General features: G+C 52.7%; 5 protein-coding genes and 1 long non-coding RNA gene across 9 annotated transcripts; 5 read left to right on the forward strand and 1 right to left on the reverse strand.

Annotated features, from left to right (window-relative positions):
* Positions 1-3,504: 3,504 nt before the first annotated feature.
* DPF2 (double PHD fingers 2) lies at positions 3,505-17,293 on the forward strand. The gene is made up of 11 exons (XM_042905318.1): positions 3,505-3,605; positions 8,027-8,187; positions 8,616-8,723; positions 9,045-9,208; positions 10,254-10,346; positions 10,511-10,589; positions 12,151-12,288; positions 12,405-12,533; positions 12,651-12,763; positions 13,882-13,963; positions 15,960-17,293. The coding sequence occupies exons 1-11, from the start codon at positions 3,574-3,576 to the stop codon at positions 16,034-16,036; spliced, it is 1,176 nt and encodes a 391-aa protein (XP_042761252.1). The 5' UTR covers positions 3,505-3,573; the 3' UTR covers positions 16,037-17,293.
* A 3,233-nt stretch (positions 17,294-20,526) lies between these two features.
* TIGD3 (tigger transposable element derived 3) lies at positions 20,527-22,262 on the forward strand. Its single transcript, XM_042905317.1, has one exon. It carries the CDS (start codon positions 20,527-20,529, stop codon positions 21,940-21,942), a length of 1,416 nt encoding a protein of 471 aa, XP_042761251.1. The 3' UTR covers positions 21,943-22,262.
* A 6,705-nt stretch (positions 22,263-28,967) lies between these two features.
* SLC25A45 (solute carrier family 25 member 45) lies at positions 28,968-38,883 on the reverse strand. 2 transcript variants are annotated; one of them, XM_042905291.1, is made up of 7 exons: positions 38,778-38,883; positions 37,705-37,748; positions 37,447-37,518; positions 36,964-37,149; positions 33,908-34,169; positions 33,616-33,755; positions 28,968-29,126 (listed from the first exon to the last, which is right to left on the reverse strand). In XM_042905291.1, exons 1-7 carry the CDS (start codon positions 38,812-38,814, stop codon positions 29,082-29,084), a joined length of 786 nt encoding a protein of 261 aa, XP_042761225.1. In that variant the 5' UTR covers positions 38,815-38,883; the 3' UTR covers positions 28,968-29,081. The 2 variants fall into 2 exon arrangements, with proteins under 2 accessions (XP_042761225.1, XP_042761224.1); XM_042905290.1 differs by lacking the exon at positions 28,968-29,126 and having other exon boundaries at positions 33,487-33,755.
* A 5,073-nt stretch (positions 38,884-43,956) lies between these two features.
* Positions 43,957-65,394, forward strand: FRMD8 (FERM domain containing 8). Its single transcript, XM_042905136.1, has 11 exons — positions 43,957-44,106; positions 44,394-44,478; positions 45,748-45,915; positions 49,845-49,946; positions 50,304-50,362; positions 50,494-50,660; positions 52,677-52,901; positions 55,021-55,144; positions 56,088-56,231; positions 60,152-60,356; positions 63,561-65,394. The coding sequence occupies exons 2-11, from the start codon at positions 44,394-44,396 to the stop codon at positions 63,677-63,679; spliced, it is 1,398 nt and encodes a 465-aa protein (XP_042761070.1). The 5' UTR covers positions 43,957-44,106; the 3' UTR covers positions 63,680-65,394.
* Positions 65,395-78,083: 12,689 nt separating this feature from the next.
* Positions 78,084-97,108, forward strand: LOC122199215. Of its 2 annotated transcripts, XR_006193421.1 has the most exons (4): positions 78,084-85,849; positions 88,951-89,068; positions 89,637-89,758; positions 94,184-97,108. It is a non-coding gene; the product is annotated as an uncharacterized LOC122199215 (long non-coding RNA). The 2 variants fall into 2 exon arrangements; XR_006193420.1 differs by lacking the exon at positions 94,184-97,108 and having other exon boundaries at positions 78,085-85,849; positions 89,637-92,191.
* A 7,224-nt stretch (positions 97,109-104,332) lies between these two features.
* Positions 104,333-108,803, forward strand: LOC122200853 (putative ubiquitin-like protein FUBI-like protein ENSP00000310146). Of its 2 annotated transcripts, XM_042906628.1 has the most exons (4): positions 104,333-104,655; positions 104,761-104,905; positions 105,309-106,895; positions 107,151-108,803. In XM_042906628.1, exons 1-4 carry the CDS (start codon positions 104,464-104,466, stop codon positions 107,363-107,365), a joined length of 2,139 nt encoding a protein of 712 aa, XP_042762562.1. In that variant the 5' UTR covers positions 104,333-104,463; the 3' UTR covers positions 107,366-108,803. The 2 variants fall into 2 exon arrangements, with proteins under 2 accessions (XP_042762562.1, XP_042762563.1); XM_042906629.1 differs by lacking the exon at positions 107,151-108,803 and having other exon boundaries at positions 105,263-105,467.
* Positions 108,804-138,265: the final 29,462 nt, after the last annotated feature.

Raw genomic sequence — 138,265 nt, forward strand, 5'->3', positions numbered from 1 at the left:
AGTCTATGATTCGGTACCAAATATGCTTGCTTCAGCTAGGTGTCCTGAGGCATTATGAGGATGGGTCCACTTTTTTTTTTCTTTCTATAATGTATTTGCTTTTTATAATTTACATCCAGATTAGTTGGCACATGGTGCAACAATGATTTCAGGAGTAGATTCCTGACCCATTTAGCCCATCCCCCCTCCCACAACCCCTCCAGCAACCCTCTGTTCTCCATATTTTAGAGCCTCTTATGTTTTGTCCCCCTCCCTGTTTTTATATTATTTTTGCTTCCCGTGTTTGTATCTTTGTAAAAACTTGTATTATTAAACTCTACTCAACTTCCCCATGTAAAATAGTAATAATAATAAAATTATTAACAAATAACTAAATTATTAACAAACCTACGTACCCACTACCCAGATGAAGAAAAATAATATTACTCTAGGGGCGCCTGGCTCAGTTGGTTAAGCCTCTGACTTCAGCTCAGGTCATGATCTCGTGGTTCATGAGTTCGAGTCCCACATAGGGCTTACTGCTGCCAGCACAGAGCCCACTTTGGATCCTCTGGCTCCAATCTCTCTGCCCTTCCCCTGCTTGCGCTCTCTCTCTCAAAAATAAATAAACATGGGGTGCCTGGGTGGCTCAGTGAGTTAAGCATCTGACTCCGGCTCAGGTCATGATCTCACAGTTAGTGAGTTCGAGCCCCACATCAGGCTCTCTGCTGTCAGTGCAGAGTCCACTTCAGATAATTTGTCCCCCTCTCCCTGTCTGCCCCCCCCCACTCTAATGTGCTCTCTCTCAAAAAAATAAACATTAAAAAAAAGAACATTACTAGGACCTCAGTAGCTACCTCTTGCCCCCTCTTGTCATTATCCTCCAAAGATAACTAGTCTCCTGGGTTTTGACTCCATGGATTAGTGTGCCTATTTGTGTGCCTTTATATAAATGGAATCATACAATATGTCCTTTTTTGAAACTGGCTTCTTTTATTCAGTGTTAAGTTTTTGAGATTCATTCACATTGTTGTATAACGATAACTTATTCTCTCCATTTTGCCCAGTCTATTGTACTGTTGCGGGCATTGGTTTTTTCCAGTTTGAAACTATTACAATGAACGCCGTGGTAAACATTCTTGTGCATGCTTTTTTGGTGTATGTATCCACGAGTGGAGTTGCCAGACCATAGGATTTGTGTATGTTCAGCTTCAGTGCTAGTATGCTATCCTAGTCGGCTTGGGCTGCTATAACAAAATATCACAGACTGGGGGGCTTAAGCAACAGACGTTTATTTCTCCCATCCTGGAGGCTGGGAACTCCACGATCAAGGTGCCAGCAGATTTGGGTTCTGATGAGAGCGCACTTCCTGACTTGTAGATATCTGCCTCTTGTCATGACTTCACGTGGCCTTTCCTCAAGGAGAGAGGTAGCTGTCTTCTTCCTCTTATAAGGGTACTAATCCCATCAAGAGGGTCCCACCCTTATGACCTCATCTAAACCTAATCACTTCCCAAAGGCCTCACCTCCAAATACCCTCCATCATACTGGGGGTTAGGGCTTCAACATATGACTGGGAGGAGCACAAACATTCAGGCCACAACACATACTGTACTTTTTTTTTAATGTTTATTTTGAGAGAGGGGGAGAGATATAGTGTATGTGCGCAAGCTTGAAAGCAGGGGAGGATCAGAGAGAGAGGGAGAAAGAGAGGATCCCAAGCAGGCTCCGTGCTGTCAGTGAAGAGCCCCACACGGGGCTGGATCCCATGAATTGGGAGATTATGACCTGAGCCGAAATCGACAAACGGATGCTTAACTGGCTGAGCCACCCGGCGCCCCGTGTGCCTTTGACTCCTGCTTTGGAGTCACCTCGGATACTCTTTGTCCCCACAATCATTTGGTTCCTAGGGAAAAGAGTGCATCAGTGTTGTCTCTGGGGTTTGCTTCCAAGCTGCTGGCACCTATTCTACAAATGTGGTGCAGGGTGGGCAGGGACAGATATCCCACAACTCTTTTCTGCCAAAAATGGTCTTAAGGCACAGTGATGGTAAGATGTCTTCTGATTCTAAAATCCTGAGATGGAAGAGAGGCCTGGGAATACGCACATCCTGGGATTAATGGGATGAGGTATGTGTCAAAGACCAAAGACCATGCCCTGAGGACTGGGACAGTTAAAAGTGGAACAGAGGACAGACAGTCAGCAAAAGAGCCTGAAGGACCAGTGTGATCAAAGCACAGCCGGAGGGTGTGCATCTCAGAGACCCTGAGAAGAGCTTGAAAAAGGAGGCAAAGGTGAGTAGTGTCACGAGGTTGACAGGCCAATGAGGATGGAGACGAGATCTCTAAAGGTGTTGAAATGAAGGTCCTGGTGTCTTTGTTAGGACCTGTTTCAATGAACTAGGGGGAACAGAATCACCATTAAACCGGGCAGAAAGGGACTTGGAAGTAAGTCAACAGAGATAGGGTGTATAAACAGAAACTTAGCTTTGAAAGGGTAGAAAGAAATGGGGTGATAATCCAAGGCAGACATGGGCTGAAGGAAGGGCTCTGCTTTTTTTTTAATGTTCATTTATTTATTTTGAGAGAGAGAGGGAGAGAGCATGAGCAGGGAAGGGGAAGAGAGAGAGAGGGAGAGAGAATCCCAAGCAGGCTCAACACTGTCAATGCAGAGCCTGACGCAGGGCTCGAACTCACCAACCATGAGATCATGACCTGAGCGGAAATCAAGAGTAGGACACTTAACTCACTACTCTGCCACCCAGGCGCCAGAAGAGCTCTGATTTTTTAAGGGGATATTAAGCCATGTTTGTACATGAATTTGCATGAGTCAACAGTGAAGGAGAAATGAATGGTACAAAATATTCACAGACAGCTGCAGGAAAGAAGTTCTTCAGAGCCTGGGTGGAGGGACAGAAGTAGGAAGGATGGGAGAAGTGGCTATCACTTCAGTTGGTGGCTGGGTTTGGTGACAGGAAAGGGAGCTAACTTTTGCCAAGAGTCCAATATTCAGGACAAAGAACTGCCCAGTTCTGGACGTTAATTTTCCTCTCCCTAAATGGGCACTTGATGGGGGGGGGGGGGGGGGGGGAGACAAGTGACCGTGCACCACTCTTGCCTTTGGCTAGCCACCAACATCCCCCTCCCCGAGCCCGTGAGTGAGGGCAAAGGGTTAACCACAAGGTTAAAGGTCGGCGAGGTAGCAGAACGTATATGCTCCATCTAGCCCATCTCTGGGCCTGCCAGTTTTCACCAACCTGCATTTCATCATTTCATCCATCCTCTCATTTCTGCACCAGGCCAGATCCTCTCTCGCTGGTCCCGCCCTCCCAGTGGAAGACACCGGGCTCGAGCGGGAGCCCCTGGAGCGCGCGCGCGCGCGCGCGCGCCTCCATCGCGCCTGCGCACAGGGCTCCCTCGGCTCCCTGGGCCGGGTGGACCGTCACCCAGCGTGTTCCCCGCGCCTCGCTCTCGGGCGCGCGCGCCTGCACGGCGCCTGCGCAGAGGAACGAGGAAACCGGTTCCCTGGTGCGGTCCCGGCGCCTGCGCACTGAGGGCTCCGGGCCTCCCGGCCTGAGGGAGAGGAGCAGGGAAGATGGCGGCTGTGGTGGAAAATGTAGTGAAGCTGTGAGTTGTCGTTTCTTTCTCTCCTAGGCCGGGGGGCGGGGGGGGGGGGTCTTGTAAGGGACCTGGGAGTAGGGGGCGGTGCGGGAGGGGACGAGGCGGAGGGAAGGACGTGCCCGAGAAGGCGTCGTTGCGACTCCTGGTAGGGAGGGCAACAGGAGACTCCCGAGAAGACGTTGCGCTTCTTTGGAAACTTGTGGAGGCCCTGAGGGGGGCCCACGGGAGCCCCTTACAGGCAGCCTCCCTGCGGGGCTGTGCGGTCTGAGCTTTCCTTAAGGCTCACGGTGTCCTGAGCATGGCGCCCTTGTGGCGTACGAGAGACAGTCTGGGTGCGCTCTAGAGACCAGACGCCTCGGTCCGGAGGGGCCGGGTCGAGGGTGGACCCGGGACCGACCCGTGTCCCCGCGAAGCCCGGCCGCCGACCCCTCCCCATCGGCTGCCCGCAGCCGGTCCTGGAGCAACAGGCTCAGCAGCCTTGGCGCAGTTAAGCCCCGCGGAGCTGTTTTAACAGCCCCGTGACGTTCGGGGTGGGGGGGGGGGGTGGTCTTGAGGATGTGCTACCCCAGACCAGAAACATTCTTGGGAAGAATTTGTGGAGGAGCCGATGCAGAAGAACGACAACTTCAGGGGAGAGGGCCTTTGCGCCGGCCAGTCCAGCCACCAAAAAACGGGAACTGGACGGAAGCAGTCCAGGACGCCTCTGCAGCCCAGAGGGGCACCTAGGTGGGCAGGCTGCGCGCTGTGCAGTCCCCTTGTGCCAGGCAGGTGTCGAGCAAAGTTAGTTAATGGTTGTTGGGCAATGGAGAGGGGTCTGTTGGCTGTGAGTTCAAGATGCTTTGGGACTTGATTTCACCCAGCCTCCTCCCTGAAGATGGGAAATGGGTTCATGCCGGGTGGGCAAATAGAGTCAGCTCTTTTTAACGGGTAAATTGGGCTTGGTGCAGCAGTAGGAAAATTGGAAGGTGTCTAGTTGTCTGGATGTCCGGGCAGGGCTTTTGGATTTTGCCTGGATGACAAGGTAAAGGTTTGGCAACTATTCTGAGGGACTCACAGCTTCTCATCTACCTTTGTGGTGGGCTGAGCCCCCGCTCTTCCCAAGAGCCTTTTTAAAGAGTATGTTGCTTCCCCCTTTTCTGCCTGTAGCCTTTTTCTTTGAGAATGCATTCCCACTTCCATTAAGCTAAGTGCCTTCTCCTGTGGGTTTTTTTTTTTTTTTTTTTTTTTTTTTACTTGCTTTCAGCTCCATCCTGCCTCCTCTTTCAGCTACCCCTCCTCCTAACACTATTATCTTTCTCTCTGATCTGCCCACTCCAGTTTCCCCCAGCTCTTTCTTCAGGCTGACATTTCCCTCAATTTAGAAATGTCGCTGTTGATCTACCATTTGTATAGTTATCCTTCCTGACTCAGATGTTCTTTCTTTGTTTCCCTGCCTTTCTCTTTGTTGATTCCCACCCCCCACCCCCCCCCCACCACAAATCCCATTGTAAGGGGAGGTTTCACAAAGGTTTCATACTTCCCAGAAAAGAATCAGAGCCCCTACCTTAGAAATCTTACTGTACTGGGGGAATGTCAGACTTCCCTGGGTTTGGAGAGCTAATCGGTAATAAGACTTCGTGTTGGGGGACTTTCTTCAGGGAAATAGAGTTGCCAACCCTTTCATGTGGTGCTAAAAGGGAGGACTTGCCTGTTGACACAGAGCATGACTTACTCGTCTTCAAGGAACTACACAGATTGTGAGGGTCACCAGCCCCTGGTTCCTGAGTACTAGTAACTTTCTCCTCTGTTGTAGCTGCAGAGGGCTGTGAGCCACAATTAATACATTTTCCTACAGAACTTGCCCTTTAAGAGGGGGCTTGTATTCTTCCTATAGCATCGTCACGGTGGAGAGAGATATCTTTCCGGAGCTTCTCTTGATCATGGTGTGCCTCCTCTTTGAACAGCTGAGATGATACATCCAGGTCAGGACTACTAGCTCATCTTTTCTGACTTGCATCTTGTTCTGGAAGAAGAATCTTCCTATTTATAAATTCTCTCTTATTCTCTCTTAATCTCTCCTCATCTCTCCTCATCAGATCCTCTCTTCTCCCAGCTTAGGTGTTTCATGGCCAGTTCTCTACTCAGGAGACTGTTTGCACCGCCTTCTGAAATCCCACTTAACTCACAAGGGCTTTGATAGAACATCTCTCACTCTTTCACCCCAAACCAATTGTAGCCTCCTTGCTCTGACTTTGCAGCCCAAAGGCCATCTCATCCTTCCTTCCGTTTGACTTCCAGTGTCAGTATCAATTCCCATCAGCAGAAACAAAGGAGCTGCAGCATTCAGCCGTGTTTATCCAATTTTCCTCTGTGTGGTAAGGACATGGCTGCCTCCTAAAGGCCAGCCACTGTGAGCCTGTTCCTTTCTCTTTACTCTCCAACACAAGATTCGTGCTTCCCTCAAATTACAGTCATTACAGCTCATTGAAATAAGCCAGGCTGTCTTGTGTTGTCACCGTCTTGTGTATGGTGTGTGTCTTTTTCAGTTGCTTGGGAACATACTAAGTAGGCTGTGCCTAAGTAGTCTCTTACGGCTGCTGTGAGAGCACCCCCCTCTGATTCCAGAGCATGGTTTGTTGGTGTAGCTTGAGTTGTGGACATAAGCAACAAAGACATACTCTGTCCAGCTTCTCATGCTAGGGGTCTCCTTCACAGACTGTGTTTGAGCTTATCTAGTCCAACCTCCCCAGTCTGTAGCAGAGGGACTGGAGCTCCACGTGGGTTGATTAAATGTCGACATTTGTCTGGTGACTTGTAGCCATGCAAGGTCTTACTCCCAGGTCAAGTCAGGATGTCCCAGACGCCTTTGAGGGTATTGGGGATACTATGGCAAAGAAACCACCCCTGCCTTCAGTTTATTTTTAAGATTGATTGAATATGTAGATACGAATCATTGTAGTTAAAGTTCCGTTAATAAAGTGCTTGTTAAACTGTGAAGGGTGAGAACAACATTGTTTCTCTATACATGCTTCTTAGAACCAAGTAGCTCCTGGCACTGTGTAATTTTCCTGCTTTTTAAAGCACTTAAAGGTTTACCTCTTTTTTTTTTTTTTTAAACGTTTATTTTGAGAGAGAGAGCACACACGTGCACACACGAGCAGGGGAGGAGCAGAGAGAGAGAAAATCCCAAGCAGGGTCCACACTGTCAGCACAGAGCCCAGTATGGTGCTCAAACCCACGAACCTTAAGATCGTGATCTGAGGTGAAACCAGTAGTCCAAGGCTTAACCGACTGAGCCACCCAGGCACCCCAAGGTTTACCTTTGATTTTGATTTCAAACTGAGTCTTTGGAGTGAAAGAAGATACAGATTTCAAGCTGAGTCTTTGAGTAAATAATTTGATGGTGGGAATGGGAAAGGACCTAGGATGAGCCTCTGAGCAAACAGGTTTTATATCACTCTAATAGTACACTAAAAAAGTAGGCTTCAAGGTAGTTCAGGTATTTTCAGATGTTTTCCATTGACTGTAAAATTAGTATATAGAATTAATTAGTTGTCTAAATACAGGTCCCCCGCCTCACCCGGCTATCCAAAAGTAGAGTGTTCCTATGAAACTCTTCATAAGCTGAAATGGCATAAAGCAACGAAGCAATTACCACTTCTTGAAAGCAAAAATCCTCTCTGAATCTCTTTTGGTTAGTGAAAACAGGTACTAATGTAGGTCTTTTGTAAAAGTGAAGTGCCATAAAGGAAACTGTCAGTGGGAGAAACCTGTGCATGGTTCAAAATTCAAAAGGTATAAAATGGCATAGAAGAGAAATTGCCCCCAGTCTTTCTCTCTGGAGGCCTACGGTTTCTTTTCCACCTCTTGTTACGTAAATGGTAGCATCTCCTAACACTTCTCACCACTGTACCTCGCTTATTTTTTTCTACTCATCTTGGAGATTGTTTGATATCAGCACATGAAGAGTTTCCTTCTTTTTTTCAAATGGCTGAATACAATTTCATTGTATAGATATGCCGTAGTTTGTTAAATATATTTTAGTAAGTCCCCCGGACCTTGTTGAACTCCTTTGCTCATTCATAAAAAGAAGCTAACCTCTGCTTCTCAGTCATGAGGGTTAAGAGAAACAGCATCTTGGCTAGCACAAGGCTGGACTCAAGAGAGGCACAGAATGAACGTTCGTTTCTTTCTCTCTTTGTGGGTTAGACTTAGGTCTGATTAGACACATGAGAGATCATGTGTTCCTGATGGTAATTTATTTATAAAGTGCCTTTCCTCATAATGGCTTCGTGAAGGGACTTGGTGTCCCATGAGGCAGAAATGGAGGCAAATAGGACCAAGCCACGATCTCCCAGTCCCTTGAACCTTCTGAAGAAGCAGATGGCAAGGGAGGGATAGCTCAGCACCCTGTGCTCCACTCTACCCTGATCTCGGTCTTTCCGCAGCCTCGGGGAGCAGTACTACAAAGATGCCATGGAGCAGTGCCACAATTACAATGCCCGCCTCTGTGCCGAGCGCAGTGTACGCCTTCCCTTCCTGGACTCGCAGACTGGAGTAGCCCAGAGCAACTGTTACATCTGGATGGAAAAGCGACACCGGGGTCCAGGTGAGGGTTCACACTCAGAAGCACAGGAAGGAAGGAGCTTCCTCAGCTTCAGTGATGAGCCAGCTGAAAGGGTTTTCCTTACTGCTTTCCGCCCAAGGATGAATATGGTCTTGTCTTGATTAGAAGCCCGGGGGGATGAAGCAGACAGGTTCATATCAGCATCTTTGGTTTCTGCAGGGCTGCCCTGTTGAGGCTGTCTTTGGGCTCTTGGGAAGCCATGTGTTAGCCAAAGCCCCTGAGCCTACACCCATTTGTCTTTTGCATAAACTGTCCCTCCTCCTGCCCCTGGACCCTCACTGTCCATATTCCTCCCTTGCTCTAGAACTCAAGGCTGGGATGGGGTGGGGAGGGCTACTCATCTAGAAAGTGTTTGATATTATTGCCCAGGACTGGGTTAGAGCTTGACTTTTCTCTCTTTGTTTGCACAGGATTGGCCTCTGGGCAGCTGTACTCCTACCCTGCCCGGCGCTGGAGGAAAAAGCGGCGAGCCCATCCTCCTGAGGATCCAAGACTTTCTTTCCCATCTATTAAACCAGGTAAAGCACACTCCTCCCTGAGTAGGGGTGTGGCCTGCTGCATGGTGAAGAGGCCTGTTAATTACCTATTATATACCAGGGCCAATGCTAGATCCTGAAGATACTAAAATGAATGAGAAGCCATTCTTTCCTTTAAAGAATTCAGTCTAATAGAAGCAACAGGTAAACAGATAAGTTATGGTGCCATGTAAACTGGAGTGTCTTGGGCAACCAGAGACCAAATGACAGTGACTGGTCTATGGCTGGCCTCGCACTCTGTAGACCCAGAGCGGTCTGCTTTCAGCCCTTGTGAGCCTCGCCTCATCCTGACCTTGCCTGCAGACACAGACCAAACCCTGAAGAAAGAGGGGCTGATCTCTCAAGACGGCAGTAGTTTAGAGGCTCTGTTGCGCACTGACCCCCTGGAGAAGCGAGGCGCCCCAGATCCCCGAGTGGATGATGACAGCCTGGGCGAGTTTCCTGTAACCAACAGTCGAGCACGGAAGGTACGAGATTAACACTGTGGCTAAGGGAGCTTTGATGGAAACCAGCCTCCTCTTCATCAGAGGCCACCCAGTAAGCAGAATGGAAGCAGAGGTTGTGGGCCAGGAGGCAGGCCCGTGGGTTCTCCTGCTTCATTCCCTAATTAGCACTGGGTACTGACTGGCTTCGCTTTTAGCATCCAGTTTTTCCTGTTTCTTTCCTTCTAAGGACAGACTCTCCTTCGTTCATCTTTTGTCACAGATGTTTTTTGGTGCCCGGGGTTACATGGGTGAAGCAGACCTGGTCCCTGCCAACAGGGAAGATAAAACTATACATAGAAATAATAAGAGCTAAAAATATGGCAGGTACTGTGCTAAGTGCTTTCCCATTACTTTCTCTAGTCTTTACAACTTTATGAAGTAGGTACTGTGGCCTCCATTTCACATGCAGGGAAGTTGAAACAGAGTAGTTGAAAAGGAAACTTCCTATAAGGCCACACAAGTAAGCAACAAAGTTCTAATTTAAATCTAAAAATTGGGGGCGCCTAGCTAGCCTGGTCCAAACAGTGTACAACTCTTGATCTCGGGTTGTGAATTTGAGCCCCACATTGGGTGTAGGGATTACTAAAAACAAATAATACAATACAATACAATACAATACAATACAATAATTAATTAATTAAACTAAAAAAAAAAATCTAGCAAGCGGGATGTCAGAGGGAAGGGAACCATTGTTGGTGTGCCCCTAGGGCAGCAGATCAGAGGCAGGAGAGGACATGGCTACTTGGGGTACCAGGGAAGACTTTCTGAAAACACGGCATTTGATTCGGTCCCTTGTTGATGGTGGGGAAGGCACTCCAGGAGAACAACACGAAAGGGAAGGAAAGCCCACAGTATCGAACAGAGAAGGACTGGGGCGGTAGGGTGTTGAAGGGCCGCAGTAAGGAACGAGGCCGGAGCAGAGGGGCCAGCTGACCAAGGAGGTTGTGGGTGGCCTGGCCAGTCCTTTCGTGGGGGAGCTTTTGAGTGTACTTTGTATCTGCCCATCCTAATCCTCCTGTCCACTCAGCGGATCCTAGAACCAGATGACTTCCTGGATGACCTTGATGACGAGGACTATGAAGAAGACACTCCCAAGCGTCGGGGCAAGGGGAAATCCAAGGTGAGGAGCCAAGGTGCTGCCTGCAGGGGAGCCCGCGGAGTCCCTCTGCGTTATTGTTTGTCACTGCCATTTCTCCTCTCGTGAAGTCAGCAGCCACTTCCTGGAGAGCTTAACGCCTCAGGCCTAGACAGCTTGGTAAGACATCTTTTTGTTCTTTTTGGCAGGGTAAAGGTGTGGGCAGTGCCCGGAAGAAGCTGGACGCTTCCATCCTGGAGGATCGGGACAAGCCCTATGCCTGTGACAGTGAGTGCCTCATGAGTGGGTGGGTAGTCCCTGCCTTGGACCCAGCCCCTGCTCAGGATGCGAGAGAAGGGAGGGTATTGTTCTTGTTCAGAGTGGTAAAACAAGCCTCGACACTGTCCTGCCTGCCGACTGGAGGCCCCGGTCTCTGCTCCACAATGGGTGGGACCTGCATGCTCTGGGAGAGATCTCTGCTGTCCCTGGGGGTGGGGGACTGGGGGTGGGGGCCCGCTCAGCAGGCAGAATTGGCCTCTCAATAGACCGCGGCCAGGTCTGCTGGCCCTAGTCAAGCCAGGGCCCCCAGAGTCCAGCACTGAGTTTTTCAATGTCTGCTCTCCCCCTTTTCTCTGACTCGCCCCACTTCTGTTCCTCCACCCTGGGAGCGCCATCGCCGCTGGTCTCTCTCTCGTTCGCTCCGCTCTCCTGCTGCTGCCGCTCCTGTCTCAAGTGTATCAAGGCCTTCTTCTCATGACTTTTCTTTCTGTCTTTCAGATAGTTTCAAACAAAAGCATACCTCGAAAGCGCCCCAGAGAGGTAGCTCTCTCAACTTTTCAGACTTTTGGTTTTCCTATCCCTTTTCCCTCCTCCCTTGTTTCTCCCACCTTTCTCATCTCCTGTGATGCTAGTGTAAAAATTTCTGGAATGGCATGGGGTAGGAGCAGGGGGCTTTCTGTTGTGCTCCGCTGCTCACAGTCCTGGAAGCTGCCTCTACCGCTGCTTGTCTCCCACAGACTGGCTCCAGGGCTGCTCGGCCCCGCTGCATGGGGTGGCTTCAAAGCATTCTAAGGAACCCGCTATGAACAGATCCCTCTGCTTCCCCTTCCCCAGAACAGACACTCGGTGGTCAGCTAACGTTTCTCACCGTCTCACCACCTTCTCCCGTCCTCTCCCCATTCCTTCCTGCCGGCCCCCTTGCTCTTTTTGGTGTCACTGCTTAAGAGTACAAGATGCCTTGTGGGGATCTGCTTTCTTTGCTGGTTGGCAGGGGGTGGGCAGGGCACTGATGTGAGAGTGTCTTCGAATTGCCTTGGGGGCCAGATACCCCAGTGGGCTCAGTTGGTAGGCGATCCCCGAGTGATCCACTCCCCACTCCTTTATCCTCATTGGGCAGAGACGAGCTCTGTGGGATTCACGGGTAGCTTGAGCTTCCCACGTGGACTGAGAGGTAAAAAAAAAGTTTGGCGTCTCTTCCTTACCTTTATTCCTTCTTGCCATATTGCAAGAGTATTGAAATTCCCTTCCCTTCCTGACCCGGAGCTCCCCAGACTGTTGCCAGGGCAAGCGGTAATGGGGCCAGGGTTCAGCCTCCCGGACAGCCAGTGTGGAAGAGCAGAGGTGGCCACGGGCTGGGGGTTAACGGGGAAGGGCTCCGGAAGCTGGAGAGCCCCGGGGCCTGACGCTCCTAGCCGAGGGGAGGCGGCCGTCACTGAAGGCCTGTCTCAGACGGAGCCGACGGGGGCAGGGTGGTTGCCTCCGCCTCAGGTGGAGCCCCACAACTTGGAGGGGCGGGGATGTGGCACTCTCGGATCCTAACACCTTTCTCTGCAATCTTCTCCCCACTCAGTCTGTGGAAAACGTTACAAGAACCGACCAGGCCTCAGTTACCACTACGCCCACTCCCACTTGGCTGAGGAGGAGGGTGAGGACAAGGAAGACTCACAGCCACCCACCCCGGTTTCCCAGAGGTCGGAGGAGCAGAAATGTAAGCTGAGCGTTGGAGGTGGGGCGAGCGGGAGTCGGCCTACGAAGAGCCCTCCTTGCGGGGATACGGGGTGCTCAGCGGCCCCAGTGGGTGTCGTCAAAGTTCTTTCTCTGTAGCCAAGAAGGGTCCCGACGGGTTGGCCCTGCCCAACAACTACTGCGACTTCTGCCTGGGGGATTCCAAGATCAACAAGAAGACAGGGCAGCCCGAGGAGCTGGTGTCCTGCTCCGACTGTGGCCGCTCAGGTACCGCCAGCCCAGGGCCGCGGGCAGCCCCCCCCGGGGAGCCCCGGGCAACCCGCCCACTGCGCCACCGCACCCCCCCACAGCTGCCTGTGTCACCTGCTCCCCCACCCTCCACAGGGCACCCGTCTTGCCTGCAGTTCACCCCGGTGATGATGGCGGCCGTGAAGACCTACCGCTGGCAGTGCATCGAGTGCAAGTGCTGCAACATCTGCGGCACCTCCGAGAACGATGTGCGTGTCCCCACCCCGCACGCCTGGCTCCGGCCGCCCGCGGCCCTTGTGCGGGAGCTTCCTGTGAGAGGGAGGCAAGACCCTCCCCGGCGCCCCAGTGAGAACTTCGGGTCCCTTGCTTGGCAGGTGCTCCTTGAGCGCCAGCTTTGTGTCCGCTGCCGTTCTAGGCACCGAGGACACAAGGCCCACGAGGCCACTCCCTTCATGGGATCTGTCCCCTCCTGGGAACAAGCGGCGCGCAAGGAGATGAGTGACCCTTCGGCGACGGGCCGTGAAGGGAGTGGAAGCGGTGGTGTGGCAGAGTCCCTGGGTAATGCGTGTAGGTGGTCAGAGCCGGCCTCGCCGAGGAGGTGACGTCGGTGTTGAGATTTGGCTGATGCCGAGGAGCCGGTCCAAGAAGGTCTGCGGGTACAGCGTGGCCAGGGGAGGGGCACCAAGTGCAGAGGACTTAAGGCAGACGAGCCGAGTGAACTGAGGCGGCGTGGCCAGCTGGGGCCTTCCTGCAGTGGGAGCGCGGTGGGTGGGGAGCGCGGAAGGCGTTCCACCGGGTCTGAGGGTTTACTCGGAGCGACGTGCCCTGTCTTTAACATTTTTAGAAGATGACTTTAGTCTATGAAGAATAGAACGTAGGGGACGAGAGCGGAGGCCAGGAGCTGAGTTAGGAAGCTGGGAGGATTCAGGTGGAATGACAGTGACTCACTGAGTCTGAGTGGAGGATAGCCGTTTTCTTTCCTTTCCTTCCCTTTCCTCCTCCTTGTTTATTTATTTTGAGAGAGACTGAGACAGCGCGAGTGTGGGAGGGACAGAGAGAGAAAATCCCGAGCAGGCTCCGCACTGTCAGCACGGAACCTGACTCGGGGCTCAGACTCACGAAACCGTGAGGTCACGACCTGAGCCAAAACCGAGTCTGATGCCTAACTGACTGAGCCATGCAGGTGCCCGGGACAGCCATTTTCTATCCGGAAATTCCTGAGTCCGTTCTTACCTGCCACCTCCCCCGCCCCTCTTGGAAGTAGCAGCGGTGTCCACAGAAGCTCCCATCCCTACCCGCCCCCAGTGGCCTGACAGGCCCACTGGTCGCTCACCTGCCCCTTCCTCTTCCATCTTGCCTTCTCTAGGACCAGCTGCTCTTCTGCGACGACTGTGATCGTGGCTACCATATGTACTGTCTCACCCCATCCATGTCTGAGCCTCCTGAAGGTAGGTCGCTTGGAACAGTCCTCGTTAGTAACTTGGAAGACCACTCGCACGATAAGTGAGTTCTCTTCTCGGTTCTCTTCCCGGTGATCTGTTCTCAGGCAGGGAAGAGATACTTTGCCTCCACTCAGAATACTTTCCTAGCATCTCAACTTCAAGGCTTTAATGTGTGCACATTATCACTGGATACATTTAGAAACGCAGAAAATCCCCAGCCCGAGAGAAAACAAATGCTGAGCGGAAAACAGTTACCAGAAGGAGTGGTTTGTTTTCCTCCAGCTGGTCCAGGAAACTCCGTTTGTAGTTTGTCCGATGTGAGGCTTTGGTGTCAGCTCTTTGAACTTGACAGGTTTGAGTGTCCACGGCAGCTCTCTTCCCTTGCCCGGTCTAGAAAACTGTTAAACCTGGAGCCTGAATGGGTCACTCTGCCCCTCCAGTAGTTTGCGTAATGATGCCCTGAGTCTGTGGAAGCTCTTCAGCCGAACCCGTGGTGGCACCAAAAAGTGGCAGCGTCTCTGAAGTCCCCCTCCAGCCAGATCTGTGTGCCCAGACTCCTCCTTTATAGAAATTCGGGAGCTGGCTCAGGAGGATGTGAGTGTCTGGTTTTCACTGTGCACAGAGGATGTGGGCCAGCATTACAGACGAGAGCGAGTGACCCACTGCGTGGTTAAGCTGACTTGTAATAGAGGTCAGACTGCTGTCACCCCCCTAGGGAAGGAGACACTAGCGAAGTGTGAGAGTCCTTCGGCAGCTGCAGGGGAGCACGCAGCTGGTGTCCTCGGTCGTGCCCACTTTATGTATCTACTTTGGGGAAAAGTCATGTGTTTTGTGGTTTATTTTTTTTAACCGTAAAATATTAATTTACGGACGAAATTTGACGTGAACTGTACGAGGGCCTTCCTAGTGGAGTACTGTCAGATGCTGAGGTAGTGAAGAGCTGCAGGCAGCTGAGGGAGAACTCTCTAGAAGCCGTGAGGTGGTCTAGGCTCTAAGTCGGGTGTCCGCAAACTGCAGCCCATAAGCCAGATCCAGCCGCAGCTAGTGTATACAGCTCACAAGCTAAGAATGGTTTTTACATTTTTAAAGGAGATTTTAAAAAAAGAGGAACATGGGACCGAGACTATATGTGGCTCACAAAGCCTAAAATATTTAACGCTCTGGCTGGCTGTTTACAGAGAAGCCTGCCAGCCCCTGTGGTATTGACCTTTCAGTTAGAAAGGACCTTCTTCCATTTTGAGAGTCCTAGATTGCCGAAGAGTTTATAAAAGGTGTGGATTCTCCCGTGTGCACATCCACGTATGTACAATTACGTTTATGATTTTGAGGCATTAAGGGCTCATTTTCTTTCTAAAAACCAAAACAAGAATGCAACCGTAATAAATATTAATAAGCAAAGTATGAAGCAGTTATTTTTCTGATAGGACATTGTTTCCAGTTTTTCTGTGAAATAGATAATAGCAAGTTGGGTCATCACAGTTTGCCCCTTTTCCTCTCTTCGGTCCTCAGACTCTCCTCAAACGCCAGTGACGGTGGCAAGCCCGTCTCCTCTTTCTGTGGATTTCACAGAAAGCTGGCTTACTGTGGAATCAAACTTGGTTTCTCTAGAGCCTCTGTTCGTGATCTCCGCTCTGACCTTTGGGGCCATGAGAACCAAGTCTGGTTCTTCTGTAATCACAAGTCTAAAGCTGAGATGCTTGAAAAAATTCTGTCCTCCCAGGCCCTCCTGGAGATTCTGATTTAACAGGGCCAAGAGGGCCTAGGAGTCTACATTTGGAAATAGCCCTCCAGGTGATTCTTTCTTTCAGCCCCGAGAATTATTTCTCAGGATACTTGAAGCCCTAGAGGTTTCTTTTCGCTCAGGGTAACTGAGTTCGCTGCGGCAGAACATCTCTCATCCTACCTGTAGCTGGTCCTGCCGCTGGAAGGAGAGGTGGGGAGTGGAGGGGCAACACGCCAGGGCCGTGTGGGCCCCGTCCTGACCCTTTCTGTTTCTCTGCAGGAAGTTGGAGCTGCCACTTGTGTCTGGACCTGTTGAAGGAGAAAGCTTCCATCTACCAGAACCAGAACTCCTCTTGATGTGCCCCCATCCCCGTTCCCCTCCCCCACCCCCGTGCATCTAGGGCTGTTTCTCTCCTCCTCTCTCGTTTTCCGTGCCCACCTCTCCCCTCCTCCTCTTTCACAAGTCCAGAGAACCTCGGGTGGTCGTGCCAATCTGCCTTTGGCAGCAGCAAGCTGGGGTGGCAGCTCTGGCCGCCCCTGGCCCTCGGCCCTCAGGGAGAACAGAGCAGCACACTGCCCCGAGGCATATGCCTGCGGCCCGGCTCCTCACTGCTCTCCGTGACGTGCATTCACTCTGCCTGCCTTGGGCCCCGGCCCTGGTGATCACAGGGTTCAGACAGTGTCCTCTGAGAAAGAGTAGGAGAGCAGCTCGCTTTTCTCTCTGCTCTGCCTCCACTCTGGTCCCCAGGGTGTTCCCGTCCCCTGGAGGTGAGCAGACCAGGGTCTCTTTGCCAAGAGCGGCTGGGAGTGAGCAGCTGAGCGAGCTGGGGCAGCGCTTGCACGGAGCTCTCCGGGCCTGTTGTGCCGCTTAGCCTCGCTGCCTCCTTCCCCTAGAATGGCTCTCTGCAGCCCTCTCTTCCTGCTACCCAGGATCCTTTGCCTGAGCCAGGATGCTCTCGGTCACCCTCCTTGTTCTGTCCTGTCCCACTCACTCCACCCCACCCCAGGGGGAGTAGCGGCTTCGCCTGATTCTTCCTTGTGCTCACCTGGCTCGCTCGCAGGCGGTCTCTAACGACCGAAGCATTCCCCGCCCTTGGAATTTCCTGTCTTCTGCCTCCTCTCCTTATTCCCTTTGGTTTTGTGGGGAGAGGGGAAGAATCAGGGGGCCAGGCCAGCAGCTTGGGGGCCACAGGGAGACGTTGGATAATGTGCCTGTTTTTTAACTCGATGAAAAAGCCTACCTCCGAAATCCCCTTTTTGTTCTTCCTGGACCTGGACATTCAGCTCCTGCCCTTAACTGAATTGGGAGCCTCTGCCTCCTGCTCTGTGTATCCTGGCTCCTGGGTCACAGGGAAGCCGCACAGACGTCCCTTTCTTCCCTTGCACGCTCGCTAGCGGCTGGTAAGGTCTTCACACCCTGATTCCTCAGTTTTTTGCCTGGTGACACTGACATGAAGTAGTGGGGGGGACAGTCCATGCCAGGACACCCTGGAGTGGCCTTCCCCTTGGCTGTGGGCAGGCCCTAATTCACTGTCGCTTTGGAGTTGAGGTGTCTTTTCTTTCTTTAGTTCCTGTATTCTAAACATTAGTACAAATAAACGTTTTTACACAGAACTCCCTGCTGGATGGTTTATCTCCTGACTCCCTTTCCCGGTTAAGAAGGTCATTTCATCCTAAAACTTCTTCCCTAGGACAGTGGTTTTTATTTAATCCCAAATTAAATTTTTTGCTGAGCCCCCGTATGTAAAGCATATATAAAAAATTGAGTACTCTGTTAGTTCTAACTCCTTAACGTATATTTGTATTACAACTATTCCTTGTTGTAAAGGACAGAGTTGTTCCAGTTAATACAAAACTTGGGTTAGAGTTGGGTTCAGCATCCTGTTTCTGTATTTTGGTTGGTTTGAAGGAAATTCGGCGAGACTTGTATATGCAGATGGTGACAGGTTTATAAGAGTTGATCTTGGGATTTCAGATACTTTACACAGGTTCAGGAGCTTGAGTCTAAATATAAAAGAATCACAGAAGAAAATATTACGATGGGACATGTGAAAGCTTTGTGCATGGATAATGCACATGAGCAGAGAGACCCCTCGCTCAGCCTTGCTTGCCTGGCATTCGTTCCTGTAGGTACAGTGTGCATGAGCTCGGCCCCCACTGCCACCTTCCTCGGGACTTGTCTACATGCACGAAAATGAGTTTCCTTCTTTGCAGCCAGCTTTTTTTTTTTTTTTTTTTGATAGCTTCCATAATGGATCTTCTATATCACTTGAGCGTGTGTTTTGAAGTTAAGCTTTTTTTTTTTTTTTTTTTTTTTTTTTTTAGTTTGAGAGAGAAAGAGCGTGTCCAAGTGGGGGAAGGACAGAGAATCCAAAGCAGGCTCTGTACTGTCAGCATGGAGCCTGATGTGGGCCTTGAACTCATGAACTGTGACATGACCCGAGCAGAAGTCTGACACCTAACTGAGCCACCCAGGTGCCCTGAAGTTCTTAAACTTAAGATTTGAATCAATCAGTTATGAACCCACTGAGGTTTCCTTAGCATTTTTTGGAACAGTCTGAAAGCCACTGTTACCTACTAGAAGCCAGTGGCCTAGACCATTGCATTCAATAAGTAGGCAGGGTGCTCTAGGCTGGGAATTTTGGTAGCGACAAAGCACATCCCCTGTCCTCAGGCTTTTACACGGAAGTAGGCCAGAAGCAGAGGGGGTAAAGCAATGATCGTTGGTAGCTGAGTAGTCTCTAAGAGAAAAGGAAGTGAAAAGAAGAAGAAATGTAAAAAAAAAAAAAAAAAAAAAAAAATGCTGTAGCAGGCATAAGAAATTTGGGAAGGGTTTGCAAGGGATGAGATTTAGGATGGGACATAGAGGGATGGAAGAAGAATCAGCCGGTAGAATTGGGCTGGGGAGGGAAGCCTGTGAGAAAGGCAGAGAGATGGGGACTGTCTGTGGCCCCAGGCTCCCATCAGAGCTGGCAGTGGGGGAGGGAAACGAGGCTGGAAGGCCGGCTGAGGTTGAGGGTGGGAAGCACTCTACTGCAGGTCGAAGTGTCTACATCCAGTTGCTAACAATAGGCAGGACTGAAGGTTACCGAGGAAGGGACTGGTATTAGATCTTGAGTCAAGAAACTTGAATCTTGCCAACAGGTACCAAAACCAAGAAAAATTAGTCCTTTTTCGCCCTAAATCAGAACTGGCCCCAGGCAAGTAGTTACCGCTACCTGGACAGATCGACGTGAGACCAGCGCTGTCCATGGTAACAGCTTTTGTGTGGCTTAAAGCTTTCATCCATTTTTCTCACAACCAATCCGTGAGGGGTGTCAGCCCTATTTGGTAGATGAGAAAAGCTGAGACTGCCTAGGTCAAGGTCAGGAGGGCCTTGAGACGCCAAGCCTTCTCTCCCGTGCCCACGCTGCCCAGACGCTCGCCAGGCCCCAGAGGCTGGCGGCGCCTCCGGGACTCCCGCGGGGTCTTGACTCCGCCTCATAGCCCCTCGCGCTGGAAGCCCCGCCCCCAGGAGGGCCCCGCCACTTCCCCAACGTCCAATGAGACTTAGCTGGGGGAGGGACTGAACGTCATTGAGGGCCAATCTGATTGGGCCTGGGCGGAGCTGCGGCGGGTGGGAGCTGAGCGGCTGCACCGCGGTATTCCCAGCCGGGGGAGAGCCCGGCGCGGGCGGCGCGCACGGGGCCCTGCTGTGCGCGCGCCCGCCGCCCGCCACCCGCGCAGCCCCTCGGCCCACTCCGCCCTTCGGGTCGTGGCGCCCGTCCCTCCCTTGCTCTCCCGTCGGCGCCCGGACAGGGGGCTCGGGAGCCGAGCCTAGCCGGGGCAGGGGCGGGAGCCGCGGGACGAGCGCCTGAGGTGGGTGCGGAGCGGGAGACAGGGAGGCAGGGAGGCCGGGCGGGCGGGCGCCTGGGTACGCCCCGCCGAAGGACCCCGCGTCGAGGTGGAGAGAGGTCGGCCAGGTGGCGGAGCCCGGCTCCTGGCCTGCCTCGGTCCCAGGCGCTCGGGTCCGCGCCCTAGTCCCCCTCCCAGGCCACCACCCTCCCCTCTGGGGACACCTCGTCCCTCTGGCTGCCTGCGGCCTCCTCACCCCTCTTGCTGTTTGTCGCCTGTGCACCTGCCTTCTGGGCCTTGCGCTCGCACTGCCTCTCCAGGCCCGCCCCGCCCCCCGTCCCCCCCCCTCGCCCCCGCCCCCCCCCCGCAGTCTTACCTCCTCAGGACCCAGCACCAAATTAGCCTGGTTCCTTCTGCTCCCATCCGTCCCTCTTTGTCGTCTGTACACTTGTCACCTCAACTCTGTTCATCCACTCTGCCCCCTCCTTCTCCCCGAACCCCCCCCCCCCTTCCCAACATCCAGCCCAGTCCATCATCCCGCTCCCCCTCCCAGGGACTCCTGCCCCCAGCCCTGATTGTCCCCTACACCTGCCCCACTCAGCCCCAGCCCCATGTCCTCCCCCATCCATGCTCCTTTGTTGTCTCTGCAGCTGTCCCCTTGGCTCTATCCATCCTTCTCCCCGAAACTCTAGCCCAGACTCCTCCGTCTAACCAGTGAGCCACCCCCTCCCCGCTTCTGTTCTGCCATCCCTCCTGATCTGTGCCCAGCCCACGGTTCCCTCGGCCTAGCCACCCCCTTCCTTCCAGCCCAGCCCTCTGAACACCTACCCAGTGTACCCCCTCACCCTCTCCCAGCTGGCCCAGTCTTTCCCCGGGGTCTCCCCTACACCAGCCGATTTCCCTGTCCTCATCCATCCTCTTTTCCTGCCTGTGCTCCTCTCCCATCCTCCTGGCCTCAGCCGGCTGTACCCCCGCTCACTGTTTCCTCCCCCGACAGGTGCCGTGGAGAAGCCATGGAGCTGACCAGCAAGAAGAAGCTGCACGCCCTGTCCCTGGCCGAGAAGATCCAGGTGCTGGAACTGCTGGATGAGTCCAAGATGTCCCAGTCGGAGGTGGCCCGGCGCTTCCAGGTCTCCCAGCCCCAGATCTCACGCATCTGCAAGAATAAGGAGAAGCTGCTGGCGGACTGGTGCAGCGGCACGGCCAACCGGGAGCGCAAGCGCAAGCGGGAGTCCAAGTACAGCGGGATTGACGAGGCCCTGCTCTGCTGGTACCACATCGCCCGGGCCAAGGCCTGGGACGTGACGGGGCCCATGCTGCTCCACAAAGCCAAGGAGCTGGCCGACATCATGGGCCAGGATTTCGTCCCCAGCATTGGCTGGCTGGTCCGCTGGAAACGCCGCAACAATGTGGGCTTCGGGGCCCGGCACGTACTGGCGCCTCCGTTCCCCCCCGAGCCACCTCCCCCGGGCCCCACGTCCCAGGCCCAGCCTCCTCTTTCGCTCAAGGACTTCTCCCCCGAGGACGTTTTCGGCTGCGCCGAAGTGCCTCTGCTGTACCGGGCAGTGCCCGGCAGAGGGGGCGCGCGCGACCGGGTGCAGGTGCTGCTGTGCGCCAACAGCAGAGGCACCGAGAAGCGGCGCGTGTGGGTCAGCGGGCTCCGGGCCGCGCCAACGTGCCTCTTCGGGGTCAGCGGTGCGGCTCTGCCGGCCTCCTACCACCCCGACCTGGGCGTCCCCTGGTCAGAGTGGCTGGCCCAGTTTGACAGGGACATGGCGCGGCAAGGCCGACAGGTGACCCTGCTGCTGGCCGCGCGGGTGGCGGAGGGGTTGGCCGGCCGGCCCGGGCTCCGCCACGTGCGGCTCCTGCCTCTGGCCGCCGACGGCAGCACGCCTTCGCTGCCCGGCTCCGTGGTCCGGGCCTTCAGGACCCACTACCGGCACCGCCTGCTGGGCAAGCTGGCTGCCGTCCGGAGCAAGAGGGCCGGCGCCTCGCTGGCCGAGGCCGCGGCGGGCATCACCGTGCTGGACGCGCTGCACATGGCGGCGGCCGCCTGGGCCAAGGTGCCCCCCCAGCTCATCGGGAGCAGCTTCGTCCGGGAAGGGCTGGCTCCCTGCAAGATGTCCCCGTCCCCCGACCAAGCCTCCGAGATGCCGCCGGTCCCCGGCGGGCTGAGCCTCGAGGAGTTTTCCCGCTTTGTGGACCTGGAGGGTGAGGAGCCCGCGTCTGGGGGGTGCAAGGAGGAGACGGGCACTGAGGACGAGGCGGGGGCCGGAGAGGACGGCCTCGGGCCCCTGCCCACCAAAGCCGACGCCCTCCGGGCACTGGGCACGCTGAGGAGGTGGCTGGAGTGCAACGGCACCTCCCCTGAGCTCTTTGAAAAATTCTACGCCTGCGAGGAGGAGGTGGAGCGTCTCTGCGGCTCGTGAGGGGCCCCCCCCTTGCTGCTGGCCGGGCCCCCCCCCCTCCTGTTTCCCATGGAAACGCCCTCGCTAGGAAGGCGGGCTGGAGGCTGGGCTCTTTCCCGTGGAAATGGAGCTTCGGGAGAGGTGTGGAAGGGAGACAAGCGGTGGAGACCGAGTCGAAGGCCGGAGAGAAGGTCGCCCCAGCCTCCAGAAGAGGGTTCTGAAGATGGGGCGCGCGGGGCGGGGTGTGAGGCTAGCGTGTCGCTTCTCAACCTCCAGGGAGGCCGGGACCTGGGAAGGAAGAATTGAGGCTTTACGGACAGGCCGATCCCTGGAACTCTGTGTCGGAAACAGTTCTGCTTCTGGAAATAAAGTTTTTTAATCAGAAGAGAGGTCGGGGTGTCGTTTTCATGGAAAAGGGGCGAAAACTTTCAACTCAGGTTTTTAAAATTGATTGCGGAGGCTGGCCGCGACGCCGCCGTCCGGGCTTGGCCGCTGTGGCTGCACGTGACCAGCAGCAGCCCCGTCTTCCAGAACTCCAGCGGGAAGGACTCCCCGGGAATGGGGACCCCTTACCTGCCGACAGACAGATCCCGAGTATCGTCCCAGGACATTCTGCTGCTCTGATGACTTCGCTCTCAGATCGTGGCATTAGGAACGGGGGGGAGGGGTGGCTAGGGACAGTCTAGGGACACCCCACGGAGCCAGAACTTGGAATCGCCATCCGTTCCTTTGATCATTTCACAACATCTCTTCAGCAAGCCTCCTGTGTGGTGAGCTTGCAAAAATGGCCTCCCTGCCGGGCAGGGCCTCACAGACAGTGACAGTGCGGTGTGACTAAGGGCCGTCCCACGGGCTTGTGCAAAGTGCTGTGGCCCCCAGGAGCCTGGGGAGACTCCTGGAGGGGGGGAGCGGGAAGGACAATCCAGGCCAAGGGGAGGCAAGCATGGAGGCCTGCCGGGAAGGAGGGGGTCCCAGGTGGTGAGCAGAGGCAGGCGGTCCCTCTAGAGCGCAGGGGGAGGTGTGGGGAGCAGGAGGGGTCTTCAGCCCACCACACAAGCTGGTGGGGCACCCCAAGGGGTCTCAGGGTGAGGACAGGTCATTCGTGGGATCCATGGGGCGCCCGGGTGGCTCAGTCGGTTAAGCGTCCGACTTCGGCTCAGGTCATGATCTCGCAGTTCGGGAGTTCGAGCCCCACGTCGGGCTCTGTGCTGACGGCTCGGAGCCCGGGGCCTGCTTCGGCTTCTGTGTCTCCCTCTCTCTCTGCCCCTCCCCCACTTGTGCTCTCTCTGTCTCTCTGAAAAATGAATAAATATTTGTTAACAATTTAGAATAACTGAGACGTGGAGACGTGGGTCCAGGTGAGAGGTGGGCAGCCTGAGCCAGATCGGGGAGTAGGATCTGAAGAGGATGGATTGACCTGGAAAGGACATGGGCTATGGACACAGACGGACCCTGGCTGGGGAGGCGTCCAGCTCAGGCCCAAATCCTACTGCGGCCGAAAAGGCACTCGACCATCACAAGCCAGCGCGGCACAGTTTTCTGGGGGGTGCTGCGGTCCAGGACACGGCGCCCAGGGCAGCCACGCTCACGCCCCCCTGCACGCCTGGCCCAGGCTCCCCCTCACCGGGGGCGTGGCTGCGGCACTTTGTCGACTTTGATGAAGTACCTTTTTTTTTTTTTAATTTTTTTTAATGCTTATTTACTTTTGAAGGAGAGAGAGAGACAGAGTGTGAGCAGGAGAGGGCTGGAAGAGAGGGAGACACAGAATGGGAAGCAGGCTCCAGGCTCCGAGCTGCCAGCACAGAGCCCGACGTGGGGCTCGAACCCTCGAGCTGAGCGATGATGACCTGAGCCGAAGTCAGACGCCCGACCCACTGAGCCACCCAGGTGCCGCTGATGAAGTACCTTTCGCTCCTTGCCTTTCTGCCTCTCCCTTCTGTGGTCCGTAAAGAGACAGGCGCCTTTTACTCGGGGTTCCTGACAGTCCCCCCCCATCTGCTCTGTCATCTGATCCTCACCCGGCACTGTTTCGTTGGGGAACTGGGAAGGTGCCCCTTTTTCCTCTTCTGCTGTTCAAGCACCACCTTCAGTTTGGCTCATTATCCTGTCTGATCACCTGGCAGTTCAGCGATGACCATCCGTTGTTTTTTTTGTTTTGTTTTTTTTAACGTTTATTTATTTTTGAGACAGAGAGAGACAAAGCATGAACGGGGGAGGGTCAGAGAGAGAGGGAGACACAGAATCTGAAACAGGCTCCAGGCTCTGAGCAGTCAGCCCAGAGCCCGACGCGGGGCTCGAACTCACGGACAGTGAGATCGTGACCTGAGCCAAAGTCGGACGCTTAACCGACTGAGCCACCCAGGTGCCCCGATGACCATCCGTTTTTAAACAGTGCTGAGGCCCCCCGCTGGTCTTCTAGATCCCCGGTCCTGGAGGCTTTCCTCGCCGGTTCTAGTTTTCCCACCTGTGTTAATTTCACTTGTCCGTTTTCTGAGGTCTTCCCAGTTCTGACGTATCTCTTGTTAAACGTTAACACCAAGAGGAGACGGTCTCTAAAGACCTACCCAAAGCAACGAGGAGGGGGACACATTAGCTGTCTGTTCTCGGTGCCATATTCCTGTTGGAGCAGGCACACTAGTAACAGCCATATTGCTGACTTCTTCCCAGAGCTTGATTGATTGCTTGATTTTTTAATTTGAGAGAGAGAGAGAGAGAGGCAGAGGGAAAGGGAGAGAGAATTTCAGACAAGCTCCATGCTTCGGGTAGAGCCCGATATGGGGCTTGATCCCACAGCCCTGGGATCATGACCTGAGCCGAAATCAAGAGCCAAGACACCCAGCTGGCTGAGCCACCCAGGCGCCCCAAGAGCTTTTCATTTAAAGCCACAAAGAACCCCTTCCTTTCCTGCGTTGTGATCCTATGTCAGGCTTCGCCTGTTTGCAGTTGACTTTGTTGGCTCATTCAAGCAGTATTTACTGACCTCTTTGCCTGTGGGTCAGGCCTTGTTCCAGGACCTGGCGCTTGTGCAGAAAAAGACAGACAGGATCCCTCCTCTCAAAGCCCTTACATTCTGGTAGAGGGAGATAAAGAAGAGACAAGTAAACACATAAACACAGTCATTTTAGGTAGCAATGAGTGCGAGGATGAAAATGAAATAATGTCATTGAGAGGGACAGGGAGAGGGGAGTCAGGGAAATGGTTTTTGGGCTGAGTTGTGAATGAGAAGGGAGCACTTTTACTTCCCAAGGAAGTGTGCCCTGCGAAGGGAACAGCAGGTACAAATATCTAAGGTCAGAAGCAGCTCGACAGGTTCAGGAAACAGAAAACTGTCCTGTGGCTGAAGGTGGGGAGTGGGGGGGGGGGGGGGGGAGGGAGGCCTGCAAGCAGGCGAGGAGGGTCGGGAGGAGGGCAGGGGCCTTTGGGCCGCGGCATTTACATTGATCTCAAGTGAGACGGGTAGTTCGGGGCTGTTTTTGGTGGGCGCCCGACTTGGACAACAGAGGAACACAGTGTTTTATGTTTTAGTAAATCGAATTCTGGTCACTGTGCGAAAAACATACGGGGAGCTGGGGAGCAAAAGTGGAAACCGGGGAAGTCAAGAAACTATCTCATTGGTGGGGCGCAGGTACGAAGGGAGAGGAAGCAGAGGACAGCTGCTGTTCCCGACAGCGCTGGGTCTTTTACCAAGGCCGGGCGGTACCACCCAGCCGGGCAGGAATCACCATGGGCACAGCGAGGGCAGGACGGAGAAAGTACGTGCCTTGTTCCAGTTTATTTACAAGCTTGTAATGCACACCCTCTATGTTCCGAAGACATTCGAAACTCCAGGGCAGCAAAGACGAACAAGACACAGTCCCTGGGGCACCTGGGGGGCTCAGTCGGTTAAGCGTCTGACTCTTGATTTCAGCTCGGGTCATGATCTCACGGTTGGTGAGTTTGAGCCCCGTGTTGGAGCTCGATCGCAGAGCCTGCTTGGGATTCTCTCTCCCTTGCACTCTGCCCCTCCCCTGCTTGCTTGAGTGCAGTTTCTCTCTCTCTCTCTCAAAATAAATAAACTTTAAAAAAAAAAAAAAAAAGACACAGACCCTGTTTCTAAGGTGCTCAAGCCAGGGGGAGAAATAGGAAGTGACCTATAGTACAGGTCAGTCATGGGGGTTACATGAATCAGCATTTATCAAGTGCTGCTTACCGGGCGCTACTCCCAGCACCAGGTCTGTGTTGGTTGTTGCTGCTGTCATTACTATTCTTTTTAAAAATATCTATTTATTTGAGGCAGAGAGAGAGGAAGAGGCAGAGAGAATCCCAAGCAGACTCCATGCTGTGAGCAGCGAGCCCCATGTAGGGCTCGATCTCGCGAACCGTGATGTCATGACCTGAGCCGAGAGCAAGGGACAGAGGCTTAACCAGCTGAGCCACCCAGGCGCCCCTCTCTCATCACTATTCTATTCATCCTCACCATCGGTGTGAGAAGATGATGAACGGGATGTAGGAAGCCCACAAGCAGAAAGACCGACCCCCCGTCTTCTGTCTCTACCTTGCACTCTGAGTAACTTCCCCCCACCTACCCTCCCAGCTCGCTTCAGCCACGACTGTTCTTTTGGTTTTTGGGTTTTTTTTATTTTCCAAATATAAATAATCACTCTTATAGTCTCTTGTTTCTTATAATTCTTTTATACATTAAAAAAATTCATGAATGGCTCTTTTGTATTCTGTATCTGAGACATTTAATATCTGAAATCTTTGGGGAGGGGGTTAATTTTTGCTTTTTATTTCTATTGATGCTTTAACTCATGGGGGATTTTTTCTTTGTGTGTCTATTAATTTCTGGTCGTGGGAGTAATATTATTATATAATATTATAATTATAATTATATATAATATGTATGTAATTGTATATATATATACTTTATATATATATATATACATATATACAATCCTCAGTGTTCTTTTTAACATTTATTCATTTTTGAGAGTGAGAGAGACAGAGCCTGAGTGGGGGAGGGGCAGAGAGAGAGGGAGACAGAATCCGAAGCAGGATCCAGGCTCTGAGCTGTCAGCACAGAGTCCGGCTCAGGGCTTGAACCCATGGACTGCGAGATCACGACCTGAGCCAAAGTCAGACGCTCAACCAACTGAGCCACCCAGGCGCCCCCCAATCCTCAGTGTATTAAGGAAAGCTCCCGGGACGCTAACTTCTGTTGTATACTTCTAACTTCTTGAAGCTCTTTCTTCTCCAAGCATCCCCGTCACCTTACTGGCCTCATTTTCTTTCTCGTATATATTATATATATATATATATATATATATATATATATATATATATATAATATATATATATAATTGTTTTGTTTTTATTTTTCATCTCTGGAAAACCCGAAGATCTCGTTTAGGAGAGCGCCTCTTCAGAAAAATTTGTAGTTACTCCCGCCAGACACAAGAGGGCGCTCCTACCATGATAAGTTAATTTCTCCACGGACGATGTCCCTGGGGCGCCTGGGTGGCTCAGTTGGTTAAGCTTCTGACTTCAGCTCAGGTTATGATCTTGCCGCCAGTGAGTCCCAGCCCTGCGTCAGGCTCTGTGCTGACAGCCCGGAGCCTGGAGCCTGCTTCGGATTCTGTGTCTCCCTCTCTCTCTGCCCCTCCTCTGCTGATACTGTTTCTCAAAAATAAATAAACATTAAGAAAAATTAAAAAAAAAAAGAATTAAAAAAAGGAAGGAAAGAAAGGTGTCCCAGACCTGAAGCAATATGAATAGGCATGTGGTTTCTGGTTCACAGAGGAGACGATCTTGTTCTTAATTTTCGTCCACCACGAGGGAGAGGTAGGTTTCTTTGTAAATTCCCTTTACTGGTGGATGGAGATTTTCTGGTCTCCCTTTGCACTAAGGGTGCATCCCTGTCCAGAATCTTGGCTTAATTTATGAGTCTGGGGTTCAGTTCCCCCTGACAGTTCCATGCAGTTATTTAACCTAAATGCTGAGAAGCATTAGCGTGAGCCCCTTAGCAGCTCCAATTCCAACACGCTGGTTTACGCTTACTTCCTTGTTTTGAAGGGGCGCTTGGGAAGTTCCCTTACTTCTTGAAAGGTTAGGGTTTTAAGATCCTGTTTGTTCTAATGGATCTGGAGTCTAGTTGCTTTATAGTAGGAGGGATCTAGGTAAAGTCTAGAGCACCAGTCTGCCAGAGGGGGGAGTTGGGAAGATCAGTTTTCTTTTTCTTTCTTCATTCATTCATTCATTCATTCGTTCAAAACCATCGATGGAGCACCTCTGTGTGCCAGCGAGGGTTGTGATGATGTACAAAAACAGACAAGGTCTTTGCTTCATGGAGCTCATAGCTTAGAGCAGAGACATTACAATAAAAGAATCACACAAACAAGTGCGATTACAGACGAAGTGGGGATTGCATGAAAGCTAGTGCTTCTCAAACTGTGGGCCACACCAGCAGCATCAGTAGGAACGTAGTAAAGCACAAGTACTTGGACTCTTCCCAAACTTACAGAATCAGAAACGCCAGCATGGGACCCAGTAATATGTATTTCAAGCACCCCCCCCCCCACCCAGGTGATTCTAAACGACTGCCATAAGCCAAAGGAACTTGACCTAGACAGAGGGGCTGACCAAATTTCCCTAAGGAAGTGGCGATGACAACAGAAAGATGAGTGAGAGGCACATAGGCAGTGAGAACAGCATGTGCAAATGTCCTGCGGTCAGAGGGAATCTGGTTGTTTAAGGAACCAAGAGAAGGTGAATGTCTGAGGGCCTTGAAGTTTGTAGAAGAAGCTTGCCCTGATTCCTCAGAGTGATGGAAAGCCATCCAGGAGGATGAGAGGAGTAGGGTGTCTTGATCAGAACTGCATTTGAAAAAGCGGAGTTATCTGTTCGGATTCAGGACAGGACCAAGGCTGTGGCATGAGGATGGCAAAAGAGGGAGTGAGTCCTAGAAAACTTCAGAAGCAGGGTTGGCAGGAGCTGGGGACTCCTTTGATATGGGAGGAGGGGAAAAGGAGAGCCTCCTGGAGACATCTGGCCTGAGGACATACCTGTACGGCAGAGCACTGCAGCAGGAGCGGACCGGGGGGAGCCATGACGTGCCTTTGAGATCCTCAAGGACAGGTGACCAGAGACAGAGGCCAGTGTGGGCGTGGAGCTCAGGACAGCGGTTAAGCCAGAAACAAGTCACATTCACGAAGTGAATCCCCATGAGTCTGGAAGAAGTGATTTAAGCCAGAATCGTCCTTAGGTTTGTCATTTCCCCCTATACCCACACAGGTAGTCTTCGTGTCACTATCCACATAAGTTAGCCTCCTGTGGTCACTGCTATGAAAATAAACGTGACACTTGACAGTATGAAACCCGTAAGATGCTGTATACGTTCGCCCAAGTTACAAGCTCCTGATGTGCAAGCCTCAGACACCATCCCCGTTGTCAACTCAAAGCAAGTGCATTTGCTATTTTCTCTCCTAGTTCTTAAGGATTCCTTTCCCCTCAGCGAGTCCTCAAACGTAACGATGACCCCCAACGATATGTTAATTCCTTGCGGAATTTAACGTGACTATTATGAGCCCCTGCTGATGTAAAAACACTTGGCTTTTAGAAATATCCTTGGGGGATCCCTAGGCGGCTCAGTCGGTTGAGCATCTGACTCTTGATTTCGGCTCAGGTCATGATCTCACGGTTTGTGAGTTCGAGCCCTGCCTTGGGCTGTGCACAGACAGCGCAGAGCCTGCTTGGGATTCTCTCTCCTTCCGTGTCTGCCCCTCTCCTGATTGTGTGCGTGCATGCGTTCTCTCTCTCACCAAATAAACTTAAAAAAATTGTCTTGGGGCGCCTGGGGGCTCAGTCGGTTAAGTGTCCGACTTCAGGTCAGGTCATGATCTCACGGTTCGTGGGTTCGAGCCTCGTGGAGCCTGCTTCGGATTCTGTGTCTCCCTCTATTTCTGCCCCTCCCCCACTTGTGCTCCGTGTGTGTGTGTGTGTGTGTCTATCTCAAAAATAAATAAACATTAAAAAAAATCTTTTTTTAAATTATCCTTGGCCACTTCCTGCCTGTTCTTTGTCTTTCCACCCTCCTTTCCAACACTGTTGTGTCCTTTCCCTGGGCCTCGGAAAGAGGAATGTGTTGTTTTCTCACTAATCGTGTTCACACTTAACCCTAACCTCCCTCCAGCTCTGTTCTGTCAGTCCAGCTAGCAGCCCTTGCCATGTGAGCAACAGGAGCTCGGGCCGGGACTACATGGCCCCGTGGGAGGCCTGCACTCTCTCTGGTTGTTAAGGGAGGAGAGGAGAAGAGCTCCAGCCTCCGGAGACACCTCGGGAAAGAACCAGATAGGGAAAACGCAAGCCTATGCCTAGACGGTGCAAAGGCAGGCTTAAGGGTGTAATTGCTACCCCAAAAGAAGATTTAATTAAAACCCAGTCAAGAACGGATTTTTAAAGTTTATTCTCTTGCCGACAGGTAATGTGCGAAATGGCAAACTACAGAGGGCCACCCTGACCTCCCGCTCCCTTCTGGCCCATTTATAAGCGCCGCCTTCTCTCTCACATGTACCGACTGCCCCCCCCCCCCCACCCCTGCCCCCAACCACTGCTGTACCATCACCGTCCTATCTGGCCCCAAATCTGGCACCAACGTGGTGCTGGACAGCCGCTGGGGCCTCGCTAACCGACCAGATGTCAGAGGCAATTGAGGCACAGAAAGGGCGGTGACTGGCTGAGCCAGACCCTGTCTTTCCATATCAGGAACACAGGCTTCCTGACCCCGGCCAGGAGGGGAGGCCACTGGAGCTAGGAGTTCAAGTCCCTTCTACTGGACCCATAAGTCCCTTAGCTCGAGAGGACAGCACACACGTTTCTGCCTGTAGGAGCACCTGAACACCATTAAACCTTAATGTGTATAAAAGGGACCAGAATGCTTTGCACCACACGGATTCCTAGGTCCCAATCTCAGAGATTCCGATTCCATCCACCCCCGGTGGGGCCCGGGATCCTGCATTTCGAACCTGATGCCACTGCTCCAGAGACCACACTGGAATCAGCCCTGGAAACCCGCAGACCCCTACCTACTGTGTCAGCAAGGGTGAGGCCAGACTATTGCAACGAAGACGTGTCAGAGCACAGCAGCCCAGGTGGTCGTGGGCACCCGGGTTCTGGGCCGACAGGGTGCCTCCTGCGTCCTCAGCAGGGCCTTCTGGGGGCCCCGCTTCCGGCCAACAGTGAGGAATCTTCTTGAAGGTAAGAGATGGGCAATTTGCAAGGCGCCTGGGTGGCTCAGTCGGTTAAGCGTGTGACTTTGGCCCAGGTCACGATCTCACGGGCCGTGAGGTCAAGCCCCGCGTCGGGCTCTGTGCTGACAGCTCGGAGCCTGGAGCCTGCTCCGGATTCTGTGTCTCCCTCTCTCTCTCTCTGCCCCTTCCCCGCTCGTGCTCTGTCTCTATCAAAAATAAACATTAAAAAAAAAAAAAATTAAACAAAAAGAGAGATGGGCAATTTGCAGGCATGACACATTTCTCTGGCAAAAGCCCAGGGACAGGGCCCCCCTGAGTTGCGAGGGAGGTTAGGAAATGGAGCCCAGCTCGGTGGGCACATGCCTTGCGGCCACACCGTGACACTGAAAGAAGACGGGTGCTATTTGGGTGCCGCTGCCGTTTGCAGGCCACCGTCCAGTGAAGGAGAGCTCTGAGGAGCACACGTGGGGCTGATGCCATGAGGCCAGCCCCGGGTGGGTTTGAACTTGGTGGGAGGCTGTCGTGGGCCCCAGGTAGAACAGGGGGGCAGAGTAACTGGGGTCTGGAGTTGGAGGCTTGGATGTGTCCGGGCAGGCGGTGCGACATACTGGCCATGCGACCTTGGACACGTTACACACACTCTCTGAGCTAAGGCTGTGATAAGAGCTAGAACACTGTAAACTGTGATAATATTGTGATGGTTTGGGGTGGGGGTTAAAGTTTATTTATTTTGCGAGAGAGAAAGCGGGCACACAAGCAGGGCAGGAGCAGAGGGAGAGGGAGAGCGAGAGCATCCCAAGCAGGCTCCGCACTGTCAACGTGGACCCCGACGAGGGGCTTGATCCCACGAACAGTGAGATCATTAGGGGAGCTGAAATCAAAAGTCAGACGCTTAACCGACAGAGCCACCCCAGGCGTCCAATGATGTTTTGTCTTAAGATTTTATTTTGTTTTTTAAAAGCAATCTCTGCACAACGGGGGGCTCAACCTCACAACTCCAAGATGGAGAGCCACGTGCTCCACTGACAGAGCCAGCCAGGTGCCCCTATTGTAATGGTTTTCATTGGGAGCCCCCAGTAAATGGTAAGAATCCCAGGCACTCAGGTCACCAGAAGGTGGGCCCAGGCTGACCTCAGACCAGATAGGGACATTAGTGGGTACAAACTCTCCTCGGCTTCATTGCCAATCAAGGAACCCCTCTTTGGCCAGTGTGTAACCCCCACTTAGCAACTGAGACGGGTAAGAAAAACAAACACCGTCCGTGAGAGTGGCCAGGCCAGCACTCCTGGGGGAGGTGGTCCCCGACTTCTGGCACCGGTCCCCTGGAGACGACCCCAAGAGGGGCCAGGCAGGCAAAAACTCCCGGTAGAAAGGTGGCGGTGCAGCACCAAGGAAGTGGGTGTGGTGGTTGGAGTTGGGGGACCGATCAGAAGTCTGGCCCCTGACCTCAAGGAGCTCCCTGTGTAACGGGGTTAGGCTGAGAAGCAAATCAACAACCACGACAAAGCACAGGGGAGGGAGGGCGGTGATCCAGGCCTGTGGGGGATGTGGAAGAGATCAGGGGACGAGGTGGGGGTGGGGACTAGGAGGTGGGGGGTTGGGAGTGGTATGAAAACCCCCCAGCCAGTCAAGAGGCAAGGGGGAGGCAAGGAAAGACTCCAAGAGACAGTGCTCGGCCTGGGCCCGGAGCGGGCTTAGCCACCCCTCGGGAACTGTTTGCTCCTGGCCACAAGGGAATAAGCCTTCCAGGCCAAGGCCAATAACAGCACAGCTTGTTCTCCAAGTGCGGGGCTGGGCTGTGGAAGCCCCCAGGGAGAAGAAAGCTAGTGGACAGGGAGGGCCCAGGAGGTGGGGGGGGGGGGGGAGGGAGGGAGGGGGGCTCTCCCCCAGACTGGAAAGGAAGCCACTGAAGGACCCTGGACCAGCAGGGGACAGAAGGCTGCTCTCCAGGGGGGTCACGCGGGGAGCAGTTTGAAAGGAGGTGAGGAGGGCCCGTGAGGACAAGTTGCTGGAATCCAGGGGGTGGCTGGTTAGCGCCCAGGGGCGCAGCCTCTAAGAGCTCTTTAAGGGGTGAAGCCCCAGGCCGGGGCCAGAAGGTCACCAGCACCACGGGCCGGGGAGTGGACTTCACAGACTCAAGGCGAGCGCTGCTGGGGGGGCTGAAGTCGGCCTGTGTTCCGGAGCCCAGGGCCCGGGGCCTCCTGCCCCCCACTGCCGCTCACCCTTGGGAAGGGCTGGGCCTCTCGAATCGGATCACGAGCCGGTGCTTTCACCTCGGCCTCCCAGCTGGGCAGGTGGGCGGTGGCCTCGCTGGGGAGCGGCCGGCCTGACCTGCCTGGACTCACCCCCACGAGCGGAGGAGGTATTCGTAGCTGAGGAAGGTGACGGCGTTGACAGGAAAGGCGCGGGCGCTGTTGATCGTCAGCCCCCGGAAGAAGACCCCCAGACCTTCCTGCCGGGCGCTGCTTACCATGCAGTCCAGCACCCCCCGGTACGCCCTGCGCTTCAGCCCCGCCATCTGCAGCCGGGACTTGATCACATCCAAGGGCGTGGCTACGGCCCAGGAGGCGATGCCTGCGAAGCCCCCTGCCACCAGCACCGTGGCTGGGCCTGGGGTAGAGGAAGCCCAGATGGGTGTCAGACCCCGAGGAGCAAGGCACGCCCCCCCCATCCCCAGCGTCCCTCCCCATCCTCCGGGCAAGGGCCAGCTCCCCTCCCCCGATCCCCCCTCCGTCCCCCCCCCCCCACGCCAGTTCACTTACTGGGGTCCTGGCCGTCCCGCGTCGACTGGCGGCAGAGCCACTCGTAGGTGACAAAATAGATCCCCAGTGTGGGGGTGTCCCTCAGCGTCAGGGCCCAGGCTCCCCGGAACAGCCCCCGGGGCCCCTCCTCCTGGAAGATGGAGACCGCACAGTGCACAGGCCCCCGGTACCGGGGCGGGGGGCTGCCCGGAGGCCGCGCCCTTGGCTCCGTCTGGTTTTGTAGCCGGACTTTGATGAGGTCAAAAGGGGCCAAGCAGTAGACCTGTACGTAAGGAAGCAGGAAGACCCTGGGTGGGGCTCTGGGCGAGAACGACGGGCAGAGAACAATGGGCTGATCCTAACAAGAGGAAGGTAGGGAGCAGAGAGGGCTGCATCTTCCCCCGCCCCGTCCCCGCTCTCGCAGCCTCTGCACACAGGGCTCGGCATGGGCCAGACGGCTTCCGTGGCATCAGACCCCTGACAGCGAGCAGCACTGCCCCTCTCCCTGGACAACAGCATTGAACTTGCCTGGTGCTTGGTGCTCAGAGACAAACCTGGGTTGTTTCCCCAAGACTGAGGATAGGTTTCTAGCCTCCCCAAAGCCAGGGTGAGACCCACCTGCAGTGATTGGGTCTGAAGAAAGGATTTAGTCTGTGCCCGTGAGACAGCAAAGGGCTGATCGCCGACCCCCCCCCCCCACCCAGGGTTAAGGAGGTCACCTCAGTCCTGTTGGAGACTCCACTTCATAGGTTCTCCCTCCCCTACCTCCTGCAGGACGCCTCTCAGAGGCCCCTGACGGGGTCAAGTGCTGGGCCAGCCTTTCCTGCCTCCTGAAAACCACCCACCACTTGTGTCCCAAGGAAGGTGGGTGATGGTGCGATCTGCGGGTCCTGGGATCTTATCACCCGGCTGAGGCAGAAGGGACGAACATTTGGGGTAGTATTAGGACTGAGGGTGGTTCCGGGTGGATGTGGGGGGAAGGTGGGGGCAGGGGCCAATGTGCGAATCAGCGCGGATGCACTAGGTCAAGGTCAGCTGTTAGAGTTCAGATGAGAATTGAGGTGAGGCTAACGTTAGCACATCATGAGGGGCTTCTGTGGTTATTGTTTCTTTCGTGGAAGGTACATGAGCTCAGGTCCTCAGCCCTGGAGATGGCTGATGGCAGAGGCAGCTGGAAATCGGCTCTGGTGGCGATGGTCAGAGGGCGACAGGCCAACTTTGCCTACTTCTTCCCCTGTAGGAAGGGCGGCGGGCTGGGGTCCCTCCCCCTGAGGCGTGACCCTGATATCATCCTTCAGAGTCTGTGGGCGGAGCCAAACTCAGGACTCCTCCAGGCGATGTGCCCCTGAGTCCAGGGCTCCTGAGGGTGAGGAAATGGCCGAGCCCAAGGTAGGGTGGCCAGCAGGGGCAGGTTAGGGCCCTCACTCCCCAACCTGTGCCCACGGGGTCAGTGGGGACGGCAGACACTGCCACAGTGTTTGACAGGGTCAGCCTTTGCTGAGCCAAAGGCAACTTTTGTGCACATCAGAGGTTGTCATTCCCTGCCCTGTGCTAACCAGAGTCACTTCCTGCCTCTTCTTCCCCATCTCCACACTGAAACACAATGTCTGCTCCAAGATCCTGTTAAACCGAATCCATGGGCTTGATGGGAAACTGAGTTCCAGTCGGTCCTTGGACCAGGTCCCCATCAGTGACCCTATAACACCCTGTTCTGCTATCTGTCCTGCTTTTTTTTTTTTTTAATTTTTAACATTTATTTATTATTGAGAGACAGAGCATGAGCAGGGGAGGAGCAGAGAGAGAGGGAGACAGAATCCAAAGCAGGCTCCAGGCTCTGAGCTGTCAGCACAGAGCCGGACCCGGGGCTCGAACTCACAAACTGCAAGATCGTGACCTGAGCTGAAGTCGGACGCTTAACCGACTGAGCCACCCAGGCGCCCCTGTTTTGCTTTCTAAAGAGCAGGAGGGGAGGGTGACTTGGGAGCTGGGCCTTTCTGGGCCGGCTACTAGCCTGGGGTCTCAGTTCTCTTCCTTGTTTTTGTGGAGTGCAAATCTCAGGGCTTGGGAAATATGCAGGCATGTGTCCTGCACAAGAAGGGGCAGGAGAAAAGCCAGGACCTTTGGGGGTCTCATGAATCATTAATTCACCAGCGAGCCGCCTGGTTCTGTCCTTTGTCCTTGCTCTCTGCCCCGTGAAGTATGTTAGGAGCGTCAGGGCAATGTCAAATAGGGGGTGACGGAAGGCGCCTGGCTGGGGTGTGGAGGAGAGCCAGGCAAGAGTCCCTCCGCCTCTGTGCTCACGCCCCCCAATCAGCTGGGATTCCCCCTGGTGCCTGGAAGCCGCGTCTTCCTCCACCCCATCAGTCAAAAGCTGGATACTTAAGTGCTGAGAACAAAGACCAAAACCGAATGATGAGAGCTATTTAATGATTAATGCCCTGGGCCTTTCGCAGCGAGCTCTGTGGACTGGGGCCCCGCGAGGCTCACAGATCCCGGCCCGCCACATGCTGCAGGCAAAGGGGCTGAGCAGGGCATGAGCTGGGGCAGTGCCAGGACCCTGCCAGGACTGCAAGGGCTGGGCTCGGAGCTCTGGGAGCGCTGTCAGTTCTCCGGGGCAAGAGGTCACCTGGGGGAGAAGTCTTCCCAGAGCCCTGAGGCTGGCAGAGCCCTCCGGAGTGGGCAAGCCCCATCAGCCTCAGAATGGGGCATCGACTGTTCTCCATGCGGCCCCCTCAGCACCGTCTCCCCAGACCCCACCCCCAGCTCTCTCTGCCTTCTGCCCCCCCCCCCCACAGTGTTCTCCATGACCCTCCCCTCCAAGCCTGCAGCCCAGACGGCCACAGCCAGCTCGGCCAGGCCAGGTCATCGGGCAGAGGCCAGGAGCTGGCCATTCCCCCACAGCTCCTCATGTACCCGTTGGGGAGACCCAGGGTCTGCAGAGAGGGCTGGGAGGGGAAGCAGCAAACGGACCTTCGCTGTGCCCACATGCGCGCGTGTGTGGATGTGTGTGCGTGCATACACCTGTGCGCGTGTGCATGACCGTACCCGTGTGGACACACCCCACACCTCCCTCTCACCTGCACGAACCCTCCGGTGCAGCCAGCTATGAAGACGTGTATGTAGCTGGGTGGCTGGGCCCGCCGTTCCTGGTGAGCGGTTGCTGTGAGCGCCAGCAGGGTGTTGCTGTAGACCCCGAACAGGACGGAGTTGACCATGGCTATGCTCGCAATGGGGAAGCTCATTCCCTTGAAAAAGCCCAGGAGCTGTAGAAAGATGTGGCAAATGCTAAAGTGGCTGGGGGACCAGGGAGGCCTCCTCTTCTCCCCTCCCACCTCTGGCAGGGTCTCCTCTGGCTAGAAACCACTCCTGAAACCTGCCGAAGGGAGGTCGAGGCAGCCCCAGGTCCATCCTCGGGGCACCAAGCTACCACCCAGTCCCGGGTAGCCCCAGACTTAGGTCGTCTCTCTTCCAGGGACAGAGCCCTGCCAGGGGGCAAGAAAGCTGGTGCTGGCCACACGGAGGCCTCCTATGCCAAAGCCCCAAAGAAGCAGGACACCCACCGACTCATGGCGGTAAGTCTTCACCATACAATCGATGATGCCCCGGTATGTGGTCTGGGTCTGTAGCCGCACCTGGATGAGGAGGACAGAGCGGGCAGCCCAGCAGGGATGGGCAGAGATGGCTCTAGCCCAGCTCCTCCCTCTGCCCAGCAGGATGCCAGCAGGGCAGGACTGATAGGAAAGATCCCCCTCTCAAGGCATCCTGACTGTTGGTTCAGGTCATAGCCTTTATTCCTTGAGTGCGTCCCCTCGACTCACCTTTACAGTGTCAAAAGGGTGTCCCAGGACCAAACCCAGAGCTCCTGTGGGATAAGAAGATGGTATGAGTGAGGCCCCTTGCGCCATGCTGAGGAAGCAGGTGCCTAGAGGGAAGGGGAATTCAGGGGGGAGAAAATGGGGCAGAGCCCTACTCTGCCAGACTCCAAAGAAACTCCAGCTGTCCCCTTTGCAACCTCCTCCACACCAAGTGCTGGGTGAGGCAGGCATGGGGACGTGGGGACATGGGGACAATCAGAGAGAGCCCTGGCCCCACCTGGAGGACACAGGCCGAAGGGAGGAGCCAACCACAGACACCAGGTCCTCATAGCGTCTAACACTGCCTGTCTTGCCTAGTTAACCGGGGAGCAGTGGGATGGATTCTCCAGTGCTCCTGCCTCGCTGCCGGCCTGACTCCTTCCCTCTTGCCTTCCACTCACTACTGCCGTGGAGTATGTGGCCTCGATCCAGACGGGGCCCTGCTCTCCCCCCCTCCACCCCCTCAGCCAGCAGGACGGAGCTGGGAGCCCTTAGAACAGTCGTGCTGACACCAGGGGAGGAGGGTCCCGGCCCCCAGGCCATCTCCCCTGTGTAGCAGGTGCAGTTTCGGGAGGCAGAACCTTCTCAGGAGGCAGGTTCGAAACGTCCCTCTCTTTTCTTCTGAGAGAAGTGTCACCCAGAAGCTGGGCTGGGTCCCCAGCACAGCAGGCCTCAGCGACAGGGCCTGCAGCCCACGGCTGGGTAGGGCAGAGGCCCACGGGGGAATGCAGGACAGCTGCTGGGGTCAAAGGTGAACTTCCTTTCTGAGCCCCCCAGGGTGGGCCTAGGGAAGCGGGGTTCCTGGTGCGGGTCTGCAGGCGCAGGTGAGTCTGGGGGAGCGCTCGCCTTGGCTCTGGAGGCGAGGGCAGCTCGGCTGCCTCTCCGCTCCCCTCAGGCAACTGCCAGGAGGCTCCGGGATAGCTGGCTCTGGGTGCTTCTGGGCCACCAGGACTTTGGTCTCAGCTCCTCCCAAATCACCAGAAGTGACCCACCCCTGGGGTGGAGGGGATGTGACAGAAGGGAGAAAAGTGTCTCACCAGAGATCCAGCCGGCCACAAACTCCTCCACGGGCATTGTCCGGCTGGGGCGGAAACTGGTGGCTCCAACAGAGACACTGGTGAGTGCAGGTTCCTGGTCTCCCTCCCCCTGATCTTCCTGATAACCTGCCACTAATGTTTAACTCTGCCCGTAGGGTGAGCAGTGGCCCGGTGCCCAGACCTCGGCACCGGGAGAAGGGAGGGAGCCAACTCGGGTGGCCTCGACGGCGGAGGAGGGCGCACCGTGTGAAATCTCAGGGCAGGGGTGATGGCCCAGGTGGCCTCACCCCCTGCCGGCCAACGATGGCCTCGCAGCCTCCCACGGTGACCAGGCAGGGCAGCCGGGCCCCAGCCTCCAGGGCTGCCTCCGGCTTTAACGAGCCTGTTGAGGGCAAGGCCCTGCTCACCCGGCCCAGCAGGCCCCTACCCCCTCTATCCCCACAGCACCTCACGCCAGGCTGTCGCCCACTCGGGACAGGCAGCCAGGCCTGCAGAGATGGGGCATGGCCACCAGGGGGCAGACAGACGGCGTGGGAGGAGAGGAGTGACTCTTGGGCCTGAAGCCCTGCCTTCTCCCAGGGTTGTCTATGGCTCCCCAGCTCCCTCGTGTGAGTCAGAAACAGCTTCCCTGGCTTGGCCTCCTCTTCTCCATCCCTCCTTTCCAGGGGGAAAGCTGGGGATTTCAAGCGTGTAAAGGCTGGTGTGTGTCTCAGCTCAAGGGTTATGACTGCCCATTTCTCTTTGGACAATAACCCAAACTGACAAGGCAGGGACCTGAATCCCTCTCTCTCGCTCTCGGCTTCCTTCGACCAAGCTTCTCTGTCGCCAATACATTCAACATGCTACAGCGGGCACCATCATTCCACTCGCCCATCGGCTCTTCACGAGCTGAGTGCGGTTAAATACACTCCTCGGTGTTGTTTTGAAAACGGTATTTCACATCATTTAAACATTGTGTTGCATCTTCTGAGAAACTAGATGACCGTTCATGCCTTGTGTTTCTCACACCTGCCTGGTACTTTTTTCTTTTTTTCCAATATATGAAGTTTATTGTGCTGTCTGGTACTTTTATCTTTTCTGCTTCTGCCCTCTCTCTCTGCCTCAGGGGGGCCGATGTACATGAGCAGAGGCAGCATGGGCTGTGGTGTCGTCCGGTCTCAGCTCTGCCCCCACCAGCCCAGTGATCTGTGGCAAGGCGCGTGCTTCCCGAGGCGCTTTTCTCCCGCGTCCTTTGGGAGTCTCCAGAGGTCACTAGAGGGGGTTTCTGGGGCGGTGGTGTTCACGTTCAGGATCATGACCTCATCCAGGGCTATGTTTCTGACTTTCTCCGTTACACTTGAATGATTCCCTTGCAGTGGGGCACGGGAGCACAGCGGCAGTCCCGCAGCCTTGGGGGCAGAGGCAGGGCATCAGGGCAGACCCATGGGTGCACGCAGAAAGCGCTGAGCTTGCTGAACACGATGAGCCTCCGACATTAACAGAGCGCACAGGGGTTCTGATGTAACGTGTTGTTTCCATCGACAGCCACAGAATATTCTGTCAGATTCTATTCTTAGGTATGCCGGGTAGTGGGGCGGGGGCGGGGTCTTCTTTCGAGGGCACAGAGATCCAGTGCTCTGGTGCCATGGCCCACAGAAATCTGTGAAGGCACCAAATGTGGGTCCCAACCTTTGGAGTCCTCCTTGACCCCTCCCTTTCCCTCATACCTCAATAACACTCCATAAGGAAACTGTGTTGGGTTGGTATTGCCTTCAAAACACATCCCACACCCCACCCCTCCACACCTCCTCCATTGCTACTACCCAGGCCCGAAGCCACCATCACCTCCGCTTGGATCCCTGCCTGGCCTCCCTGCCTCCACCCCTGCCCCCTTCCAGTCTGTTCTCCACCTCGCAGCCAGAGCTATGCAGGTGAAATTGAAGTCAGGCCGTGTCTGTCCTCTGCTCCACACCCTGCACGGGTCCCATCCTGCTCAGAGTCAAAACCAAAGTCCTTCCTAGGCTCTAGAAGCCTTCACAGTACAGCCCCATGTTCTTTTGACCTCCGTCCCAGCCACTCTGGCCTCCTTCTCTTCTTCAGAAGGGTTCCTGGCTCCAGGCCTTGGGCATCGGCTGTCCCTTCTCCCTGTTGGCCTGGTCTAGCCTGGACTCAAACGTCATTTGCCTGGCATTCCTGGTGCCCCTTTCCTGGATCTACCTTTCCTTTCTTTCATCGCACTCATCACTGTCTGATGCGCTGTGTAATTAACTTGTTGTCTGGGCTGGGATCTCGGGCTGTTTTGTTTACTGATGTTATCCCGAAGGCTTAGGACAGCGCGTAGCACAGAGTAGGCACTCAATCAATATCTGTTGCAAGTGTGAATGAGCAGACAAGCGAGGGAGCAGCATTAGTGGCCAGCCTTGCAGCCACCCCTGGGTCTCCAGTTCTCTAGCCCCATCTCCAAATGGCCCCAAAGGATGTAAAGTCCTAACAATACTCCTACCTGCCCCTCCAGATCTCGTGGCAACTCTTACTTCCCCAGCAGATGCCCAAGAATCAGTCCCGTTCACCCTTCCGCTTTCCCATCGTGGCCAAAGCAGCATCCACCCCCCCACTACTTTCTTGCGGGCAGACAGGTTCTACGAAGCGGGGTTCACGTCTGACCTCCTGGGGGTCCCTGGGCTGCCCCAGTGACCTTCCTGAGCGCTGGCTTCTCACCAAGGGCTGGACTACAGTCCTCATTCTGCTGCGTACCCTCTCCCAAGGGATGGTGGGCAATCCCTTCTGTGGGCCTTAGGGTCCTTCACTGCTTGCAGAGGTAGGAAACCAGCCCAGTTGATTGCTGAGTCTAAGGCCTCTTGGCTCTAAAGGCCTGAGGGCTGCTGTCCTCACATCAGAATGGGTCCTGCTCTCTTCTCTCATCCCAGCCCAGTTCAAGGGAGACCCACTACCACTCCCTGGAGCCTTTCCAGGCTAGCCTTTTGCCTGGCAGAGCAGAGCTCTGACCTCGTCCTTCTCTAGCTCACAACCTCCAAAACATCCTCACTGCCTGCCAAACCCACCACGCACCCCTCGCCCTGGTGTTCACACCCCCTCCCAGGTGCCACCCCATCTTCCCAGCCTCACCTGCTGTGCTCTGATTGCCCAGGGCTTCCCCGGTGTCCTAACCTTGCTCCCACAGTTCCCACTACTGGGAATGCCTTCGGGAATCTCTTCTGGTGCCCCTCCTCACGGGACGTGGGTTCCGGCCTCCTTACCACCACATACTGCCAGACATCAGCTTTGTTATTTAAACGTTCTGATCCTATTTTTTCATCAACAAATGGAGATATACTATCCACCTCCTAGTGTGGTATAAGGATTAAAGGACTTTGGAAAGAGAGGTGCCTGAGTGGCTCAGTCGGTTAAGCGTCCGACTTCTGCTTAGGTCATGATCTCACGGTTCATGAGTTGGAGCCCCTGTGCTGTCAGCTCAGAGCCTGGAGCCCGCTTTGGGTTCTGTATCTCCCTCTCTCTCTGCCCCTCCCTTACTCACGCTCTGTCTCTGTCTGTCTCAAATAAATAAACATTGAAAAAAATTATAAGAAAAGAATCTGGCACAGTGTATACGCTCCACAAACAGCAGCTGCTTCCTCTTACTTCTACCCACATGGGCCATGAGGGTGACATGAGGAGACAGGGGAGGGCCTGGCACCCAGCAGGGCTCAGGAATTGAAGACCCTTCTCTTCCTGCTTGTAGCACCTTATAGCTCTTAAGGCAATTCCGTCATCTTATGTAGTTTTAAACCTGCATTTCTTCTGGGCTTCTCTCTTCCCCCTCTCTACCTCCACTCCCTAATTCAACCAGAACGGAAGCTTCCTGAGGGCGGGGCAGTGTCTCACCCTGGCCCCCACCCCCTGCCCTAGCCCAGGCCCCACACCCAGTACGCACTCAAGCACACTGAACTGTGTCCCACTTTGCTCCCACTGGTTTAGGGAGGCCACCAAACCATCGTGTCCTGGTCTGAGGGTCCCAGAGCTTAGAACCTGGAGGCAGATGCCCATTCTGACTGCCCTCTTCTCTCCAGCTCACACCTGAGCTCCCGTGAGCCCTCAGTTCACGCGAGGAAGACATGTTGTAACGGGCTCAGTTGCGCAGCAGTGCGGCTCCTGGAGGGCAGGTAAAGAGAGGTTTCAAATACTGAGGAAATTGTGCTGGGTTGGGAGATGGGGCAGCCTCCCAATGCGGGGGGCGGGGAGGAATCAGAGCATGGTGAGCCCACGCCTCCCCTTGCACCGCACCCCCCCCCCCATCCCTGATCACCCAGCCCATTGTGGTTAGAACAATTTCTGGTTCCTCTGGCTTAGGAAGGTGCCCCATGGACCTGTTTTTCTCCCTGAGAGCTACACCTCAGGCATACGCATGCTGGCGTTGCCAGGACATGTTGGTGACGTGACCCTGGGATAATGGTTTCACACCTGTCTCTTCAGGGGCCCAGTGCCTCTTTCTGGCGTGGGAACGGCTCAAGGTCTCCGGGCTGTGTGTCTAAGATAGAGAGGGCTCATGTGACTGCACCTTGGAAAATCAAGTGTGTCTGGCCTGGGTTTCTAGCATATAACCTGAGAGTCCTAGGAGGCCACTGAGTTCAATCTCTTCATTTTACAGATCGGAAACTGGGGCCCGGGGGAGAAGGGGCTTGTCCAGGCCGAGTCCGTACAAGGGCCCAGTCTTCTGACCACAGCAAAGAGCCCCTAACCCCTCATGGCCCAGGGGGAGCTGCTGCAGTACAGGCTGCTGCCTGAGTCACCTTTACGCAACACCCAGAACAGTGCGGGTCCCTGACACGTCCCAGGACGCATCTCCATTTTTACAAGTGAGGGCACCGGCCCCAAACCACGCGCAAGTGATTGCCCATAGCTCGGTCACCATTCCTGATTTCCTTGAACCTTCGCCACACCTTGTCACAGGCCAGCGGGCCGGCCCGTGGAGCGGGGGGGGGGGGGGGGGGGGCGCTGCCCTCGGTCACCGTGTTGGTGGCGGGGATGTTTCGCGGCGCGGCCGCCTGGGGACCAGGGGCGTAACCAAACACGCGAGGCCCAGGTTTCCGCGGGCCCGTGAGAAGCGAGAGCGCGCCGGCGCCAGGCAGGGCGCGTGCGCCGCAGCCCCGGGCTCCCATTGGTTCCTGCGGCTTGGGAGGCGGGGCCGTGCGCGTCGCGCTTCCTCCGCCCCAGCTTCCGCGTCCTCGCCCCGGTAGCCGGACCCCGAGCGGGTGCCAGAGTCTTACCCGGTTTCGGAGCTGGAGTCGGACCGGAGGGGTCGGAGTTAGACCAGGACCCTGGGCTGAAGCGGCGGGCACTGACTCCCTGCGAGGTGAGAGCGCGGCGACGCCCTGCGCGGGTCCTCACCGCGGATGGGAAGGCGCCGTGCCCTGCCCGGGGCATCCCGGCGAGTCGACCCCGCACCTGACCACCAGCCTCGAGCTTGAGTTGGCTGAAGACCCGCTGGTGTGCACACCGGTGCCCCCAGCCAACGCTGTTCACTTTCGCAGATCAGCCCGGGACTCCAGCCTTCCTCAGTGAGAGTTTGAGTTTCCCCAGTCCCCTCATCCCTGGACACTCCCTCCCCCCAGTGGCCGTTCTTTCTCTTTCCTTGTGTAGATGGACGGGACAGAAGGCAATGCTGGGCAACCGGGCCCCGCTGAGCGGTCCCATCGAAGCAGCGTGTCCTCCGTGGGAGCCCGAGGTGGGTCCCTGTCCCCATCATCCACACCCATGTCCCCTAATCTCCATACCCAGTTTGTGTCTCAGCCCTGGGGAAGTGGCCCTGGCTTGTCATCTCTTTCATTAAAGAGAATCTTATATAGTAATTAACAAATAAGGTCTGTGGCGGTGTGAAAAGTGACAGAAGACAGAGGACGTGGGCTCTGTCACTAGGCTGTTGGCCAAGTTGGGTACTGTTCTTGAACTTCCCTTTCTTCATTTGTAAAATGAGCATATCTTACATAGCTGTGAAATTGAAATGAAACCTCATGAATGAAAGTGCCACCTTGACTTTCTTTGATTTCTTTCTCACAAACAGCAGGGTGAAAGCAGGCATCATTATCTTCATTTTATAAGGAAGGAAATTGGGCCCTAGAGAGGTTAAGTCAGTGGGTACTGGAGCCTGCATTAACTCTGTTTTCCCTACCTGAAAAGTGAGTCTGAATCACAGCCTCCTGGAAATTATTTTATGGTCTGGCAAGAAAGTAGCTGTTACAGGCAGAACAGACTGGAGATCCAAAACGCACGTTCATGTGTGTTGATGATAAACTATACCTCTGCCTTTCATAGGCTTTACCCCATTGGATTCACAGCTTGTCTTTGAGTGAGGGTCTCCCTTCGGCACCAGGCTCCAAATAAGAATCCTACAAAACCGACACAAGTGAACACTCAACTTTTTAGGTTATATTTCTCCTGGCCTAGTTAAACTGTCCTGGAAGGCCATGGTATTGAGTCCTGAGGCTTGGAGAATCCTATGGAGCTTGAACCCTGGAACTTGCTTTACCCTGGGGTGGCCTTAGGAATCCCCTGTTCTATCTTAGCTGGGGCCAGAGAGAGACAGCTACTTGCCTGAGGATAATAGCCAGTTGCCAACTCTCCTGCCTCGAAGCCTGATACACTAACTCCTATAATCTCAGGACGGGTTTGGCCTGTCTCTGCCTCAGTTCTCACCTGTGGAATGTTCTCCATCAAGGAAGAAGCCTAGGGAGATAGGGTGGGGAGTTAGGGCCGGGCCAGAGTTGCTGTGTTTCTGGGTGGTTTGAGGGTCTCAGATAAGCCTTAACAGCACTCGTCACAGGGTCTCTTGAAGATGCTGGGGCTCTGCCTCTAGAGTATAGAGGCATTCTAAGGGATTGGGGCAGCAGGGGAGAGGGGCTCTTGCCCCGGTGGAGGGGGGTAGAGGGTTCCTGGTCAGCATGCCTCTGCCTACGTAGCAGGCCCAGCTGACCCTGCCCAGTTTCTGTTGTTGCAGCAGCTGACGTGCTGGTGTACCTGGCGGATGACACAGTGGTGCCCCTGGCCGTGGAGAACCTGCCCTCACTTAATGCCCACGAGCTGCACCGGGCTGTCCGTGAGGTCCTACAGCTCCCAGACATCGCCCTGGATGTCTTTGCACTCTGGCTTGTCTCCCCTCTGCTGGGTAAGGCTTGGCAGTCAGAAGCCCAGGCCGGAGGGTTGGCAGGGCAATGACCAGTAGGGAGGGGACAGCTTCCGGAACCTCTGGCCACAGACATCAGGAGAAAGTGGGACTTCTGTATGTTCTGGAGCTGTCCACCGCTTTTAGGACACCTGGATCCTCTGCCCCCACTCTCTCTCTGCTGGTGGCAGAGGAGGGGTCAAGCCTGCCCCTCAGCCTCGCTGGTGCTGGATCTGGGGCATGAAGAGGATCAGGACTGGGGGACAGGGATGGAAGGGATCTGCATTCACTGAGCATGTGGTCCATGCCACAACCTGAGCTGGCATTTCTTGAGCAGAATCTCTCCTCACCCTAATGGCCCAGCCCTGTCTTACAGATGAAGAAGGTGAGGTTTGGAGTGGTGGGTTCAGTGACTGGTAGGACCCAGATCAGAATGGAAGCCTGGACAGGGCCCCCTCAGCCAGCCTCTGAACTGCAACCTCCTCGTTGGGGCAGGGAGGAAGGTGGGCCAAGGAAGCAGCCACCCCCGAGGGTGGGGTGGACAGGACGAGTGGGAACTTGACTTTTCTGCACGGGGTGTCCAGCCCTGCTTGGTTTCTGGTCCATGACCACCTGTGTCCTGTCCTTTCAGGCTGAGATCCCAAGGTGGGGAGGCGGTAGCTCTCCACATCCTCAGGCCTGGGGGCAGGGTGGGGGGTGGGGGTGTCCCTGAGGCCTCTGAATAGGGTCCCTGGCCTGCTGGCTCGCACAGGAAGAAGGCCAAAGGAGAGGGTGCCCCAACAGGTGCCAGGGCCAGGCATGTCTGCTGAGCTTAAATATTCTCCTTTCTTGTAGAGGAACAGGGGCAAGAAGGTGATGTGTCCCCCAGGGCCCCTAGTGGTTACCTCTTTGTCAGGCCAGTGGGATTTGTGCCTCTGCCCCAGAGGGAGAATCTCTAGTGACCAGTGGGAGACGGAGTGCCCATCCTGTGTATCTCCATCCTGTCCATGTCCTGTGTCCAACCCCCCACCCTGCCCCGTTGGAGCTTCCTGTCCAGCTGCTACTCTCGCCCACCCTCTTCCTGCTGGCAGGTCTCCTCCACCCATTCCCCATCCAGCTCAGCTGCCCCCTTTTCCACCCTCCGGGTGTGGGTGGAAACTGCGAGCCCCTTGGTTTGTATCTTTGGGAAGCTGGCGGTGTCTGTTTCAAGGGTTTCGGCTGGCCCCTGCCCCGCCTCAGGCTCTGTCTGTCCCTGCAGCTGGGCAGCTCCTCCTACTTCCTCCGCCCCCACTCCCTCCTCTTCACATTCCTGTCCCCCCCCTCGCAAGAACATGAATGGGCTGCCTGTGTGGCCGGCCCGGGTCACCCTGGGGCACCACCCTGTCCAGGAGGAGGGTGGCTAGAGGCCCCAGCATGAAGTCAGTGCCCACTTGGTTCCCTGGCTGGGTTCGGGAAGGCTGAAAGGCCATTTCTTCTTTGACTCAGGCCCCTCGGAACCCTTGGCTGCCCCCCAACCCCAGAGTGGGTTAAGCTATGACAAATGCCCCAGGGCTGTAAGGGGGGAGGGGTGCTGTGGGCTGGAGCCACCCCTCAAGCTGGATGTTTGGGGAATGTTTGTCCTTCTCAGTGCCCTTGTCACTCTGCATGGAACAGGCTCCAGGGACCATCAGTCTCATTCGAGTGAAAGCCTCCAGACAGGAAGGTCCTGTCTGAAAGTGTGTGGGACCGCAGGGTCAGCGTAGTCCTGCTCTGATCACGGGAGTCCCCTGAGCTGCTGGAGCTCGAGATCAGGGCTGGGCTGTAGACAGAAGGAAGGGCACCATTGCCCCCGGTCCACTCTCCCTCTCAGTGTGTCCAGAGGTCCCAGCTAGCCAGTTACCTTGGTCACCTCACAGGTAGGTCCAGAGCCGCCTCCCAGCACCCCTGTGGCGGCCAGTGATCTAAATGCCGGGGACACAGTGGGAAGCAGGCCCAAAGGTGTCCCTGCCCTGGGGGAACTCGCAGTCTGAAGTGTGGTGCAGGAGCTGTGGTCCTGGTTGCCACTAACTCTTGGTGGCCTTGGGCAGGCACTGTCTTTCTTTGGACTTCAGTTTCCCACCTGTTCAGTGGATGGTCTCTGTACCCTCTGGCTCTGGCATCCTCTGAGCATCCCGGTGGAAAGCATGTGGAGGCTGAGTGGCCGGGTGGGTAGGGTTGAAGACGGAGCCTTTCTTGGAGGGGAGAGGGCGCTGCCACTGGGTGTGGCAGAGGCGGCGGCAGATGGGTGTGGGCAAGGATCTAGGTTGGAAATGAGGGACAAGGAACCACTGGGAAATCTGAGTATCTGAGAAACATTGGAGGAGAAAGGGGTGTGAGGAAGCTGAATGCAGGGGTGGATGGGAGACGCTGCAAGCAGGAGGGAGACCAGTTTGGGGGGATTTGGCTACTGTTTTGTGTTAAGATCAGGGACCAGATGGGGGCGCCTGGGTGGCTCAGTTGGTTAAGCAACTGACTTTGGCTCAGGTCGTGATCTCACAGTTCGTGAGTTTAAGTCCCACTCCGGGTGAGCTCGAGCCCCACTTCGGGAGAATACGAGCCCCGCTTTGGGTGAACCCAGCTTTTCTCTCTCTCCCCTCTCTGCCCCTTGCTTACTTGCGCCCTCTCTCTCCCAAAAAAAAAAAAAAAAAAAAAAAAAAGATCGAGGATCAGATGGAAGCCCAAAGAACAGAGATAAAGACCCTTGGCTTCATGCTGGCAGGATAAGGCGCCCAGCCCCCTGGTGGGGGATGAGGGAGGAGATAGGGGTCAGAAGCAGGGTCAGAAGGCAGGAGTAGCTAGTTGATGGCACGGATATTGCCACTTCCCCACTCCCCTACCTCCAGCAGCCATCCTCATTCATCTGATGGCTTGGAAGTGGCCTCTGACTTCTCAAAGGCTGTGGTCACTGACGCGTAAGGTGAAAGTGCTTTCTCATTCCTGGCCTGGGGTGTCAAGCCCTGAGGCCAGCTGGCTGCCCAGAGTCAAGGGGCCACGAGAGATGCACTTGGCCATTCTGTCCACCCATGTGAGGGCCTGCGGTGGGCCAGCGGTAAAGCAGTGAATGGGATAGAGCCGCTCTTGCCCAGGTGACCCGAGGACTCAGCAGCTAGTGGAGCATAGGCAGGGAGGTGACATCAGATAGCGGTAAACACCGTAAAGGCAACCACATGAGGGTGTAGTTGGCATGGAGGAAGTTGATGAGGGGAGCTGCCTCAGTGAAGGGTCTGGGGAAGGACACGCTTGAACTGAGACCCAAGCCAGCCAGTCATGTGGGGGGCGGTGCGGGGGGATGCCTGAGGCTGGAGGAACAGCGCGTACAAAGGCCCTGAGGCACCGACATGCTGGGGAGATTCAAGCTATTGAAGAAGGCCGGTATGGCAGGAGCCATGCGGGAGAAGGAGTGAGGAGGAAATGAGGTGGGCAAGCTGGATGGCATGGAATAAAGGTCAGCCAGAGTTCCTGGGGAGGATGCTGGAGGTGAGGCCTGGAGAGGAGGAAGCCCAGGCTCCGCCAGGGGCAAGAGAGGGCAGCCGCTTGGGTCTGTGGGTCCCAGTTATCAGCTTTGGGCTCTGCTTCCTAATGGCAGTGCTGGGTTCTTCTGGACCACCATCTCTGGCGCTTTCTGTCGGCCACCGCCTCTCGTGCTGGAGGGAACAGTCAGAGGCTGGTGCTGCCTAGAGCCTGACCCTCTCTCACCTGTTGTGTGACTTCGGACAAGTGACTTAACCTCTCTGTGCCTCATTTCTCTGCCTGAGTGAAACGAGCATAGCGTTCTTACAGAGCAGATGCACGTAAACCACTCGAAATGGTTCGGGGTGCTTGTACCTGCTCAGTTAATACCGGCCACGAAGGCCATCGTCGTCGCCTTCGTTCGCGGGTGACAGTCGTACTGGTCAGAGGCCACACTCACAGCCGCTTCCCCTCTCATCCCGCAGAGGTGCAGCTGAAGCCCAAGCACCAGCCCTACAAGCTGGGCCGCCAGTGGCCAGAACTGCTGCTGCGTTTTACCGACGCCCCCGATGACGATGTGGCCATGGGTCAGTGCCGCTGCCCGCTGGCCCGCATCTCTCCCAGGCACCTTCGGCCACTCCTTCCAGGGGAAGATCCTTGGTGTGGAGGGGTGGGGGGCAGACTGTGCCGGGGGCCAGGGAGGGCAGCCCCTTGGGCCTTTGGGCCTCACTAACCAGCTTTTGCAGGATCCTTGAGGGGAACCCAGGAGGGGGGTGGCCCCGGGGGTCAGCAAGCGCATTGAGACAAGCCAGCCTCCCAGTCTCTGGACAGCCCTCTGGCTTTGTCTGTCGTGGTGGGTGAGGGGGGCACTAGGCCTGTCAGGGGAGAGGGCCGGGCCGGGCCGAGCCGGGGAGCCGGGCGGTGACCCCAGCCTCTCTCCCCAGATGAGCCTTCCCTGCAGTTCCGAAGGAACGTGTTTTTCCCAAAGCGGCGGGAGCTCCAGGTGAGGCGGTGAGCGCCAGGCGGTGCCCCCGTCCCTGGGGCCCTGTGTCCGGCCTCCCCTTGTCCGCAGACCCCTGGACACTGGTGTGCCGCCCCAGCTGAGCAGCCCCTCCGTCCCGCACCGGCCCACAGATCCACGACGAGGAGGTCCTGCGGCTGCTCTATGAGGAGGCCAAAGGCAACGTGCTGGCCGCACGGTACCCATGTGACGTGGAGGACTGCGAGGCCCTGGGCGCCCTGGTGTGCCGCGTGCAGCTCGGCCCCTACCAGCCTGGCCAGCCCACTGCCTGTGCCGTGAGGTGAGGGCCCGTGGGACCTGGGGCGGGGGCACGGGGTGGGGAGGGTCGTCCTGGAGCCCTGCTTGCGGGTGACCTGACAAGATCTGGAGTCGGGAGGCGTAGGCCCCCTGGGGCTGGCCCCGACGCTGTGTGACCTTGGGCAACTCACCCTACCCCTCTGAGCCTCCTTTTCCTCGTCTGCTCTGGGCTGAAGGGCCTGAGAAGTGGGAGCTTTGGGTGAAGTGACACCTGTGAGAGGAGCTCCCAGGCGTGCATGAGGGTGGAGCCTCCATTTGAGGTCAGGAAGGAGGTGAGCTGGTTCTTCCGGGGACCGACCCCCGTCACCGGTGACCGTCCAGCTTAGTTCCGCACTCCAGGGATGAGATCCCGTTCCCCGGGCACTCCAGCCTGCGGGCTCTGGGCTTCCCACCCCCTCCCGAGAAGCAGCGCTCTCTGCTGTGAGAGTGAGTGTGCCCCAGAAGCACACCAGGCCGGACTCTGACCTCCACGGACAATGGTCCTGAGGTTTAGAGGTAATTCCAGTGGAGATGAACTTTCGGCACAGCCTGCTCCTAGACCCCAGACTCCTCCCACCCCAGCACTGTAGTGGGCGGCGTGTTGGGGGAGAGGATGTGCAGAGACAGGGCCCTGTGCCAGGTGACTAAGAGCTGGGGCCCCACAGCGACCACCTGGCTCAGTCGAGCCGGAGGGCTCCCCACGGAGCTGGCTGGAGCTGGTGGCCGTAGGGATCCTGCCCCTCGGGAGTGTCTGCTGCTTTACGCAACCCAAAGTGTTTGTACTTGAGGGACTTTGTCAGCTCTGGATGGATCCAGAGGTGCAGAGGCTCCGGTTAGATCCCCAGACGCCTGTCCTCGTTCTCCTGGCCCGGCCCCGTGTCCTCTGGGCCAGCTCACACTCAGGCAGGCCAGTTGTGTATTGGGAGAGGCCTCTTCCCTGACCCACAAGAGCCCTCAGACTCACTCTGACGTCCCCTTCCCTTGGCTGAGCCTCAGGTCCGACCAAAGGAGACACGGTGGCCAGAGCGCTGATGGGCCCGCCCTGAGCCTGCCCAGGCCCCACGGACGGGTGTGGGGGAGGCGGGATTTCCAGATGACAGGCGAGAGTTGTCGCTGGAAGATGGGATACGGGAGCACGAGCAACGAAAGTGCCCACAGCAGCCCCGAGAAGGGCGACGGCCCCCTGGACACCCCTTCTCACACTGCCCCGCTGTTGGCCACCAGGCCGGCGCGAGCTCCTTCCTCACCTCAGCCTTCCCGCTGGCGGGGGGTGGCGGGGGGTGTTTGGTCGTCCAGAAGCCCCAGGAGAGACCCCTCCCTTCTGTGGTGAAAATGGCAACCTCAGCGGTACTTTTTAGGTGCCAGGCACCTGCTGGCGCCCTTCCATGCAACCAGCGGTTGGTGTCCTCGTTTTATCCCTGGGGAAGCTGGGCCTCTGAGAAGGTCCTCGCTGCCCGAGGACACACCTCCGGCTGCCCCCAGCTGGGAGCAGCTGGCACGCAGCCCACACGGTCAGAGCGCTGCCTGACGCGGGAACAGTGCGGCTATGCCGAGGTTCTTTATGGTTGCGAGCTTTTCTTGTCGAACCTGTGTTGATGGATTGTGGGTTGATTTTTTTTTTTTTTTTTTTATGTCCCTCTTTGGCAGAAAATCCGTGGAGAGGTATATGTAGGTCACTGGCTGTCCTGTTTTTTGGTTGTAAAAGTTCCACTAGCTCGGAAATCCAAACCTTCCTGACTCAGTGACACAGACGCTGCGCCGAAACCCTCTAGCCACAGGCTGGCTGTGCGGCGGGCCTGGTCTCGGCTCCCCCTTTGGTGTCCCAGCCTGTCTTCCAGGCCTGTCACCAGCCAGGCTTGCCGCGGGGCTCACGGCAGTGGGCTCTCTGGCGGTCCTCGTCCGGGGCCTTGCCTGCCCCTGCCCGTGAGCGCGCTGCACCCCGAGGACCTCGGCACCTCTGGCCAGGCCCCCGCCCCGGAGCCCCGCCTCCCACTGAGCCCCCCACTTCCTTCCTCTGCAGGGAGAAGCTGGACTCCTTCCTCCCCGCCCACCTCTGCAAGCGGGGCCACGGGCTCTTTGCTGCCCTCCGGGGCCGCGGGGCCAAGGCGGGGCCGGGGGAGCAGGGCCTGCTGAACGCCTACTGCAAGGTGAAGGAAGCGGCCGGCGGTGACAGCGGGCGCGGGGCCTCCCTCAGCACCCACTACCGTGCCTACCTCCTCAAGAGCCACGAGCTGCCCTTTTACGGGTGAGCGACCCCCTGGCTGTCATCGTCACGGGCAGCCACGGCCACGGGGCCTCTGCTGTCCCCTCCCCTGACAGCCCAACAGTCTGCACGGCCTGCCAGGGTGCCCACCTCTGCGCCCGCCGAACTCTGTCCTCACGTGGGGCGTGTCTCGGGCCCCACGGGGACCGAGCCGGACCCCTGTCCTCCCCTTGCACCTGTCCCAGGCCGGGCAGCGACCCTCCTTCCACCCGCCACGGTCACCTGGCCGCTGGGCCCGCGGACCTTGCGCGTGGCCGGTTCTCTCACGCCACCAACAGTGGTCGGTGGCTCTCGGGTACCTGCTGCGTGCCAGCGATCGAGGCGCTGGCGATACCTCGGTGAGCAGAGAGACGCGGGCCCTGCCTGGTGAGGCCGCCTTTCCAGTGGGAAGTCAGACAGCAGCAGAAGTAGAGACCTCAGGTGGCACGAGCGGCAGCCGGGTGACCGGCGAGGACAGTGTGGCCGTGCCCCGAAGGGGAGATACGGGTCAGGCTGGCTGGTAATAACGCAGGAAGTGAGACGCGGTCAGATGCCGGGGTGTTTGAGGGTACGGTCGACAGGATTTGCTAGACAGACGGACAGTGGGACGGATGAAGGCGAGGAGGCAGAATTCCAGGTGTCTGGCGTGAGCACATGAACGATGGGGTCATCAGCCGAGACGGGACCGTGCCACGGAGCGGGTTGGGGAACGTTTGGGGGTTTGGATTTGGACATGTTGATTTTGAGATCCTCGCTAGATACCCAGCTGGCGATTCCGGGCGGGCAGTTAGGTTTCTGAGTCTAGAGTCGGGTAGTCATTGGTGAGCATCAGCATCTGGGCGGTTTGAAACCTGGAGCCTGAAGACCTGGCCAAGGAGGTGCAAGTGGACAGGCGCAAGGAGGCCCCGGGACGGCGAGGCGGGCGGGTGGGTCTCTACGAGCCGGGCAGAGGGAAGTGTCAGGGAGGAGGAAGTGACCAAGCGTCGCACGCTACCGCTTCCGGGTCGGATTCAACGTGCCCTGGGTGGTTGATGGTTGACCTTGGTTTCAGCATCGTGGGGGTGGCAGCGGGTGGAGGAGAGTGAGAAGAGACAGGAGACAGCGGGTATGGCTGGCCCCTTCAGGGGTCGGTGCTGTGCAGTGGAGTCCAGAGATGCAGCCTTTATGGGTGGATGCGGGGGCAGAGGCTTTTAATTTTTATGGTGAGCGAATGTGTGTGTACAGATCAGGCTGATCCGACAGAGGGTGAGAAACTGAGATGAGGGTAGCCAAGTGGCTGCTTCTGGTTGCTTCCGTGTCCTCAGTGAGGTAGGAGTCCCAGCCATCCGCTGAACCTGTAGAAGTCTTCCAGGAGCAGGGACAGGAGCAAGGCTGCTCTCAGGGCCCAGAGAAGCACGTGCTTGTCTCCAGGCCAGTCCCGGAGCGAGGGTGCAGGCTGTCACAGAGAGTGGGACTCAGCAAGGGCTCTGGCTTCGCCTGGTGCGAGGAGGAGGCAGGCCAGGCAGACGTAGGAGAGGGAAGGACGTGGCGGGGCAGGGGGAGAGGGTGGCGGCTCAGTGAGTTGGTGTGCCAAGGCCACTATACCTTTTCCCCTTCCCCGTGTCAAGCCCTGAAGCCTCCCTGAGTGGCCCCTGTCTCCTCATGACCCCGAGCAGGTGCAACTTGACCCCACTGCTGCTGAAGGGTCTTGGTCTGACAGACCGTGGGCAGCGGAGTTCTCCCAACCTGATACGGCCTGGCAGCTGCCAACAGCCTCAGCCCCATCCCCTCCTGGCGGTTCCCCGGACGTAGCCTCCTCTGTCCCACCCCCAGGTTCACACTCTTCTCTCCGTCTGAGGTGCCTGCCCTTCTCTGTGACGCTCCTCTCCTCCCCCTGCCTGTTCAAGCCCTCCTGTCTTGTATGGCCAGTGCAGATGCCACCACCCCCAGGAAGCCTCCCTCCCACCCCCTCTCTGTTTCTCCCTCCCCAGGGGCAGGTTTCCATTTAACCGTCGGTCACCAAAATGGCTTAAACTTCTCATATGCCCAGGGCAGGGCCTGGCCAGAGCATTGAGGAGGGTGACCCCAGACAGTCTGTTCCTGGTGCGGGAGGTGACTGGCTAATGGCAGTTCCCCTTCCCAGGTGTGCCTTCTTCCATGGTGAGGTTGACAAGCCGGCCCAGGGCTTTTTGCACCGGGGCGGGCGAAAGCCGGTGGTGGTGGCCATCAGTCTGGAGGGCGTGCATGTCATCGACAGCAGGGAGAAGGTACCTCCAGCTTCTCCAGGGTGGGACCTGGGTTGGGGGAGCAGGGAGCCTCACTGGAGAGGGCACGGGGTGCTCACGCGGGCCTTCCTGCTTCTCGCGGGCTGGTGGTTGGCCCGGAGGCAGACTGGATGGCCTGTGTGGCTTCCCTCCCCCTCGGACGGTCCCTGGGGCTTCCAGTGTCATCCTGGGAGCTTCCTTGGGGTCTGCTCTAGGTCAGCTTTTCTGTCAGCACGCTAGGCAGGAGGGCAGCTAAGGAAAGGGGAGGCTGGGGCTGGGATTAAAGCCTCTGGGTGGAGGGGGTCTGGCCTGGCCTGGCCACTCTGCCGGACCAATGGCTGGAGACTAGCTATTGGTTTTCCAGAAAAGCCTCATGACTAGAAGCCCTCTCCGGCTGCCAGAGTCGGGCTTCTTCCCCTGTATTTGGCACAGGCTGTCGGTTGGTTCCCTGCGTAGATGGTGGTGTCGGCATCCTGCCCTGTGGGGCAGTTTCTCTGCACTTGGGCCAGAGTCTCTCCTAAGCCAGCAGAAAAGTTTTGGGTGACTTACCCCCAGAGAGGGACCCCAGCCCCTCCTGGGCACCTGTGCCCAAGTATGCTGGGCCCAGAGCCCAGCTCGGCCTGCTGAGACGCTACCCAGCTGATCTCATGGAAAAGCCCTCCTACCCCCCACCCCTTCCCCCACGTGACTGCCCCAACTGTCAGGGGCTTGACCGGCTGGTGAGTAGTGCCATGGGTCAGGGGCTCTCAGCCTCCCCAGACCACAACCCCCTTTGAGGGTTTGATGAAAGCGGGGACTCCTCCGAGAAACTCATACAGGAATTTAGACTCAGCCTTGGGGATAAATAGCCTGGCCAGGCGTCCCCTCCTGGTGTCACGTGAGCAGGCTGGGGTGGGGGAATGGACTCGGCTCCGAGAATCCAAGCTCTGTGTCTCCCGCTGGCCAGCACGTCCTGCTGGGCCTGCGTTTCCAGGAGCTGTCGTGGGACCACACCTCTCCCGAGGAGGAGGAGTCTGTCCTGTGGCTAGAGTTCGATGGGGACAACGAGGGCACCCCGGTCAACAGGCTGCTCAAGATCTACTCCAAGCAGGTAGTGGGCATTGCCTGCACGGGGGGCGAGGTCGGGGTGGGGTAGCCTGGGCTCAAGGGGTCCCAGGCTACTGGAGGCTCCGGGCTGGCTGACAAGGAGGCGAGAGGGCTGCCGAGCGCCTGGGGACCAGGGGAGCTGACGTCAGCTGAGCCAGAGCCACTCTTGCGAGTCAGAGGCCCGGTTTGCAGATGCCACGCTGGGCTTGTGGCTGTGTGACCGGCCGGCACTGGCTCCAGTCCTCGAGGCCCCCTGGGAGTTGGGTGCTCTCAGAGGAGAAGTGGGCGTGGCGGGGCGAAGGCCCCTCGGCACCTTTGTTTCACTCTGTGCACACGGCCCTCATCCCTGCACCTCCCTGCTGCGAGCCCAGTGGCCTCTGCCTTGCCACCCCCAGTACACAGATGGCTGTCCTCCGTCCCCGGCTCAGCTTGACTGTGAACTCTTGGCCACTCCTGTCCCCTGCAGTGGCTCCTCTGACCCCCTGGCCTATAGCATCACAAAGTCTTCCCTCTCGCGGCTTTGCATACACGACTGTCCCCACTTCTGCTGATGATTCTGTCATTTTTACATCACTAGGCTAGACCCCTTTTCAAAGCAAATGCGTTATTGTATCATCTGTAGAGAAAAGTTACCAAATCCTAAGTGTATGGCTCAACGGGTTTTCTGAAAATAAACCCACATAACACCTTTCAGATTGCGAAAAAGAACCAGGACCCCAGGAGAACCCTCGAGCCTCCTCCCAGCAAGGGCGCCCCCCATCCTGACTTGTTTCACCCTCGAGTCTTTCTGCCTGTTTTTGAACCTTCTGGCACAGGCTCCCTCAGTTTGTTCTCTTCTGTCTGGTTTCTTCTGCTCAGTGGTGTGTTTGTGAGCTCTGTCCCCCCTGCAGGTGGCAGTGGCTTGATCTTTTGGAGAGGCTCTCCGATGTCCCATCGTCCACATTCCCCAGCCTTGACTTTCCCACCCATTGCTGACGGACACTTGGATTTCCCGTTTGGGACTGTTGCCAGCAACGCTGTCGTGATCGCTGTCGTGCGTGTGCTTTGTGCGCATACGTGGGCGTCCCCCTGGGAGTGGGATGGCTGGGCCCCCAGGTCAGCACACGCTCACTTGAGGAGACACTGCCAAGCCGTCCACAGCCGTCACGCAGATGTGTGCCTGCCGCTCCCTGTCCCTCCATTTCAAGTTAATTTTTTACATGAAGTGTGATGTATAGGTCAACATTCTCTCTCTCTCTCTCTCTCTCTCTCTCTCTCTCTCTCTCTCTTTTTTTTTCTTTTTGTTCCAGCATTATCTGTTGAAAAGACTACCCTGTCTTCATTGAATTGCCCTGTGTCTCTGTTGAAATTCAGTTGGCCAAGTGTGTGTGGGTCTATTTCTGGATTGTCTGTTCTGTGCCCTTGATCTATGTGTTTGTCTTTCACTAATAATCCCACCGTACTGATGACTGAAACTTAATAGTAAACTTGAAATCGGGTGGTATGATTTCTAGGACTTTGTTCTTTTCCAAAATTGTTTTTGACTATCCCAGTTCCTTTGCATTTCCATATAAATTTCAGGAAAAGCTTGTTGATTGTTTCCCTTCCTCCCCCCAAAAAAGTCTTCTGAGATTTAGATTAAGATTCCATTGAATGTGTAGATTAATTTTGGAGAGAATTAACATCCTAAATCTTCCAGGCCAATAATTTCTACATCTCCCTTTATTTGGCTTTGATTTCTTTTCACTAATATTTTATAGTTGTCAGCATAGAGATATTGTACATCTTTTATTATATTTATCCTTAAGGTTGTCTTTTTTTTTTTTTCTTTCTTTCTCTTTCTTTCTTTCTTTCTTTCCTTGGTGCTACCCTAGATGGTACTTTTTTATTTATTTTTATTTATTTGTTTTTTTGGAACATAAAAAAATTTCTTGTTCTCTCACGTAACATTATAGGTAGGCAGTCCAGATCTGTTATTGTGAACTCAGAGTCCTTTAACTTTCTTTCTCCACCACGCATATTCTCTTCTCTTAAATTTACCTCATGGTCCAGGATGACTGCTTCAACTCCAGCTATCACATCTACATGCTCCACAACAGGAAGAAGAAAAAGGGAGAGGCAAACATCCCCTCTTTAAATATCAATTTTCGGTTCATTGTGGTATGTAGAAGTTGATTTGGAGGCACCTGGGTACCTAGGTTGAGCATCTGTCTGACCCTTGATTTCAGTTTAGGTCATGATCCCAGGGTTGTGGAATCGAGCCCCACATCGGGCGCTGCTGAGCTTAGAGCCTGCTTAAGATCCTCTCTCTCTCCCTCTGCCCCTTTCCTGTGCTCACTCTTTCTCTAAAAGAAAAAAAAAAAAAAGAAATACAATTGATTGTGTTATCTACACACTCATATATCCTGCGACTTTGTTAAATTCACTCGCTGGTTTTAATAGTTTTGTTGCAGATTCTTTGGGGTTTCCTCTGTAGACAGTCATGTCATGTGTAATAGGGGCGGTTGTATTCTGACCCTCCAGTGTGTGTGCCTCTGTTTGTCTTGACTGATTCCACTCCTGGACTTCCAGTACAGTGTTGAGTAGGTGTGAGCAGACATCCTGGCTTGCTCCTGACCTTGGGCGGGAGTATGTTTGGTCTTGCTCGAAATACGTATGGTGTTAGCTGCAGGTTTTTCACAGACACCCCCATCTGGTCGAGGAAGGCTATTAGGTCGAGGAAGGCTAATAGTCCCTTCTGTTACTGGTCAGGCTTTATCCTGAATGGATATTAATTTGGTCAGATGTGGGGTCGTTTTAATGGCAGGCTCCCTGGACCTCAGAAGCATCACGCTGTGATTGAGGTTCTGTTCCAGGGAACTTTGAGGGCTTCCCTGTTGTGCTTACAGCCCCGTGTCCTCTATCCCCACTGGCTGCCCTCCCACTCACCAGCCAATCTTTGCATGAGAAAAGGAGGCAGGCGTGGAGAATGGATGCCGGCTTTTCCTTCTGAGCCGAGGCAGCGGTTCCTGCCCTGCCCCCCTCCCCAGGGCGGGGTGTGTTGCTCCAGGGAGGCCTCTGGCTGCACCGTGCGGGCACAGGTGCCAGGCCGCTGTTCTGTCAGCGGGGGGCCATCCCCTTGGCCCCTGACCCCCAACCCCTTGTGGGTGCTCTTCTTGGGAGCACGAGGCAGGCATTCGGTCCTCCTCGGTCCCTGCTGTGTCCCACTGCCTATAGTAGACCTCGCACGGGGCAGGCACTCGGTGAGGGTGTTGTCTAACCGAGGGACTGCACCCGCTGACGGCTGGCTGTCTGTGGACCCATCAGACCCCTGGCGTCCCCATCACATGGTGTCTGTTCTGTGCTCACTGACACCTGGTCTCTTCACCTTTTATGTCAACGTGCGTTATATTTAAAATTGGTTGAGAAGGTGTCGCCTTTGAAGAACGTGCTCAGAGGGCGTCCCCCACCCTCAGCCCTGTGACCTGACCACCGCCGCCTTCCTCATGGGCCTGCAGGTTCTTCTCTCCGACAACTCCCTCTGTTCCTTCCACCCAGGACGCCCTGCCTGAGCCCTCTTCCTGCCTTCCTTATCGTCTCCGCGCAGCTGAGTTTCTTTCCCATCTGGCCTGACTGCTGCCACCCATGGCACTCGGCCTTCCTGCCTAGAATGCTCTTTCTCGCCCAGCCCACCTCCCAGACCTGAGACAGGGACCCCTACTCATCCTCCAGGACTGACCTCCGAAGTCACCCCAGGTGGATGCCTCCCCTGTCCCTCTGCCCACAGAGCACCTGACCCCCCCTTCCTTTATTATGTAAATGGTGTTTGTTTCCGCATCGGCCTCCCCCAGCAGAAGGCAGGGGCCCGTCCACCTTATCCGTCTCGCCCTGCAGAGTGTGGGAAGGCCGTGTCCTGGGCCACGGCTCACCGCCCAGGCCTCAGGGTGGCCCCTTTCTCCCCCCCAGGCTGAGCTGATGAGCGGCCTCATCGAGTACTGCATTGAGCTGAACCAGACTTCAGAGCTCGCCGCCCCCCAGGAGACTGTGTCCGGCCCGCCCTCGGCCGCCAGCTCCCTGCCATCTTCTGCTCAGCGCCCGCAGCTGCAGAGGCAGGGCAGCGTGGTGTGCAGCCGCCTCCAGCATCTCTCCACCATCGACTACGTGGAGGAAGGTGAGCATGCGCACGCGTACACGACGTGCACACGCACACACGACACGCGCGTGCACATGCACATATGCGCGCCACGGGGAGCCCCGGGGAGCCCCGGGAACAGCGAGGTAGGGTCCAGTTGCCAGGGACCTAAACGGGAGAAGGAGTGAAGCTGGGTGAGGGTCGCATCTTGTGAGCTCTGCGATTGGGAATGGGGGCCTCTGGGGCCCTGGCGGGAGAGTCCTTTTCTGGCCCTGTCACTGTTGCGTCCACAGATGTTCCCTGCAGCAGTGTCCAGAAGTGACAAACTAGAAGTGACCGATGTCGGTTAGTTCGGTGTGGGGACAGAAACAAGGGGGCCACATCCAGTAGAATCAGGGCAGCTGGTAAAAAAGAGGGCTGAGTGCAGGGTGATGTCCCAGTCCGGGCCCTGGAGCAGACAGAGGATGTTTATAAGGAAACTGCGGAAGTCCCGAAGTATGTCGTTCAGTTCATCATATCGTACTGGGGTTTATGTTTTAGTTTTGGCAAATGTGAGACGGCGACGGAGGACGCCAGCCTCAGGAGAAGCCAGATGAGGGCAAATGGGAACTCTTTGTATGATTATCTTTGCAACTTCTCGATAAATCTGGTTTTATTCCAAAATAAGAAGATTTTAAACGCAATAACAAAGATCTACGTTTAAATGGCAAGATGTCGGGGCACCTGGGTGGCTCAGTCAGTTGAGCATCCAACTTCAGCTCAGGTCACGATCTTACGACTTGTGGGTTTGAGCTCCACATCAGGCTCTGTGCTGACAGCTCAGAGCCTGGAGCCTGCTTCGGTTTGTGTCTCCCTCTCTCTCTCTCTGCCCCTCCGCTGCTCACATTCTGCCTCTCTCTCTCTCTCTCTCAAAAATTAAACGTTAAAAAAATTTTAATAAATGGCAAGATGTTCACAAAATAAGACCAAGTAATAAAAATCAGGTAATAGGAGAGCCCCACGTAAGACTGCATCCGTGTGCAGGAGGAGGGGGATGTGCCAGCCCTGGTGGTGAATTGTTGTAACTTTTGCTTTTTCTTTGTGCGTCTTTGCAGTATTTACATATTTTATGACAGGCACATCATTTTTTAAAAACTTTTTTGAAGTTTATTTATTTTTGAGAGACAGAGCAAGCGCAGGAGGGGCAGAGAGAAAGGGAGAGAGAGAGAATCCCAAGCAGGCTCTGTACTGTCAGTGCAGAGCCCAATGCGGGGCTTGAACTCACAAACTGTGAGATGGTGACCTGAGCCAAAACCAAGAGTCGGATGCTTGATTGACTGAGCCACCCAGGCACCCCTACATTTTTTACACGAAGCATGTCATTTTTTTTTAATTTGTATTTTTTTTTTTTTTTTTGAGAGAAACAGAGAATGAGCGGGGGAGGGGCAAAGAGAGAGGGAGAGGCAGAATCCAAAGCAGGCTCTAGGCTCCGAGCTGTCAGCACAGAACCCGACGCGGGGCTCGAACTCACAAATGGTGAGATCATGACCTGAGCCGAAGTTGGACACTTAACTGATGAGCCACCCGGGTGCCCCAAGCACGTCATCTTTTATAATCAGAAACAGCAAAATAATTTTTCAATAACGTAACTGTTTCCCCCATTGTAGTCTTCCTTGGAATGGCCAGCAGGCACTGTCACCCAGCTCCCTGGTGTGGGACATGACCGTTATCTCCAGTTGTGAGCCACTACAAACAATGTAGCTGTGGCTAAATCCTTGCTTAGAATCCAAACTGATTCCTTGGGACAAATTCCTAGAGACGGCGTTGCGGTATCAGACCGCGTGCCCGCTTGCGCCCCTCCCAGTAGACAGCGCGCACGGGCCTCCACCCCCTCTCTGTCACACCGAAAGAGACCTTTTTGGGTTGGTATTTGAATATCGGTGAAGTTGGACCGTTTTTATGTGCTTGGATTATTGTTCATTTCTGTTGTCTATTTTTCTTTCGTTGCTTGATTTTTTTTTTAGTTAGCATCGTATGTTAATGTGGTATGTTTGTTAATAATTAACGAGCCAATACTGACACAGTATTATTATTAAAACCTTTCTTTTTTTTTTTTAATGTTTATTTTTGACAGAGAGAGAGAGAGAGAGACAGAACATGAACGGGGGAGGGTCAGAGAGAGAGGGAGACACAGAATCTGAAACAGGCTCCAGGCTCTGAGCTGTCAGCACAGAGCCCGACGTGGGGCTCGAACTCACAAATGCGAGATCATGACCTGAGCTGAAGTCGGACGCTCAACCGACTGAGCCACCCAGGTGCCCCTAAAGTCCTTCATTCTAACCTAATGTCCCTTTTCAAGGTGGCAGGATCCCATCCAAGACACTACACTACACTTAGCTTCGTGTCTCTGTAGGCACCTCTGGGCTGTGGTAGCTTCTCAGATTTCCCTTGTTTTTGATGACGTTGACAGTTTTGAGGACGACTCTGTGGGGATATTGTAGGATGCCGTGTTATTGGAATTTGCCTGATGTTTTCCTCGTGATTAGGCAGGAGCTGTGGGCTGGGGAGGGAGATCACAGAGGTAAAAAGTGCCATTTTTATCACATCACATCAAAGGTGCATTATCAACATGACTTGTGACAGTTGGTGTTGACCTTGGTCACCTGGCCTGAAATTCTAACTTGTAAGAATTCTTTCTGTCTTGTCGAGGTTCACCTCGAACCAGTTGTCTGTGTTGTAGGTGTTTTGTTTCTTTGGTCTGTTCTTTTGTTTATTTTTGAGAGAAAGAGAGAGCAAGAGCGCAAGCAGAGGAGTGGCAGAGAGGGGGACAGAGGATCCGAAGCAGGGTCCGCACTGACAGCAGAGAGCCTGATGCGGGGCTCGAACTCACGAACCGTGAGATCAACCCGAGCTGAGGTCGAACGTTAACCGACTGAGCCACCCAGGGGCCCCTCTTTGGTCTGTTCTTGAACTGGGTTTAACAAAAGCTCCTCAGACAGCACAGCTGGCCCAGCATCAAATGAAAACCCGAAACGGCCTCCGATTTGCAAGGCTGGCCGCACTCCCCGCCCTCCCCATCGTGGGCAGAAGAGCTGGGGTCCGGGACTGAGGCTCAGACAGTTGGTGGATGCGGTGAGGGGGACTGGGTCTGCACCGGCTCTGGAAGGAGCCAGGCCCTGGAGCCGGAATCCAGGCTCCCGGGGGGCGCGGACCAGCCCACCCCGGGGAGCCCTCCCTCAGCGCGGTCCTCTTGTTCCTTGATAGGTCAGCAGATCAAGCGGGTGAAACCGAAGCGCACCACGTCCTTCTTCAGCCGGCAGCTGTCCGTGGGCCAGGGGAGCTACACCGTGGTGCGGCCCGCTGACAGCCTGGAGCAGGGCTGAGGGCAGCGGCGCCAGGCGGGGGGGTGGCACCCGGAGGCCCCCTGGGGCCTGGCCGAGGGCCCTTCTCCCCGAGGGGCGGGACCAGGCTGCGGCTCTGGCGTCGGGCAAGAGGGCCACCTCGAGCGGGAGGAAGTGGCTTCTGTGCCTGGGATGGGACGCGGGCTGCGCGGAGCTGGCCGGGGGCTCCTGCAGGGTCTTTTTTGGACTTCCCCTGGACTCGGCCCCACTTCCGTCTCAGGAGCATCTGAGGAGGCTCTGGCCGCCTCCCCCCAGCCAGGGACTTGTCTTCGTGCCCCTCTCGAGATGGACAGTGTCCCCTGCTCTGAAGTCCTCAGTGGCGGCTCTGATGGCAGGTGGCCGATGAATAGGGTTCGGGACCTGTAGATCCAGTGTGTGTCTTTGGTCTCTTCCCTGGACTTTGGTGACCACATCCCTGCATTCCTTCTGCCGCACCCCCCCCCTCCCCCCCGCCCCGCAACCTGCTGCCAGTCTGGGCATGGCTCTTTGGGCGGGAAGGGGCCCTCGTGCATTGAACCACAGGAGGAACAGAGAAGGCGAGGCCCCTCACCCATACCCTCCCTTGCCGGATGAAACTAGAGGGAGCCAGGCAGGGCCTGGCTCAGGGGGCATTCTGTGCCCCTCACTCAGGCCCCTTGTGCCAGGACACCCTCTGACCGGAAGGAAAATGCCTTTTTGCCAGCCTTTGGTGACAACGCTGTGCCGGGAGGTGGCCGTCCTGTGACCAACACGCCGCCAGACCCACACTGCACACTTGGACAGGCTCCCAACCACCCTGGGCTTCAGGGTTTGGTTTTGCTCCTTTTTCATCTGCTTTAGTTCTGCGAAGCCTGTGACCTCTGGGGGCAACTTGAGAGAACGCTCCCGCCAACCTCAGAGCTACTGGCTTTCCTTCAAGACGGCGCCACGGTGTCCATCCGCGTGACCCTTTGGGGTGGCCTGTGCGCGAGGATGTCCCGTGCGAGCTGGTCTCATCTTTGCAGGGACATTGTAGGGAGGCTGGATGCGGCACTGGGTGTGGCTTTTCCCCTGCCTCACGTTCCTGTCTTCTCCCAGAGGAGCCAGGCTAGCAGAGGGCCTTCCCAGCCCCTCGGCTCCTCCGTGGTGGCTCCATGGCTCTCACGGCGCTTGCTGGGACTTCCCTCGGGGAAGAGGCAGGCCCAGCGGAGCACTGGGCTCGGCCTTGTTCTCCCCTCCCCTGGAGAGCCCGGGCAGAGGAAACGTGAACTTGGCTCCAGGGGTGGAGCCCACTCACTTCCTCTTCCTTTTGGTGGCTTTTGCACACTCCAGATGTTCTGAGGGGGGCTTGCCTCCGGCAGTAGGGACTTGTGTCGCTTGTTATAATAAATAGGTATCCGAGCCTTCTGGAATGTCCCAGCCAGAGAACATCTTATCTCCCCTCCTGGAATCACTGGACCTGAGTGGCTGCCCGGCAGCCCGGCACGCAGCCATCTGGTTATCTCTTCCCACTCGCTGTTTTGACCCAGGTGAATGTTTATCTGCTGGTCTGGCTGCGAGGGGCGGGTGTGGACCCATTACTTGTTTTTACTGTTCGGCCCCTCTGCTGTTCTCTGAGCATCCCTTGTGACGTGACCTTTTCTGCCTGGCCTTTGGGACAAAGCAGTATTTCACCAAGTGCCCTTTGAATATTCTCATTCTTTTGTATCATGTGACTTATTAATAATAAATGAATTTCCAGCAAACTCTGGGTGGTTCACGTTATGAAACAACAGGAGTGTGTTAAGTACAGCCTGCGAGTTGATTATAGGCTGCATGTTTGCTTTTTATTAAATACGTGTCAAGGTATGCAGCTCTCTGGGCTGCAGAGTGGAATTCGATGGAGAACCCAGAGTGAGGTTTTCCAGTGTCGGTGGCTGGCCAGGGACTCCCAGGGTAAGAAGGTCCAGGAGGGGTTTGGTGGTTCATGGTGGGAGCCAAGGAGGTAGGTCTGCAGGGAGGCAGGGGAACGAAGCACCGATGGTGAGCAGGCCTTTGTCCCCTGTCCCTCATGGCCTAAGCCATACTGCCATGGCCTGTCAGACCCCTGCCCTCCCGCTCCTCTTCACTCCTCGGGGTTGGGGCTGAGGGCACGGTCTGGACACCAGTGCCTAGCCGAGAGGCCAGAGAACCCAGGAGGTTTTTGGGGTGATTTTTGTGCCCACCCCGAGGATGCCTCGTGCCCCAGGCCTCGCCAGGAAGTGGTTTGTTTGCCACAGGTCCTGTCGTGGGCGCCCACGGGCTTTGGCCCCGGAGGGTGAGCACCGTGTGGGGTTTGGAGTTCACACCTGAGCGGGTTGGGAGCCAGAAGGAGCAAGTCACGTGTCTCTGTGGCCGTGAGGTCCTGGGACTAGGGCCCCTCCCCTATCCCGCCTTCCTCCGTGAGGCCCGCCATCTGGCAAGGGCAGCACGATGCACGATTGTGGGCACTTCCGGGAGCCTCCACTCCCTGCCCTTTAAGAAGGCCATCATAATAGTACCCGTCTCAGAGGGTTGTTGGGGTGCCTGAGGGTCTGGCGATGACTAGGCACTTGATGGGTGTTAGCTATTTTCGTCTCTACAAGTCACACGTCTGGACACCGGCAGGGAGAACAGGATCCACCCGAGAGGCCAGGGCCTGCCGACAGCGCGGACACCCCCACTCTGGTGGGCGAGGGGGTACCAACGGCCTGGAGCCTGGCCCGCCTGGAGCCCCTTCCTCTTTCCCGGGCCCGTCAGCCCTTGCCACCTGTATTCGTTTCCTGCGGCCGCTGTGACAAATGGGCATAACCTTAGTGGCTGAAAACCACACACATTCATCACCTCACGGTTCTGTAGCCCGAAGTCCGAAATGAGTCTCACTGGACTAAGGTCAAGGTATCGACAGGGCCTCATTGCTTCTGGGGCTTCTAGGGGAGAAGCCGTTTTCCTTGCCTTTTGCAGCTTCTGGAGGCAGCCTGCTCTCCTTGCCTGGTGGCCCCTTCCTTCCTCCATGCGGGGTCCTCACATCTCTCTCTTCTCCCCTCACAAGGTCTAGGGGCCCGTGTGATCACACCGAGCCAGTGTGGACAATCCGGGTTCATCTCCCTGTCAACAGCCGCTGACTAGCACCTGGCACCCCTCTTTGCCACATAACCTAACACTCGCAGGCTCGGGGGACCGGGACACAGACATCTTGGAGGGACCTTATTCTGCCTGCCGCGCCGCCCCTCCCGCCACAGCCCTGCACCACTTCGTGCTCCGGGCCCGCCACGTCTGCCTCCTCTGCCGTCTCCGACCAGGCCTCGTCCCACACCCTGCACCGGTGGCCTGGCGAGCAGCAGCGGCTGCCTGTCCGTGGGCAGGCTCAAGCTGACTGGGGGACCCCCTTCCAGGACCACCGCCAGTTCTCCAGCTGGTTCACGGGCCTAAGTTCAGAATGTGCCCCCCCCCCCACCCCCCAGAGCCGCATACCGCTTCAGCCATCAGCGGGCTGGCCCTCACAGAAGGGCCTCTGTGCTCCCTCTGTAGCCACCGCGCACGACAGCAGGAGAGGACGCTGTCCACCCTACGCTATGTGTCCCCCTCCACCCCCGGGCCGGCTGACCCTTACAAACCGCCCCCTGTGACCTATACGGGACCCGGCGGGAGGAGAGGGAGAGGCTGGCTGCCGGGGAGGCCTTTCCATGCTCTGAGGGCTTGGCTCCGAGCCTGTGATCCCAATTCCAGGCACCCTTGAGATGACCAAAGAGGGGCCCGGGGAGGGAGCCCAGCTGAGAACCAGATCCCCTTGGGGAGCGCGGCTCTGCCTGGCAAGGCGGCTGCCGGAAGTTCCCCTGGAAGTCGGCTTCCCGGTCTGGGAGGCGCTCTGCCCCCTTTTTTTCCACTCAGGCATCTGCCCACACTGTGTAGTGCTCTCCCTCTGTGTCCCCCATGGGTCTTGGGTTACGCATCCCCCTGAGGTGGCACCAGCCCAAGTCCCTGCTCCGAGCAGGGGGCCAGCAACACCTGACTGGATGGTGAGGACGGCAACATGAACAGCAGGGCCTCTGCCGCGTCCTTCCACCCTCCCACCCCCCTACCGCCCCCCACCTCTCCCCTCCATCCCAGATCTTCTGCACACAGATGAGGGCCTGCCCAGAGCCTGCCATCTGGAATGAATGAAGGCCAAGCGTCAGGGCCCTCCCTCCTAAGGCTCTGAGAGGGCCTATCAGCGTGTTCAGGGGTTTTGTAAAATATGCAGAAGTAGGATTTAAAGATTATTTTTCTGAAGGGACCTTCAGAAACTAAAACTAAAACCTAAACTTCATAAGCTATAGTCCACACAAATCCTAGATTGGTCTCTGCCCACCCAGAGATACTGGCCCCACTTGCTTTTAAACTTTTTTTGTTTGGGGGGCACCTGAGTGGCTCAGTCAGTTAAGCGTCTGACTTCGGCTCACGTCGTGATCTCGTGGCTCATGAGTTCGAGCCCCGTTTTGGGCTGTGTGCTGACAGCTCAGAGCCTGGAGCCTGCTTCGGATTCCGTGTCTCCCTCTGTCTCTCTGCCCCGCCCCGGCTCACACTCTGTCTCTCTCACAAAAATAAATAAACTTTAAAAAAATTTGTTTAACTAAATAAATAAAGCTTTTGTTTTTATTTTGAAAGAGAGAGCGTGCACGCAAGTGGGAGCGGGGCAGAGAAAGAAGGAGAGAGAATCCCAAACAGGCTCTACGCTGTCAGCACAGAGCCTGACGCAGGTCTCAAACTCGTGAACTGTGAGATCAGGACCTGAGCTGAAATCAAGAGCCGGATGCTTAACCCACAGCCACCCAGGTGCCCCTCCACTTGTTTTTAGAACATACCCCACCATCTCCCCACCCGGGGGGCTTGGCTCGGCACTCTTTAACCCCCTCCCCACCTTGGCTTCTCAACAACCCACCCCCACCCCCACCCCCCCCCCGCCCAGCCCACATTCCCTTCACCCAAGCTTCTCACCCTGGACAGGTGACTTCCCCCGGGATCAGATCTTTCTCCCTGGGAAGGCCAAGACCCCATTCGTTGTCTGACTCCTCCTCCCTGCTGTGCAGCCTTAGGCAAATTATATCACCTTTCTGGGCCTCCATTTCCTCACCTCTAAAATGGGGACGGTAGCAATACCTACTCCTCCCCTTCGTGGGGGAGGTATGATGCCTGTCTAATGGTTTCTTCCCACGCCCAAGGGCAGAGCACTGTGTTTTGCACACCTCTGCAAATGAGAGGCAGGCACCTGTTTGCAGAGGCAGGAGAGGGGGTGGCAGAGTCAGGATCCCCCACCATTGTGAGGCCGGAAGTCCTCTCCGTGAGCCCCAGTTTCTTCCTCCGTGAAGTGAGGATGATCACCCCTCCTTTATGAGGTTGTGGGTGACGTTGGGTAACAGATGTGAAACCACCTGGAACCCGCGTGGCTGTATCTTTATGTGATTTTGTCAGGCTCGTCCATTCACTCATCCCAGAGGACGGACCGCGTTCCAGAAGTCATTTTCATGCATCTCTCTTCCACATGCCTCAAGTTCCTGGGGCTGTCATAACAAACTGCCCCAAGCTGGTGGGCTTCAAACAATAGAAATTTATGGTCTCACAGTTCTGGAAGCCAGAAGTCCGAAACCAGGAGGTCAGCAGGGCCATGCTCCCTCTGAAAGCCGCAGAGGAATCCTTCCTTCCCCTTCCTAGCTTCCGGTGCTTTTCTGGCAATCCTTGGCTTGCGCCGCATAAACCCAATCCCTGCCTTCGTCACATGGCTCCTCCCTGCGTGTGTCTGTCTTCCTGTCGCCGTCTTCTTAAAAGGCCACCGGTCATGTTGGGTTAGGGGCACGCCTTCTGCCACGTCATCTTAACTCAGTACATCCGCAACAACCCTGTTTCCAACTGAGGTCACATTCTGAGGTCCCAAGAGTTAGGACTTGAACACATCTTTTTGCAGGGGACCCAATTCAACCTATGACACCACCCTAATAGATTACTGTCTTGGTCTCCTTGGGTGGGGCTTTTCAGTGCATCGAAGTTTGTTATTTTAAAGTGTATTGGGGCACCTGGGTGGCTCAGTCAGTTGGGCGTCCAACTTTGGCCCAGGTCATGATCCCCGTGCTTTGTGGGTTCGAGCCCCTCCTCGGGCTCTGCGCTGACAGGCTCGGAGCCTAGAGTCTGCTTGGGATTCTGTGTCTCCCTCTCTCTCTGCCCCTCCCCCACTCTGTCTCTCTGTCTCCCAAAATAAATAAACATTTAAAAAAAATGATAAAGTTTATTTATTTGAGAGAAAAAGAGCATGAGCACACAGTAGTGGGGGTGGGGTGGGGGGGGGGTGTGGCAGGGAGAGAAGGGGAGAGAGAATCCCAAGCAGGCTCCAAGCTGTCAGCGCAGAGCCCGATGTGGGGCTCATGCTCACGAACTGTGAGATCATGACTTGAGCCGAAATCAGGAGTTGGACACTTAACCGACTGAGCCACCCAGGTGCCCCAAAGTTTGTTTTTAAAATACCAGCAATAGAGCCTGCTTGGGATTCTCTCCTCTGTCTCTCTCTCTCTCTCTGCCCCTATCCATGCTTTCGTGCTCTCTCTCAAAATAAACAACTAAACATTTTTAAAAAATAATAAAATACGGGATCCCTGGGTAGCTCAGTCGGTTCAGCGTCTGACTTCGGCTCAGGTCATGACCTAGCGGTTCATGGGTTCAAGCCCTTGCGTCGGGCTCTGTGCTGACAGCTCGGAGCCTGGAGCCTCGGATTCTGTGTCTCCCTCTCTCTCTGCCTCTCTCCTGCTTGTGTTCTGTCTCTCTCTCAAAAGTAAATAAAACCATTAAAAAAAATTTTTACAGTAATAATAAAATACCAGCTGCCCTTGGGTTGCCCTAGTGGCTTATGTTTACCAGCCTAGCACACACAGCCTGGCTCAGCCAGCACCCGGCTCCAGAGGTCCCCAGACCAGAAGAGGCCCATGGCGGTCAGTGCAGGGATACCGGGCCATCAGGGCCCCCAGACCCCCTAACTCTTCAGAACTCGAACAGCAGAGGTCCCTGGAACAGTCTACACAGGCAATCCCTTCTGAGGCCGGGGCAGTCCCGGGTCATTCTCCACCACTTACAGCATCCGGGACCCTTGGGCAGGCCTTCCCAATCTCGGCCTCTCAGCGGGTCGGGCACGGGCGGCTCCTGCCTCAACCGCAGCGCCTCAGATCCGGCCACAGGGGGAGGGCTTGGCGCTTCGTGCTGCTGCAGCCAGCGGTGGGGCAGCGTGGGGAGACACCCACAGGAGGCCAGGAGCCACACTGGATTCAGAATACGGCAGAGCAACCGGGCAAGGTTGCACGCTCAGTCTGAGAAGCCAAGGCCTCAAGGCACACACGTAGAGCTGGCAAGGGGAGGTCTGCAGTGACCGTGACAGGGAACACTTCTAGACGCCCCTGCAAAAGCAGTTGAGAGAATTAGTGACTGAGTTGCCCAAAGGGTGTCAGCTCGGAGTCCAGTCGGCTTTGCAGGGGACACGGGGGATGGGAACACAGATGACCAGGAATATGAGCCACTTTGCACCTGACCGATGAGCTGGCCACACCCAGACAGGGGGAGACAAAGGAAACAGACAACAGATAGGGAGGGGGGTCTCGGTGATCAGAGAAGCCTTCCTAGAGGAGAGGGCCTGAGAGATTCCATAAAATAGAGAAAAATGGAGCACAGTGAGAGGGTACAGGCACAGAGCAGGGGGAGCCGCGCAGAGCCTGGCTGTGACCTTGAGCCTGAAAGACACTGCCAGCCCTAAGCCAAGGGAAGTGGGAGACTTCATGGCAGATTCTCACTGCTCCTCCTTCTCCCAGGCAAGGAGGACATTTTAGAGCCGCCTGACACTTTCTCCCTGTCCAGATCAGGTCCACACTTCAGAGAATGCAGGCGGATTACCCCAATGTCACCCAGAACAGGATGGCAGGGTCGGGCCTGGGTCAGGACTTAAGTTTGAAGCAGCAAGTTGCATGCCCCAAGGTTGGCTGCCTTTTTTTTGCCCCCATCAGGTGGACACTGAGGCAGTGGGAAGGGCGGGGTACGCAGAGTTGGGGAGAGTCTGCCTGCAGGTCCAGATATAGCCAGAAGGGGGCAGCTGAGCCCGCCCTTTGCTCCTCCAGCTCCTCCAGCGGGGCTGCAGAGGCAGTGAGCCGGCATTTCCTGCCCAGATCCCTGGAACCTGGAACCCGGGGCAGAATCTCCCCCGGCAGGGGAGGAGGGGAGGGGTCCGGTCTGGTGCTGCATTCGTTCCGCCCCCCCCCCCCCAACCCCTTTCAGGGCAGTGGCCCTGGCTCCTGACCACCACCACCGTCCCACAGTCCCTGATAGGGGGGCCTGGAGCTCCAAGGGCACTGATTGGTGAGGGGACCCACATTTTCCAAAGATCAGGATCCGCATCCTGCAAACAGATTCTGCTTTGGAATTTTTTTGTTTGTTTTTCTGTAGAGTGACAACCGAGTCAAAATATTTAACACCAGGGCTACGTGGGGAAATCCAGGGGGTGGGGTGGGCACACCCTGGGCCAGTCATCTCCGTCCTGCTCTGCCCAGTGCCCACAAGAGCTGACTGTTCCCGGCCCCTGCCCCACAGGCCCCCACCCCCTGCCCAGCTGTCTCTCAGCACCTGCCTCCCCCACCCATACTGAGCCCGCCAACTATTTTTAAACTACTTGTCATGAATACAGTTTGCAAGAGGATAATAATAGTCCCAGCTCTTTCTCAGGGTTCCTGTGTCCCCTGCCTATTCGACCTTGGCATTTGGTGGAAGGGGTTGTAGTAATCACTGATATTCTAGGCCAGTGAGAGCACAGGCCTCCCTCACGGTGTCAAGGTCAGCAGCCTCCAGGGGCCAGGGGTACCACTCAGAGGGTTTCTCCAGTGCCTACACAAGTCCTGGTGCCAGGCACGTTTTGCTCCCAGATGCCACTGGGGGATTGGGGGGGAGGGGGCATGGGGTCAGATCAGAAAAGGCTCCTTTAGAGGTTCACGGACAGTTTAAATGACCAGTGCTCTGGTGGAGTCACTCTACGGACAAGACGAGGCTCGGGCCTGAGGACAGGGACCCTAGCTAGCAGCAGGGACCCTAGTGGAAGTGGGAGGCTCGGCAGTGGGGGCTGCAGGCAGCCTGGAGAAGGTAGAGGGCTTCTTGGGGGCTATGCAAACCTAGGGGTGTGGGGTAGTAGGATGTCAGCACCCCCAGCTCCCTGCCCAGAGACACTGTCACCAGGATTCCTGGTGGGTGGGGCTTGGGGAGAGGCTGGCAAGGTGGGTACAGGCCAAAGGGTGGGGCCTAGGAAAGCTGGGACTTGCTCAGTCAGCAACAGGGGGAACTGAGGAGGTCTGGGGGCCACTGGTGGGGCACAGCAGTGGTCAAATGAGACAAGGCTTGTGGGTCAGGGTCCCTAGTTCCACAGGACTTCCCTCTGCTGGGGACTGAGAAGTGACGACACAGGTGCTCAGCATGGGGGTAAGGAGGCAGGCGGGTCTGGTGAGCGCTTAAGGGGTAGCGGCTTTAGGACATAGGGAGGTGACCACGAGCCAGTGACTGAGTTGGCAGGAGAAGGGAAGGCCGGGCTCCGGGCAGAAGGTCAGCTTGGGCAAGACTCAGGAAAGGCAGGGGTGGTCAGTAGGGCCGGGGCACCGACGGCCTGACGCCCAGGGGTATCAGGTGCATGTGGCAGTGGGTCCAGGAGATCCAGATGCAAAGGACCGACACTATCCAAGTTGCGGCCTGGAGGCCTGGCCAAAGCGTGAAGCCTGGCCTTAGGAGGGGAGAGCCTCAGGAAAGAGCATCAGGGCTGAGAGCCCACAGGCTCCGTGCACCAACGAGAGATAAGAGTTAAATGTGGAAGGAACCCTCTCCTAATCTCTCCTGCTCCCCCTCTCCTCTGGCCGCCTGCCCTTTGGTCCAGGCAGGGTAAAAAAAAAATGTAGGATGAAATGTAGGTTAGGTCCGTCTCCTCCCCTGCCTTACAAACCAGCCTATGGGGAGTCTGTACCCCAACACTCTCTCCCTCAAATGCCTTCTGCCAGCTCCAGCAGAGACAGACTTCCCTAGTTCCCTTAGCTGGCCCCAGGCATTCAGGGTGAGCTGCTGGGCCCCAGTCCACACGGAGCAGCCCCTGGCCCTTCCTCCTGGTCTCTTGACCTGGGAGTCCAAGTTGGACAGGCTCCCAAATCCGGGCCTGCCATTGAATTTGTGGGGCTGCTGCTGACCTGGGCACTCATTTCCTTCCTTCAGTCTGCCAGTATCGCAAATATTTGTCAAGAGCCTCACAGTGGACAGAATGACCTTTACGGAACACAGGCTGCTTTTGTTAACACATTTCACCGAGGTCCACTGCGTGCCAGGGACTGCGGGGTCGGGGCGATCCAGCGGAGGGCGGAACAGAAACCCCTGCCCCAGGAGCCCAAGTCCCAGGGGTGCACAGGACCCACTGAGAAGGTGACCTCTGGGCAGAGGCCTCAAGCAGCTGAGGGACGGCTGGGCCAGATGGCCACCAGGTGAAGAGCCTTCTGGGCAGGACAATCCGGGTCAGAATTATGAAGTGGGAACGAGGAAAGACTAGCTGGGAGAAGTTAAAAGTGTGCCCAGGGCTACACTGTGAGACGGGGCCCAGCTTCCTGCCGGGGCAGGAGAGGCCAATGGGGGCTGAGCGGGGAGTGGGGGTGGGGCAGGATGTTGTTCCAGCACCGGCTGCCGTGAGGCAAGGCGAGGCCAGGTCGGGCAGGAAGGGCTCCCAGCCACCACTGGGTGACTGTGCAGTTTCCTTTGCCAGGCTCTGAGACAAGGGGCCTTATGGCTCAGAGGGAAAAGGCCCCAGTCAAGGGTTTCCTGTAAGTAGAGAGCCAAGGTGACCTGTGAGGTCACAGCTCCGCAACTGGACCTGTGGGCAATGGAGTCAGGGTTCTGGCACATTCTCTAGTAGCACCCCTTTCTCACCCTTCTCCTCTCCCTTTCCCGGGAGCTCCTGCAGGAAATCTCCTGGGTCCTTTCCTGGGCTGGTGTGTGTTTGGAAACAGAGCCGAGCTGGCTTCAGAATAAGAGAGGAAGGCGGCCATGACCGGAGAAAGGACTTGGAACCCAGGCCCTGACCCTGAGAAATCGAGATGTTGCCCAAGGGGCCCTTTCCTGTCCTCCTTCCCCCTCCAACCCTGAGCTCCTCAGTGGGCGGCCCAGGAAGGAGAAAGCTTCAGCCGCCTGCCTGCTCGGGTGGGGTGGACCCATCACCAGCCCCACCCGGGGATCCAAGTTTCTCTGTTTACGACTGTTTTCCTGGAACAGCTTGTTTTGATCCAGAGAAATCTGCTGACGCATTGCCTGCTCTCCTCCCTCTGGGTGGAGGTATTTTTAGCCTTATTTGTTGAAAAAAAAAAGGCAGAACCCAAGCCCCACATTTGTCCACCTCACTGTGAGACTACCTCCCCCCCGCCCCACCCCCCACACTGGACAGAGATGTCCCTGTATGGCTTTCTACTGTTAAAAAACAAAATTCAACTGAGCAAGTTTAACGACCTAACTGGCTGGATTCAACGATTCAACGAGTTAGGCAGCATCCCATCTGATCCACAGAAAGGAACTCGAGGGAGCTGGGCAAAATAGAAGGGTTTTACAGGCCGAGATACCGTGTGACAAGGGCGTATTAGCGAAAGGAAATGGATTGTTTCAAGCAAGATCACCTTCCTTTGGGGGGAGAGCAAGGCAAGGCAGACTACCTCACTAGGGCTGATCTGGACATTCCTGATTGGTCTGAAGCTGCGGTTAAGTTAGGCATTAAATCTTGGTGGGGCTTAGCACACATGACTCCATTTTAGCTGGGTCGTTTATTTATTTATTTATTTATTTTTTAATTCTTTTTTTTTAATGTTTATTTATTTTTGAGACAGAGAGAGACAGAGCATGAATGGGGGAGGGTCAGAGAGAGGGAGACACAGAATCTGAAACAGGCTCCAGGCTCTGAGCTGTCAGCACAGAGCCCAACACGGGGCTCGAACTCACGGACTGCAAGATCATGACCTGAGCTGAAGTCAGACGTTTAACCGACTGAGCCACCCAGGCGCCCCTGGGTCGTTTATTTTTAACACTGTCTTCCTCTCCACCCTCCTCAAGGACATTCCTTTCCCAAACAAAACCCAAAACCGGCTGTGTGGAACTGGAGGCCCGGAGAGCTTCTACACGAGGATCCTCTGAAACTGCCATTTCGTCCTTGAAAATAAAGCGGGTGGACAGAGCAGCTCCAGACACGAGGGCACAAAGAACGGCCTTATGTCCTTTTGCGATGGCGAATCCTGAGCCTCGTGGAACCCGAATGCTTTGTGTTGCTAATTCCCCCTACTCCTACCTTTCTGAAAAATAAAATCTAAAGACGTTTGTTTCTGGGATTTGGGAATCTGTGTGAATGAGAGCGATTCTTAGACCAGAGGTGGAGAAAAGCAAGCTAAGATTTCAGGCTGGGCCCAGGAAGCAACGACACAGCAGTGACTACCACCTCTCAGGCACCTTGTAGATAAATAAAGGGCTGACCCCACAGCCTGGTACTGTGACGCAGCAGGAAAGGAATCTGCTTGGTATTATTCACACTGTACAGCTTTCTAAAACATTCTGACTGGCAATTCTCTCTTCCCACGCTCTTCTCTCAGGCCGAGTCTCTCCAATCGACCCCTGGAAATGTTGCCAGGACAAGACTGCGGGGGCAGATCTCGACGAAAGGTGAGCTGCCAGAATCTTTCCCGGGCAGAGGAGCTCGGCTAAGCAGCCATTGGGGAACAAGCCTGGGCTTGCCACAAACTCAGTCATCAATGCTGACGGTCACATGAGAGTCATGAGTTTTGCAAGAACCACAAGGAGGGGCCCATCTGCAGATGCCATCTCACTGAGGCTGGGGAAGAAATCTTCCCCAGTTTCCTCCCAGTTGCCAAAGGAGGCTGTCTCAGGGAATGTTTTGTTTGGGGCGCGGGTGGTTACCCTGGGAGGAGGCTTTCCGGGACAGAGTCGGTCTAAGGAGCCATCCTCGCTTGTGGTTAACCTGACCACACAGTCCTCCTTCCACTCTATATACTTCAGGGGGCAAGGTCTGAACGGAGGGTACAGGAGGTCTCGAGCTGTGATTCTCCCTCACCCTGGCAATGAGATACCACCCATCCCTTGCAAAAGCCTGACCCAGCGCTCAGGCCTGGGTCCGCCTGGCCTTGGCAGAGGGGATCATAAGTCCAGCGGGTTCTTTTGCCTCTGCTCTAGAAGACCCACGTCGGAGGCCTGCTCTATGTGGGCAGCCAGCAGGCAGTGACCCCAAGCCATCCAACAGGCTCCCTGGGCCCCATCGCAGGCTGCAAACTACCCTGGATAAATGCAGTTTTTTCCCCAAAGTCTCCCTTCTTCCCCGCCTCCCAATCCAGAAGTAAAACGGGCTGAATTATCTGCATCCTTTTGGTCTTACAGCCACGCAGTTGTATACTGTTTTCTGCACTGACAAGATTTTGATTTCATCATTTGGCAATTACTGATTTCCCCTTAATGCATTATGAAAAATCATTCAGTAGCCTATCCCAGGCGTGGTTTTCTTATGGAACACCTCAAACCGTCAGGCCCCTGGGGACAAAATAACAAAGCCGTAACACATTGCCTACAAGCCACCACGCAGGAACATCACGGGGCATTAACGTTTTAATCAACTTGTCCCCCAACCATTCCTAACACAACGACCCCACGGCGGGGTTTCTCAACCAGAGACGCTACAGGCGCAGCTCCGCGTGCGCTTCTGCGAGGGACGGCTGGTCGCCAACATGCGGGCAGCCCCCCGCACCCCTTAGAAATGTCCCGAGTTCGGCCGCCCGGGGCCTCCGGCCGCCCCGCCCCCACCCGCGCGCCTCGGCGCTGACGTCACCGGCGCTCACGCGGCCGAGCCGCCGCCCGAGGAGTCACGCGGCGGCGCTCCGCCGCCACCGCCCGAGGTGATGCGCCCTCTGCAGAGATCCCTCCGCGGCCGCCTGGAATTTTCCAGGCGCTCTGCCGGCCCTTCTTTCGGGTTTATGCGGGGCGGGGCGACCTAAGAAGACCCGGCGTTTGCTTTGGCCCCCTCGGGAATGCGGCCCCAGCCCGCCAACCCGCCCCCACTGCCCGGTCTTTCAGGGAACGGTGTTCCTACTCCCTCGTCCTCCGAAGAGAAAAAGGGGACTCTCCCCCGCGGAATCCTCTTCCCAAATATGACCTTGAAATCTATCTTCCGTGTCACGAGGCACTGCTAAAGGGGAGGCGGGGACAACTGAGGAATCCAGGTGGTGGACGCCCCGGGAGACCGAGACCCGCCTCCGAGTTGTCTCCCTGGGCAAGGTCAGGGAGGGACTTTTTTCCCCTCGCGTGGCGGTGGAGGAATCGTCCCGTTGAGCCGTGCCCCGAGTGATGCGGCCCGGGGCTATAAAAGCAAAAGTTGTGGCCTGTCAATCAGGAGTTAGCGACAGGGAGGGCCGCGGGCTTGGCTGTAGTTGTGGGGGAGGAAGTGGCCAGCTCAGGGTCTCAGGGGGCAGATGGGGGAGATGACAGGCTTAGATGAGACTCGAGGGGGTTGGGGTAGGAGAATAAGAAAGGTTAAAGAGGAAACGAGATCCTGGGGGACCTATGGTGGGGAGAGCTGCCTTGAAGGTCCCCGCAGTGACCCAGGGGAGCACAGCCCTTTAGCCCTGGCTGTCGCTTCCTTCTGGAGAACGGGAACTTGGCCTCTAGGAGGGCACCGCTCCTGCGTGGGCCGAGCGAGCCCCGTGCCCTGGTTTGTGTGGGAGGAGGAAAGAAGTTAGAAGCAGGAGGAGAACAGGATCTCAACGCCCTTACTGGAGAGGAAGCGGAATTGGGCGTTTGGCTCCCAGAGAATGATCAGGAAGGAAGGCAGTGGGGTGCAGGGCCCCAGGAGGGCTGGGAGGGCAGACCTCGAACTCGTCAATGTCAGCAGCCCCCTTTTTTTTCAGAGGGTTGTGAACCCGCGTGGGGATGAGGCCTGGTCTTGTGGATACTGAACTTAGCTTCGCGGGCCTGACAGCTCTGGCCCAGGGTGGTATGTAATTTTGGTTCGGCCTGGGACAGGGTCCAGGCCATGCCCAGCCTGGTGAAACCCAGGTCTGGGTGTGAGGTCAGACCCTTTGTCGGAGGTAAGGGTGGTCTCAGGAGTGACTGAGGAGGTAGGGTGCCATCGAAGCGGTTACTGGTGTGGCGCCTGACGCCTGACAGGCTGGGGCTGCTGAGGCAGGATATTTGTGTGTCTGGGGACAAAATTGACCCAAGCTTTATTTTCCAGGTGGCAGTGCTCCCCTTTGGACTTTTCCTCTAGGTTCCGTGCTAACTTCTTCTGTGAGCTCACTCTGCCCTTCCTCCTCCCTTTAACTCTCTCGAGGTTATCCATTCGTTTAAAACATTGCTTCTGGTAACCTGGTAAGCCTGGGAAAGTTGGCAACGGCCTTGAGAAGTTCGGTTATGTCGGTAATCGTGGAGGAGGAGAGGCACGCCCTGCTGAGACTCGGGGTGGGGTGGGGTGGTTCTTGCCTGCCTGCGGAGAGGGTGGGGACGGAATGTGTACCCTTGGGTGGGCCTGCAGCTATGGCACCAGCTGAAAGTTACGAAATGCCTCATGGACCATGGTTTGTTACTATAGTGTTCATCGTGGTCATCAGATGGCACCAGGAGAAATGGAGCCCATGGCCAGTGTGAGTCGTAGCAGTGCAGGAGGGGAGACCCTGAAGGAGAGAGCCCGCCTAAGTTGATGTCTGCAGATTGAATTTCCAGAGGCTTAGGAGGTGGAAGTTTCTCCAGTGTCCTGTTTCCAGGCCTTGCTCAGGAAGCCCTGTATGCAGGAGGCCACCATTTAAGGTTTTCAGATGAGCTCGCGAGGGGGCAATCATTCAAAGTCCAAAGCAGATGCATCGGGCCATCAGCAGATCTGTTGCTTTGAATGTTTGATCCCGGAGCACCAACCCCCAGGCACCCCTCCTTTTCCGGGGCGGAGGTTTTCAGATGCCGCGTCTTCTAAATTGAGCCTTCGGTCTTTGCTAGTTCTGTGCTACGAACATTGCTTCAAGAAGATTCTTAAGCTGTAGGACGTTGTAACGTGCCGCAACGCAGAGTCGTGCCTTGTAGATGAATCTTGCGGATGGAGCCCGGTGACTCGTTCGCCTACCCACGCGCCTGCCTGCCTGCACATTGGTTGGAGGAATTAGTGTGATGGTCTAACCTGTGTCTGGGGAAAGTGTTCACGTTTGAAACGCCTTGAGCAAATACTTAAATGAAGCCTACTGGCAAACCGAAGGGGGTGGGGGTGTGGGGGGGTCGTTGTGTTATGCTACAGTCCCGGGATGGGTACAAGTTGGTTGTGGCCAAATTCTGTTAGAAATGGCAGGTCTTTGGGCATTCTGATTGCATCACAGATGACTGAGGGAAATGGTTGGGGGGCTACCAGTGATCTTTGATGCTTCTATATATTTTTTCATGTGGATTTTGCTTGATTTCATTTGAAAGTAAACTTCAAATGGGAGGACCCAACTGAGGTGTGAGGGTTGGGGGGGGGGGGGCACACCTTGGCATTGGTTCTGGCAGGGGTGACAGTTGGAGTGGTACACGTTGGCATTGGTACTGGGAGGGGTGGGGGTGAGGAAAGGGAGAGGGTTGGGTTGATACCGTAAATGTTGCAGAGGGTAGGGGTGGTAGGGAATGGGGGTTGGAAGGGAATTCTGGCAAAAAGGGTAAAATTCTGGGGAAGGTAATCGACTCACAGAGAAAGAAGATACTAGTTAACGCTACTAGATTGTTAGTGCTAGTTACATTGTCTCTCAGAAAGCACAAAAGATTGCTTCAAAACTTTAGAAAGAAGCTAAAATTGTTTTGCCTTGCTGCAAGGTGGGAAAGAGGGAAGACAACTGAACATGAGTACAAGTCCCATGAAAGCTGGGTGGCAGGAGTCCCCATCGGCAGAGTGCTCACCAGCCTTTGCTGCTCCATGAGCTTTTTCAGTGGTTTATATGAAGGTGTGCGGGTGTTGGGGAGCTGTAAGTCTTAGGACTTTAAATGTGCACATTGTGAGCTTTTAAAGTATTGAAGTTTAAAATGTTGGTGTGCACTTGAGATTAGATGTACTCTTTGGGGTTTGGAACATTGCTATTTACTGAGATGTTGTGGTTGAAAATTCTGAGCAAAGTGAACGTGCAATGATAGGAATTTTATGTCTCAAACACATGTCTTGTCTTTGTGGTCCGTGTTAATAGCAGTAAAAATTTTTGCCATTAGTGTTTGTAACAGAATAACCTTTTTATGGTCACTGTAAAATTACTGTGATATATAGTAGCAAACAATCCATGTAGCCTTGCAAAGGTTGAGTGAATCGATTCTATCTTTAGTTTGAACATTTGTGCTTTTCAGATTGATCCAGTACTGGAGCAACTCTCAGCCAAAATCAGTTTGGGGAATAGGCAGAATGGTGGCCGGGGGAGCGGGGAGCCTTTACTAGATGTGGTCTGTTTTTAAAAATTCAGGGAAAGACAAGAAAACCGTTTATGATTACGTGTTTCTGAGCTGCATCCAGGGAGTTGGTAAAGTAATACCAGTAGCTCTTTCTCCTGTGCCTCTAACCTTAGATTTCACTAAAAATTTAAGATCCCCAATACCTTTTGCTTCTGGGATTTTTGTCTTATGGGTTCTTTTTTAATGTTTAAAAATATGTTGGAATCGTTCAGCTTTTCATCATGACTTGGGTATGATGTAATTCCTGTCCTCAGAATTTATTAGTCATGCGTGTATGGGGAAATGTGTTTGTTATGCTGTTGTGAAATGGAAGCTGTTACACTGGGTGGTTAAAGTACTTCTGTGTTGCTCTGTGCTGAGAACTAGTCTTCTGTTGCATCGTGTACATGATTACTAATCGTTTTCTTTACAGCACAAATAAAGGTTTGAGTTCTAAAACTCTTTAATTTGTATTGCTATCTTATGTTTTTCGACCTTTATCTTTTCTGTAAACAAGTTATCTTGATAATGACGTTGGATGTATCATCTTCTTATAGATTGAGGCCTAGATTTGCTGTTCAGTAGCTTTAAATAATTGAGGTCACTTAGTGGAGTGTGTAGTAACTTCAAATAAAACAAGTATGTCCTCAATGGTCTGCAGCCTGGTGGACAGGAATGGGGGCTCAGCTCACCGTAGGGAGTGTCTAATGGTCGTGCAAACTGATGCTGAACCACCCAGCCGGTGAAGGTCAGTGTCAAGGTCCTGGGCGAGTACTTTAATATCCTGGAACTTTAACTGGTTAGATTTCCAAATGGTATCATTGGAAAGGGGACCTATCATTCCCTTTGCTGAAGGGAGACCGTCTGAAGAATACAACAGACGCGTGTTCTGTGTTTTCTGTACTTGTGGTTTGGGGGAGCTGGAATGTATTTTGGACTCGAATCTAAACACAATTCTCATCTTTAGTACCAAAGACTTTGGTTTGGCTTTATTGGTAAGTGACATGAGTTTGGGCTCGATTGTGCACCTGCTCTGCGGAGCAGGCCAAGGTTAAACAGAGAGTGTGAGCAGAAGCTCTTGGAATCCATAGTTCGTCTCATGTGTCTAAATTGACTCTGTCCTGGGTGGGGAAGTGGCAGGAGGCTCATCCTGGGAGCAAAGTCCTCACGCTGCTGTTGTGTATTTACTCTTGGGCCCAAAGGTTTTGCCTCGCAGGAGGCAAAACTTTGGGCTCAGGATAGAAACCCTTGCCAACCTCCGTTAAGGCTTTAGTTTGCAAGGGAGCCGAAAGGGAAGTTTACCTTGGAAGGGGAGAGGAGATGGGACAGGCTAGGTCTGTGACCAAAACAAAGCGGTGGGAGAGCGTGGCCTAGAGAATTCCTCCAAGAGCAGGCATGGGACTGGCTATTGTCCTCCCTCCTTGTGTCTAGGTGGCCTGCGTCTAGGGTCCTGGTAAACCCTCATGTGTCTGCTACTGAGAAACTGGAGATGGGTGCTGGGGAGGAGGAAGTGGCCGGGCAGGGGTGGGGGGTGGGGGACAGGCTAAAGGCTCTGCTGAGAGTGGGCACGGCTGTGTGCAAGTTTCAGGATCCTTTCCCTGCTCACCTCTCTGGTCCTTCATCCCTGTAGAACAATCTAGGTCTCCTTTCCTATCTTACCCCTTCCCTTCTCTTTGCTTTTTACCCCAGCCCTCCTCCAGCTGCCCTGCCCTCTTTTCAGAACTAGTTTCTCCTTGTTTTTTATATGCTGACTACAAAACTCTTGCTTCCAACCTTGAAGGTAACTGCTATAAATGTTTTTCTAAATGGCAGTGTTTCCTAGCAACTATGTTGGCTGACAAAGGATTTCCATAAGGGTGTGGTTGGCACCCAGTGGTTGGTATTGGCAGACAGCAGGCAGCTGAAGCTCAGGCCCCCTAGCCTCCACCCAATCCAGGGGCTCCTGAGATGGTCTGAGAAAAAGGAGCCTTCTACCTGTTCTTCACCCACAATGATTCTCCCATCAAGTGAGTGGGCTGCAGGTGTGAATGACCGTGTTGATGATTTTTGCTAATCATTTTGCCTCCTCGTGCATAGCTCCGAACTCGGCCTTCTCTCTGAACTCGCACAGGCAGTGGATGACACGATGAAATTCATTAAGTAGAAAATGGTGATCTGGTGCAAGATGAAAGTAATGGGGGCATAAGGATAGCAAAAGTTGCGTTTGGAAGTTCATTTAAAAAGGAAAATAGCCTAAGAGTAAATATGGGTTGAGGCCTCTCTGTGCCCAGGTTGGGCATAGTCAGAACTGCCTAAGTGGCTCTCCTTACAAAAGGGATCAGACGCTAACCACCGCCTCTTCCACTCTGCCGGCTGCCCTTGGTTTGTCTTCCTGACCTTGGACATTAAGGGACTTGTAGGACCTCTTATGCCGCTCTGTGTGGCTGAGTGTCTGGAGGAAATGTTAACCTCTGGTCTGCTCTCTATTGTGTGGTGCTGATATTAAATGAAATGCAAACAGGCTTACAGATACTTGTATGTTTTAAGTGTTCGTATTTAACACAGACTGCACCCCTGCAGTCTGGGAGTGGGCAGAGGAAGGTAGCAAAATAACAAAAAATAAAAAGATGCAAAGGTGTATGTCCCTGGGGGTGTGGCCTTGACCTTGCTCTTGTGGGTGTCCTCTCCGCCACCTTCTGGCCTGCTGGGTAAGGACACTGCCTGCTCTCTGCTGCAGGCCCCTCAGCTCTGTGCCGCCTTCCCTCTCTTTTAAATACCTCTTAACTGAGTTCTCACGCATAAAAAAGGTTTATCATGAGGCTTACAAATAAGACAGAAAAACCAAAATCCTCAGTAATTTTCTGTTATGGTATGTTTGCTTCTAGAGTGTTTTTTTCTTCCTATGCATAAGATATGATTTTTTTTGTTACAAAAATGGGATTATGCCGTAAATTGCTTTGCAACTCCTTTCACTTAATATATAGTGAACATCTTTTCCTGTCATTAAAAGCATCTTTTGTGGTGATGTAATCCATCATATGGCTATATCAGTTTAAACAATCTTAAGTTAGATGATCTTATTTTCCAGGTTTTTTTTTTTTTTTTTTTTTTTTTTTCTCTTAAGAAGTACAGCTATGATGACCTTCCCTGTGGCTCACACTTGATCACATCTGATATTCTTTCTTTGGGGTATATGAATATATGAAATGCCTATGTCAAACTTAAGACTTTCGTTCATTTATAGTGCTAAATAGCCCTCCCGGAGGGACTTTGTAAATTAATGTTCTCATAATTGAGGTAAACCTGGCTTTGTCTTCCCTTTTCTACAGTATTCCAAGGTATCACTATATTAACCTTATATCTTTACCGCTACTGAGACAGAATATCTGTGGATTGGCCATTTGCAGTGGTGTGTGTGTGTGGGGGGGGCTAATTACTTGGGCTAATTGCTCATTTTCCTATTGGTTGTTTTGTAGAAACACATATTAAGGATATTAACAATCTATGTTCAACGTAAATACTTTTCCCGGTTTTTAGATTACCTTTTCATTTTGTGTATTGTGTTTCAGACATACGAAAGAGTGGCACCATTTTTCTGAGGTCCTTTTGCTATAGTTTCTGCACTCGGTGTTCTGCTTAGATCTCTCCCACCCCAAAAGTATATAAATATTAATCTGGATTTTCTTGTGACACTTATGGCTTAATTTTTTACGCTTAAACATGTACCACAACTGGAGTTTATTGTGCAGCCAGTGGGGGGTAGGGGCTGATGTCCTCTCAGAGCCCCCCAGAGCTTGCTCCCCTACTGGTGTCCCCCGCCCTGTGGCTACATGATTGAGTGGAAGAGTCGCGGCTGTCACAGTAGGACAGTTCACTGGAGAAGACCTTGGAGACAGGCAGGTATTGTCTTCTAGTGGGGGCCTCCGTGATGGAGGTTGCATTACCGCATCCTAACTGTTTTGGACCTATGGCAACGCCAGCCCCGGGGGCAGGTGTCCAAAGCAGGTGCCGAAGGATGGATCTGGGTTTTCCCCGACCTGGCCACTTAGAAGCTTTATGCACTAGAGAAAGTCACTGAACCCCACCCGCCGAGCCTGTTTCCCTCCTCTGTGAAATGGCGCCAGGTGAACGTGTGTCCTGGGCACATGGCTACTCTTCATCGAGCGTTTGCAGTGCCACCTTCCTCTCATTACCCAGCCTCCTGTCCAACCACTACCTCCTGGTTCCCCCTCCCTGCCCGCCTTGCTCTGAGCCTTTGATGGCAATCAGTGTGCATATTCTGGTCTGCTCTGGTTTTGCATTTCTGTTTTCATTTGCATTTCCCTGTATCAGTGGAGTTCACAAACACGTTGGACGTGGCTTTTTCTCAGGGTTGTTAATTCTTCCGTAAGAATGCTATGGATGGGCTTCTAGAGGTCTGTGAGTGCTCAGAAACGGTGTGTATTTTATATATATACACATATATATATTGTGTGTGTGTGAAAAGCATAAGCTTGCCGAAGAGGCCCATGACCTCAAAAAAAGATCAAATGAAAAACTGCATTATTGTATCCCGTGGTGCTTATACTATAGGATGTCTCCTCCGTCTCCTAAGTAGTAAGCAGTGTCTTGACTATTTTAGGTTGTGCCTGCTGTGAGCGTCTCTGTGAGTGTGGTATGTGTGTGGCGTTGCCTGCTCGGTGAGTATGCACGGTTTCACGGACTCGGATACTCTCCGGAAAGCTTACACTTCCTCTTGTGAGTATCTCCATTTCCCTGCGTAGTTGGTGACATCGGATATTTTCAATTTTTCTTATTACAACTTTTTTTTTAGTTGTGGTAAAATACAACATAAAATTTATCATCTTAATCATTTTTAAGTGTACAGTTCAGTAGCGTGACGTATTGTCGTGCAACCAATCTCCAGGGCGTTTTCATCTGGCAAAACTGAAACTCTGTGCCTGCTAAACTCCCCATTCCCTTCTCCCTCCCTCCCCTGGCAACCACCCTTCTCTGTTTCTGGGAGTTTGACCTTTCTAGGTACCTCATGTTAAACAGAATCATACGGTACTTGCCTTTGGTGACTGGCTTATTTTACTTGGCATAATATCCTCAAGGTTCATCTGTGTTACATGTGTCAAAATTCTCTTCCTTTTTACAAGAGCTGAAATGGGCACCTGGTTGGCTCAGTCATTGGAGCGTGCAACTTTTGATCTGAGGTCTATGAGCTCGAGCCCCATGTTGGGTGTGGAGTTTACTTTAAAAAAATAAAAGAGCCGGAACGTTCCATCAGATGTATGTAACACATTTTGTTTACCGCTGGTCAATTAATACCTGGGTCGCATCCACCTTTTGGTTGTTGTGAACGATGCTGCTGGGAACGTGGGTGTGCAAATACCTTTCGAAACCCTGCTTTTATTTCTTTGGGAGATACACCCAGAAGTGGGACTGCTGGATCATATGGTAATTCTACTTTTAATTTTTTGAAGAACCTCCATACTGTTTTCCACAGTGGTTGCACCAGTTTGCATTCCCACCGGTCTGCAAGAATCCCAGTTTTCCACATGGTCCCCAATACTTGCTATTTTCTGTTGTTTTATATAGCAGCCACCCTATTGGGTGTGAGGTGATGTTTCGTTGTGGTTTTGATTTGCATTTGCCTAATAATTAGTAATGTTGAGCATCTTTTCATAAGATTCTTGGCCATTTGAATGTCTTGTTTGGGGAAACATCTTTTCAAGTCCTTCGCCCATTTTAAAATCTGGGTCATTTTTTATTGTTATTGACTTGTAGTTCTTAAACTATATTTTGAATAATAACCCTTTATCAGATAGATGACTTAGAAATATTTTCTCCCATTGTGTGGGCTGCCTCTTCAGTCTGTTGATCGCGTCCTCTGATGCCCAGGAGTTTTTAGCCCTCATGTAGTCCAGTGTATCTATTTTTTTACCTTCGTCACCTGTGCCTTTGGTGCCACGTCCGAGAAGTCATTGCCGAGTCCAGTGTCATGAAGTATTTATTGCTACTATTAAAAGGGCTTTGGTAGTCTTGATCCATGTTTTTGAACTTACTGGTTAGTCCGTTTTACCATTTGGTCTACCATCTGCCTTTTACCTCTTTGCCCGCTTACTGTGTGAAATGCCTTACTGAGTTCTATAATGGTCGTAGATTCTTTGTTCCGTTCAGAAGGTAAGCGTTTGCCAGTTATGAGTGTCAAACGTACTCCTTTTTTCCCCTTCTGTTGTTGGTACAAAAAGTATCTATCACACAAGGACTTTTAAAACATCCATCTCCCAAGTCTAACAATAATTAGTAAGTCTGTTCATTTTGCTTCTGATTACGTTTTCTTCAGTAGCTAAATGTCTGTGTACTCTTACAGTTTCCTGAGTAGTCTTCACCTTATGAATCCAATTTAGGGGTGAATCTAAATTGATGAGTTATACTCATAAAGTGGAAATGTCAAACTTTTACTGACTGAATTCTACTTTGCTTTCCTCCAGGTCGGTATTAGTGTCTTGCAATTAATTATCTGCCTGAATCTGTTTCTGGAATTTTTAGCCGCTAGTTTCTGTTGTTTCTAGCCAAATACAGCAAATTTTAATGACCATCACTGTTACTACGTTTGAAAACCTAGTATGTGGAGGCTATGCTGCTCCCTTTAAGGCAAGAGTATTCTCTCCTTGTTGGAACTTGAGTACACAGAACTGGGTTAATCTTTGGTTTGTGACATGACACGGCTCTCTTTTATTTGCTTCCTTGGAGTTTTTAATAATGTGGTAAGCATTTCTGAGACTTGTGTTCAGTGTCAAACCTAGGACGTTAGACAGTAGCTTTTTCTACCCGGGTGGTCATCTTCTCCCCCTGCCCCCATCTCTAGGCCAATGTAATCGCCATCCCGAATACTGGATTTATCTTTACTTGCTTTCTTTTCATATAACTTAAAAAAAAAAAAAAAATCCACCTAAGTGTGTTTGTTAAGGAAGCTCCAGGCATTCGCAGCCCCTCCAGGACAGCACAGCACAGCAGCTGTGCCATCTGGGATTCTCCATCTTGTCAGGTGGGTTGAGACTTTCTGCTGCCAAAGTAGAGTAATGTGCTATGGAATTGAGTTAAAACCGATCGCTCTCTACGACTGCTTGTCGGTACCGGAATTGAGCATCAGATAGTGTCTGACTTATTTAGACCTAGCAAGACTCTGAGTCCACTTCTGGCGTTCTTTCTCCTAAGCAGGCTGAAAAACCAACTATTCTAGGACAGCAGTTGTGACATCGGCCGAAAGTGGCTTTTAATTATATCTTATTTGTTTGGTCTTGTTGAAATCTTCTTGCCTGGCATCTGTCTGTCAGCATTTCTAATCCCAAGTGGAAAAGGCGTGCATCCGGGTGGGGCACAGTCTGCTCCCTCTGCTGCCTGCCTGCCGCACCCAGCCTTAGCTGGTTCCCCCTTTAAGTACGCGCTTCCCCTCAGAGGCCCCCCGAGGGCCAGGAGCACAGGTGTGAGCCCTGCTCTGTCTCTTACTCGACTAATAGGGTCATGGGGAGCTTCACGCTGGGAACCACAAGGCCCAGATCTATCCCCGGCAGCCTTATTCTTGCCCCCTTCGCTTCTGGGGTAAGTGGTAGCTGTCCCCTTGACTCCTCTGTCGATGTAACAGCTGTGGGACCAGCTGTCTGTGTGTCAGAGCGAGGCCCTGCCTCTGCCTCCTGCTGACCCCAAGGGCAGAGGCTCTGCCGGTTTTCTTCCAGTTTGTTTCAAGATATAAAAAATGTTCAGAGTGATATGTGCACATATAAAAAATTCAAACCCTGTAAAGGGGATGTAGCGACATCCTTCTCTAACCCCAGCCTCCCTTCCCACAGAGGCAGCAGTTGCGGCCAGTCGCTTGCATTTCTTTCTGGATAATCCTGTGTACCTATTTCACTACAGAGGCCCCGGCACACCACATCCGGTCTCGCGCTTTGGACTGTTCAGTTAACGGTACGTCTAGGAGCTCACCGCTTGTCTTTTTTGGCCTCCTTGGGCTTTTCGAAACACATCTGTGTGGTAGTCAGTGTTTAAATTTACCCATTTTCCCTTGTGAGGAGCAATTAGATTGTTTCTAGCAATTTTTACGGTGTATAAGGCTATACTGAGTATCTGCCTATGTGGTTGTTTGTGTATATGGGCAACTGTGCCTTTGGGGGAAGGTTTCTGGGTCTTGGTCTGTGTGTCTTTCTGAATATGATGGGTGCTGCCAGCCCACGCTCGCCGTAGCTCCGTTCTTCCGCTTCACGTTTTCCCGCACTTCACCAACACCGTTCTTAAACTTGGTTACTTGTCAATGTGAGAAGTAAAAATAGCATTTCATTGTAGTTTTGAGTTCTATTTCTATTGGGCTGCGTACTTACAGATTTTCAAGAGCTTTTCATATATTGAAGAAATTAAGCCTTTGTCACTGATGCGGCAAATACTTGCCTGTTTGTCGTTGATCTGGCTTTTGTGTTTCATGCTAGAATGTTGCTGTTCAGAGTGTTAAATACACTTATGTATCAATGTTTTCTTTTAGGGCTTCTGGGTTTTATGACTCAGGTTGTGAAGTGCCCCCCCAACCCCCACCCCATTCCAGACGCAGTGGTTCCCTGCAGCCCGGCCTTGGCCGTTTGGGGTTTTATCTTTGCTGAGTAGAAGGTAAGCTCCAGTGTCGCCGCGGTTCAGTTTCCACTTTGTGATTCTGTAAAGCTGAGTGAACACTTTGTCGGCCGACGTGTGTGACGGCTTGTGCCTCAGTTATGTGTTCATCTCCTGAGAACCCTTCACTGGAGGACGTCTACCCTCGAATGACTACAAAACATTAAGTTTGTAGTTTGCCCTTTTTTCCTTTTTTTTAAGTTGACGCGCGATGCTGCCACGTTGCTTTCAAGTTGTAATTTGCCTTTTAAATTTACTTGCTGCATCTTGCCAGTGGTTTTCAGTTTTGTTGTCAAGTCTGTTATTTTGATCGTGGTTTCATACTTTGATGTGCTGCCGTATTTCCCACTGGCTTCCTTGTGCTTTCATTTTTGACATTTGACATAACTCTTTAATCCGTCTAGAAGTCGTGTTGGTGTTTGTACAGTGTGAGGTAAGAATCCAATTAGTTCAAGACGGCTGATTTCCCCAGCGCCGCTTCCTGGATGATGCCTTCTCTACTGATCTGAAGCTTGTTAGTTATGTACTAAGTACCTTTAATGTGATTGAGTATGTTTCTGAACTTTCTAGTTTGTTCCGCCGATCTATCTTTCCTCCGCCAGTCCAGTGTTTTCATTATATTAGCTTTATCACATCTGATTGTAAAACGTGGTAATACAAGCCCCTGGCATTCTTTTTTTAAGGTACTCTGATTTTTACTGGAATTGTTTATGTTTATCGATATGTTATGACGTTGAGACTTTCCATTTAGGAACAGGCCCCCCCTGTTCGTTTAGGATTGGATGATTTTCGTGTCCCTCAGAAATTATAGCCCTCTCTTAGGCAAGTTATGGACATTTATGAAGTTCGCTCCTAGATATGTTATATTCTGTGTTGTGGTTAGATATATTTTTCCATTAAAATTCCTGGTTGTGGTAGTATATGATAAGACTTGTTTTATAGGTATACATTATTTCGGACATAAATAGGCTGATTATTAAGGCCAATTGGAAGACAATATAGCATCCAGGCTAAAAGGGCTTTTGAGTCAGATGACTCTGCTCTCATGCTTGACTTGCCCCTTATTTATTTTCTGTGCCACGAGCTCTCTGCCTCAGTTTCTCCATTTGTAAGAAGGGATAATCATATTATCTACTAAGAAGTGGGATGAGGGTTTAATGAAATAAAGAGGCATCGTGCTCAGTGCTCTGCTGACACGGAGTGAGCACTGTTCTACTGGAGTTTCAGAGTCATCTTTAATGGTTCTGTCATCCATGTGATTCATTCCGTTTTTCATGCTTCTCTCCTGTCTTGCTGGCATTGGCTGTAATCACTAATGAGCTGTGAGCATCGTGGTCTTGTTCCCACCCAATCCGCTGGTGGGATCTGTCGGCGGATAGAGGGGTCAGGCTGGCCCTGGCAGGTGTGCACAAGCCCCAGCAGCACACTTCAGGCTGCCCGTTGGTTGTCATCCTGACGGTCCTCAGCTGGAGTGATCTGCTGACAGACCTCTTCAAATTTTACTATTCACGTATTTGTTTTATCATGTATTTGAAAATTGCTGGTTTTCTATTTATGGTGGTAATACAACATTTCCTTTTAAGAGAAATATATTTGTTCTCTTTTTAATTGAAGTGTCCCCCCACATACTGTAAGATTCATACTGTCAACGTGTACAATTCAGTGGGTTTTAGTGTGTTCACCGTGTTTTGCCAACCATCACTGTCATCCCATTTCCAGGACTTTTTCATTTTCCCAAACAGAAGCCTGATCCCCATAAAACAGTAACTTCCCATCCCTCCCTCCCTCCTCCCGGTTCCCCCCCCCCACTTTTTTTCCTGCATTTTCATTATTGTAACTGATCAAAGTCTGTTTGCAATAGATGTGAATGTGAGTTAAGTACATGTGACATTGATTTGGCAGAGGCAACCTAGTGATTGGCAAGAACACAGCACGAGCAGCTTCTGCAGGTTGGTGTTCCTCCTCCTGGTTCCTGATAACCTTTACTATACTCTCTGTCTATTTGCCTATTCTAGGTTCCTCCTACGAACGGAATCATACATTTGTCCTTTTGTGTCCGTCCTACTTCAGTTAGCACAGTGTTTGCAAGTTTCATTCACGTTGCAGCATGTAACAATACTCGATTCCTTTGTGAGGCTGAATATGCCCTTGGTGTGGCTACACCACATTTTGTTGATCCAGTCATTTGTTGGACATTTGGGTTGTTTCCACTCATTTGGCTATTATGAATAATACCTCTATGCACTTTTTATGTGAATTTGTTTTAAATTGTCTTTGGTGTGTGCCTCAGAGTGGAAGTGCTGGGTCAGATAACTCTGTGCTTAACTTTTTGAGGATCCGCAAAACTGTCTCCCAGTGTAGCTGCACCATTTTACATTCTCGCCATTAATTGATGAGGTTTCTGATTTCTCCACACCCTCAACCCTTGTTCTTATTTAGCTGTGTGTGTGTGTGTGTGTGTGTGTGTGTGTGTGTGTGTGTGTGTGGTTTTTATATAAGCTCTATGCCCAGTGTAGGATTTGAACTCCCAACCCGGGGTCGCATGCTCATCCACCCAAGCCAGCCAGGCACCCCTCTGGCTTTTTGATCATAGCCATCCTAATGGGTGTGATGTGGTATGTCCTGTGATTTTGATTTGCACTTCTCTCATGACTAACAGTGTCTAGCACCTTTCCATGTGCTTGTTGGCCATGTGTAGATCTTCTCTAGAGAACTGTCTATACTGATCTTTTGTCCCCTTTTTAATTGAGTGTTTATCTTTTCGTTATTGAATTTTAAGAGTTCTTTGTGTATTCTGGATACTAGAGCCTTATCATGCTTTTCCCTTCTGGGGGTCGTGTTTCCACTTTCTTGGTAGTGTTCTTTGACATAAAATAAATTTATATGTCGAAAGTAACTTGATTTAAGGAAAAAAAAAACAAACTAGGACTGGTTATACGGCAAAAAATGTCCAGGTGTCGTGTGAATGATTAAGGTTTGGGGGCAGAGAAAAGAGTGTTCCGATCCTGTAGCGTGAAGTGGGTGAGCACTCCTTCCTGTGCGACGTCAGCGGGTTCCACCTGGTGCGTGTGCCGGGGTCGTCTCGTTGGAGTGCTTGGAAGGTTTGGTTTTGTTTTTTATGTCCAGTAATAGATAATGGATTTATTCGGATGTCTTTTCTGCATTCCCCCCCCCCCCCCGCCGCTGCCCCCCCAAGCATCGAGTTTTTCTCCTTTCATTCTCTCATGATTAATTACATCACGGAATATTATGGCCTCCTGTGGTTTCTGAAACACACCCGTCCCAAGCCTGGAGCTCTATTCCGCCAACACAGAAATGAATCAGAAGGTCCACTTCAGCTTCAGGGCGTTGTCAGGCAGGCTTCCGTATCAGGACCTCAGGAAAGGCAGAGACGCTTTTAAGAGCAGCAGCAAAGAGCAAACCTCTGAGCTGGACAACTGACTTTCTGTTCCCTGCTTTGCCACTTAGCACGTGACGTTGACCACATTTCTAAAATCCTTGAAGCCGGTTTCCTTAATAAAATGGGGACAAAAATAAAGTCAGAACATAACTCGTGGTTTGCGTGAGGCTGAGATGAGGGGTCACACGGCACAGGTGCTGGGAGTGAGGGGCCCTGCTGTTTCCGGTCCCTGTCAGCCTCCCCACTTTGCACAGTTGACTGGACACAGAGTGTTGGGTAATGCCGCCCGGGCCGCCACTTCCTTTTGGAGATTCCAAGTTCTTTGCGAACTTCCAATGTCTTCCTGAGTTATAGGCTAGTCCGTATTTCTATTTCATTGTAAGTCAATTTGTTTGAATTAAGGTTTCTAAGAAAATTGCCTTCTTAAATACGTATTAGTGTAGAGCTTTTTTTTTTTTTTTTTTTTTTTTTTTGCATTTTAATATCCTTGTCAATGGTTTTTGGGGGTGGAAGGAAAAAAAATAGTTTTCACTTTTTATTCCTAGTTTATCTCTGACAGACTTTCGAGAGATCTATTTTACTGGTTTTTTCAAAGAAGCAACTTTAGAGAGAATACCCAGTTCTGTTTTCATGTTGTAATTTATTAATTTCTGCTTTTACTTCATTAATTCTTGTGCTCTCCTTGGATGTTGTTTGTCCCTCTTTTTCCAGTCTTGCCTTACGTGCTTAGTGCGGAAGGCGGGGGAGGCAGAGCGCGGTCAGGGAGGCTGTGGCAGGAGGCGGTCCTGCTCTAGCCCCACTGTGACCACGGACAGAGCCCTCCAATGCTGACGCGTGGACCCTCCGTAAGGGAGGCAGCTGCTGCCCCCTCCCCGCCCCCGCCACCCCCGCCGCCAGAGGATGCGTGGAGGCCAGTTAGTGGCCAGGGCCCAGCGGGAGCATGGGGGGCGTTCTGCAGGGGGGAACGGCCAACTGCTGTTGCTTCGGTCCACAGTTTGGTTTCTAACGATCACTCCAACCAACAGCCTCCTCGGTGTCCAGATACTCGGCTGGTCTCCACAGACACAGGCAGGCGAGATGAAAGGCCTTGCCTTCCCGTGGTGCCCCCGTTCTCCCGGGGGACGGGTCTCCGATGGTGACTAGATAGATGGTGAGTGAACACGGTGCGGCAACAGCCACCGGGGATGGAGTGCAGCCTGAGGGTGAAGACAGAGCCCTAACCCAGGGGAGACCTTTGAGCTGTCGCTTGACAGGTAGGTGAGGCTGTAAGGAAGAGCATTCCTGGCTGAGAAAAGGGCGATAGCAAAGCCTCTGAGCTGTGAAGGGAACTGGCTGGAGCTGGGAGTGCAGGTGGGGCTGGCCGGGCCACGGTGGGGACTCAGGAGGTGCCCCTTGGTGCACCTGAAGGCTCCCTGTCTGTATTTGGGAAAAGAGTTTATTGTCCTTATTTCCTATTTGCTTTTGCTTTTAGTTCTGACGTATCATTTGAACATAGTTATTTAAAGAGTGCGCTTTAAATTTCCCGAGGTTTCGGAAGGGTTGTGTTTTGTTTTTTTTAACTATTATAATCAATTTCTATTTTAATGAATGGTTACCTGAGGAAGTGCCCGGTACAGTTTCTGCCCTTTTGGATCTGTGGCTCCCTTTCTTCGCTGCTTAAGGTATGATTATTTTTATAAATGCTCCATGGCGTTTGAGAAAGTATTCTTTGTCACATTCCGTACGTTGGGTCCGTCCCTCTCGACGGTTTGGGGGTCCAGTCCAAAGCCGCGACGTCCCCATGTAATGCGAAGCGTGATTCCATTTTCCCCACCACTCGTGGTTCTCTCCGCTGCCCCCAAGACTGCTCACCGGTTTTGTTCTGTGTGTTTCGCTGCAGTGTATTTGGTGCGTGGAGTCCGGCCCTGCCGCGTGGAGTGCCGGGTGCTGACCGGGCAGACGGGAGCCCACCCCCTCCCCACCCCCACCTCACTGTCTCCTCCTTTGCGGGTTGAATGAAGTACCTGTGTGTTGGAATTTTCAACTGTTGAACCTTGAAACCATTTTTCCATCTCTCGTCTGTTTCCTGCCCGTGTCGTGTCTTCGTTGTATACAGTAGTGATCGGGAGCCATTTTGCTTCTTCCACTTCAGGCTACCTTGTAGACACAGTGACTCGTGTTGAAATAATCCGCCTGTTCTGGCTGAGGCTCTCTGGGGTGTTCCAGGCTGTGAGCCTGCCACTGTCACCTCGTGGGCTTTTGCGTGGGCTGGTTCCAGCATTTTGTAATCCTGAATTACACGGGCACAGGCGTCTTTGGGCAAATCCTCTCTTATACCTCCAGGCTGCTCTTGGTTTGTCCCCTGGCCGGAGGCAAGGGGCGGGAATTGCTTGCTTCTCTTCGCTCACTGCCCTGGGTCCAGATGTTTGGAAAGGGCCGGTTATGCACTCCTGTTTTGCCCACTGCCCTGCCAACACAATTTTTTCTGTTTTTGCCTGTGAGTGTGGAGTGCTTCCTTGAAGCCATTTTATTTTATTTTTATTTTATTTTTCCCTTGAAGCCATTTTAATTTTCACTGGGGACACGTTTCCTGTGTAGGTCACTCTCTGAGTTTCCTTAAGCAGACACCTTGAGGGTCTTGTCACTAACATGTTGAATTAATTCTTTGCTCATCTTACAGACTGTGTTTTGACTACCCCCCCCCCCCCCCATTTTTTAAGGCCTTTTAAGGTCAGAGCTTTGTTCCTCCGTCAGGTTGGGACTTAGATGGCTATGCACGGTTCCTCTTTCCTGCTGCAGTAAGTAAGTGCCTGCCTTTTGTGGTGTGTTTGGGGGCTGAAGCCTGGAGAGAGGCCAGGAGGGGCGATGGGCAAGCGAGGAGGTGGGGGAGAGGTGAGGGAGATGGGTGAGGGGGATGGAAGTCTGGCTCTGAGCTCACCCAGTGGTCCCCAGACCTTGGGGTGTGTGTGTGTGTGTGTGTGTGTGTGTGTGTGTGTGTGTGTGTGAGAGAGAGAGAGAGAGACAGACAGACAGACAGACAGACAAGACTGGCTGTGCTTGCAGAGCATCCGTCAGGACTAGTAGAGAGGACCCGTTGTCAGCCTGGCCTGGTGTGACCCTGAACAGGTCTCAGTCCTCTCTGAGCCTCACCTTCTCCTCTGGACTCCACTGGAGAAGGGCTACTGGGCTCCTCCGGGCTGGTGGGAGGGGTCCAGGAGCCCTCCCCTCGTAAGAGGCCAGGACAGGACTCCTGGATGAGGACCGCAGAGCTTGGGGATGCTCCCACTGGACCCGCCGTGGGCCCACAGGAGGCAGAGCCCAGCCTGGGAGCAGCAGGTGCTTGGGGCCCAGATGGGGAGGGTGGCCCAGGGCAGGTAAAGTGGCCCAGGGTCCAGGGTACGCTTCCTGTTCCTCCTGTCTCTGGGGCCCTGGTGACTCAGACCGTCCTCTCGGGGAACTCAGACACGGGGCCAGAGGCTGGTGGGGACACTGTGCTTCTGACTTCATTTTCAAGCAGTGGCAGCTTCGCAGGAAGGACCCCACAGCCGGCACTGGTGGAGAGAGCGAGGACGGCAGGCCAGGCAGGTGGGCTAGACTGTGTGGCCCCACACAGCAGGGGCCCAGCAGATGCGGAGGACCACTGGCATTTGAGCTAGGCTGGGGTGCTTGAAATTTCCTCTAGTTCTTAGATTTCCTGTTCTGGATGAAAAACTTGAAAGTTTTGCCTTTAATTATAAAAGTCATCTGCATACAGTTAAAAATTCAAGCCATGGAAAAGGTATAAAATGAAAGTAAAATCCTTCTCCCCTCACTCATCCCAGCCCTACTGCAGAGAGGTGGCCTCTCCCATTTCTTAGGATCTTTTTGGAAATTTCCATCTACATACGAAGACATTGCCCTACAGTGAGCAGGACCATAACTTGTGGTTCAGTTTTCCGTCGGACTTTGTGAGCTCCTGCAGTTGGGATGTGCATCCAGCACAACAGGAAACATGTGTCCATGCGGCCAAGGGGACACGCGTCCCCCTGGCTGCACCTTTGACAGGGCTGTCAGGGCAGCGAGGGGGAACCTGGGAGGGAAGGGGGCCCGGAGCCGCCGCAGGTGTTTCTTTTACTGGCCGCGGCCCATGGCCGCGTTCAGGTTTTGCTTTTCACCTTTGAGTCTGTGAGAAAACAAGCAGGAAAAAGCAAAAGGCGCTGGTGGTGGCACGCCCGGTGCTGCTGGGCCAGGGTTCGAGTCCCTGTGGCGTCTCTGCTTCCTTCCTGCTCCCCATTCCGGGCCCTTGCCCTCCGTGGTCCTGAGGAGAGACGTTGGGCTGAAGCACCCAGGGCCTCCCCCAGGAGTGCTCCCCTCCACGGTCTCCTCCATCGCCCCCTTGGAGGACCCGGGGCTGGGCTCTCAAGGGCTCTCCCCCTCCCTTGGGCCGTATGTAGATGAACTAGCCCCATCTGAACCAATCCTTCCAGAAGAAGAGGAGAGCTTGGGAGCTGTGAACCCCAAGGCCGAGGGTGTGTGTGCTCCCCACCTGGTCTCCTCCATCTGAGGCTCCCAGGACCAACTCACCACCGCCCTCCACCTCCGAGGACCAGGATGGCTCTTCTGGGAAGGCTGAGGGGGTGAGGAGTTCTGGGCTGGCAGGTCAGGGTGTGGGGTGGCCCTGGGGGAGAAGAAGGCAGGGCCAACGCACACACAGGCCCTGGGGCAGGAAATGGGGCGGGAGGGGCCAGAATGGGCACCGAGGGATCTGAGACTGCACTCTCCAGGCTCCTGGGACCTGGATGGATCCCAGGAGACACCCCACCCCCACCACCGCCCCGCCTCCTGCCTGGGACCCAACAGGGACAGTGTGCTGTGATCCTGAGCAAGCTCCACGCAAGCCCCAGCAGCGGCTGCCTCTGCCTCTCTCCAGCTTTGTCAGCCTCCCCATCCCTTCCCCGCATCCCAGAAAGAGGTCAGAGGATCACAATCCATTTCACTGGCCCCAGTGCCGATGGCTGCCTTGTCTCCAGCCCAGCCCATGGTCACGCCATCAGTGCAGAGCCTGATTTGGGGCTCGATCCCCTGAACCTTGAGATCATGACCTGAGTCAAGATCAAGAGTCCGACGCTCAACCAACTGAGCCAGCCAGGCACCCTGACAAAACCTCTTTTAAGGGACTTCCAGGAAGCCTGGCTGGCTCAGTCAGCGGAGCATGTGACTCTTGATCTAAGGGCCATGAGTTCTAGCCCCATGTTGGGGGTAGAGTTTAGTTAATACAAAAAAAGAAAAAATAAGGGACCTTGGCTTGGGTCCTCCTAAAGGAGACTGATGGCCGCTTTGTCATCGTCTGCAATCCCTCAACCTCTTAGCAAATTTTGGTGACAGAAAATTGCCCTGTGGATCTGGTGTTTCTGGCTGAGGTGGTGAGAGGAGGCAGCAGGAAGCTGTGGTCTTGGCGGGTGGCCTGTGTGCATCCTTAGCAGCCAGGCCTGGCACTAAGGTCACAATGTCCACCAAGGTGCCTGTCTATCTGAAGTGCGGCCACCACATGAGTCAGAAGAAGCCTTGGGACCTTTAGTCCTTGGACATGATCAACCAGCTGCTAGGGGCTGACAGGCTTATGCTCGCGCATAAGCAAAGGCGGGGAGGCCGGGAAGAAATGACAGAGAGGAGCCAACATGTCTCAAAGAGCATGGACCTGAGTGTGACCTAGGCTGTTTGAGACTCAGTTTCCCCATCTCTAAAACTGAGTCAATGGTACCTACCTTGCAGGGTTGTGGGGAAAACTAGGAATAACATTTATGAATTGCCACATGGAAAGTATTCAAAAATGGCTATGGACGTAAAGGAACTCGGAACTTGGGAACGAGACGACTGTAAAGCAGGAAAAGCAGGCTGGAATCAGCTGGGAACAGCTTTGCCTGCAAGGCTGAGCGGAGGCAGTGGGGAGCTGCAGATGAATTTTAAGCAGAAGAGACACATGATCAGATCCGGGTTCTAGAAGGGTCACCACCCAGGCCAATGAAAGACAGACCAAAGGTCAAAGCGGAGGAAGCCAGTGCAGGATGAGGAGGACTGGACGAGGTAGGGACAGTGAGGACAGAGGCGGGGAGAGTGTTAAGATGGGGCTTGGTGTCTGATTGGTACAGACCATGTGGGCAGCTGGAGGCAACTTCAAGCCTCAGTTTCCCCTTCTTCCATTCTCCGCTGGTTCTTCATCCTTCTGACCCTGTGGATCCCAGACTCCCCCCTCACCCCCAGCCTCTCCTGCCTCCAGGTCCTGTGTCAGATTTCATCGTGGAGGCTGAATTTGACCAGGAGGCATTTTGCTTGGCTTTGTGGCCTTTTTTAAATGTTTAAAAAATTTTTATTGGGGACACACACACGCACAATGTAAAACCTGCCATTTAACCAGTTTTAAGTCTTTAATTCGATGGCATTAATGACATTCACAAAGTTGTGCAACCATCACCACTATTTCCAAATCTCTTTCATAGCCCCCGACAAGCCACATCCATTAGTTACTCCCATTTCCCCTCCCCCACAGCCCCTGGTGACCTCTACCCTACTTTCTGTTTCTATGAATCTGCCAATTCTAGATATTTCATGTAAATAGAATCTAAAATAATTGTCCCAGGAAACTAAGGCAACACTGTATGTTAACTATGCTGGAGTTAAATTTTTATATTCTTTTTTTTAAGGCAGGAGAGTTTTGGGTTTTTTTTAAATGTTTATTTTTGAGAGAGAGAGAGAGAGAGCATGAGCAGGACAGGGGCAGAGAGAGGGGAACAGAGGATCCAAAGCAGACTGTGCACTGACAGCAGCAAGCCCGATGTGGGGCTTGAACTCTGGAACTGCAAGATCATGATCTGAGCCTAAGTCAGACACTCAAGTGACTGAGCCACGCAGGTGCCCCTGGAGTTAAAAATTTTTTTAAAGAAAAAAAACCCCTTATATATATTTTTAAAATATTTTATTTATTTTCAAGAGGTAGGGGAGGGGCACAGAGGAAGGGGGACAGAGCGTCCGAAGCAGGCTCTGCGCTGACACCTGCCTGCTGCGGGGCTAGAACTCACAAACTGTGAGATCATGATCTGAACCGAAGTTGGACGCTCAATCGACTGAGCCACCCACGTGCCCCCCAAAGACCCTTAAATCTTAATGAAAGAAAGAAAAATAAAGTAACTTCTTCTTTTCATTAATAAAAGTAAATAATAAATAAAATAAAAATTGTCCTTTGGGGTCTGACTTCCTCCACTTGGCGTGTTTTCAGGGTTCATCGATGCTGTAGCATGTGTCAATGCTTCTTTCTTTTTTATGTCCAAATAACACTGTAGGCAGGGGGTGGGGAGCTGAAGGGCCAGCACCTTCTTGCCTGCAAGGTCCCCCTTCAGCGCTTGGGTGGCTTGTCCCTTCGACCTTGGGAGACGAAGACAAGAAAAAAGGACACCCTCCTTAGAGCTTCACCCAGCTGGAAGGCCACACTTGACCTGGACCTGAGTGGAGGCCAGAGTAGCCAAGAAAGGGGGATGTGCTTTCCCCGGGTCCCCTGGAATTGTGCCCCCCATCCTCCCTGCATCACGCACCAGCCCAAAGGCCCTGGGAAGCCACTCCCGGTTGCTGTACTGGGCTGGAGAAAGGGAATCTGAAGGGACTAGGAGGCGGCTCCCACACGGGGGCGGGGCGGGGGCGGCAGGACTGTCCTTCATGCCCATCTCTGGGTCAGTTCTGCTCAGCCTCGCACGAGGCGGGGGCTCAGCGGCACTTACAGGAGTGAGATCGCAAGGACAAAGTGGCCTACGAAGGAGAGGTTTGAGGCTCACCCCCTCCCGGCACCATGCCCATTTCCAGAGCCTAAATTTGCCTCCTGCTTGAGTTGTGTCAGGATAGGAACCACACGGGGGCCATCAGCCATGCCATCCCTTGCCTGACTACTCCTGGTGGGTCTTCCCTCCTTGAAGGTCCTTGAAGGTATGTAGCTGTTCTGGCCCTGTCTTCCCTCCTCCACTGCTGGCAACCTCTGCAAACTCCCATGCCTCCCCCTTTCAGGGCAGGGACTGGTCCCAAGGATTCCAGCCACTGTGCTGCCTGCCTCACAGTGCCAGCACCTCTCCCCAGCTCTGAGGCCCTGCTTCTTCCACCACCTCGAGAGCTTGTCCGTAATGCAGGGAACACTGTCACGCGGGCTGCTTGGCCAAACGTCAGAAGCCCTTCTCTAGGAGCCAAGATGTAGCTGCCCTTGGTCAGCACGATCCTCCATCACCTGGCTGGTCTAGGTGATGGGCATCAAACCCGGTACCACCGGAGGGAAACTCTCCATGTCCAGAAGGAAGGAGGTCAGTCAATCCTAGCCGGGTGCCTCATCCCTCTATAGGACAGAGAGAGCAGTTCAGCCTTCTGGGCCCCCACCCCCTTAGCCCTGAAAAGGCAAGAGACCAGAAGTCTGACCCATCTACCCACTGACTAGATGTCTCCCCTCTTCTCATCTGGAGGTTGCTGTGGGTAGTGCTCGTACATAAGGTAGGTGATGTGCGTCGGGAAACACCTTACAGAGTAGGGCAGGTTGGGTGAGGTGGGGGGAGGGGGGGAGTTGCAAAGAATACGGATGATAAGCCAATTCTCCCTAGGCTTCATCTCCCCAAAGCTGAGCACCTGTTTTCTCAGCGTCTACAGACGGGCAGCACCAAATGGCCAAGCCACCTCCAGACTCCAGGTCAAGAGCCTCCCTTTTCCATAAGTTTACAGCCAGGACAAACTGTTCACCCTGACACCTCAGTGTCGGGCACAGGGCCTGGCACTTGTCTCCTGCTTGAGTTGTGCTCAGTAAGTGTCTGTGGAATGAAGGAAGAAATGAATGTATAAATGAAACCAAGCCCACAGCTGCTGTGGGGTTTTAGGTGACTCTCTGAGAACGATCTCTCCCTTCTTTAGGCCGGGAAGACTCAGATAAATTTCTGGAACAAAGGAACAGAGTTCTGAGTGATTTATGTGCACCTTCATTTTATCCTAACAGCCCTCTGAGGTCAGATGTAGTATCTCTATCCTGCTGAAACTGAGGTTGGGAGAGACTGACACCCACAGTGGACAGGGCCAAAATTAAACCTAGATCCATCGACTCCCAAGCCTATGTTCTTGTGATGCCACATGTTCTTGAATTAGAAACCTCAGGTAGCGATGAGATAGGGATGCAAGGCCAAGAACACAGGCCTACTGGGGGAATCCAAGCACTTGGGTCTTCTCTGCGCTTCATTTTTTTCCCATCTGGGAAAGCTCTGTAAGGCATCCAATAGTGTTTGGAGACAGAGGGCTCTACTTCTGGCCACTACTGAGGACCTGAGTCAGATGTCAGCCCTGGGGAATTTCCCCATGGGTCCTGTCCACCAGGCAAACCCCAGATGAAGGCGGGCCGACCATGGGATGCGGGAGTGGGCTTTTCCACAGACACCAAGGGCCACGGTGCCAGCCACTCAAGATGAAACATTGTGCATGCTTTGGGGGCTTTGGGATACTTCTGGGGGTAGCAGGATCTCCAGAGACTAGCACTCAACCAGACTCCACCATGGTAGAGTGATTAGTCAGCTCCCGGGTCTGTGTCTGAAGCAAAGAAACAACCAACTTAGCGACTGGCTTCCAAGGATGGATAGAAGAAAGGAGAACATTCCAGGCAGGGAGCAAAGCAGAAGCCAAGGCCAGGAACCCAGACTAATGGGTTACAAGACTGGAAAAGGGCTGGCCTCTGATGTGTCTGCTTCTCCCATGTGTGAGGCTCAAGTGAGTTGTGTTTGAAGAATTACGAAAAAACGCTTGGATCGCAAGTCTAAACTCAACATGGTATATCTCTGTTTTTATTTATTAACAATAATGTTTTACTTATTCTGTGCCAGATACTGTTCCAAATGCCTTATAAATACATTGACTTACTCAATTCTCATAGGAGTAGGTTCTATTATTTCCATTCTCAGATGAGAAAGCTGAGGTACAGGTTACGTGACTTGCTGATGATCATAGAGATTGTAAGCCACGGAAATGCGATCTGAATTCAGTCTGGCTCCAAAGTCTGAACCATTATACCAGGCCAAGATAAAAGGTTTTCAACATTTAAAAGTCTTTCTGATACACGTTTTTCCTGGTTTTAGTTTTATGCAGGCATACCCAACACCATGCTAAGTGAGAGTTGTACCTATTTCCTGCAACCCTTCTAGAGAGTAATTATTGTTGCCCAGCTTCACAGAAGAGTTAGACCCTCAGGGTAAAATGTGAGCTGGGATTCAGGCCTAGGTTTTTGTTTTTGTTTTTGTTTTCCCCTACAATCTATGACATAACTATTCTGCCATAAGGAGCCTCGTGGAGTATTTCTTTCCAACACAATACCCCGGTGCTAGATTAGGTCTGAGGGTTACAACGGAAAGGGGCTGCCAAGGTGGGGGTGGGCTGAAGGCCCTCTGGGACCCACAGTTCCTGGGCGTCCCACTCAGTCTGCCTCCTGCCCCCAGTCTAAATGAAAAGAGGGAGCCGAACTAAACATGCTGCTCCTTGTAGTTGAGGCCATCAGGGACCATGGCCACACCCGAAGCCCCGTGGTCGTTCTGTCCCTCTACGCATTTTTTCGAAGATTTTATTTTTAAGTAATCTCTACACCCAACATGGGGCTCGAGTTGACAACCTCAAGATCAAGGGTCACTCGCTCCTCTGACTCAGCCAGCCAGGCGCCCCTGTCCTGCGCACTCTTTGCTACCTCCTCTCTTTCTCTGCACCCTCACCCTATCTGTGCTTAAAACAGATGTCCACCTCGAAGGAGAAAACCGAGGTTCTAGCGGGCTACTCGTTGCTCCGAGGTCCCGAGAAATGGCTGGACTTCCGTGTGAGTGTTGGGCTAAGCGGCTCCCATCACCTGCCGCATCCCAAAAGCAGCAGACAGCCCGCTTTCCAGCTCTGCCAAAAGAGCCTGAGGACGGGGGCCGCCATCTTGGCGCCGCCTCCGAGAGCCTTTGCCCGCCCTGGAGGGTGCCCGCGCGTGCGCGGACCGCGGGGGGCGTGGCGAAGGGCGCGGGGGCGAGGCCAGAGGAGGCGCGGGGCAGTGACGCAACGCGCCCCTAGTGGCGGGTGTCTTCGCGCCTTCGCTCTGTAGCCTCTGGATTCCGTTTCCACGGTTACGGCGGCGCGAGGCTCGGTCCCAGGTAAGATCCGGGTGGAACGGAAACGTGATACTTGAGGGACCGAGGGCAGCAAGGCTTAGGGGAACGGGGAAGCGGGACCTGGGCTCGGGGTCGGGGGAGGTCTAACCTTTCGCCCCTGTGCGTGCCCCCACTGCGGGCTCTGGTTAGCTCTGCCCGGCGATTCCCCAAGGATGCTGTCCCGCCCACTAGTGTTCTTCTGCCCCACGAACTGTCCTGGACCCCCACAACCCCTCTTCCCGAGTCTCCCAGCTGCTGACCTCACTCTTCTCTGTCGCCAAGTCACGGACATGCAGCTGTTTGTCCGTGCCCGGGAGCTGCACACTCTTGAAGTGACCGGCCTGGAGACAGTTGCCCAGATCAAGGTAAAGGTGATAGTGTATCCCTGAGCTTCCCTAACCCATGTGCCCTGTGCCTGGCTTCCTGTGACTTCCCCGGAGAACACTCTTGACCCTCCCTTTCTTCCCTAGGCTCATGTGGCCTTCCTGGAGGGCCTCACCACTGAAGACAAAGTCGTGCTTCTGGCAGGTTCTCCCCTGCAGGATGAAGCCACCCTGGGTCAGTGTGGGGTAGAAGCCCTGGCAACCCTGGAAGTGGTTGGCCGAATGCTAGGAGGTGAGTCGGGCTGCAAGAGGCCGAAAGGTACCATGGGGTTCTTTATGATCCTTACACTTACTCACTTGGTTTGCCTTTCGCAGTGTCTAGCATATTTTGCCTTAATTTACCGTGTCTAAAAGTCGGCCGATTTTGTGTTAAAATACAGTATCTGGCTTTGCTTCAGCGATTGGGTAGATCTGGTGGCAGGGGGGCCTGTGTTCCCACATACTAACAATCTGCCCCGGCTGAGTCGTGGCCGTGCCCTTTGGAAGGCTTTACAGTTTGCTGCAGGTTCCATTCCTCCCTCCTCCACTCCTCGGAACCAATGTCAGTCACCATTTTATCTTCAGGCTTGTGGTGGTGTTTCTCTTACAGTAAAGAAAAGTGAACTCTGTTTTTGTACCCGTTTCTCTGTCAAAAGTGGGAAAACGAAAGATGGATCGAGAGCATCGCACGTTTCAAGAAAAGTGGGAACGAGCGTATTTCTTTGTGGAAGTTAAGAATAGCCCTGTGTGTTTAATATGTAACCAGACTTTGTCTGTGTCAAAAGAATACAACTTAAGACGCCATTACGAGACAAACCATAGTAAGCACTTTGACCGGTATACGGAAGAGATGCGTGATGAGAAACTTAATGAACTAAAGAAAGGACTAAACTTTCTTCAGCATCTGTCATCAAATACAAATAAACTAAGTGATGCTGCCGTGAAATGCAGTTATGTCATAAGTGAGAAAATTGCCCGCGCATCAAAACCTTTTACAGATGGTGAGTTTATAAAAGACTGTCTCTTGAGTGCTGCGGAAATCCTGTGTCCAGAGCAGAAACCAGCATTTGCCAACATAAGTCTAACTGGAAACACTGTTGCTCAGCGAGTAAAAGATCTGGCTGAGAACCTACAGGACAAGTTGCGAGAAAAAGTGAAATCATTTGTGACATTTTCTATTGCAGTTGATGAGAGCACATACATAAATAATACGAGCCAGTTGATTATATTTATCCGGGGTGTTGATGAGAATTTTGACATCACTGAAGAACTTTTGGACATGGTGCCCATGACAGACGCAGCATCTGAGGACGACCTATTTTTGTATGTTGAGAAAAGTCTTGAAAAGTTCAATGTTGACTGGTCAAAACTAGTAAGTGTAACCACAGATGGTGCTCCTGCGATGGTCTGTGATCACACTGGACTTGTTGCAAAACTTAAGTCCAAGGTCAAAATGCTCTTCAAGGATGCAGAGCTTAAATCTATCCACTGCATTATTCACCAGGAATCGTTCTGTACTAAAAAGTTAAAGCTAGAACATGTCATGGATGTAGTGATTAACACAGTAGACTGGATACGCACCCGTGGCTCCAACCACAGGCAGTTCGGGGCTTTGCTTGAGGAACTGAATGCCCAATACGGGAATCTCCTTTACTATACAAAGGTAAGGTGGCTTAGTCGTGGCATGGTGCTGAAGAGATTTTTTGAACTGATAAAAGAGATAGACTTGTTCATGTCTTCCAAGGGCAAACCCCTTCCCCAGCTCACCAGTGAAGACTGGATCAGAGACCTGGCCTTTTTAGTTGACATTACAAACCATCTGAACACTTTGAATATCTCCCTTCAGAGACGTTCACAAGTAGTGACACAAACGTATGATTCAGTTTGCTCTTTCCTCGCAAAATTGAGTCTCTGGGAAGCTCATTTGGCTGCACATAATCTGGCTCACTTTCCTACACTGAAATCAGTTTCCAGAAACGAACGTGATGGCTTAATCTACATCCCCCAAATTGTGGAGTTAAAGATGGAATTCCAAAAAAGGTTCTTTGATTTCAAACATTATGAAAATGAACTCGTACTGTTTAGCTCACCTTTCTCAATTAACATCGACCGCGTTAATGAAGAATTACAAATGGAAGTTATTGAACTGCAGTGTAATACGGTATTAAAAACTAAATATGATGACATTGGAATACCAGAATTCTACAAATACCTCAGCAAGAGTTACCCCAAATATAGAAAACATTGTGCAGGGGCGCCTGGGTGGCGCAGTCGGTTAAAGCGTCCGACTTCAGCCAGGTCATGATCTCGCGGTCTGTGAGTTCGAGCCCCATGTCAGGCTCTGGGCTGATGGCTCGGAGCCTGGAGCCTGTTTCTGATTCTGTGTCTCCCTCTCTCTCTGCTCCTCCCCCGTTCATGCTCTGTCTCTCTCTGTCCCAAAAATAAATAAAAAACGTTGAAAAAAAAAAAAATTTAAAAAAAAAAAAAAAAAAGAAAACATTGTGCAAAAATTCTGTCCATGTTCGGAAGCACCTACGTCTGTGAACAGCTGTTTTCTGTTATGAAATTGAGTAAAACTAAGTTTCGCTCCCAATTAAAGGATACAGGATTACACTCAGTTCTCCACATTGCGACTCGAAATATGAGACCAGACATTGACATCTTGGTGCAGAAAAAAAGGTGTCAGGTTTCTGGTTCCAAATCAAAGGGATAACAGATTATGAACAAAGATTTTCATAATTAAAAGATTTCCGTTTTTCAACACGTATGTTTTTAATTTTGTCTCTGAAACACCCGGTATTATGAACTTTATATGTTACACACTTGCAGTGTGGTTCGATTGCAAAAAAAAAAAAAAGTTTAGGCTGTTTGTTTTTCCCTTGGCATTTGATTTTTCATATACTCGGGCCTGTTACGCTTGTCTAACTTACTTGGCTACCCAACTTTAGTTTGAGACTTCGGCCTGATGGAGCTGGTTGCCATACTTCGTGTTTGTTTTCCTACTTGTCTCAAGCCAGGGAAAAACCGTCACTTGCTGCCTCGAGCAAAATGCCTGAGCTGTAGACTTCTTACGCATCTTTGAGCCAGGTTGTGCTACTTATCAATTACTTGCTTCTCCGCTCCAAATTCATTCTTTGTTGTCTGCTCTCTAAAAATGGATCTGGGCCCTTTAAATATCTTTCCTCTGACAGCAGGCCTGATGTTAAGCTTTGTCAGTGGAGGGCACTGGAGACACGTTTCAAAAGGAAGGAGTTTTCCTTCCTGGTTTGCTCACTTGGCGGACTCCTGCAGTGCAGCTGATGTCTCCAGCACCAGTGTCCTGCAGGGCCCGCAGTCAGCAGCATCGCCTGGCTTATCCCTACAGGCAGTTGTATGATGCAATCTTTCTGCTGAGACACTTCACCATGAACAGCCTTCCCCAGTACCCTAAAGGGGAGATTTCCAGCAAATTCTGCCAGTGTGGCACTGCAACAATTTCTCTGTGTTTCTTCTGTATCTATTCTGTATATCTGGATGTATCCAACATGGGCTGGATTTCAGCCCTCCAGTTGGGAGCCTCTTCCCTGGGCCTCTACTCAGCCCCTGAGATAGTTAGCAGCTGGCCCTTATCCCTGGTATTTCTTTAGAATTCTTACAAGACAATCCATAACTTTTATGTTAAATCGTGGTTTAAATTATCGTGTGGCTTCTTCCGATTGGACCCTGACTGGCACAGGCCCTATTTCTTAGCTCTCTTGGGGTTCCCCCAAAATGAGCATGTTTGGATTCTGGCAACAAGGAAGACAAATGTGCATGTACTCAAGCCTTCGCCTTTCCCTGAGTCAGCATGTCACTAGATGGAGAGGAGATGTCTCCAGGCCCCGTAGCATTTAATCAATCATGCAGACTGTTTTTATGTTTATAATAATTGGTTGTAACTCATCACTGTTGTACTTCAACTATAACCTAACTTGACAGCAGAAGAAAATGATTGGGCCAATGCAACAAATATTCGTCAAGAACATACCATGTGCAAGATCCTACTCTGGGTGCAAGCTGGTTCTGTCGTTCGTTCATTCCATGATCTTGAGCCGGTCACCTTGTCCCCCGAGCTTTACCTTCTTCACCCATAAAATGAGGCTGTTGCCACACGTATCAGTTATCTGTTAACCACATTCAAGTTACTTCAAAGTGTAGTGGCTTAAAACAATAAATATTCATTATCTCACTGGTTTCTGTAGGTCAGGAATCTAGGAGTAGCTTAGCTGGGTGGTTTCTCTCTCTTTTTTTTAATGTTTGTTTGTTTGTTTATTTATTTATTTATTTATTTAGAGAGACAGAGAGCATAAGCAGGAGAGGGACAAAGAGAGAATCCCAAGCAGGCTCCATGCTGACAGCACAGAGCCTGATGTGGGGCTGGAACCCATGAACCATGAGATAATCATGACCTGAGCCGAAATCAAGAGTTGGACACTTAACCAACTGAGCCACCCAGACACCCCATCAGCTCAGTGTCTCTTAAAACGTTGTAGTCAAATTGTCAGCTGTACCTGCAGTCATCTGAAGGCTTTCCTGAGGCTAGAGGATCCCTATTTCTCATGACTTCTCCACGAAAGTCAGCTGCCGTGTTGTGAAAAGGCCTACGGAGAGGCCAGTGTGGTTGCAGTCAGATGTCTGTGGTGGCTATAGTCAACCTGAAGGCTCACCTGGGCCACGTGTTCATGATGGCTCATTCACAAGGCAGCCAGAGACCCCCGTGTAGCCTGGGGGCTCTCGGGGCTATAGATGACCTCTCCGGCACAGCGGTCTCAAGGTAGTTAACAACAGAATCTAACACAGCCCATGTCTCCCTCCTCTGACATTTCCTTTGCTTTCCTCTCACCACACTGGTGACTCTCAGCCTCCTTTATGGTTCTCGTTCACCTCCCAAATTCTAAACATTGAAGCTCCTCAGGGGTTCTTCTCCAATTATATTTCTTCTGTTGGTGCACATTCCCTGGGTCTCCTGGCTTTAAATTAGTATTAATATGCTCTTAACTCCCAAATTCTCACCTCCAGCCAGACCTCTCTTTCCTAAGTCCAAAACGGAGCTGCTGGTCTTTCCTCCAAATCTACACCTACTGCAGTTGGTAGCAATTCTGTCATTCGTGCAGCTCCGGCTAGAAAGCTTGGAACTATCCTTGGTTTTTGAAAATTGTCCACACTGGAAATTGTCCACTGGGTTTAGAGACTGGAATCCCTGGCGACCTTGGGGAGAGCCCTTTGGTGGCAACGTCAAATATGACAGTTCCAAAACCACTAGACCATTTATTCAATAGGCACTGGCTGTGCCACAGCTGTTGGTGAGATTGTGTCGCTGGGATCGGGCAGGCGGGCAGGGTACTACATAACCAGCAGCTAGCCTCCCACACCCCAGAAGGGAGCCCTGAAGGCCTCTGAGCAGTTACAATCAATAGCATAAGATTTAAGAACATAGCTCCTGGAGTCCTCAGAGCTTACTGATTTCTGTTTTATATACATTGGTATCAAGTAGGGTCTGATTTCTAGGATCAGAGCCACTAAAACAAGAAATTGCCATGGGATAGCAGGCCTCCTGTAGGTGGGCAGTTGACTGCCTCACCCAAAAGAGGGAAACAGAAAAATTATTAAAAAACAGAGTTCATGGAGCTCCTGGGTGGCCCAGTTGGTTAAGCGTCCGACTTTGGTTCAGGTCATGATCTCACGGTCTGTGGATTCGAGCCCCGTATCACACTCTGTGCTGATAGCACAGAGACTGGAGCCTGCTTTGGATCTGTGTCTCCCTCTCTCTCTGCCCCTCCCTTGCTCATGCTCCATCTCTCTACACCCCCCCCCCCAAAAAACAATTTTTTTTAAAAAGCAAACAGTTCAAAAAGGCACAATTGTAGTGACCATTAAGTGTAGGACAGACAACTGGTACATTTCACCAGTTGGCAATGAAGTCAAATGCAGAGAGGCCACAAACACCCATAGGGCTATCTGGCCTGTCTCCTGACTTTATCACAGCCTCACTGTGTAACCTCCTGCAACTCTCTGGACTTGTCCTTAGTCTTTTAGTTTGTAAATTGTGAATACTAATCTCTGCCTTGCCTATTAGAAAAAAAATATGAGAAATACATTGTATAAATACAGTTAAGATGCAGTATAGGAGCGCCTGGGTGGTTCAGTTGGTTAAATGTCAGACTCTCGATTTCAGCTCAGGTCATGATCTCACGGTTCATGAGATCAGGCCCCACATCAGGCTCCATGCTGACAGCGCAGATCCTGCTTGGGATTCTCTGTCTCCCTGTCCCTGTCTGTCTCCCCCATTTGCGCTCGCTCTCACTCTCGTCCTTTCTCAAAATAAATAAATATACTTTTAAAAAATGCAGTATAAATACAGGGGTTATTATAAGATACTGGATAAAATATAGTCTGTGAGAAAGTGGAAATAACCTGGTGTTTATTGATCACCTTCTATGTGCCCGGTGCTGGCTGCTGTACAGGTATTATTAGGTTCAGTGTTAGAGATGAAAAACACAAAGTACAGAGAAATTAACTAGCTTCCCATTGCCAGGAAATGGCCACACTAAGTCTGCTCAAAAGACCAGAGGTAACCTCCATCTTCAGGCCCCCCTGGATCCAGCAACAAACCATAAAATTAATAGAACTTTATATCCTTGTATCAGCTTGCTCCGGCCGCCATCACAAAACACCACAGACTGGGTGGCTTAAATAACAGAAGTTTATTTTCTCACAGTTCTAGAGACTGGAAGTTCAAGAAAAGGTATTGGCCGGTGTATATTCTGAGGCCTCTCTCTTTGGCTTGCAGATGCTGCCCTCTTGATGCGTCTTTACATGGCCATTCCTGGCAATGCTTCCACTTCTCATAAGTCATGTTAGACTAGGGCCTCATCCTAATGGCTTCATTTTAACTTAGTCACCCCTTTAAAGAACTTACCTCCAAATACAGTGGCATTCTTAGGTACTGAGGATTAAGACTTCAACACATAAACTTGGGGATCAGGGACAGGGGCCCAATTCAGTCTAAAAAGTACCACACTAACAGAAAGGCTCCTAGGTATTTTATTCCCTTAAATCGTGAATGCTTTACAGATTTATGTCATAGTTCTCCTTGTCCTTCTGAACAATACAGTGACTTCCTTTCCTTTCAAATGTATATCCAGTTCTCCCTTCAGTTTCATTTTCCCTTGTTTATTCTGACTCTGTGTTTTCAAACCTGCTTTTGAATTACCTTTCTAATTGTGTATTTTCAACCTTTTCAACTTTGTATAGTTTTGAAAGCAAACGTCTCTCTTCCCTGTGGATGCCTGAGTGTTTTCTGGAGTGGTGGGGAGGGATCTTGAGGGTACCGTTTGAAAATAAGATCTAGGGGCGCCTGGGTGCCTCAGTTGGTTAAGTGTCCAACCTCAGCTCAGGTCATGATCTCATGGTTCATGAATTCGAGCCCCGCATTGGGCTCTGTGTTGATGGTGCAGAGCCTGTTTCAGATCCTCTGTCTCCCTCTCTCTGCCCCTTCTCTGCTCATACTCTCTTTCTCTCAAAAAGAAATAAACATTTTTAAAAAGGTTGATTTATTTTGAGAGGGAGAGGGAGAGAGAGAGAATTCCAAGCAGGTTCTGTGCTGTCAGCACAGAGCCCAGTGTGGGGCCCAGACTCCCAAATCATGGGATCAGGACCTGAACTGAAATCAGGAGGTGGACGCTTAACTGACTAAGCCGCCCAGGTGCCCCTAAAAAGCTTTTTTTCTTATTGTTTAAATCTCTTTATAAGATAATTGGCTGTTTAAGGCAAAATAATACATACTACAATAATGTAATGTATTATAACAAATGTATAAATAAAATATATGAAAATTATAGCACAAAGGCAGAGTGGGGCAAAATAGAAGCATAGTATTGTAGGGTTCTTATACATTCTGTGATATAATGTCTGTGATAAGTTTAAGATGTATACTGTAAACCCTAAGACAACCACCAAAATGACATGACAAAGAGTTATAGCTAATAAGCCAAAAAAGGAGACAAAACGGAATCATAAAAACAATCTAGAAGAATACAATAAAGAGGATAAGGGAAACAATAGAGGGGACAAATAGAAAACAAGCAGCAAAATACTATCAACATTAAATGAAATGGTCCTAACACTCCAATTAAATGTGATGGATGAAAAAATCAATACCCGACCATATACTGCCTATAAGAACCATACTTTTAAGAAACAAATAGGTTAAAAGTAAAGGAATGGGAAAAGATACACTAACAATAACAACAACAACAAAAGATGCTGCAGTGGCTCTAATAATACCGGACAAGTTAGGCGTGCCTGGGTGGCTCAGTCGGTTAAGCATCCAACTTCAGCTCAGGTCATGATCTTGTCATTTGTGAGTTCAAGCCCCACATCAGGCTCTGTGATGACAGCTCAGAGCCTGGAGCCTGCTTCAGATTCTGTCTCCCTTTCTCTCTGCCCCTCTCCCATTCTCCCCCCCACCCCTCTCTCTTTCTCTCTCAAAAATAAATATTAAAAATCGGGGTGCCTGGGTGGCTCAGTCAGTTGAGCATCTGACTTCAGCTCAGGTCATGATTTCACTGTCCGTGAGTTCGAGCCCCGCGTTGGGCTCTGTGCTGACAGCTCAGAGCCTGGAGCCTGTTTCAGATTCTGTGTCTCCCTCTCCCTCTGCCCCTCTCCCACTCATTCTCTCTCTCCCTGTCAAAAATAAACATTAAAAAAATTTTTAATGAAAAAATAAATATTAAAAAAATTTTTTTTTAATACCAGACAAGTTAGGTTTCAAAACAAAGAATATTACCAGGGATAAACTGGGTCATTTCATAATGATAAAGGGGTCAATTCATAAAGAGGACAGAACCTTCCTAAATGCTTATACATCTAATAATAGAGCTTCAAATATACACAAAACAAAAACCAGCAGACCTGCAAGGAGAAATAGGCATAGTCAAGTAACCATCATAAATTTCAATATCGAATAGAACAATAATTGATAAAACAAGTAAACTGAAAATCAGTCAAGATACAGAAGATGTGAACATTACTATCAACCCACTTGACTCAATTGATATTTTTTGGACCTAACTGACATTTATAGAACACTCCACCCAACAACAGCAGCATAAACTTTTTCTAGGACAGAAAATTTACCAAGATAGACCATTTTTAGGCCATAAAACAAGTCTCAATAAATGTGAAAGGAGTCAAAACATAGAAAGTATATTCTTTGACAACAATGGAATTAAATTAGAACACAAAGATCTCTGGAAAATCCCCAAATATTTGGGAACTAAATAACATACTTTATTATTTTTTTAAAGTAGGCTTTAAGCCCAATGTGGGGCTTGAACTCACAATCCCGAGATCAAGAGTCTCATGCTATACCAGCTGAGCCAGCCAGATGCCCCTAAATAACATACTTTAAAATACCCCATAGATCAGAGAAGGAATCAAAAGGGAAATTAGAAAGTATCCTGAACCAAATGAGAATAAAAAAACACAACATATGGAAATTTATGGGATGCAGGTAAGCAGTACTTAGAGGGACATTTATACACTAAACGTCTATATTAAAAAAAAGACCAGGGCGCCTTCTAACTAAGTCAAGGTTGCAGGATATAAAATCCATACACAGAAATCATAGTATTTCTATATACTGTCAATGAACCATTGGAAATTTTATTGTATTTATTTTTTTTTTAATTTAAGTAATCTCTACATCCAGCACAGGGCTTGAACTCACAACCCCAAGATCAAGAGTCACATGCTTTCCCAACTAAGCCAGCCAGGCACCTTAACTATTTCATTTTTTAAGTGCTATTGCAAATGGTATTGTCTTTTAAAATTTTTAATTTCCAGGGTGCCTGGCTGGCTCAGTTGTTAGAGCACGTGACTCTTGATCTCGGGGTCATGACTTTGAGCCCCACATTGGGTGTAGAGAGTACTTAAAAATACACTTTTAAAGGGGTGCCTCGGTGGCTCAGTTGGTTAAGTGTCTGACTTCAGCTCAGGTCATGATCTCACAGTCTGTGAGTTCAAGCCCCAAGTTGGGCTCTGTGCTGACAGCTCGGAGACTGAAGTCTGCTTTGGACTCTCTCTCCTTCCCTCTTTGTCTGCCTCTCCCCCACTCACACTCTGTCTCTCCCTCTCTCAAAAATAAATATTTAAAAAACTTTTTAAATACACTTTAATAAATAAGTAAGTAAATAAATAAATAGTGAAATAGCTAGGGATGAATTTGAAAAATGGCAAGACCTTTACTCTGAAAATAATAAAAAATTATTGAGAGAAATTAAGGAATTTAAAAAATGAAGATATACTGTCTCAATATTGAGATGAGGTATGACGAACTCAATATTGTGAAGATGTCAGTCTTTCCCAAGTGAACTGTAGATTCAGTGCAATACCAGCCCAAATCCCAGGCTTTTAAATAAAGATTGACAAGCTAATTCAAAAATTCATGTGAAAACGCAAAGGACCTAGAAGAGTCAAAAACAACTTTGGAAAATCATAAAGCTAGAAGACTTGAACTACCTGACTTACACAACCAAGACTTAGAAGGTTAGATCAATCCAGGCCGTGTGATGTTAGTGTAAACAGGGACAGATACATCAATGAAACAGAATAGGGAGTCTAGAAAATATACCCACACATATATAGTTAATTGATATTTGACAAAAGTGCAAAGGCAATTCAGTGGAGAAGCAACAGTTTTTCCAACAAGTAATGCTGGAACAAGTAGACATCCATATGCAAAAATACGAACTTCAGTCCAAACATCTCATCTTGTACCAAAATTAACTCAAAATGGATCATAGACCTAAGTGTACAACTTAAAGCTATAAAACTACTAGAAGAAAATTCAAGAGAAAAATCTCTGTGGTCTTGGAGTAGGCAAAGATCTCTTAGAAATGACAACAAAAACGGGTGACTGGGTGGCTCGCTTGGTTAAGCGTCCAACTTCAGCTCAGGTCATGATCTCGCGGTTCGTGAATTCGAGCCCTGCGTTGGGCTCTGTGCTGACCGCTCAGAGCCTGGAGCCTGCTTCAGATTCTGTGTCTCCCCCTCTCTCTCTCCCCTTCCCCTACTCACACTTTGTCTCTGTCTCTCTTTCTCTCTCTCTCTCTCAAAAATAAACATTTTAAAAAATAAAAAAAAAATTTTTAAATGACAACAAAAACACAATCCATGAAAGAAAAAAATGACCATTTGGACTTCATCAAAATCAACACTTCTACTGTTTGTAAAACATTGTTAAGAGAAGAAAAAGACAAGCCACAGACTAGGAGAAAATACTTACAAATCAAATATCTAATAAAGGACTTGTATCCAGAGTGTATAACAAATTCTCAAAACTCTTTATGAAGTCACTATGCCTGTGTCTTGAGTTTATCAGTTTAAATGTTGCTGCAGGCTTCTGACAATAGACAGAATTAGAGCCTGCATGTTTCTAGAATCTGAGAAGGGGCTCAGCATCCACACCCTTCTTGGAATTATGGGATCACTGATCCTACAACCTTAAATAGAATTATCTTGTCCTTCAGAGTCACAGGTGGTCTCCTGCTGTGATCTCTATTATTAGAGGTGATGGTCTGAGCTCATATTCCGTCTAGCTATTCCTTCGAGCCCTGGAGAATGTGTTGCTGTCCCCCTCAAACACTTCCGAGTGGCTTTTCATTCACCCTGAGTTGGGGGCACCCAGGCCAACAGTGAACTCTATACCAATACCTGACTCCAGACAGAGCCCGTGTCTAAGAAGACCCAGTTCTGTTTCTAGAGAAAAGAACTGATTCCCACCCAGCACTGGGCCCTGTGAGATACCCTTGACCATCTTTCATAGATACCTGCCTCTCATTTCAAGTCAGTCTTGTACAATCAGCTAGATATCCGTGGACGACACTCTGCAGCTCAATATAAGATGATCCTAACACGTCTGCAAACCACACATGCCTCTTGAAATCCTGAAAGCCAGGGGCGCCTGGGTGGCTCAGTTGGCTAGGCATCCGACTTTGGCTCAGGTCACCATCTCACAATTGGTGAGTTCTAGCTCCGCATCAGGTGAGCTCGAGCCCTGCTCCAGACTCCGCATTCTCTCTCCCTCTCACTCTGCCCCTCACTCTCTCTCTCTCTCTCTCTCTCAAAAAAAAAAAAAAAAAAAAAAAAAAAAGTCACAGAGATGAAAAAATACAGCATGAGGAATATACTCAATAACATTGTAATAACACTAATGGTGAGAGATAGTGACTACACATCACAGTGAGCACTGAGAATTGTATAAAATTGCCAAGTCACTATGTTGTACACCTGAAACTAATATAATATTGTATGTCAACTAAACTTCAATTAAAAAAAAAAAAAAAAAAGAAATCCTTGAAAGCCAGAAGAGAACCCCTAAATTTATACCACCGGGTGGCAAAGTCAGCCTAGAAGCCAAAGGGTGAAGAACACTACAAACCTTTCAGAGGAACTGCACAAAGACACAGGATAGTGACCTCTGGAGGATGGGGAAGAACTAGAAAACTGCTGACCTTCACCCTGTGACGTGCTGCTCTCCAGGAAGGGTCTACTTCTGTGTGTCTTCCCTTGTCCCATTAGCGTGAGTGTCTCATACAGGGATAGTGACCAGTTATAACACTTGTCAAGGGCTCATTATGCCCTAATGAATAGGGACAAATAGATGTATAGTCTCTCTATAGAGGGGTAGAGAAACCAGCCCCCTGAGACCAAGGTAGAAAATCAGTTACATGATCAGTGGTAACTGCATACCTGTTCAAACAGCTGAAGTAAAAATGGCGACAATACCAAATGCTGAGGAGGATAGAAAGAAACTGCATTTCTTGTGCATTGTTGGTGAAAATATAAATGGTTTAGCTACTCTGGAAAACTATCTGGCAGTTTCTGTTGACCTAAACATACGCTTATCATGCAACCCAGCAATCACACTCCTGGGCACTTATTCCAGAGAAGTGAAAACATATGTCTACTCAGAATATGTGCGTGAATGTTCATAGCAGCTTATTTGTAATAGCCAATATTTGGAAATAATTTCAGTGTGTTTCGATGAATGAATGGTGTGGCCACACCCTGGAATATTACTCAGCACTAAAAAGGAACAGAACATCTTGAATGGATCTCAAAGCAATTATGCTGATGAAAAAAAAAAAAAAGCTAATCTCAAAAAGTTACATACTTGATGACTCCCTTTATATATCACTCATGAAATGACAAAATTATAGAGATGGAGAACAGATTTAGTAGTTGCCAGGGGTTAGGGACAAGGGTGCATCTGATAGGATCTCTGTAATGATGGAACAGTTCTGTATTTTGATGGTGATGGTGGTTACATAAATGTACACATGACATCAATTACACAGTGTTACACAACGCACATACAAATGAGTGTGTATAAAACCATTAAAATCTGAATCAGGTCTCTGGATTGCACCAAGGCAAGTCTCTTGGTTTTCACAATATACTTGTAATGAACTGAATGTTTGTGTCCTCTCCAAGTCCTGTGTTGAAATCCTAGCCCCCAGTGGGATATTTGGGAGAGAATTAGCTCATAAGAGCGGAGCCCTCATGAGGCAGATTAGCTCCATTATAAAAGGAACTACGAAAGGCTCCCTTGCTCTCTTTCCACCATGTGAGGACCCAGTGAGAAGTTGGCAAGCCGCGACCCAGAAGAGGGCTCTCACCAAAACCGACCGTCCTGGCGCCCAGATCTCAGACTTCAGTCTCCAATACTGAGAAAGAAATGTCTGCTGTTTAAGCCATGCAGTCTGTGGTATTCTGTGGTATTGTAGCAGCCTATGAAATAATAGCAAATATATTGCTCTCTGCCCCAGTTCCTGACACAGGGCTCCTAAACTCCTATAACTTCCTAAGTGATAAGAGCATTAGGAGCATCCTTTATTCTGACGTTTGGTTTTGGACCTGTTTCTGACACAGAGCTCTGAAATCCCTTGGAATTTCCTGGGTGATAGGAGTGTCTTGTTTTTTTTGTTTTTGTTTTTTTAAGTTTATTTATTTTTGAGCAAAAGGGAGAGAGTGGGAGAGGGGGGAGGGAGAGAGAGAGAGAGGATCCCAAGCAAGCCCCACACTGTCAGCGTGGAGCCAGACGCAGGCCTGGAACTCCTGAACTGTGAGATCATGACCTGAGCCGAAATCAAGAGTCTGGTGCTTAACCGACTGACCCACCCAGCGCGCTGAGTGTCTTTTGTTCTAATGGGACGACTCTTGATGGGCTCCTGGGCATCTTCAGGATGGAGGCTCTTCATTGAAAGCTTGAGGAAGCCTGACAATTCCGCAGCCTCATCTCGCAGCCTCATTTGCTCCCCATCCCTCTGTGAGCTAATGCTTGGCCTGACACCTCCTGAGACAGAGACACAAGAATGTCCAGGAGAGAGGTGTCCGCGGGCTGCAGAGGCTCCTGTGACCAGGAAGCAGACCTGGTAGAGGGATGTGTGTTCTAGGACCTCACCGGAAGCCATGAAATATGTAGTGTCCTTCTAGTTGAAAATGCCCAACCCCTGGCCATTCCTGCCCACAGATGACCATCTCCTAATAAGAATTGCCAGAAGAATCCGGGAACACGGGAAGAACTCAGCAGGGCTCAGCAGGAAAATGGAAGAGCACTAGAACCAGAAACACAGGGGCGCCCGGGTGGCTCAGTAGGTTAAGTGTCTCTGACTCCAGCTCGGGTCGTGATCTTGTGGTTCATGGGTTTGAGCCCCACATCAGGCTCTCTGCTGTCAGCATGGAGCCCGCTTCAGAACCTCTGTCTCCCTCTCTCTGCCCCTCCCCACCGTTCAAAAATAAACATTAAAAGAAGAAGAAGAAGAACCAGAGACACCATGCAAAAATGAGGCCCACGAAACAGAGCAAGCTGCAGAAAAGGCCCCTGTTGGCCACACACTGAGTCTGTGCCCTGCAAGCCCTCCAGTTACGGAGCGTGGGAAACGAGTCAGAGTCAAGTGAGACTGCGGTCCTCACCTTTGCATCAGTGCTGAGCGGGGCAGAGAACTCGCTTGCCCTTCCCTCCCTTCAGCCCCTATAGATCACCTGTTTCCTGAACTCACACTGAACTTCAACACCCAGACTTCCTGGGGCCTGTCTCTCTCCCAGTCTTCTTATCCCTTGACTGTCACATTTGCATTTCTTTTGGCCCGGTCTGACTGTTTTGCTTTGACCTTGACCCTGCCCTTTCCCTTCCAGCTTCATGGTGGTCTGATGAGTGTAGTGTTCGGACAACTTGGAAATAGCTCCCTGGAATCCCCGGTGAAACCGTGTGGTCTCTTGCAGTTCTGGTATATTCCACAGCATGAGTACATCACAGTAAACTACCCATTTTTAAGCACTTGTTCAACCAGTTTAACAAGCATTCCCTGTTTATTTTACAATATAAATCACTTTATCTAAGTGGTATGAGAAGCCGGTCTGGGAAGGAAGGCATGCCTGGGGGTAGCAGGGCCTCAGGGTGGAGAGCCATGGAGAACAGGGTCCAGCCAAGCCAGAACAGAGACTGCCTCTGGGTTTTTTAGTTACATGATCCAGCAAATGCCTATTTTTACTTCTGTCCTTTTGCGGTGGGGTGGGAGTTTCAGGTGAAACTGAAGGAGGTCTGCTAGACCTAGACCTTGGCCTAGCACACTCACGCTGACGTGCCTTGGCCGGGCAGCTTTAGGCAAGTAATAAAGGGATCTGGCCATGATTCTTGAGGGCCGATAAAAGACCAGCCGTAGACCTGGCCCGACTCTGAGGAGCAGGAAATCTGAATTCTAGACCTGCTGCTTTCACATCCTCTGAGGGGCCTTGAGCCAGGCCCCACTCTGTTTGCCCTGCCACCCAATCTGCTCCCAGCCTGGCTGGGGAAAGGCTGAGGGGGTGAAGGTCCCCAAGGAGCAGGTGTCCCCTCCCCGCACTGCTTGCCTGCACCAGAGGCACCAGCGCCTTAGGGACTGTGTGCTCCTCAAAGGGACTCCCAAGGAGTCCTAGGACTGGGACACAGGCCGCCTACAGTTCCGGGCTCCACCTCTGGGCAGTGCCCGATGTAGTCGGGGCTGCGGCACGAGTACTTCCCGTTCCCGCATCAAGCGTGTTTCCAGCTCCGGCATTCTGGAAAGACCAGACTTCCCCTCTTTGCAGCAAAGAGATGCTCCTCCATGGACCCCACTCTGCAGGGCGCAGGAGGTTCACAGCCTGGACCCTTCCTGTCTCTCGGGACTGGAACTCAAGCCACAGGTCTGGCTGTGGCCTCCCAGCTTCTAGCTTAGCTTTGCACAAGGCTCGAGCCAGGACACTCCGCCTCTGCCTGGCTCAGCCCTACACTCCTCTCCATGGGCCTCAGTGTCACCCTGGTCAGGATTCTGCATGGAGAAATGTCATCCCACCGGGGCGTCTGAGTGGCTCAGTCGGTTAAGCAGCCGACTCTTAATTTCTGCTCAAGTCATGATCTCTCCATTAGTGGGATCAAGCCCCGAGTTGGGCTCTATGCTGACCACATGGAACCTGCTTGGGATTCTCACTCCCTCTCTCTGCCCCTCCCCCACTGGCGCTTTCTCTCCCTCCCTCTCCCTGTCTCTCTCTGTCTCTCCCTGTCTCTCTCTGTCTCTCTCTGTCTCTAAAATAAATAAATAAAAAAGAAATGTCATCCCACCCCCACATCAAGTCCTCTGCCTGGAATGTTCTTCCCCACTCATCTGCCACCTCATCCTTCAGTCCTAATTAAAGCCCCACCCCTGTGCTCGCGACTGTCTCCCTGACGCAAGTTCCCAGTGCACCGGGTGGCTCAGCAGCCGTTTCGCACGGCCCACATGGCACTGCAGCTATTTATAGATGTGACAACTCTCCCCACGGAGGCATCTTAAAGCAAGTTCCAGAAATATGCTTAGAAAGGTAGAGAAGCCTGGAGAAACACAGGGCTGCTGCTCTGTGTGTGTGTGTGTGTGTGTGTGTGTGTGTGTTTTCACTTTTTGCTTTATACATTTCATTGTTTATAAAATGTATAAATATTACAAGGCTGTAAATATTACAACCTTTTGTTTTAATTTTTTTAAATTTATTTATTTTGAGAGAGGGAGAGCACAAAAGGGAGAGGGGCAGAGAGAGGGAATCCCAAGCAGGCTCCGCACCATCAGCACAGAGCCGGATGCGGGGCTGTGTTTCACAAACTGAGAGATCAGGACCTGAGCAGAGACCAAGAGTCAGATGCTCTACCTACTGAGATAATCAGGCGTCCCTGTTTGAAATTTTTATAACAAAATTTTTAATACCTTTCTATGTAAAGTCTCACACATTTCTATTTTTATTTTTTAATGTTTATTTTAAAATTTTTATTTTTATATTACATTTTTAATGTTTATTTTTGAGAGATTGAGTGGGAGAGAGGGAGAGTGCGAGCAGGCAGGGGCACAGAGAGAGGGAGACACAGAATCTGAAGCAGGCTCCAGGCTCTGAGCTGTCAGCACAGAGCCCAACGCGGGGCTCGAACTCACGAACCGTGAGATCATGACCTGAGCTGAAGTCGGACTCAACGACTGAGCCACCCAGGTGCGCCACACCCCATCCAATCTTTCTTTTTTAGGTCTATCTATCTATCTATCTATTTATTTTTATTACATTTATTCATTTTTGAGAAACAGAGAGAGACAGAGCACAAGCAGGGGAGGGGCAGAGAGAGAGGGAGACACAGAATCCGAAGCAGGCCCCAGGCTCCGAGCTGTCAGCACAGAGCCCGACGTAGGGCTCAAACTCACAAACCTCGAGATCATGACCTAAACCAAAGTCAGATGCACAACTGACTGAGCCACCCAGGCACCCCTATTTATTTTTGAGAGAGAGAGAGAGAGAGAGTGCATGACCATGGGAGGGGCAGAGAGAGCGAGAGAAAGTATCCCATAGCACAGATTCTGATGCAGGGCTCAATCTCACCAACTGGGAAATCATGACCTGAGCCCAAATCAAGAGTTAGGAGCTCAACCGACTGAGCCATCCTGGTGCCCCAGCAGCTTGCTTTTTCTCGTTCAAAAATAAGATTGGAGGGGAGCCTGGGTGGCTCCGTCAGTTAAGTGACTCTTGATTTGGGCTCAGGTCACGATCTCATGGTTCGTGAGTTCAAGCCCACATTGGGTCCACGCCGATGATGTGGAGCCTGCTTTGGGTTCTCTCTCTCTCCCTCTCTCTGCCCCTCCCCTGCTTGTGCTCTCTCTCTCTCTCTCTCTCAAAAAATAAACTTTAAAAGAAAAGAAAAAGCAAGCTGCAAAACAGTATCTTCAGTATAATACCTTTTATGAAAAAAATCTCATAACTGCTAAAATAATACATTTCTATTTATATGTATATACTATATATACACATATATTAAATAGAATATGTACATATATATACATATATTAAGTATACATATTTTACAACAAGAGGGGCACGGCTCAGTCAAACGTCTGACTTCAGCTCAGGTCATGACCTCACAGTTCATGGGTTCAAGCCCTGCTGAACAGGGCTGTGCTGACAGCTCAGAGCCTGGAGCCTGCTTTCGGATTCTGTGTCTCCTTCTCTCTCTGCCCCTCCCCCTCTCACACTCTGTCTCTCTCTCTCAAAAATAAATAAACATTTTTAAAAATTTTACTGGGGCGCCTGGGTGGCTCGGTCGGTTAAGCGTCCAACTTCGGCTCAGGTCACGATCTCACGGTCCGTGAGTTCGAGCCCCGCGTCGGGCTCTGTGCTGAGAGCTCAGAGCCTGGAGCCTGTTTCAGATTCTGTGTCTCCCTCTCTCTCTGCCCCTCCCCTGTTCATGCTCTGTCTCTCTCTGTCTCAAAAACAAATAAACGTTAAAAAAAAAAATTTCTACTTTTACAATAAGAAAGTATTCATGTACTTAATATTTCTAAATAAATAACAATAATAAATCATAGGGTGGAGCCAGGAAGCCCGAGGTAGGAAAGGCAGTGTTTCAGGTGAGCCCATGACATATTTTTCCTGCAACAAAGTTTCATCGGCTCTGGCCGCTGAGTCCGGATGGACATCTTGATGGGCCAGTCTCCCAAAGTGTCACAGTATATAATTTCCAAAGCTAAAGGCATGGCCCTCCTTAACATAGAGTGTTGTCAGCGATTACCGAATGCCTTACGGAGGGTACCAGTAAGGTGGGAAGAACTAACTCAAAGAGAACATCAAAAAAGTTAAATTAAGTTCAGTGAAACTAAAAACCCGAGCACGAGGCTACTAAGCTACAAGCACAGCTGCCAACGACCTACAGGTACTGAAACCACTGCCTGCAGAGCCGACTTTTCTATCTGGCAGAAATTCTCGATACCTTATCAATCTGCTTGAGCTGGGACTGGCAGTCATCCTTTTGCCCTATTTCCAAATTTTGAAGAATTATTTCTTAACAGAGGAGTGTGTTACTTAACCTCTTCTCAGAATCTTCTCTGCTGATCCCGACCCAGAGTTATTAGTCTGAGCTGGGGGGGAAGCGGACTGACCACACTCGGTGGCAGCATTCTGAGCTCTGAGGACACAACCCTGGGGCCAGGTGCCATCGGCGCCCTCCTCTAGAGGCCTGAGCTGGGCCTCAGGGAGCAGGAATGAGTCGGCTCTCTCCTTCAGGTCAGGGAGTCCTGCGGCAGGGCCCTTCCACCCACGTCTTCAAGGTGAGATCTGAGGGCTGAGGGCTGAGCCGAGATGTGAGGAAAGCTGGAGTTCACCAGGACTGGGGAGGACGAACGCGAGCCAGGAGCGGCCAGGAGGAGCTGAGCGGGGGAGGGGCAGCCTAAAGGGCTCCTGAAGGGCCTGGCATAACCACAGGCAAGCCCGAGTGTATTCAGGAAGGCCAAGGGTGGGACAATACCAAAGACTGGTTTAGCAAGAGCTTCCTAAAGGCAGATGATGTGGGGAGGAGGTCCGGGATACCCCAGAGAATCCAGAGAGGCTCAGTCCTGGGGAGGCGCCCTGGGTGCTGTGGGTGCTGGGCAGGGGGAAACAGAGGAGGCAGCCTCAGCAGGAGTCCAGGCCCTTGCGAGGGAGTAGGGAGGAAGGATGGGAAGGGAACATCAGGCTGAGCGAGCGAGGCCAGAGGCACTGTCCCACCGCCTTCTTCCTGGGGGACCCCTAGAATGAGACTTCTTTTGGCTCCTCTGTCTTCCTCTCTCTCTCTCCCCCCCTCCCCCACTTGAACGCGTGCGCGCTCGCTCTCAAAAATAGTAAACATTAAAAAAAAGAAAAGAAAGAAAGAAAATAATGAGACCTGGCCACAGGGTCCTTTCCACCATCCTTTGAGCCCTGAGCCCCAACCCAGGTCCCGTTTCTGCGCCTTTTTTGGATCCGGGGCCACCATACCCGCCCAGGCACTATCAAAGCACCAAGCTGAGCCACATCGATGGGAAAAGCGGTTCCCAAAAGTCGAGGCGGAGACAGACCCCCGCCCCCAGAGTTCCCTCCTTCCCGCGAGGCTCCTCTTTCGCAGCCCTCCTGAGGGCCACCCCACTCCCCCGAACTGTCCACACCCAAACGACACTCGCGGATGAGGGGACCTCGCGGATCCGACGCAGCCCTCCCCCAGCCTGTTGGGGGGTGGGGCTCAGTCCATGGTGACTCCCAGGAGCCCCGGGCGTCTGATTACTAGGACGGTCACGTGAGGTGGGGCGCGTACTGAGTCATCCTGTTAAGATCTGGCGTGGCGCCGGGGTCGGAGCTGGGCCAACCTACGGGTCGGCCGTCTCTCTGGGCCCAGAGGTCCCAACTCAGGGTGGGGTAGCGGGGGGAGCTCCCAGGCCCGCTTCTCCTCATCCCAGGGTCTCTGCCCTGGCCTTCCAGATTGGGACACACGGGGAGTGCCAGGCAGGGAAGGGGAATGAATCTAGGGCAGAAAGAGGCTCTAGAAGGAGCAACCCTGGGGTCATTAGACCATGCCTCTCATAGCTGGGGTTCCTATGGGTAGGGGTCGTCAGGAATGAGGGAGAAGAGTGTCCCAAGTTTGGAGAGAGAATGGGGGCAGCATCCTGGCAGGAGCACCCGAGGAAAGACCCACGGTCTTGTGCCCCAGAGGTGGATACGAGGGAATGCGTGTCCTTGGAAAGGTTGTCTATATTTCTGTCCTTCCACCCTCTCCAAAACAGCTTTCAAGCTCTGCTACGCCTTAACTGGGCTGGCATCTCCCCTTTCCCATACACGCACTGGGCCGGCGGCATTCCTGGCACCCAGCTCCATCCACCGCCTACCATCGAGCCCTCTCATCCCAGCCCGTGCCCTCCCCGGCCCCTTCCTACATTTCTGCTCTGCGCGCAGCCCCACCCGGGCGCTCTCACTCCTGCGTGCCGCGCCTTCTGTTCCCCTGCAACCCAGACTCGGTCTTCCGGACCCCGCCCCCCACTCCCGTACCCAGCTCCAGAGCAGCCCCTTTTGGAAAGCCTTCTCTGGGAGGGTCAACCAGTTCCATCGCGGCCCCACTTCCCTCCCGGCCTCCCAAGCCCGGAACCAAAGCGTGTGCGAACACAGGGCCTGGCGCTCGCGGGGGGAAAGGGCTTTGAGGCTGGGAGCCGCACGGGGCGGGGACCTGGGCGGGCAGGTCACTGAGCCACTGTGGGAATCCGGTGACAAGTGACGCTGTTGTGTGGGGTGGGGGTGAGGGACAGCGTCGGAAGGAAGGAGGGGTGTGGTGCCCGAGGCTCCGCTCCGCCCCACGCCGGGGCCGGGGTGGGGTCCGGAACTGCGAAGCCGGCAGGTGCTCGCTCGGTTCTCCCCGTTCCGCCTCTCCGCCCCGCCCCCCCCACCCCCCCCCACCCCCCCCACCCCACCCCCACCCCCACCCCACCCCCAGCCGCAGGGGCGCGGGCGGAGGCAGCGGGCTGAGCTCACTCGGCGGTGACGCGCGAGCTCCAACTGCGGCCTCGCGTCGCCTCCCGGGAGCCAGAGCCTGCGGGGGACGCTCGCAGCTGCGTCAGCTCCGGCCACCTTCGCGACGCCTCTACCCGGGCGGGAGCAGCGCGAGGCGGAGGCGGAGGCCCGGCCTTCCGGCTGTGCAGGGGGGCGGGAGGCAGCCTCCAGTGCGGGAGCGCGTGGACTGAGCCCCTCGGCTCCGCCGCAGAGGGGCCTAGGGTTCAAAGCGGTTAAGCAGGCAGACTGTCAGCCGTTCCAGATCATTCTCAGCCTCACACCGCCCTGCAAAGGAAGGCTCTCCTACGCCCTCACCATGCTTTAAGACGGGACCCCATGAAAGTGGGCATCCAGCAGCTCCTTGGTTCCGCCCACTAATAGGGAGCTCACTACCTATTACTACCACTAAAGTTTTTTGTTTTTAAATTCATTTATTTTGAGAAAGTGGGGGATGGGTAGAGAGAGAAAGAATCCCCAGCAAGGCTCCGCACTGATAGCTTGGGGCCAGAGGCCGGGCTCCAAACCACCAACCTTGAGATCATAACCTGAGCAGAAACCAAGACGGACTGAGCCCCAGGCTCACCCAGGCGCCCCTGAAAATTCTTCCCACCCCACCCCCCTCCCCCGCCCACTCCCGAAAATTCTTGAAGTTAACACTCCTTTATGCTTGGCTCATTCATTCATTAAACAGATGTTTACGAGCACCTACTATGCGGCAGAGACTGGGCAGTGGTTTAGGTAATGACAGTTTTGCCATGACAAAACCAAGTCTCAAGTCTCTTGGTTGATGTTCTAGGATCCTTTGGAACGTATGGATCACTTTTCTCCGGAAGCCCTCCTACCTATGCCCACTGGGTTAAGCCCTTAAACTGGAGAGGGCGGAACCTCTTCTGGTTTGAACTTGACCAAAGAATTTGGAGATGCCTAGTGAAAGCTCAGCTCTGGGCTTTGAAAATCTCCCCAGCTACCAGCTCTGTTGGAGGCCAGTGGGGAGGGAGGCCGGCTCCCTTGGGGCTGGGCTGGTCAAGGTGAAATCTGGTCCCTGCCCCATGGCACAGGCCCTGAAGCAAGCATCACCGCCAGAACACATGCGGTGCCAGAAGCCAGGGCTTCAGAAGCTGCCTGCCCTCTAAGCCCGAGGGTCAAAAGGTCTGGGGTCCCCGCCCGCAAAGGAAGACGTGGGCATATGTCTCAACACAGGTGGCAGTTGGAATCTGCGAGGAGGAACAGCTGAATATTTCACAGTCTTAAGCCAAGAGCAGATGGCCTGTTACTGGGAGACTTCCTGCGTGGATTGGGGGTGGGGGAGGGGGGAAGAGGGGGAAGGAACTTGCATTCCCTTGCCTGGGGAGCAGCCCATCTCCCAGAGGAAAATACCTGTGGCCCCGACTTCATCTGTCCACCCTTGTTCTTCCTTCCGTCTAGAATTCCTTTCTGCTCAAAGCCGGTTCATTCTCATCCTCCAAATCGCTGCTCAAATGTCACCTTCCTTGTCCACCCTATCTAAAATTGGTCCTCTCCTCTGGCTCCCTTTATCCCTCCACCTTACTCTCTTTAGAACATTTATACACTGCTGTTCTCCGGAGTCATCGCCTGACTCCAACACTAGCTCCTAGGAAAGCTTGGCCTTGGCTTCCTCTTGCCTCATTTCCACTAGCTGTGCCTTTCATTGAGAGTGTTTGTTGAATTGGGGCGCCTGGGTGCCTCAGTCGGTTGGGCGTCCGACTTCGGCTCAGGTCATGATCTCGCGGTCCGTGAGTTCGAGCCCCGCGTCAGGCTCTGTGCCGACAGCTCGGAGCCTGGAGCCTGCTTCCGATTCTGTGTCTCCCTCTCTCTGGCCCTCCCCCACTCACGCTTTGTCTCACTCTCTCTCTCAGAAATAAATAAACATTTAAAAAAAAAAAAAAGAGAGTGTTTGTTGAATGAATGAAGTTCTGTCCCAGGAGTAAAGAATTGGAAGCCAGAAGTAAAGACCACTAGGTCCTACTGTACAACTAATTTTTTTTTAATCTCTTTATATCTACCTTTTACACAAAGGATTGAAGTCATCTTTGGGGGGGGAGGCGGGGAATTGGAATCAGCTTTTAAACATAAAGTGAGAGTGAACTAGCTAGCTAGATTTTTTTTTTTTTTAATGTTTATTTATTTTTGAGAGAGAGAGAGAAAGACAGAGACAGAGCATGAGCGGGAGAGGGACAGAGAGAGAAAGGAAGGCACAGAATCTGAAGTAGGCTATAGGCTCTGAGCTGCCAGCACAGAGTCTGACACGGGCTCAAACTCACGCACCATGAGATCATAACCTGAGCCGAAACAAAGAGTCAGACGCTTAACCGACTGAGCCACCCAGGTGCCCCAATATACTTTTATTTTTAATTGGATATTTTCAACACCATGTATAACATATTCTTGTAAAAAGAAAGAAAGAAAGGAAGGAAGGAAAGAAAGAAGGAAGGAAGGAAGGAAAGAAACCCAAACTGGATTCCAGCCCTTAGATTTAATCACCTGTTTACAGGAAATGCGGAGGGGACAGAAGAATAAGTTACACCACACCACAGGGATATGATCAGCAAAATCCAGAGTGTGGAAAATTCCAAGGGCAAACCCAGATTCTTCAGCAAATAACTTACAGGGGGAAAAAGGTGGGGAGCCAAACCTACAGAATTTAAGAGAATCTTAGACATATAACCAAAGCAAATGTGTAGACTCTATAAATCTCGACTGAACAATCCAACTGCAAAAAATTGAGACAAACTGTGTATTTGAAGATTAGTATTAAAGAAGTATTGTTAATTTTTTAGTGTGAAAATGCTAATGTGGCTATTTAAAAAAATTTTTTTAATGTTTATTTTTGAGACAGAGACAGAGAGAGACCGAGCATGAGCGGGGGGGGAGGGGTAGAGAGAGAGGGAGACACAGAATCCAAAGCGGGCTCCAGGCTCCGAGCTGTCAGCACAGAGCCCGATGCGGGGCTCGAACTCACGGACCGCGAGATCATGACCTGAGCCGAAGTCGAACGCTTAACCAACTGAGCCACCTAGGCGACTCTAAACATTTTTTTTTTACAGATGGATTTACATGACGTCTGTGCTTTGCTTTAGAATAATTCAGGGTGTGGAGGTATTTGGGGTGTTGAGAAACAAAAGTGGCCAGGGGTTAATAATTGTTGAAGGGTAACATGGGGATTCACTAAACTATTCTTATTCCTTTCTTTTTTTTCTGTTTGAAATGTTCCCTAATTGGGGCACCTGGCTAGCAGTTGGTAGAGCATGTGACCTGGATTTTGGGGTCATAAGTTCAAGCCCCGTGTTGGGCACAGAGTTCGCTTAAAAAATAAAAAAATAAAAATAATAAAATAAAATAAAAATAATAAAATAAAAAATAAAATCTTGAAATTTTCCATAATATATAGACATAAGGTTAGCCAACTTTCCCCAATTAGTCAACATTTCCCAAGTAAGAACATGACAACAAAATAGGTACCATCTGCTATCACCATCATTTCATAAGAAAAATGACTTTATAACATCGAAAATGCAGGAAGGGCTCAATCACCGAAAAAAGGCCAGTCTTAAAGACAAAATGTATTTTGCTGGAAAAAAATCATGTGGACGGATGCTGGTCTGTGGGCCCCAGCTTCAAACAATCCTTCCCACACCTCAAAGGGTGAGATCAAAGCTAATGGACAGGCCATTTGAGGCTGCATTTATTTGCTCTGTGACTCGGGCAGGCTATCCCTGGTCTCGTCTAAGCCAATTTTTCTCTCGGAGACTCAGAGTGTTTCACCTGGAGAGGCCCTCAAAGATCCGGTACAATCTCTTATTTTCATGGACGGGAAAACTAAGGCCAAGAGGGGAAAAGTGACTTTCTGGAGACAACGCAATGGGACTTAACGGCAGGACCTAGAGTAGAACCAGGCTTGTGATTCCTAGTGCGGGATTCATTCCACCCAGTGTTCTACCTACTCTGAGTCGACCCATATTGTTTAATCTTCATGTCAGTTGGTACTTGGAAAGATACCTGCGTGGACTTGCCGCCAGACCCCCAGGCTTTACATCTCGACCTTGGGCAAATTTACCTACCTTTCCAGGGCCTCGGTTTCCTGATCTGTAAAATGGGTAGGTGTTGTAATAGTGATATTCACCTTCTAAGGCTGCTGTGAACATTGAGCGAATGCATGTGCAGGGCCTGCCACATAGAAAGTGCTTGGCATAGGGAATTTGCCTGTGTTTTTACCTCCTATGAGGATGATGAGTTCCACAGATTCATTGTGGGAAGCAGGCAGCCCTTTAACTTAGGACTGTGGAATGTCCGAGTTAGAAAGGGCTTCTCAAGATCATCTACAGAAGAATCCTTTTACAGAAAGAGAAAATGAGTCCCTGGGGGGCTATGTGAACTGCTGATGGTTCCAGAGGGCAGCTGTTGACAGAAGAAATAGACTCCTGAGGGGCCCCTGGGTCCCGAAGGCTCCAGGCTTGGCTAAACAAGTCTGTGGGGCCTCCAACCCGACCTCATAGAGTTATCCCACACTAAGCTAATGTCAATGCCGGTCAGTTAAAGACACACGGTGGCCGCACAAGTAGTGAATCCTGGATGAATACCCCGTTTCACTAAAAGAAACCAAGGCCCCCAGGGGTGGGCTAGTAACCAAGGCCATAAGGAGAGGTTCAGAAATTCCTTGACTATTCTGGAAGGTGAGGGAGTTGCCCTTACTTTAAGTCCGTGTAAAATGGCTGCTACCCCCTCTGTCTTTGCAAAAGTACTTCAGCTACAAAGAAGTCAACCGCTAACTCCAAGGAGGGCAGAAAGGAAAGCAGTTGCTATGGCAACATCTTTGGCAGCCTAGTTGCCCCTTCCTCGGGTTCAAAATAACAGCTTCCAGCAGATTCCGGGTGTAGGGGAGTGGGAAAGAGGTCTAACTCCAGCCCAGCAACAGCTCTCGGCCAATCTCCTGCCAGATTCGGTGGCAAGAGGAAGGTGGCAGCCAATGAAGAGGCCTGGAACTTGTGTCATCGTCCTGGAGCCAGGTTGGAATAACCAGAAGCAAGCGCACTTGACCGTTTCCATGGTGACCTCCCTTAGCAACCTGACTGCAACTCCGATTTTATGAGCACTGGAAAATTCCACCCCGCTGAGGCCTGATTTTGTTACCTCCTCTGCCTCCTTCCTGCTCCACTGCAGGGGTGAAGTCACTGCCAATGGTTAACCCCTTCCCGAGACGTGCCTGGCTCCAGTCGTGCCGGGAAGCTGCCGCTGGTAGTGACAGCCACCATTTATAGAGCACAGCATTTGAGCCACGCACTGAACCAAGCTGCTGACGACCTCACAACCCTGAGAAGGGGGTACTGCGCCGATCATTCCTATTTCACTGAGGCAAAAACTTGATTCAGAGAGGTTAAGTAACTTGCCGGTGTCACAGAGCTCAGGCAGAAAGTGGAGGAACAAACGAGGCTCAGACCGAGTGTGTGGGACTCTTGGGGCCGCTCTCTTCATGACTCCTCCATAGAACGCTTGCAGTAGTCCCAGATGGGTGGGGGACAGGAGGGAGATATCCACGGTCTTCAGGGGACCATCACCAAACCAAGGAGGGTGACATTTAGGCTGGGTGGAGGGACAGGGAGGAAACACCTGCTGGTTCCAGCACACCTAAGCTGCCAGGCCAGAGCAGAGGGCTGATGGGTGAGACCAGACAGGCCCCAGGGGTGGTTTTGGCCAGAGCCCGAGGCCCAGTCGTCTCAGCCTCTAGCACCGGCCATGCTGGCATTCTGGCTGTGGGGGGAGGAAGTCCAGCCTACAAACATTCCTTTCCCTCCACTTCGGCTGAGGCAGTGCTGGCTTGGGCTGGGGGCAGATCTGGGGAACCAGGTCTGGAACAGTGTGGGGTGGGCTGAGCCTCTCAGAGTCCCCAGTGCCAGCCCAAGCCAGAGGCCACACAGGATCAACGGCATGGACGAGCTGCTCTCAGCTGAGGCAGGGCTATAGGACTCTGTTTTCAAGGATGCTAAACGACAAGGACAAACAATAAATATGCCATAGCTGAAGGTAATAACAGATGAGTCACTGGAGGAAGGGTGTGACCACAGGACTGCTGCTGAGGTCACTGGACCACGATGGCTGCAGGACAGACTGACCATTCAGCAGGGAAGTCTTCCTGTAAAAGGAAAGGCACACTGCCTGGCTTCTAAAGTTGGAGGGGGGGCTCTGACTGGCAGGGAGGATGGGCATATCCTCAGGGCAGAGGTGGTGGATGTCCGTGAACTAGGGAGCTGGCAGTAAACAGGGCCAGAAGTGGGGACACAGGAGGGACACCGCTGATTGAGCTTTATGGCCCAGCTTGAGGGTGGGGCAGTGGGTGATTAACACTGGAAGAATGAGGGAGAGTGACCCTTTGTAACCCCTTTGCAGTGTCTGCCTACACCTTGGGCCTCGGCTGGTCTTTGCCTAAGCAGAACAGTGATGGAAATTTCCACCTAGGTTCTTTTCCCAAAGCTGTTCTCAGCTCCACCTTCTTCCCAGGCTCTGCTGAGTTCTTTTGCTTGTGTAGGCTGTGGCTGAAGACGCCTGGGGCAGCCCTGGGGACTTGGGGACAGCCAAAACACTTGTCAGAACTTCAGGCTCAGGGCACCATGGTGCTATGGAATGCCAGATCTGTACCCACACTGATGGTCCCGGAGACCCCGGGATTCCTGGTCCTGGGAGGGCAAAGGGGAGGAGTGACAGCTTCCGCCATCAATCACCACAGTATTCTTGAGCCAGGTCAACTTCACATGGGTGTCTTTCCCCCAGAGGACAGGGCAGCAGGGCTGGAACAAGCCCAGAGGCACCTGAATATTGGGGGTGTACCACTTCTGCTCCCCAGAAATTATCTGGATGTTCTATTTTCTTACGGGGGTAGTATTTTGTATACTTATTTCTAGGAGCTTCTAAATGGAAGAGTGACTTCTAAGGAAAGAGTGGGGCTGGGAAGACACTAGAAGCTCTCTCTCCTCTTCTGCCTTCCCCCCACTTCCCCCTGCTGGGCTCCCCGCTCCACCCCAGCTCTAGGTAGGTTCTTCCTGAACAGCCACAGCTGGAAACGCAGGGGTCCAGACAGGACGGAGCCAAATGATGTATCTATGGCGTCCTCACTCTCTGTCTGCAGCTGGGGGAGGGACTGTCTCTCAGGGAGGCTGGCACAGACCTGCCTCTCCCATGTCCGCGCATGAGTGAGCCTGAGGCTTCTTTGCCCCCTCTCCCCCGTTCAGGCCCCAGCAGTGACACCCCATCCTCTCTGCCAACGAGCTACAGACCTGGAGTCCCTTTGACTGTCAGAGGAACAAGGGGAACATGTTAATGTTAATACACATCGGTATCCAGGAGAACATAGGCTGCGTTGTGACAGAGAGGAACTACGAGGTGGTGATGTGAGATGACTTTGGATATGCTGGTCAGAGAGGCCCTTTTTGAGGGGTGATGTCTAGGCGGGGTGATAAGAATGAGTGTCACCTGAAGAGCTATGTCATCGAGAGGAAAGAGCAGAGATGTGTCATTGAGAGTGAAGAGCATGAGTCTGGAAAGGGCCGGGGGTGCTGAGGAACCAGAGAGGAGGAAAACACTGGGGAGCTCAGAGCCTCAGGCAGACTTCTCTGTCTTCATTCTCTTGTCCCATGGCCGCCACCCACCCCAATCCAGGCCTCTATGACCTCTGGCTTGGGCTGCGACAATGGACTCCAGTGTCCTGCCATCTGCCACCTCTCCCAGCTCAGCCACCTTCCAAAGAGCCGCCATATAATACTTCCTATGGTCACAGGGTTGCTTCAAGTCCAGAAAGGCCCAAACAGCAGAATCCAAATTCCCCCTCCAGGTAACTGAAACCCCCCAGCCCTCGCTCCAGTCTTCCCTTCGTGCCTCTCCTGCTTTCTAGTGAGTTCCCATCGCCTAATGAGCTTTACGGTCCATTCCACCTCAATCCCTGTTACATGGCTCTCCTGTTACATTAGCCCTGGAGAAGGACCTGTAATGCCGCGGGCTTCTGTTTTTACCCGCCCTGTGTTGAGAAATGTACCTCAGGCGAAGTTCCCAGAACTGGGTGACCTCTGCCCCCTTGTTCCACAAAAGTTATCTGCATGGGATGTGGGCCACAGCTGTGTCGAGGACGAATGGCACACCCAGTGTGTGTGTGTGTGTGTGTGTGTATGTGTGTGTGTGTGTGAGTGTGTGTGTGTGCGTATGTATAGAAGATGTGAAATGTTTAATAAGCATCAGGCGGGGTATGCGATGCTAACACAAACATCCGCCAGGGTCCCCAAGTGGGTGACTGAACAGCTCAGGGATACAAGAATGTGGAGACTCACGCTCCTTTGGGCTATTTCCAAAGGTCCACTCAGCAGGCCCCGAGGCTGAGTAAGCAGAGGTCCCGGCACAGGTGAGGCCTGACCCCCACACAGGGGGATGACAATGAGGCCTGAGCCTTCAGCCGGTCCCTTCGCTCTACAGCCTGAGTGTTCAGCCGGAGCTCGGTGGAGAGAGACCTAAGGTGGCCTTCGGGTTTCTTCCCCTGTACTTTCCCCTGTTTTTGACCCCTGTGGGTCAGTGTGTCGGGAAGTTTCTTCCCCTGCACCCCTGCATCAGTCTGTCCGGAAGTTCTCCGGAGACTTACGTAGCTCTGCTCCCTGCCATCGCGCTGCACCCTGATGAGCAGTGACATCTACGTCAAATCCGGATGCCTTTAGTTCCTCCCACGGCACGTCAAGTTGGGTCTAATCGCTTCCTTCTTCCTTCCTACCACCTTTCAAGACTTAAGCAGCACAGCAAACCACTGAAAACCTCACATTATGACGGAGGTTATTTCCCACGAGTGACCCCGGACGGGACATTCCAGAACGAGGACCGCTTGGCCCTTCAGAGCCCCTCCCGTGCTCAGTTGTCAGTCAGCCAGTCACACTGCACAGCTGAGCACGTACCACACATGCCCCTGAGCTATTCGGCTTGGGGTTTTAACTTCCAACGGGATGCTTTTCCCGATTTATTCATTTAGTCATTTAGTCATTTATTCATTTAGTCATTACTCAGTAGAGTGTACAGAGCTTCTGTTGTGTGCCGGCCACTAGTGGTACCAAGAGAGCCATCTTAGGCCTCAGTTTCCTCATCCGTCTGGGGGACTGCAGCATCTCCCTCACGGGGAGCTGGGGTGACAGCTGAAAGGGGATTATGCAGGGCAAGGGGGTGGCAGCGCAGCCCTCGCCACCAGTTACAGAAAATAAAGCCGTGTGCCGAATTTACTGTCCTGCAGACACATCAGGGACAACGGAGGGGCCAGGAAGGCAGAGCAAGCAGACTGTTCTCTGCTGGGGAGAGGAGGTCAGTAGTAAGTCTCCAGGAAAGACTAACTGGGACAAGAAGAGAGGCCAGAGGGAGGAGGACAGCGTGGGGGAAAGGTCTAGAAACCCCGGGTGAAGGCTGTGAAGGCCACCCCCCCCCTCCCCTGCCCTGCAGAGCTCTTAAGTTGGGGAGATGAAGCTAAAGCCGCTCCCCTAGAGAGCACTTTCTGCCCTGTTGTCACTCTGTCCTCCAACAGGCTTCCACCGCCAGACCTTCCAGAAAGATCCACAAACAGGCTGCAGGGCCCAGCGCCAAGGACATTATGTGGTGAATAAAACTAAAGAAGGGAACTAGCAGCAGGGAGCTCATAGGCTGGGGGTGGGGGAACTGTTCTTACAAGATGCCTTCCCCCTTGTCCCCACCCCCCCACCCACCCCCACCTCTGAGGAGGATTCTATCTCACACTACATCTTAGACGAGGGTACATTTAGAAGATGGATGCTTCTCTCAGGAGGACAGGAGGAGAATGTTTCCTTTACTCTTCTGCCTAGTGATGTTCGGTGCCTGAGAGGGAGAGGCCCCGGGCTGCCTTTTCTAACCGCATTCGGGGAAGGCCAGTGACACTGCGGCCTGTAGTTTCTGTAACTTGTTTTTGCTGGAATTGCCCTCAGCTCTCTGCAAGGTAACAGTCTGCTTGGGCTTCAGGGGCTGATTTCAGAGTTTCTCCAGGGTACATTTTTAGCTGTCCAAAATCCCCTGGAAAACAACGCTCTCTCTTTGGTGTGATGGAGCCCTGAGCTGCGTGGCCTCTGTGGGATTTTCTTGCTGCGAGGGAGCCCCACGTTTGAACCCGTATTGTTCCAGAGATCAGCTCTGGGAAGGTGGGCGGCAGGAGGGGGCTGGGAACTGCAAATTCCTAGTCCTCAGACAACGAACAAGTTGTCTCTGCGGGACTCCCCTTGCCTTTCTGATCTGCATTTCCAGAACAGTCTTTGGTAATGCAGTATTAGATAAAAATCACAGGATTCGATAAAATCAAACCAAAGAGGTGGCCGCTGGAGTCTCCCCCAGACTGAACTCCGGACCCCAGACCCAGAAATGAAGGGCACCCATAGTTTCTCTCTTGAGTAAGCTCGACTGGCCTTGCTAAAAAGGGGAGGAGGTGGAGTGGATTCTGGCATTCTCTGGAGATTTCTGGCCTGACGGGAGTCTGGAGCATTAGGTAGGGCCTTGCTGACAAAAGGCCTGGAGGCCTGACCTTAAATTTTTGCTCCCACAGTCCTTTCCATTGCCCCGCCTCCCTGAAGCCACAGCCAGGAGGCCTGATACTTTTCCTGCTCTCTTCCCATCGCTTCGCTGACTGCATTTTATAGAATTAGCGTCATCACTTCTTTCATCTAATCTCCTCATTTTACACAGAAGGAAATTGCCAGTGAGAAGTTATTTGGGTTAGTGCCCAAGGTCACGCGGGTGTGTTTGTCAGTGAGGTGACTGCCCCAAACAGACCAAGGGCCACCTATTTTTAGCCAAGGCTTTTTTGAGGGTGGTGGTGGGGAGGGCAAGAAACAACTGGCTAAAATGGATTTACCCTCTTACATTTGACATTTTTTTAAACGTTCATTTATTTTTGAGAGACACAGAGCAAGAGTGGGAGAGGGACAGAGAGAGAGGGAGGCACAGAACTTGAAGCGGGCTCCAGGCTCCGTGTTGTCAGCATAGAGCCCGACACAGGGGGCTCGAGCCCACAAACTGCAAGATCACGACCTGAGCCGGAGTCGGACACTCAACTGAATGAGCCACCCAGGCGCCCTTACCTTCTTATATTTGAGTCATTAGGCTCAAATGAAGACTAAATTATAGATTCAGGTGATACTGAATATGGAAACACCAGAGGGGAGACCAGTTGCCATCAGACATTCTGAAATTAAAAGGAACGGGGATGCAGGCCAGAGAGGAGATGCCTTGAAAAAAATGTAGTTTTACGTTAAAGGGATCCTCAAGGGGCTGAGAAAAGGGCACATAATCAAACGTATTAATATCTTCACCAAAGAATGTGGTGCTTTGGGGCCATCTTGTTGAAATGAACCTTCCGGGAAAGAAGGGACTCACTATATAAAGAGGAGGAAGGAATCAGAATACTTTGGAGACGGCAAAAGCTCCCTTTGTCAAACAAAAGCTAGGAGAGATGAAGTCAATAAATGCTTGGGCCTGCACAGTAAAAACGGGGGTGAGAGTCCACAATCTCCTCCAAAATAGCACTCACCCACCAACTGGTACAAAAAAATTCTCTCTGGCCTTGGCAAGTCTCCTCTCTTGGCACAACAGATTCCTGATTGCTGACCTTCATTCCCCAAACCCATGGAGAATTGACCAAGCGATACACAGCCATTTTAACAGTATGGAAGGAAAATGCTATAGTCTATAGGGGAATGGAAATGACTTC

The sequence above is a fragment of the Panthera leo genome, chromosome D1 (assembly GCF_018350215.1).
Source record: "Panthera leo isolate Ple1 chromosome D1, P.leo_Ple1_pat1.1, whole genome shotgun sequence".
In the NCBI taxonomy this organism is placed as follows: Eukaryota; Metazoa; Chordata; class Mammalia; order Carnivora; family Felidae; genus Panthera; species Panthera leo.

Excerpts from the sequence above, each read along its gene's own strand:
- DPF2 (XM_042905318.1), top strand. The coding sequence starts at position 3,574 with ATGGCGGCTGTGGTGGAAAATGTAGTGAAGCT. Across the intron at positions 8,724-9,044 it reads TTTCCCATCTATTAAACCAG|ACACAGACCAAACCCTGAAG; the intron begins GTAAAGCACACT and ends CCTTGCCTGCAG. Across the intron at positions 12,289-12,404 it reads GAGGTCGGAGGAGCAGAAAT|CCAAGAAGGGTCCCGACGGG; the intron begins GTAAGCTGAGCG and ends CTTTCTCTGTAG.
- LOC122200853 (XM_042906628.1), top strand. The coding sequence starts at position 104,464 with ATGCTGTCCCGCCCACTAGTGTTCTTCTGCCCCACGAACTGTCCTGGA. Across the intron at positions 104,656-104,760 it reads AGACAGTTGCCCAGATCAAG|GCTCATGTGGCCTTCCTGGA; the intron begins GTAAAGGTGATA and ends TTTCTTCCCTAG. Across the intron at positions 106,896-107,150 it reads TTACCCCAAATATAGAAAAC|ATTGTGCAAAAATTCTGTCC; the intron begins ATTGTGCAGGGG and ends AAAAAAGAAAAC.
- TIGD3 (XM_042905317.1), top strand. The coding sequence starts at position 20,527 with ATGGAGCTGACCAGCAAGAAGAAGCTGCACGCCCTGTCCCTGGCCGAG.
- FRMD8 (XM_042905136.1), top strand. The coding sequence starts at position 44,394 with ATGGACGGGACAGAAGGCAATGCTGGGCAACCGGGCCCCGCTGAGCGG. Across the intron at positions 50,363-50,493 it reads CAAAGCGGCGGGAGCTCCAG|ATCCACGACGAGGAGGTCCT; the intron begins GTGAGGCGGTGA and ends ACCGGCCCACAG. Across the intron at positions 60,357-63,560 it reads CATCGACTACGTGGAGGAAG|GTCAGCAGATCAAGCGGGTG; the intron begins GTGAGCATGCGC and ends GTTCCTTGATAG.
- SLC25A45 (XM_042905290.1), bottom strand. The coding sequence starts at position 38,814 with ATGCCCGTGGAGGAGTTTGTGGCCGGCTGGATCTCTG. Across the intron at positions 37,150-37,446 it reads AGACTTACCGCCATGAGTCG|CTCCTGGGCTTTTTCAAGGG; the intron begins GTGGGTGTCCTG and ends ATCTTTCTACAG. Across the intron at positions 33,756-33,907 it reads GCGGGACGGCCAGGACCCCA|GCCCAGCCACGGTGCTGGTG; the intron begins GTAAGTGAACTG and ends CCTCTACCCCAG.